Genomic DNA, 144179 nt, shown 5'->3' with positions numbered 1-144179 from the left:
TATGCTTGAATGGTCCGTTGAGTTAGCTGTAAGCACATTGAACAAAAATAAAACAATGATCTAATGCTAATTTGAACTAAAAAGTCAACATATCTCCATTAACCAGCCCACACAGACATTTTTTTTGTTTTCCCCTTTTTATTGGTTGAACTAGATGGACTTTGTGTCCTTTTTTAACCACTTAAACCTCAGACCATTGTGCTGGCCAAAGACCAGATCACTTTTTGCGATTCGGCACTGCGTTGCTTTAACTGACAATTGCCCGGTCGTGCGACGTGGCTCCCAAACAAAATTGAAGTTTTTTTTCCCCACAAATAGAGCTTTCTTTTTGTGGTATTTGATCACCTCTGCGGTTTTTGTTTTGCGTTATAAATAAAAAAAAAGAGCGACAATTTTGAAAGATTTGTTTTTGCTTTTTGCATCTCCCTGTTCTTTCTCTCCTTGAGACAATCGCTGGTATCCGGTATAACGTACAATGGCATGCGCCAGTCGGGAACCGGTTAACCAGACTAACTATATAACTGAGTTGGAAGTAGTCTGACAGGCATTTTGCATAGATTGGTGGATAAACTCATCTCGTTTTAGACATTTTTTTTCCTCTCACTTCCTGTTTTGGATGATGGACAGGAAGGGAAATCTCCCCCATTGGAGATATATGGGAAAACGATAATGACTTGGGGTTATAACCCTCATTACTCTACCCACCAGAAAAAGTTTTAGTTCTGCTCTAGAAGGTAGTTGATCTTTCGCAACACAATCTGATGACCATCAGGGTAAACATTTTGTAGAACACAAAATGATTCTAAAGGCATTTTTTGTAAATAAAAATAAAAAGGTGTTATACTTACCAGCTGTGTGCAAAGATATTGTACAGATCCGTTTCTTACTTCTTCTTTGGCGGTTCACTGCTAGTGAACGCCCCTTTTTCTCCTGGAGTGCCCTCATAGCAAGCCGGGTGCTATGGGGGCCCCTTGTATGAGTGCGCTTCTGAGCCGGGCTGTGTGCATCCATAGACACACACACACACAGCATGGCTTGGTCACTGCTCCCCCTGCACAGGATTTTACCAACTATGACTGTTGCTTCTCTCAGTATAACCTGGAGAGCAGGAAGAGAAGAGAGAAGGCCTGCACTCAGGACAGCGTTGGATCGACAGAGGACTTTGTTAAATAGTTTTTTTTTTGGGGGGGGGGGGTGGTAGAATAGTTAGTGGAGTTTTTTTTATCTTAAAGAGGATCTTCAGCCCCCTCCCAAATATAAAGTCAGCAGCTGCAAATACTGTAGATGCTGCCTTTATATAAAAGGACACTGACCTGTCCTATTCATGGTTTGTGAATAGTTCCATAGCCATCTGGGGCCGGTGCTGTGTCCCAGAAGACTGCAGGCAAAGGGAGGGACTTCCTGCCCTTAAAAGGAGAACAACCAAAGCTTATGTGGCTGTACTTCTCCTATGGATGACAGGAGTGCAGTTCGTTCTGCACTCCTGTGACCAGTTTTCAGTAGGCAGTGGGCTGAAGCCCACTGTCAGCTGACATCACAGAGCGGGTCCAGGCTTTGGAAAGCTTGCGACCATATTCTCAGGATCCGTCCCCATGTCTGGACCGGCACCTGGCTCAGCCTCTCAGCAAGCTGCTAAAACCCTGAGTCGGCGGCTCCCGCCTCCTCCACAGCCCAGATCACTCAGTTCTAGTGTGGGGTGGGGGACCCATGCCGCATCTAGCTAGGTGTAAATAAATATATATATATATATATATATATATATATATATATACAGATTAATAAATATATAAACAGATTCCAATACTTCTTAATCATACTAGATGTTCTCCAAGTTGGGAATCTCAGAAAATGCGTCTGCAATGGCTAGTTACAGTTTTGGGTGGTTGCCCCTCAAAACTAGGGAAAACAGTGATAGGCAGGTCCTAATGGGGAGAAATTGCTTGGATTATAAATTGGGTGAAGAAGGAATTGCAAAAGGGTCTGATTGACAGTTTCTAGACACGTACGTGTGTGTGTGTGTGGTCAGATTTACATTTAGTTGAATAACCTTTACCACTTCTCCTCATTTTAATAGGACAGTCCCTCATCACAGGAAGCATGTATAAACCAAAGGGCAAAAAATGTAATATATTGCAGCTTACTAGTCCTTAAAGTGATTGTGAAGACTTTTTTGTTTACATTAAAAATAACAAACATGTTATACTTACTATCTCTGTGCAGTGGATTTGCACAGAGCAGCCTGGATCCTCCTTCTCGGGTCCCCGGCTGGAGCTCCTGGCCCCTCCCTCCTGTTGGATGTCCCCATAGCTTGCTGTGGGGGCACCCGACCCGAGTCACAGCTCTCTGTGTCCATTCGGACACGGAGCTGCAGCCTGCCCTGCCACCCTTTCTCATTGGCTGACTGACTTTGACAGCAGTGGGAGTCAATGGCGTTGTGCTGCTGTCTCAGCCAATGAGAATGGGAGTTCCAGGCAGCTGAGACATTCCTACAACATCACTGGAGCTAGAAGGAACTCGGGTAATTATTCAAGGGGGGGGGACTGAGAGGGGCTGTTGCACACAGAGGGCTTTTTATCTTAATGCATAAAATGCACAGGACGCTTTTCAGGCACCTGTAAGGCACCTGAAAAGCACCTCTCATGCTTCCCCAGTGTGAAGGCCTGAGTGCTTACACACCTGGGTGGCGCGCTTGCAGGACGGGAAAAGTACTGCAAGCAGCATCTTTGGGATGGTGCAAAACCACTCCCAAAACACATTGCCCATTGAAATGAATAGGCAGCGCTACCGAAGTGCTTGCAAAATGCTTCAGGATTGATACAACATGGGCGCTTTTAACTATTTCCTCTGCGGCTAGCGGGGGGGGTAAAAATGCCCCGCTAGTGGCCGAAAAGTGCTGCTATAACAGCAGTAAAGTGCCACTAAAACTAGCACCGCTTTACCGCTAACGCCGGCAACAATCATTGCTCCCTCCATGCAGCCATCACATCTTAGCTGGTAATCTATAATATATTACATTTTTATTTTAGGGTTCTGGATAGCCAATGATTTCTAAGCATTGTCCCTTCACAAAGCCATAAAAATATTTGGCAGTTCTCTTTGAATTGTAAATTACAATTGTGTGTCTGTGACACCTGTATACAGACTTGGGTGTGCTTGCCAGTTTTTACGAATGGAGAGACTGGAAAATTCCATCCTGACTGCATTATGGCGCAGTTCCTCCCTCCCCCACCCTCCCCCTCCTTTTCAGACAGCAGCGAAAACAAGTAGATCACGTCATGGCATGTCTGTCTTAACCCTTTCATAACAAAGGCTAAAAGAAAGCCTGAATACAGTTTTGCAAATTTGACCTGTGCTAGTAAAACTGTACATAATATCGCAGCTACTTAGTGTATCCAGGTGAATTATACCATGTTTATCTCAGAACAAATTGGGCTTTCATTTAAAGGTCAATGGTAATTGATACCTGCTGATGTGTTTTTTATTTTTTATTGAAGGGTCCAGAAGCAATAATTGTGCAGTTTGCTTTTTTTTTTAATCCTACCTAAAAACACACCAAATTAAAAATACTTTTTTCAATCCTACCTAAAATACACGGATTCCATCTTTTGACTCTGACCATGACCTTTAACCCCCTACCTTCAACCTGGACTTACATCAAAACACTGATTTAGTTATTTTGTTCTTTATTTTAAAATTATTATTATTATTTTTTTATACACTTAACTTTTTTTTTTTTCTTGCTAGAGGAAAAGGGTAAACAAAGAGATGCAATGTATCCTTTTCTTCATCCATGAGGGGAAAACATAGTGGTAATCTGTACAGTGACCGACCACTGTGATAAACAATCAGATGACCATGAATCGGGCCTCCTGCTTCTCATTGGTATGATACCTGGAGACCTTGGTCTCTATGCTGGGAGCGTGTTGTGCAGTATAATCTTAGCACAAACTTATTGGCACATATGTGCAATCCCACAGATAAAGACCAACTACCATGAGGTTGCATATAAATGCGTATGCTGATTGGGAAGATAATACGATTCTCCATACCGTTCAAAAGATTTAAAGTGTATTTGGTCTTGTGTATGTGAATAACTGTTCCACATTACTTGCTTCAGAACCATTTCTTTTTCTATTTATATTATTGTTGTTTGAGGATCAGCATTAGCAACTGTGGCAGCACGCAGGTAAAATCACCTGGTTGTATTCAGGATGGGAAATATGTGTGTCCTAGATTCAGGCTTTATGCAGACTTTTACAATTAGAGGGGAAGAGTTAATGAGCCCAGCTGAAGTAAGTGGGCTCATTAAGACCTCTACAAAAAACCCCAGCATGCATAGGGAGATGCTCCATCCTGGAACCAGTTTTGTGTGTATAGACTGGGGAGTCTGAGATCTGTTCTGTGCGGTGAGTTAACGCCTGTGTGGCAAACCCCTACAATATAGACAGGGACTGGGGCAGCACAAGGCTGCACCCAGTTGTTAGACAGGGAGTCTACGTGTGTAGTTAGAGGTCAAGCTGACCAGGATTTATTTTCTTGTTTTATTTTGTTTGGCTGTTATATGTATCACTGCATGTAGCCTAAATAAACTGGACCTTTTGTTTTTTGCACCTACACCGCTGTCTGCTGTGCCTGACTTTGTGTTGTGAACCCATCCAGGGGGTCACACACACCCGCTACCGAGCGAACCCCCTCACAGTTGGTGGAGAATTTTGGCAGTTTTTTTTTTTTGTTGTTAAGGCCAGCATGGAGGAGATACTGAGACAGCTGGCTCTAGCAAATGCAAACCAGCAGCAAACAAATGCAGCTTTACAAAAGAGCCTTGCAGCTCAACAACAGAGCCTTGCCGCCCAACAGCAGGCAAATGCAAATCAGCAGCAGACAAATGCAACTTTGCAGCAGAGTTTGGAAGCTCAGCAACAAGCCCAGCAGCGATCTGAAGCCCGCTTCATAGACCTGTTGCAGAAGCAAGAGCAGAATTTTCAACAGCAAATAGAGACATTGATACAGCAACGTCCGCAGACCAATGAAGCAAGTGGGTACAATAATACCGCAACCTTTGGTGTGAGCCGTTTACTGACAAAAATGACTGGAGAGGATGATCCGGAGGTGTTTTTGACCACATTTGGAAGGACTGCTGAAAGGGAAAAGTGGCCTAAGGAGCAATGGGCTGGACTGGTGGCCCCTCTGTTAACTGGGGAATCGCAGAAAGCTTATTATGACCTAGAGCCTGACCAAGCAAAAGACTATGTGGTGCTAAAAGCAGAAATATTGGCACGGCTGGGTGTCACCCTGGCAGTCCGGGCTCAGCGTGTGCATAACTGGACTTTTCAGGTTGGAAAACCTCCCAGGTCTCAAATGTATGATCTCATTCACCTGAGCAGGAAGTGGCTGCAGCCAGAGATTTTGACCGCACCAAACATTGTGGAACGTGTGGTTATGGATCGTTTCCTGAGAGCTCTTCCTACTGCCATCCAAAAATGGGTAAGCCATGGAGACCCAGAAAATGCAGATAAACTTGTGGATCTGGTTGAGAGGTACTTGGCTACAGAGAACTTGACCACCTCTTCCAGGGACTCACGGACTTTCCCCCCTAAGACCAGATCATCCCCAGTGGCGGGTAAGATGACTCCAAGGGGTGAGGGTGGAGAGAGTGAGAGGGTGGGAGTTCTACCTAAGGTCTGGCGGGAGCAGCCCAGGAAGCCCATGCTGCAAGAGGCAGCGAAAAAAATTATTTGCTACCGCTGCCGGCAAGAGGGACATATTGCAGCCAATTGCCCAGTTGTGGATGAGCCTATGCAATGTGACTTTATAAGGGAGAGACGTCAGTCGCTGTTTGCGACAGTTGCATGCACTGCCATTCGGGGACCTGAGAAACATTTATGTAAAATGTGTATTAATGGTAGACCTGTTGATGTGTTGCTAGATTCAGGTAGCCTGGTAACATTGATAAAAGCTGAATTAGTTACTACAGAGGTCTCTGGGAAGAACAGGGTGGCTGTTATTTGTGTGCATGGGGACACCCGAGAGTATCCTGTAATTTCAGTGTTTTTTGAGACCCCCAAAGGTAACCTCTCTCATCAGGTGGGGTTAGTGTCTCAGTTACCACATGATGCTATTGTGGGAAGGGATTTTCCAAAATTCTGGGAACTCTGGGATTGTCCTGAGGCCCCCATTGGTGCCCCTATAAACCAGGAAGATGACCAGAATTCCTCTGGGAGTGGTGAGGACTCTCCTGAATTTCCCTTGTCGGTATTGGCGGGGGAAACTCGAGAAACTGGGGAGGAGCCAACATCCTCAGATGAAAACATGCCGTCTGTGGAGTTTTCGGATCTTGAGGTTCACAGGGAAAATTTTGCCACAGAACAGTTAAAAGACCCCACCCTAATAAAGGCACGGGAAAATGTGGTGAAAATAGATGGCGAGTTAGTGAACCCAGATAAGACTTGCCCTTATCCTTACTTCACTATGGAAAGGGACCTGCTATATCGAGTGGCTCAAAGGGCAGAAGAAACCATTGAGCAACTTGTAGTGCCCAAACCTTACAGGAAGTTGGTGTTAGAATTGGCTCATGGACACATTCTGGGAGGTCATCTGGGGACAGAGAAAACCATAGAGAGGGTATTGCAGAGATTCTATTGGCCTGGGGTCATGAAGGAAATAAAAAATTATTGTTCTTCCTGCCCTGTGTGTCAGAAGTCGGCACCTATGCCACATTTCCGTAACCCACTGGTACCTCTTCCTATCATTGAGGTCCCCTTTGAGAGGATCGCAATGGATTTGGTAGGTCCGATAATGAAGTCTGCTAGGGGGCATCAGTACATTTTGGTTATATTGGACTATGCCACCCGTTATCCGGAAGCAATTCCTCTCCGAAATACCTCGGCCAAAACCATAGCCAAAGAGCTATCCCTTGTTTTTAGCCGCGTGGGTATTTGTAAGGAACTGCTTACGGACCAAGGTACACCCTTTATGTCCCGGGTTATGAAAGAATTATGCAAGTTGTACAAAGTGAAGCAATTGCGTACATCTGTGTATCACCCCCAAACAGATGGGTTGATTGAAAGATTCAACAAAACCCTAAAACAAATGTTAAAGAAGGTGGTGGATAGAGATGGAAAGAATTGGGATTGTCTAATACCCTATCTGATGTTTGCCATTAGGGAGGTACCCCAATCCTCTACGGGTTTCTCACCCTTCGAGTTGCTCTATGGGAGACACCCAAGAGGGCTGCTGGATATCGCCAAGGAAACTTGGGAAAATGAGAGTTCTCCTCACAGGAGTGTGATTGAGCATGTCGCCCTGATGCAAGATAGAATTGCACAAGTAATGCCAATTGTAAAGGAACATTTAACCCAAGCGCAGTTAGCACAGCAGAGAGTGTACAACCGTGGGGCCAAGACACGTACTTTTTCCCCGGGGGATAGGGTCTTGGTGCTAGTCCCTACGGTTGAAAGCAAATTTCTGGCCAAATGGCAAGGTCCATATGAAGTAATTGAAAAAATTAGTGAGGTGAACTACAGGGTTAGACAGCCAGGAAGGCGAAAGCCGGAGCAGATCTATCACGTCAATCTGCTGAAAGCCTGGAGGGATAGGGAATCCCTAGTCGCAGAGACTTTGTCACAAGTACAGCCTGATTGCTTAGTTCCTGAGGTTGGAATAGCAGACACCTTATCGAAACCCCAACAACAGGAGGTTAAAGAGTTTGTACTTCGTAACAAAGAGATTTTCTCTGAGCTTCCGGGACAAATATCTGGCGTAGAGCATGACATTATCACCCCGCCAGGAGAAAGGGTAAAACTAAAACCTTATAGAATACCAGAGGCCCGACGGGAGGCAATACGTGGGGAGGTTCAAAGGATGCTGGAATTGGGTGTGATAGAGGAGTCCCAGAGTGACTGGTCCAGTTCTATTGTACTAGTGCCCAAACCTGATGGGAGCTGGCAGTTTTGTAACGATTTTAGACAATTAAATAAAGTTACAAAATTTGACACCTACCCCATGCCACGTATAGATGAGTTGGTTGACCGGCTGGGAACAGCCCGATATATGACAACTCTTGATCTCACCAAAGGGTATTGGCAAATTCCCCTGGCCGAGTCGGCCAAGGAGAAAACTGCGTTTGTAACCCCAGATGGGACGTTCCAATATAAGAGAATGCCGTTTGGGTTACAGAATGCACCGGCAACATTCCAGCGGAAAATGGATAAGATTCTGAGGCCCCATCATAAATATGCTGCAGCTTACCTGGATGATGTGATTATCCATAGCACAGACTGGGTCTCACATTTGCCAAAAGTACAAGCAGTCCTAGACTCTATCCGGGAAGCTGGGTTTACGGCCAATCCAAAGAAGTGTACCATTGGACAGGAGGAGGCCAAATATTGCTTCTCAGGCTGTGCCCCTCACCAACCTGACAAAAGGGAAAGAGTCGGTTATGGTTAAATGGTCCCCAGAGGCTGAGGAAGCATTTCAGTCCTTAAAAACAGCCTTATGTAGCCAGCCAGTGTTGTACTCACCAGACTTCTCTAAGGACTTTGTTGTACAAACTGATGCATCAGACGTTGGGTTAGGAGCAGTGTTATCCCAGGTCTGGAACGGGGAAGAGCACCCAGTCATTTACCTCAGCAGGAAGGTAAAGTCCCATGAGGTAAATTACTCCACGATTGAGAAGGAATGTTTAGCAGTGAAGTGGGCTCTAGATTCCCTTCGGTACTATCTGCTAGGTAGGCACTTTGACCTGGTGACTGATCACGCTCCTTTAAAGTGGATGGCTCAGAACAAGGAGACCAATAGAAGGGTAAATAGGTGGTTCCTGGCCCTACAGGAATTTAACTTTACAGTTAAGCATCGCCCTGGTGTTAAAATGGGGAATGTGGATGCTTTGTCTCGGATACATGCGTGTCTGGCTGCTTGTGTTACAACCCCAAGGTTGAAACAAGAGGGGGGGGGGGGTATGTGGCAGCACGCAGGTAAAATCACCTGGTTGTATTCAGGATGGGAAATATGTGTGTCCTAGATTCAGGCTTTATGCAGACTTTTACAATTAGAGGGGAAGAGTTAATGAGCCCAGCTGAAGTAAGTGGGCTCATTAAGACCTCTACAAAAAACCCCAGCATGCATAGGGAGATGCTCCATCCTGGAACCAGTTTTGTGTGTATAGACTGGGGAGTCTGAGATCTGTTCTGTGCGGTGAGTTAACGCCTGTGTGGCAAACCCCTACAATATAGACAGGGACTGGGGCAGCACAAGGCTGCACCCAGTTGTTAGACAGGGAGTCTACGTGTGTAGTTAGAGGTCAAGCTGACCAGGATTTATTTTCTTGTTTTATTTTGTTTGGCTGTTATATGTATCACTGCATGTAGCCTAAATAAACTGGACCTTTTGTTTTTTGCACCTACACCGCTGTCTGCTGTGCCTGACTTTGTGTTGTGAACCCATCCAGGGGGTCACACACACCCGCTACCGAGCGAACCCCCTCACACAACATAGTAACAGAGTCTGCCCATTTTTATTTATTTTTTGCTAACTTTTTTGGCTGGAGATCTATGTTTGTCCAAAGCATATTTGAAGCCATTTACTGTTGATTGTCTCACTATCTCTGCTGAAAGTTTAGGTAGTGAGTAAATGGCTTCAAACATGCTTCGAACAAACAGATCTATATTCGGACAAAAAAAAGTTAAGGAAAGAAAAAAAAAATAAAAGTTGTAAAACATTTTGAAAGGGGTGCTTTTCTTGGGTTATGCTTGTGTCAGAATGTGAAGATTATGACATTAGTGCCTTGCCTCTCCACCTCATCCAAACATAGAATGCTTTACAATCATTGAAAAAATGTTCTGTGTTCTCTGACTGGCTCCTGTGCTGATGAAGCAGCAAGGCATCTGGAAGCTAGTGGAGATCACTGAAGTAGTTGTGCCTACTACAGTAAATTCCATCTTCCACAAAGATTTCCCAAGTGTGGCACATGTGTAGGTACAATGGTCCAAGCTGGACCAATGTAACTATCCAAAAAAGCCATACCTAAACTTCAGCTTTAAAAGAGAAGTGCAAAAATACAGAAAAAAAAATCATACTTCCCTAGATGGCTGCAGCACCGATCCCAGCTGCAGTGGTCCCCCACTGGCTCCACCCCAAGAACTGAGTGATTAAACACTGCTGATCACTCAGTTCCCCTCTCCACTCTGAGGAGAGTGTGTCGACTGTCAGTGACTGACTGGCTCTCTGCTCTGCCTTTCCAGCTCCCCCTGGAACGCTGGGCTGTGGAGTAGGCAGGCAGGGCTGGCTCAGATTCTCAGTCGGTCCAGGCATCTGGGTGGATCAAACTGTAAAGTTGGGATCTTTCCCACACTTGGACTGGCTGAGTGACATCCGCTGACATCAGGCTTTAGCCCATTGTCGTCTGAAATGGGCCACAGGAGTGCAGAACAAACTGCACTCCTGTGACTCAATGGAGAAGTACAGCCAAAATAGCTTTGGCTGTATTTCTCCTTTAAAATATGTGTACATTGAATGTTCTAACACACACAAAAAACACACAAAAAACTGTTGCTCTAACCTATTAAGCCATAATCTGCTGTGCAACTGTGCAGTGCTCCATGTCAACCCCCGTCAGCCATGACTTCAATATAAAAACTAGAAAAACAGCTCTTGCACTTAAGAAACGTAAAGATGCTTTATTCAATCCAGGATAAAACTGAAACTCATGCTTTTCACACTCACGTGTTTCAGCCCTATGCACTTTTCCAGACTGTCAAAACCAAGTGGTGGTTTAGAATGTGTTTTTAACCTTGCATATAGATATTTATTGTGTCAATGTATCCTACAAGGTGATTTTTAACATGTAATAAGTCAATAAAAGCTTTGTAATCTTTTTATATAATTTTTTGTGACTGTATTTGGGTGCTCTAATGCTGGCCACACGCAAAGATTTTTCGAGAATGTTCATTTGATTTTCTAATCGTTAGTGGGGTCAAATTGATGTTTTCACCACAGTGATGTGAAAATTTGAAAGAACAGAATAGAAAACTTTTCTCAAACAAATTAATTTTTGAATTGAATGTTAAAAGCAAGCGAATCTTTCAAAGGACATTCTTTCATGCTCAGATATGAAATAATACATTACATCATCGCGTAAAGTTGTATTCTGTCTTACAAGAATTTTCTAGTAACCTTTTCATTTTCGATATGAGACTAGCATGCAAAAACAAAAAAATTGGTTAATTTGTCTGATATTCTCATCATGTGTATGAGGTATAAGTGTGGGAGCAGCCCTTCGACTGTTCTTCCTGGACTAGATATGTTTCTAAAGGCACAGAATATAACAGGCTTATTGGAAAAGGGTTTGTCTGTTGGTCTAGGCCTAGGGAATCATCCAATTGCTTTCAAATATAAGGATTATTTCCCTGCTGGAGCAAATTGGATCAAACTGTATATATATATGAACTAGAAGTTTTCAACAAAAAAGTGGGAAAATATTCCTAAAGCAAAAACCTTTTTGATGCTTTGACCTCTACCAGTAGAGGAGTTATTAGGTGCCAGTGTACCGTGGCACGCCTGTGTCCAGGAACCAGATAGAAGCTAAGGTCTATCAGCTTCTGTCCTGTAGCCACTCTTCCAATCCTAACATCATAAACACCTATACCAACGTCTGCGATTCATTAACCCACCAAATTTCCCTCTGTACCTGAAATTCTAACGTTCATAAATATTGCTTAAAAATAGAAAATGCGTTTTCAGTATTTACACAAGACATAGTTCTAAATTATGGTAAACAGTAATAAAAATAAAAAAAACACCTTTCAAGCTGCAAGTATATTTGGAGTAAACACCACATTATGATCAGTTGTTTCCTCAGTCGTGTGTGTTTGTGTACAAATTTATTTCAGTTACTTATATAGTACCATCAATTTACACAGAGCTTTACATATACATTGTACATTCACATCAGTCCCTACTCTCAAGGAGCTTACAATCTAAGGTCCCTAACGCACATCCGTACATACTAGGGACAATGTTAGACAGGATCCAATTAAGCAACCAGCGTGTCTTTGGATTGTGGGAGGAAACCGGAAGAAAACCCACGCAGGCACAAGGAGAACATGCAAACTCCACGCAGGTAGTGTCGTGGTTGGGATTCGAAACAGCGACCCTTCTTATTGCTAGGCGAAAGTGCTACCCACTACACCACTGTGCCGCCCGATGTATGCTTATTGAGAGGCTAGGGGTGATTAGATGTTCTCAGGATCGGTTGTTTTTGGACTCATTTAATGTTTGCGCGTTGGGATTCACTGGGCAGTGTTGCCCAGTGCAGTCCCAATGCAAAGATAAAGCAATAAGCAATTTGCCTCGTTTCCTATGGTGTCAAATCACACCACTGCATTGTGCTGTGTGCATTGAAAAGAGATATAGCATGCAGTATGTTTTTCCAGCACAGCAGACTGTTGCAGGAACCACTGCATCCCAACACCGCTTTGTGAATAGAATCTAATGAAATATCACCTGACATTACAATAAAGTTCTAACAAAAAAGAAAACCGTGATGCGTTGGGATTGGCGCTTCAGAACTGCGTTCTGTCTGAACCGACCAATGGCCATGCATTCAGCATGGCTGTTGGTGTGATTCACCCCTAACCTGTATATTTTATAACATGTTCATTTCACGTTTACTGCCTGCCTATATTGTGACAACTTTCTATACTGTAGGAAGCAAAAAGCATTTCTGTTCTCTTAGCTTGGTATATTCATTGGAATTCTGTGCCCTTGGTGCTTCTGGAAAATTCCATCTTGGCTGCATTCCGAATGAGTTCCTCCCTCCCTCCCTCCCTCCCCCTCCTGTTCTGAATGCAGCAAAAACAAGTAGATCATGTTACTGCTTATCCGTGTTAAACAGGATGCGATGACATTAAGGCCTGGAACAATGGGACTATTCAGAAAGGTTTTAAGCTTGTGCTTAAAAAATCATTATAGAATGAGCCGGATTCAATCAATCAATTTCTGATTCACTATATCACTGTGCCCGACTTTGTATGTGCTGCCCATACTGTGTGATATATTCCTAATAAAACTGCCAATACATATCAGATTGGGCTTTCTGAGACTTCCCCTTAATCAGCAGCATGTAGCCCAATCTGACAGTTTTGGTGATCCAGGGTATAGAAATAGATAAGCTGGGCAAGCGTTAACCATATTTTTATTTCAGGGCCACATAGAAGCAATGTTCGATAGGGTGCATACATTAGAGTGCAAAGATCAAACAAAGAATCGCATCTTCTGTTTTGATCGTTGGATGTTGCAAATCACTTGTGTTTCAGACCAAACCAGTCCATACTGTGAAGCAAACCTTTTTGTTTAGGAAAAAAATAAAATTACCTTTATGCAAATAATATGTATATGCATCAGGAGGTTCTCAATTGTGTATGACAAAAACTGGTGATATTTTCAGCAATGAACCTGTCATAAGAGACAAAAATCAGCTCTCACTTTTGACCTTCTGAAATTTCTAGTTGCCCGGATGTCATACTTTGTCTTCAGGTGAGGATAGAAGGAATTCTTTGAAACATAGTTGAAATTTGGGTCACTGAATATAGCTCACGACGGGTGAGTTTTTTTTAGGCCTTGCCAAAATAATGGATCCTTGAAGAACTTGGGGCAAATTTGATGAATAATGTGTGGTATGATAACCGTATGGTGCACAACCACTTTGATAGCCTCAGGAGAAATGCAAGGGAGACACTTTCTACTGTATGTCCTTATATGCAGCAATAGAGTAACTGTCCGGCTAACAAAATATACATGATTTGTATATTAAAGTTGGTTTGTTTTGAGTGCCAACACCAAAAAAACTTCATAGCACTGGATTTGCAAACAAATTATTTTGTGAAACATGTCCCCATTTTTTTTTTTTTTCAATCAAAACCACACAATGTATACATTTTTATACAATGCTAAATGTAAACAGTGTGTTCCAACTGTCCCTCATTTGGACAGACTGCTCCTCTTTTTGTACCAAATTCCTCTTTCCTGAAAGGCTCCATGGCAGCATACGTGTGGGTAGCCCCGCCTCCACGATTACCCAATAGGACCCAACTCCCATAAATCTTTGCTCCTGGCCACTATCAGTGTTCCTTTTTTGTCCTCCCCAGTAGGACCAGATGGTTTCTTTCCTGGAAATAAAACTTCACGACGATCGATTGGCTGATTGACTGAGAAATTTTCCTCCGATAGGCCCTGACTGTTAAGCAGGGTATGGAGAGTATTTGCAGAGTAGCGCTGAAGAAAGGATTTCCTACCTGAGTGCGCACGGTCTGTGTCCCGTTGTTATGGGTGACCATTATCTGCTGGAGGTATGGCGTGTGTGTTCCAGTCCGTTCGGCCAGGTGATCGTTGGTGGAGTGGTGAGCCTTTTATCTATCCATGGCAGCATTGTATTTGTGTGTATTTCTTTTGTTTGTCTTGCGGTCTCCTCCATGCCGTTTGCGTTCGCTTCCGCGTTCCAGCAAACCTCTCTCCTACTTCCGGGTTATGCAGGCGTTCTGCGCATGTGCGAACCCGGTATGAGACCGAGGCTTGGTTCCCGCGCATGCGCGCGAGCGCCTCGCGTCTGACGTCGGCGATGACGTCACGGGCGCCAAATTTAAAAGGCTTTGGAAGCTGTCAGAACCCTGGGAATGTTTGCAGTGGTCGCAGCGACTTCCCGGGGCTGTCAGCGCGGCGGTTTAAGGTAAGAGCGTGTCCCTTAGGCTGGGGAAATGCTTTTAAAAAAAAAAAAAAAAAATGTGTGTTTTATTTTTCTCTTTAGTTGCAGTGTTTCTTAAACTGTGGGTTTATTGTGAATATGGACGCCTTACTGCCTCCTAGTGGCCAGCCCGCTCATGTTAGGTAGGTCTTTAGTATTTATGCTTTTTATATATTGGAGAGAGTGTTTGGCATAGGTAGGATTGACTGTATATCCTTTTCTCTCTCTGTCTGTTTTACCCTTACAGCCCTTCTGGGTCTGATCCACAACCTAACACTTCTAGACGCAGTGGATCATCAAGATCACACCGCCATAAATCCTCCTCAAGATCTAGCCAGCATAGGTCAAGATCTGAACAGCATAATAAGAATTATTCTCACCCCCCTGCTGCTCACTCCAGCAAGCGTACGGAAAAATCATGCTGGGGGTGCAGGATGCCTGTTCCTTCGGACGTATCCTTATGCGATCATTGCTTCTCCAAAGCTGCAGATGAAAGGGATGATGCAGACCAGCGTTTGGAGTCAATAGTAAGACGGGTTGTGAAGGAGTCTCTGCAGGAGAGGGACGCTCTACAGCTGTGTGAATCCCCGTCAGAATTATTGGCTCCTCCACCTGGAGAGAACCCATTGCAGGAGACATGGGAATCCTCTCAGCCAAGCCGCCTATCTGCTCCCATCTCAGATAGTGAATCTGACTGTGAGGATCCTGGTTTAGGTTTTGACTATGGACTGGTGCCTTCATTGGTCAAAGCAGTGAGAGAGGCTCTGAAGTGGGAAGACCCTGTTACTTCCCCACCAAAGCAGAGAAAGTTCTTTAAACAGCTCAATAAGGAGCGACAATTTTTTCCCTTCCTTTCAGAGTTGGGTGACATTATTACCGAGGAATGGAGCAAGGTGGATAAAAAGGGTTCCATGCAGTCAAAAATCCTGAAATTATATCCCTTTAAAGAAGAGGATGTGAAGCACCTGGAGTCAGCACCACTGGTGGATGCAGCGCTCATGCGTTTGGTGAGATATGTAACCCTACCCTTAGAGGATACGGTATCCTTTAAAGATCCTTTGGAAAGGCGGATCGATTCAGACCTTAAGAGGATATATCTGACTTCTGGAATGGCTTGCAAACCAGTGCTTGCAATGGCAGCGGTATCCAAGGCCATAGAATCCTGGGCTGATTCTGTAGAGGAATTCCTGAGGGGTATTTCTATTGAATCAGCAAAAGACTCCCCTATTCAAGAAATCAGGATGGCGTCTGCCTTTTTGGGGGAGGCATCTATTGATGTTATCCGCCTGATATCTCGGGATATGTTAGCAGCAGTCTCAGCTCGCCGTGCGTTATGGCTCCGTCCATGGCTGGCGGATCCAGCATCCAAACAGGCCTGGTGCCGTATTCCCTTTGAGGGGTCATCTTTGTTTGGTAACAAGCTGGATACTGCCATATCCCGGGCTACAGGTGGGAAATCTGGGTTTCTTCCCCAGGACAGACGTCTTCAAAATCAAAGGCGTCCATTTCCTAGAAGACAAGGCCCTGATCGTGCCAGGGAGGCGCGGAGCTATAGACCTGGTCGAGAATTCTCAAGGTCATGGAGATCCAGGCAATCTTCTTTCAAAAATACCTCAAAAGGGGGTTCGTCCGGCAAGCAGGATTCCGCGAAATCCTTTTGAAATTGGGCCCGCTCAAACTTGTCAGGTGGGGGCTCGTCTTCTCCACTTCAGGCATGTTTGGGCGGCCTCAATTCGGGATTTTTGGACTGTAAAAACAATTTCCTCAGGTCACAAGTGGGGTTTTATCAGCACCCCAAAGCTAAGATTTATTCCCACAAATCTTCCAGAATCAAAAGAGAAGAAACAAGTCCTATTGACCTACGTGAACTCTTTACTGGATCAAGGCGCAGCCGTTCCCGTTCCAGAAGAAGAACGTGGAGAGGGCATGTATTCCCCTTTGTTTCTGGTTCAAAAGAAAAATGGCACATGGAGGCCGGTAATAGATTTGACCCATCTCAATTCCTTCATTCGCAAAGAGAAGTTCAAGATGGAATCTCTGCTTACCATCCAGCAGTCCGTGTATCTGGGGGACTGGATGATATCAGTCGATTTGAAGGACGCTTACTTCCATGTTCCCGTGGCAAAGGAGTTTCAACAATACCTCCGCTTTGCAGTAGGCATTCAACATCTTCAATTTACATGTCTTCCCTTTGGGTTAACAACGTCCCCACGGGTCTTCTCCAAAGTTCTTTTGGCAGTTGTGGCCTTTCTCAGAGTCAAAGGTGTTCGTCTCCATCACTATCTCGACGACCTTCTTCTGCTATCCCAGAACAAAGATCAGCTCTTGGAGCACAAAGACCTAGTCATCTCCACTCTACAGGAGTTCGGGTGGCTTCTGAACTTAGAAAAGAGTCACCTAGATCCAACTCAGTCTCTTGTTTTCCTAGGGGCGCAGTTCAACACAGCAGAAGGTACTATCGCCCTTCCAGAAGAGAAGGTTGGAGTCATACGAGACAGGATTCATGCAGCCCTTGCAGCATCCCATCTCTCGGCTCTCCAATGTCTGAGGGTGATTGGCACAATGTCAGCCACCATTCCCATGGTAAAGTGGGCCCAGTGGCACACTCGTCCCTTTCAGAAGGGGTTTCTACAACAGTGGGACTTATCCAGCCAGACACAGCGCATATTCCTCACTCCAGCCATGAGGACGTCTCTTCTTTGGTGGCTACAGGGGAAGAACCTGCGCAACCACCATTCAATCATTCCCATCTCATGGGTCACGGTAACTTCAGATGCCAGCAACCGAGGATGGGGCGCTCACTGCCTTTCGGAGGTCGCTCAGGGCAGGTGGACGTTTCCATCACAGAGAGTCGTCTCCAATGTTCTGGAGCTAAGAGCGGCCTTCCAGGCGCTTCGGTCATTCCATCATCTGACAGCGAATGCCTCGGTCATGCTAAGGTTGGACAACACAACCGCGGTGGCTTACGTAAAGAAGCAAGGGGGAACTCGCAGCTGGTCCCTGTTACAGGAGACGGAGCCAATAATGAATTGGGCTCAGAAGAATTTGTCCAACCTTTCTGCAGTCTACATCCCAGGGGTGCAGAATGTTCAGGCGGACTTCCTATCGCGTGTCGAGTTGGACAACAACGAGTGGTCTCTACACCGGGAAGTATTCGATTGGCTCCTGACCTTAGGATTGTCCCTGGAAGTCGACTTGTTCGCTTCCCCGTGCAATCGGAAGCTTCCGAAATATTACTCAAGGTTCAGGGATCCCCAGGCATATGGGATAGATGCCCTCACAGAACATTGGAAGTTTCAGACAGCTTACGCCTTCCCTCCAGTTCCGGTGATCCTGCAATTCCTTCGGAGACTCAGGTCAGAGAAGGCGGAGATTCTCGCAGTAATTCCTTTCTGGCCCAACAGACCTTGGTTCCCTCTACTGCTGCTCCTCAGTTATCAAGAGCCAGTTCCCCTGCCTCTCAGGTCGGATTTGCTATCTCAAGGCACAAGGTTACATCCATGCCCATCATGTCTGAACCTCAAGGTATGGTTTTTGAGAGGGAAAGGCTAGAAGCTCTTGGTTGTCCGGAAGAGGTCATCCCAACCCTTCTCAATTCCAGACGCGGGAGTACTAATAGGGTATATGAGCGTATATGGTCCAAGTTTTCGGCCCATATGTCCTCCAGAGAAAATTCTTGCAGTTCTCCAACAATACAAGACATACTAAGCTTTCTTCAAACAGGCCTTGATTTACCTCTAGCTATCAGTTCATTGAGAGTCCAAGTATCGGCTATTTCAGCCTTTACGGGTATTTCCTGGGCAAACCATGCACTGGTACAACAATTCTTCAAGGGAGCTACTAGGCTCAGACCCCAAAGAAAACCAAGGTTTCCTAAATGGGACCTCCCTTTAGTGCTGGATTTTCTCTCAAACCTTGGAAAGGATTCTACGGAGCCTCTGTCCATAAGGGATCTCACTCTCAAGACCATCTTCTTGGTAGCTATAACCTCAGCCAAGAGAGTTTCTGAGATTAGGAATCTAGGTTCGGAAGAACCCTTTCTGACTTTCTTTCCAGATAGGGCAGTATTGATTCCCATGTTGGGATCGCATCCCAAAGTAACCTCGGTCTTCCATGAGAATCAGGAAATTGTGCTTCCCACTTTCAAAAACTCAGAGAGTCAGGATGTTCATCCTCTGGACGTAGGACACGCGCTGAAACAATATTTGGAAGTCACAGCTCCCTTTAGACAAACGAAATTTCTTTTTGTTCTCCCTCATGGCAAGAATAAAGGATTGCAAGCTTCGGCTAGATCTATCTCTACCTGGATCATTCAGATCATTCAGAGGGCGTACAGAGCAAAGGGCTTGGCTCCTCCTGAGGCATTAACAGCTCATTCAACACGGAGTATTTCAACATCGTGGGCAGCTTCTCGCCATGTGGCGCCTGAAGTTATTTGCAGAGCGGCCTCTTGGTCTTCTATTAATACCTTTGTTTCTCATTACTGTGTAGAGCCAGCGGCTCTGTCTTCTGTTAATTTTGGTTTGCAAGTTTTGTCGGTTGACAATGCTAAATAAACTTTTGTTCTTTGCTCGACATTTTGCCCACCCGGGTGTGTTTGGCGAGTTATTTCCCACACGTATGCTGCCATGGAGCCTTTCAGGAAAACGGAAAATTTGTATCAAATACTTACCGTAATTTTCCTTTCCTGATAGGCTCCATGGCAGCAGGAGTTCCCTCCCAAATGTCTGGAGTCGGCTAGTTACGGAACACTGATAGTGGCCAGGAGCAAAGATTTATGGGAGTTGGGTCCTATTGGGTAATCGTGGAGGCGGGGCTACCCACACGTATGCTGCCATGGAGCCTATCAGGAAAGGAAAATTACGGTAAGTATTTGATACAAATTTTCCGTTTTCTTCCCCATTTGTCTCTGTTTTTTGGTCAATGAATGTCCATAAAAAAAAAAACAATCAAATGTGGTATGTTTAAAAAAAATTTAAAATAATCTTTCTTCCAATCTCTACATTATTACTTTTAAAACCACCATAAAGGAAAAGCAGTGGTAAAAAAAAAAAAAGAAGGAAAATGCACTTGTGGGTTTAGCCAGTCATTTTTAGTTTATTAATTCTTCGTGGTCCACATAACAGGGACACATCCTAGCCTTACATACAGTACTTTGATAAAAAGGTGTCCCTCTTTCCCATCTCAGGAAGTTGGGAGGCATAGTGCCATGGTCATTGTGTGACTTATTTTGTTCTTCATGTGTTTGCACACACATTATATTACATCTAATTAAGCCTGCTCTAATTACATCCAAATTTCTTAGTAATTACTAGAGCTAAAAATATTAGCAACTCTCTTACATTAATCTAACTTTAATCCATACATGCTGGAGACACAGCTCTACTCAAGGTCAGTCTTAGACATCAAGATTTTTCACATGTGTGGCCTATACAAGTAAAAGTACCGTATGTGGAATTAACTTTTTCTGCAGTAATTTGACATAAAATGTGATCTAATCATCATTTAAGCCTGGTACACATAGGTAGTCTGAATTAAAAAAAAAACCAAAAAAAAAAAACCAAGAGAGTAGATCACAAGGAGCTTGCTGTACTGTGTAATGTTAGTACAGCGTTCTCCCCACTGAGCTTTTGTGTTCTGACAGGGGGACTGCAAGAACTACTGTAGTAGTTTTAAGCCTTTCAGAATTTGGCAGGCTGCTGGCCTTCAACCCATGCCTAAACGCCCAAGCCTCATTTACTGAGGCTAAATGTGCATAAGTACAATATAAAGTTACCTTACAAGTAGGGTCAAGAATTAACCATACCAAAAGCAAAAGACAGCTACTATGGCTGTAGCGGACACATATAGGAGGATATCAGTTAATTCAAACTTTTACTAGTTAACAAAAAAGCCACATCAATATAAAATCACAATGCCCTATATGTGCATAAGGCCTAGGAAGTGTGAGCTGAAGTTTTGTTTTTTGTTTTTTGATTTGTGAACCAAGTCCATCTATATCTGCTAGTGCATCTCACACTACCATCTTCCCAAATTGACAATGCTGCCCTCCAAAAGGTGTCTCCATTGATCCTCCATCCAGAGTTTAGACAGCCTAAGGCTGCATTCATACCTGGGCATTTTGAATCATGGGCAGATTTGCTGAAATTTCAAAACACCCATATGGCACCTAAAAGCACGGTGCGGTCCTGGTGCCATAATTCGAGCTGCAATCACTGCAAACAAACCACATGCCGTGAAACATGTCACCCAAAAGAAACTCCTAAACGTTTTTTGGGTGACAAGCTTCATGCGATATGGTTTTAGGTGACTGCAGCAGGATTTATCAAGGGACAACATGTTTTTAGGTGGCATTCAAATAAATGGCATCTGAAATGTGTGTTGTGCCATTTGTCATTTACACCTCGGCATTTGAAATCGCGGAAAATCTGCCTGCAATTTAAAATGCCCAGGTATGAATGCAGTTTAAGACATTAAGGGTGTTACTGTCTGAATCACCAAGTGAAAATAAAGGGGGGGGGGGGGGGGGAAAGAGTGCCACCACCTCATTTAATAATTTTGGGTTTAAAAGGAGAAGTATAGCCAAAGCTCGTTTTGCACTCCTGTGACCCATTTTCAGCAGAGAGTGGGCTGAAGTCCGCTCCTGATCAAAACGTTTCTGGTAGTTTGAGGCCCAACGTTTTGAAGCTTGCCAGTCCTCAGTTACAATGGCTGCATTTGTTTATTTTTTTCAGGGCAACTACATTTTCTACAAGTACCAATACTAGGTAGCCTAATACTAGGCTGACAACGCTGTTCTCCCATAAAATATGACAGTATAGAATACCGTACAGCAGGGGAGTTCAACCTTTTGAAGAGCGCGGGCCACTTAAATGATTTGGTAACCAGTTATGGGCCACAATAAAATAAAATGGGTTGAATTCAATTTTATATTTTGCATAGCATAATGAAGATTTTAACCCCTTCCCGCCGAGCGTACGCAGATCTGCGTACTCGGCTTCCGGGGGGTATACCAGGATGATGCCCGCACCTGCAGGCATCATCCCGGTACCGTTTTTTACACCGGACGATTGGCTATCCAGCCATAACAACCGAAGCGGCTAAAAGCCGCTCGGCTGTTATGCCGGAGGAGCGGGAGGGGACGTCCCCCCCTCCCACCGCCTCCCGCCACGGTTACCGGTGCTCCCGCTCGATCGGGAGCACCGATTCACGATGTGATGCCTCCGGCTGCTGGGGAGGAACTGGAATGACGCCGTAATCGGCATTATTCCAGTCTCCTAATAGTAAACACGGAAGCAACGTCACTTCCTGTTTACTCGGCTGCCAATGGCGCCGGTGTTCTGGCAGATAGTGTCCTGCCATCCTATAGTGTCCGCCCCATACTGCGCATGTGCAGTACGGGGCAGAAGAAGTTTCGGAAAATCTCTGAAGCTGAACGGCACCTGCGCCGTGAGTGGAGGTGGTAGCCCACCATCCAAGCGGACATAGGGTTTGGAAAATTAGAGGGCCCTTCGCGGGCGAGCTTCGCTCGCCACGCTTCGGGGCTCAGCCTCGCTGCGCTTGGCTCTTTTTTATTCCTACTCTATGTCCACTTGGATGGTGGGGCTAGAACCTGGACTCACGGCGCAGGCGCCGTTCATCATCGGCTATTTTCGGAATCTGTGTTGCTGTGTACTGCGCATGCGCACTACACAGCGGACACTATCTGATGGGGGACCTTATATGATGGGACACCGGTTTTAAAAAAATATACAGTATTCAGAATCGCCGTTTTCACCGAACTGAATACTTTGAAGTGTAAAGGAGGGGTGGGGGGTCTTTTAGACCCCCGATCCCTCCATAAAGAGTACCTGTCACCACATATTATTGTCACAAGGGATGTTTACATTCCTTGTGACAGCAATAAAAGTGATCAAATTTTTTAATTTTTTTTAAAAAACAATTTATTCATTTTAAAATAAATAGAACATTTTTTTTTAAAGCGCTGCCGTCCCCGTGAGCTTGCAAAGCAAAGAAAACGCATACGGAAGTCGCGTCCTCATATGTAAACGGTGTTCAAATTACACATGTGAGGTATCGCCGCAATCGTCAGAGCGAGAGCAATAATGCTAGCACTAGACCTCCTCTGTAGCACTAACCTGGTAACTGTAAAAAATGTTTTAAATCGTCGCCTATTGAGATTTTTAGGTACCGTACTTTGTCGTCATTCCACGAGTGCGTGCGATTATAAAGTGTGACATGTTTGGTATCCATTTACTAGGCGTAACATTATCTTTCACATTATGCAAAAAAATTGGGCTAATTTTACTGTTTTTTTTTTTTTTTTAATTCATGAAAGTGTCCATTTTCCCAAAAAGTCGTGTTTAAAATACCGCTGCACAAATACTGAGTGACATAAAATATTGCAACAATCGCCGTTTTATTCTCTGGAGTCTCTGCTAAAAAAATATATATATAATGTTTGGGGGTTCCAAGTAATTTTCTAGCAAAAAATATGGATTTTAACTTGTAAACACCAAATTCCAAAAATAGGCTTAGTCATGAAAGGGTTAAAAAGGATCATCACTTTCCGTGGGACCAATCCCTGTTAGAGATCTGCCTGTGGTTTAATCACAAAAATCAAGTTTTTATTAACCAGATCACAATTAATCCCACACTCACGCTCCGGTGTGTCCAGCCAAAAAAAAAAAAAACGGAACCATTGTTGCAGCCTTCACTATATCAGGGTTTTTCGCAGCCATCCCTTGAAATTGCCAAAACAAGGACTGTGGACAACCTAAACAAAAAACAGACCAGGGAAGCAAATGCCCTAGTAGCACAATAAGCTTCTTTCTTAACCACTTTACGACCAGCGCACAATGATGTAAGTCCATTATTTGAAGAGGGATATCTCAGTAAATCCATCTCTACAGGTGCCGGTCGTGTGTACGATAATGGTGGTCTCTGCAGCAGGTTTGCGCGGGATCACCGTTATCGGCGGTGGGAGAGCTGCCACCCCCCCCTCCCGCGCCCTCTGATGCTTACTGGAGCCGTCGGTAGCGGCGGAGGTGATCGGGATCTGTCTTGTCTGTGGTATGGAGACAAGTGAGGCTAAGATGGCCCCCACCCGTCTCTATACCATAGCAGGGAGGAAGCGACATCAAAACGTCACTTCCACCCATACCTCTTAAAGTGGTTGTAAACCCTTACAAACCACTTTGACCTACAGGTAAGCCTAGATTAAGGCTTACCTGTAGGTCCAAGAAATATCTCCTAAACCTATACAGTTTAGGAGATATTTACCAAAAGACAGGCACCGCGGTGTACGGCGCATGCGCCGTAGACAGTGGCGCGCAGGCGCACTGAGCAGGCCGCAGATCACTGCGATATGCCGCTCATGTCGGCTCCCATGCGCATGCGCAGAAGTGACATCGTCGTGGCTCCGGCGAATCACAGCGCCGGAGCAGCGAGACCCGGAAGTCACTCTGGGATACATGGCAGCAGCGAAGATGATGAAGACAGAGGACCGCTTCGGGGGCTTCGTTCTCAGGTAAGGTATTCATAATAAGCTAGTATGCTATGCATACTAGCTCATTATGCCTTTGCCTTGCAGGTTGCATCTTTTTTATTTTATTTTTTAATAGCCTTTACGTCCTCTTTAAAGGCACATTTTTTTCAAATGACAATTTTTTTTTTTATTATTGCATTTAAGTCCAAATATGAGATCTGAGAAATTTTCGACCCCAGATCTCATATTTAAGAGGTCCTGTCATGCTTTTTTCTATTACAAGGGATGTTTACATTCCTTGTAATAGGAATAAAAGTTATCCAATTTTTTTTTTTAAAACTGTGTAAAAATAAATAAAATCAAGTAAAATAAATAAGAAAAAAATAAATTTTTTTTTTAAAACACCCCGTCCCGACAAGTTCATGCACAGAAGCGAACACATATGTGAGTAGCGCCCGCATACGAAGACCTCCTCTGTAATGCAAAACATACAACCTGTAGAATTTTTTAAATGTCACTTATAGAGATTTTTGAGGGTAAAAGTTTGACGCCATTCCATGAGGGGGCACAATTTTAAAGCGTGACATGTTGGGTATCAGTTTACTTGGCGTAACATTATCTTTCACAATATAAAAAAAAAATTGGGCCAATTTTACCATTGTCTTTTTTTTATTCAAAAATGTGATTTTTTTTCCAAAAAAAAAATTTTTTACTCTCTTTATTCTCTAGGGTGTTAGAAAAAAACAATATATAATGTTTGGGGGTTTTAAGTAATTTTCTAGCAAAAAAAAACTTTGTTTTAAACATGTAAACACAGAGTTTGAAAAAGAGGTTGTCAGGTCACCTTGAGGCGAGGTGACAGATGCACACCGTAGGGATCAGAAGTGCACCGCAAGGTTGTGGACCCTACGGCAGACTGCTGCAGACAGGGGACAGATCCCACTGGGGTTAGAGCGTAAGATTCCCTGGGGTACGGAGTCTAAGAGCCAGCAGGTGTTCACCAGAGCCTCTAGTGGTGAGGATGGACTTGGCTGCAACTGGCTCCAGGTTGCGACCCCCAGGGTATCTCAGCTCACACCCACAGTAGACAACAGGAGGATAGGGATAGTGAGGGACAAAGCCAAGGTCAGGGCCACAAGCAGACAGGAATAGTCAGGGATACGCCAAAAGGTCAGGATCACAGGCAAACAGGGATAGTCAATGACACACCAAAGTCGGTAACGGAACAACAGAAGAGCACACGGCAGGTAACAGGAAGCTAACACACAAAGGTTGATCAGCAGCGTTGGCCTGTAGTGCACAGGTTAATATAGAGCTCCCTGATAGGAGCTAGGGTGGAGCCATGCCAGAGGATCGATTACAAAAGCAGACAGGTGAGGGTCGGCTGGTCTCTAGATGAACACATGGGAACAGGTAAGCAGACAAACTATTGCATAACCATGACAGAGGTTCGGTCCTTAAGTGGAGCGGAGTTCCACCAAAAGGTGGAACTTCCACTTGTTTCTCCCCACCCACCTCTGGTGCCACATTTGGCACCTTTTGGGGGGGGGGGGGGGGTGGATGCCTGTCTTTGACATTGGGACTTGCCAGTGGCACATAACCAGCACCCCACCTCCATTTGTGCTTTTTTGAAGCCTATTAGAGCCTGTGGCTATAATTACATGCTTCAAAAACACCCCCCTCCCCATTGGAATCTATGCACTCAACGTCCCTGTATGTAGATGGGCTGGACGCATGGATGGGGGGTGGCGCCTGTGCGGCCCTAATGCACGGGCCACCATTGGTGTTAGGAAATAAAGAGAATAGCAGGAAGCTGGCTGCAGTAGTGGCTTGTGTATGATAGCCACCTGAGATTATGGAGGACTGGCAATCATTCAGTCTGTTAAAATCATTCAGTCCTATGAAAACCCACACAAGAGGCTGTGTCGGTTTTCATAGGATTGAAGTCGTGGGCCACATCAGACGGTTCCCACAGGTTAAGCATGCCTACCATAAAATGTTTATACAGTATATAGCTTGTCCCACATGCCCGTGACAAAGTAATTTGACAGGAATGTGTAGGGCAGAGCTGGTGGTGACATCCCGCTGAATGTACTGGGCTTGAGGAGCTGGATTAACGCAGCGTTACTCTGTAGACAGACTGTCTGGGTTGATGATTTATATGCTGAAAAGGTGGTGTGTGCTAAAGGGCACATTTTATTGTGAGTTTTTTATCTTATAAATAAACACATAGGGGTAGATTTACTAAAACCAGTGCAGTCAGAATCTGGTGCACCTGTGCATGATAGCCAATCAGCTTCTAACCTCAACTTGTTCATTTAAGGTTTGGCAATACGACCTGGAAGCTGATTGGTTTCTATGCAGAAGTGACCTTGATTTTGTACTCTCCAGCTTTAGTAAATAAACCCCAGTGTTTCATGCAGTGTGCATTATGGTTCCTTTTGTTTTATATTGAGTGAATGCAGAGAAACAAAGAGGAGGGAATGGACAGGAGATTTAACCCAGCACCTGTGAAAAAGCTTGCATGACCTTAATGTAATACATAAGGTCAGGGGCAGTACAGTGGCTAAGTCTCGCGGGTCTCCTCTGGGTGCCCTGGTTTCCTCCCACACTCCAAAGACATGTTGGTAGGTTAATTGGCTCCTGTCTAAATTTGTTTTGAAATGTATGGTTTAAGACGTATTCTACCCGACAACTCGCTGTACTAAACACAAACGAAGTTAGTACAGTGATCTCTCTCGTTGTACTATTGTGTTCTGACAGGGGATGGAACAACCCCTGCCAGAAAACACTGGTCAGTGCTCGCAGCCACTCGCTGCAAGCACTGATCAGATGCCGATTGGCTGCTAGTTTTCAAGCATGCTTGTTCAACAGAATCCAGTAGAGAGATCACCTTCTGTCGGTCAGGCAGCTGTACACAAGGGCCAAAAGTCATCTGGTTTCTAATTTAACAGCCGATTTCAGCAAACATTTGGCCCATGTGTACAGGGCTTTATAAAGGTTCACCCATCATCACCATCCTCCTCCTCTTCATTATTAGTGTTCCTTGGAACTTCCAGTCAGGGAACACACAAACTTTAATTAATGTACTGGCAGCAGGACTAAAATTCACATTCAGTGCTTTCATTATTCTTACAAATTTGCATGAACAGTGAAAAGGATGCACTCTCTATCAATTGTCTGGTGAGCAGATCTTCATCTTGATCTTGGTCTCCAGCCTCTGTAGCCACCTGTGCGTGTCAGAGCATAGAGCAGGGATAGGTACAGGTGTAGTCCCTTGGTCAGGAGCATGCAAGCTGCATTATGTACACAAAGACACAACAGGAAAGAAAGTGAGGAATTACCAACTGGAAGGGAGTAAGGGCTTGTTTACATTAGTGTTGCCCTCTGCATCTGCTGTGGATTGCTAGGGTAACAGGAGACTGGGAGACTTTATGGCTTTGCTGTTTAATAGCCTAAAGCCCAAACTACCAAGCTGCAACCAAGCGCATTGGACATTGTTGTAGGGCAGTTGTGATGTGCCCCCATTTACTAGAATAGGTTGCCTTTGGCAGAGTTACTGCCTGCAAAACACAATCAGGAGTATATTTCTTGTCATGTGATTTAGTAGAGCATCATGGTTGTGGTAAGTATACAACTCCATCTTTTGCAACTTTGGTGGGGACTGTAAAAACAGTGCTGAACTGCCTGTTTCAGTTTAGCATTAATATGAAAAAAACCTTCTGCCTTTACAACCTTTAACTATTTTCCTTTTATCTAAATGCTCTGGACAATCTATAACCACGTTATTTCCTTATATGACTTATGCTCTTTGTTTTTTCTTCCATTGTTTATTTGTGTATATTTCTTATCGAACTGTCTCTATTTTGTAACTGTATGTATACCATTTATACATACTCCTCATGTAACTATGAATACATGTATGTTCTTACTCTTTAAATCCAAATAAAAAATTATTGACCTTAAAAAGTCAAACAAATGCTCTTAAAATTTAAAAATTTGAACCAAATTCTACTAGTGTATGGCCAGTCTAGGTAAGGCTGGTAGTTTAAAATCAGGTTTAGTGGTTCCAGCAACCCCATCCACTTCTAATGGTACAGAACACACCTATACTAAAAACTATGTAGCCTGGAATTGTTGAAATGCACTTTCCCTGGCCATCTTTAGCTTCAATACTTTTAGTCACTGACCTACAACAAGTGTGCAGAAACAGAAGTCAGAAGTCATAATCTGCTTATGTATCAGGGTCAATCACTCACAGACATCCAAGCAACTAGCAAATTAAAGGGTAACATTAGGAAACAACACGTTATATAATTTTGTTCAGGTTTCCTTTAAGACAACTGGCATTTTAAAAAGAGTTCAGCAATTGCAGCCCACATAATTCTCCTAGTAATGGCATTCACAAGCTTGAAGTGTCCTCCCACACATTAGTAATACAACAATTTCAGTAGCTGATGTAATGGAAAACTACAGCATAAGATAAGAGGATAGATGAAAAAAAACAAACACAGCCATCTAGTGGAGAAAACTTGTATCAAGTAATTTTGTTCCTCATTTATCTATGCTGATGCAGATGTACTATGGGGCCTCATGCACACTAAAATCCACCTTTGTACAAACTGGCAGAATAATCCATCTAAAAAAATGCTATTTTTAGCTCATAATTATGTGCATTTACAGGGTTATGGTGTTTAGAAGCATATGTACATAAATAAATTCTACTAGAGATAATTTATTCAATCCACGAGAATGTATATATGCATGTCTATGCACTTTTATGCATGCAAATATGCTTCTCTTGGGAATGTGAGTTTGGGGCAATTTTTTTTTATGCCAATGAACACAGTGTGCAAATACAGATTTAAACACCTGCACACGTATGGCCACCAGTTAACACGAAGATGAGTTTCAAAGGCGCAAGACAAAAAGAAAAAAGGAAAAGAAAGCCACACACACACTTCTAAAAGTGTCATTTACATACCTGTTTGCACAAGGCCTTATGGTGAGTCGGCCAAAAGGAACGACAAAACCATCTGCTAAAATACTGAAAAGTACAGCACTGCCTTCTGCATAAAGTACATGTGAATGCTCCTTTTACAGAGCTAAAAAGAACAGGTATATTTGTTTATTTAACCACTTCGCGCCCAGGCCAATTCTGACATTTCTCTCCTACATGTAAAATTCATAATTTTTTGCTAGAAAATTACTTAGAACCCCCAAACATTATATATGTTATTTTAGCAAAGACCCTAGAGAATGCAATGGCGGTTGTTTTTGAAACACGTTTTTTTCAGAAAAAAAAAAAAAAAGTTTCATGCTTTTAAAAAAAACAAACAAAAAAAAAACCCAGTAAAGTTAGCCCAATTTTTTTGCATAATGTGAAAGATGAAGATACGCCGAGTAAATAGATATCCAACATGTCACCCTTCAAAATTACACACGCTCGTGGAATGGTACCAAACTTATTTAAAAATTGCCATAGGCGACGCTTTCAATTTTTTTACTGGTTACATGTTATGAGTTACAGAGGAGGTCTAGGGCTAGAATTATTGCTCTCGCTCTAACGTTCGCGCGATACCTCACATGTGTTGTTTGCACATCGTTTTCATATGTGGGCGGGACTTAAGTATGCATACAAGCTCACGGGGACAGGGGTGCTTTAAATTTTTTTTTTATTGTTAATTTTACTTTTATTTTTTTAGTTTCACACTTTAAAAAAAAATCTGATTACCTTTATTCAAATTGTGACATGTCAAACATGAAACTCAAATTTTTTTTATACATCAATCATTCAAAAATATCACATATATCATGGCTTTTTTTTTTTTTCGTTTAAAACCACTTCCCATCTGCCGTATGTCTATATACGGGCTCGGACGGGAGCAGTGATATCAGGACCATAATTCTGGCATCATTCTTTAGAGCAGATGATGGGCTTTCGTGTAAAAGTGATCCAAGCTGCTCTAGAGCAACCTGATCACTTCCGGCTCTTCGCTGTGGTGTTTGTTGCTAGGACCACTGGCCTCCTAAGCAACCAAAGAATTACGCCATTGCAGACTTGCTGCACCTCCTGGCTTCTACCCCCCCCCCCCCCCATTTTCATCAGTGTAATCTTTCATACAGCGTGACTGTGAGCCGGGCAGCACAGCTAGTCTAACCACCACTACATGCACCCTGCACAGGTAAAGGATACTGATGTAAATGGGAAATGTGAGTTAGACACAAGAAAATAGAATTATTAAAACGGCTTACGTGAAAATCCTTTTCTTGGACACAGAGCCATAGTAGTTACTATGTGGGGTTATAGGCCACCTCCAGGTGATGGACACTGGCACACCCTAAGACAAAATGTCCACCCCCTATATAACCCCTCCCACTACTGGGAGTACCTCCGTTTTGTAGCAAAGCAATACACGTGTATACCAAAAGAAGGGAGGGACCTATGTGTCCCGTGATGTACTTAAATGAAAAGGATTTTACAGGTAAGCTGTTTTAAAAAGACTATTTTCTTATCGTACATCATAGTAGTTACTATGTGGGATGTCTCATAGCAATGCCAACTGAAGGGTGGTCATTGAAAAAACATTGATAAGGCTGACTCCTGGCCTTTGATAGTACTCAAGGCCAGGTTCATTTCTAATCCCATCTGTAGAAATTCAAGGATCCTACCTATGACCCATTTCCTGGGGTGCCAACCCCTGGATTCACACCAGGAGACATATGCCTTCCAGACACTATAATATAATATATGACTCTGGCTTCCTAGCATTAATCAATCAAAGTAGAAACAACTGAACCCGACAGCCCATGGTCTTTCAGAATGTGGGTCTCAATAGCCAAAACGTTAAATTTAGTGTTTGTAAGGTAGGATGGATTACCGGACCTTGCGAGAGAAAGTCTGGCCGCGGTGGTAGGGTCCACGGGTCCCCTAACGCCATCTTTATGATCTCTGCATACCAAGATCTCATGGGCCACAAGAATCACCTCCTTTCCTTCTTGCTTGATCCTGCGAAGAAGGTGCGGAAGCAGCAGAACAGGAGGGAACGCATAGATCAGTGAAAACTGATCCCACGGACCTACCTGTAAAATGCTTCTTCCAGGACTGCTCCCCAGCCCAGAAGGCTGGCATCTGTTGTCACCACCTTCCAGGTAACTGGTAGGAAGGACTTTCCTTTCTGAAGATTGGAGATCAACCACCAACTGAGGCTTTGATGCACTTTGAGGGATAAACGCATTGGGAAGTTTAGAGTTTGGATCTTTTTGTTCCAAGTTAACAAGATACTGTTTTGCAGCAGTCTCGAATGAAACTGCGCATATGGATGGCCTCGAATGAAGCTACCATCTTTCCCAACAATCTCATGCAAAGTCAAATAGAAGGATTCGTCTTTGCTTTGACCACCTGAATCAGTCCCCCTATGGAACTGATCTTTGACTAGGGTAAGAACACCCTCTTCTGAGCTGTATCTATGATCAGGCCCAAGTACTGCAATCTCCTTGATGGTTTTAAAGGAGGATTTCTCTAGGTTGAGAATCCAATCTAGGTATTCCAGGTAGCTGACTGTGGTAACCAAACTCTGGTTTAGGCGGGCTACCGACTGATCTATCAAGAGTAGATCCTCTAAATAAGCGAGAATAGTTATCCCCTGGACCGTTAATCTGGCTAAAGGGGGAGCCAGAACCTTTGTAAACACTAGAGGTGCAGTAGTTAGGCCAAAAGGCAGAGATAAAAACTGAAAATTCTAATTTTCTATCTCGAAGCATAGATATTACCAGCGAGCAGGAAAAATAGGTACATGCAGATAAGCATCCTTCATGTTGATTGACGCTAGCAGTTCTCCACCTTGTAGAATGGAGACCACTCATCAGATTGACTCCATGCAAAAAGAGTGGATATTCAAAAATCTATTTAGATCTTTGAGATCGAATATGGGTCTGACATCCCCATTTGGTTTTGGCACCATGAAAAGGTTTGAATAAAACTCTAACCCTCGCTCTTCCATGGGGACCACTGATATCACTTTTTGAGAAAAGAGATGATCCAAAGCCAGAAAGAGAGACTTATTTTTTCCTGGTGTGAGGGGGTTCGCTCGGTAGCGGGTGTGTGTGACCCCCTGGATGGGTTCACAACACAAAGTCAGGCACAGCAGACAGCGGTGTAGGTGCAAAAAATAAAAGATCCGGTTTATTTAGGCTACATGCAGTGATACATATAACAGCCAAACAAAATAAAACAAGAAAATAAATCCTGGTCAGCTTGACCTCTAACTACACACGTAGACTCCCTGTCTAACAACTGGGTGCAGCCTTGTGCTGCCCCAGTCCCTTTCTCTATTGTAGGGGTTTGCCACACAGGCGTTAACTCACCGCACAGAACAGATCTCAGACTCCCCAGTCTACACACACAAAACTGGTTCCAGGATGGAGCATCTCCCTATCCATGCTGGGGTTTTTTGTAGAGGTCTTAATGAGCCCACTTACTACAGCTGGGCTCATTAACTCTTCCCCTCTAATTGTAAAAGTCTGCATAAAGCCTGAATCTAGGACACACATATTTCCCATCCTGAATACAACCAGGTGATTTTACCTGCGTGCTGCCACATACCCCCCCCTCTTGTTTCAACCTTGGGGTTGTAACACAAGCAGCCAGACACACATGTATCCGAGACAAAGCATCCACATTCCCCATTTTAACACCAGGGCGATGCTTAACTGTAAAGTTAAATTCCTGTAGGGCCAGGAACCACCTATTTACCCTTCTATTGGTCTCCTTGTTTTGAGCCATCCACTTTAAAGGAGCGTGATCAGTCACCAGGTCAAAGTGCCTACCTAGCAGATAGTACCGAAGGGAATCTAGAGCCCACTTCACTGCTAAACATTCCTTCTCAATCATGGAGTAATTTACCTCATGGGACTTTAACTTCCTGCTGAGGTAAATGACTGGGTGCTCTTCCCCGTTCCAGACCTGGGATAACACTGCTCCTAACCCAACGTCTGATGCATCAGTTTGTACAACAAAGTCCTTAGAGAAGTCTGGTGAGTACAACACTGGCTGGCTACATAAGGCTGTTTTTAAGGACTGAAATGCTTCCTCAGCCTCTGGGGACCATTTAACCATAACCGACTCTTTCCCTTTTGTCAGGTTGGTGAGGGGCACAGCCTGAGAAGCAAAATGGGGAATGAATCGTCGATAATAGCCAGCGATTCCCAGAAAGGCTCGTACCTGTTTCTTGCTGTTGGGACGTGGCCAACTCTGTATGGCCTCGACTTTATTGACTTGGGGTTTTATCACCCCCCTCCCAATAGTGTACCCAAGATATTTGGCCTCCTCCTGTCCAATGGTACACTTCTTTGGATTGGCCGTAAACCCAGCTTCCCGGATAGAGTCTAGGACTGCTTGTACTTTTGGCAAATGTGAGACCCAGTCTGTGCTATGGATAATCACATCATCCAGGTAAGCTGCAGCATATTTATGATGGGGCCTCAGAATCTTATCCATTTTCCGCTGGAATGTTGCCGGTGCATTCTGTAACCCAAACGGCATTCTCTTATATTGGAACGTCCCATCTGGGGTTACAAACGCAGTTTTCTCCTTGGCCGACTCGGCCAGGGGAATTTGCCAATACCCTTTGGTGAGATCAAGAGTTGTCATATATCGGGCTGTTCCCAGCCGGTCAACCAACTCATCTATACGTGGCATGGGGTAGGTGTCAAATTTTGTAACTTTATTTAATTGTCTAAAATCGTTACAAAACTGCCAGCTCCCATCAGGTTTGGGCACTAGTACAATAGAACTGGACCAGTCACTCTGGGACTCCTCTATCACACCCAATTCCAGCATCATTTGAACCTCCCCACGTATTGCCTCCCGTCGGGCCTCTGGTATTCTATAAGGTTTTAGTTTTACCCTTTCTCCTGGCGGGGTGATAATGTCATGCTCTACGCCAGATGTTTGTCCCGGAAGCTCAGAGAAAATCTCTTTGTTACGAAGTACAAACTCTTTAACCTCCTGTTGTTGGGGTTTCGATAAGGTGTCTGCTATTCCAACCTCAGGAACTAAGCAATCAGGCTGTACTTGTGACAAAGTCTCTGCGACTAGGGATTCCCTATCCCTCCAGGCTTTCAGCAGATTGACGTGATAGATCTGCTCCGGCTTTCGCCTTCCTGGCTGTCTAACCCTGTAGTTCACCTCACTAATTTTTTCAATTACTTCATATGGACCTTGCCATTTGGCCAGAAATTTGCTTTCAACCGTAGGGACTAGCACCAAGACCCTATCCCCCGGGGAAAAAAAATGCGTGTCTTGGCCCCACGGTTGTACACTCTCTGCTGTGCTAACTGCGCTTGGGTTAAATGTTCCTTTACAATTGGCATTACCTGTGCAATTCTATCTTGCATCAGGGCGACATGCTCAATCACACTCCTGTGAGGAGAACTCTCATTTTCCCAAGTTTCCTTGGCGATATCCAGCAGCCCTCTTGGGTGTCTCCCATAGAGCAACTCGAAGGGTGAGAAACCCGTAGAGGATTGGGGTACCTCCCTAATGGCAAACATCAGATAGGGTATTAGACAATCCCAATTCTTTCCATCTCTATCCACCACCTTCTTTAACATTTGTTTTAGGGTTTTGTTGAATCTTTCAACCAACCCATCTGTTTGGGGGTGATACACAGATGTACGCAATTGCTTCACTTTGTACAACTTGCATAATTCTTTCATAACCCGGGACATAAAGGGTGTACCTTGGTCCGTAAGCAGTTCCTTACAAATACCCACGCGGCTAAAAACAAGGGATAGCTCTTTGGCTATGGTTTTGGCCGAGGTATTTCGGAGAGGAATTGCTTCCGGATAACGGGTGGCATAGTCCAATATAACCAAAATGTACTGATGCCCCCTAGCAGACTTCATTATCGGACCTACCAAATCCATTGCGATCCTCTCAAAGGGGACCTCAATGATAGGAAGAGGTACCAGTGGGTTACGGAAATGTGGCATAGGTGCCGACTTCTGACACACAGGGCAGGAGGAACAATAATTTTTTATTTCCTTCATGACCCCAGGCCAATAGAATCTCTGCAATACCCTCTCTCTGGTTTTCTCTGTCCCCAGATGACCTCCCAGAATGTGTCCATGAGCCAATTCTAACACCAACTTCCTGTAAGGTTTGGGCACTACAAGTTGCTCAATGGTTTCTTCTGCCCTTTGAGCCACTCGATATAGCAGGTCCCTTTCCATAGTGAAGTAAGGATAAGGGCAAGTCTTATCTGGGTTCACTAACTCGCCATCTATTTTCACCACATTTTCCCGTGCCTTTATTAGGGTGGGGTCTTTTAACTGTTCTGTGGCAAAATTTTCCCTGTGAACCTCAAGATCCGAAAACTCCACAGACGGCATGTTTTCATCTGAGGATGTTGGCTCCTCCCCAGTTTCTCGAGTTTCCCCCGCCAATACCGACAAGGGAAATTCAGGAGAGTCCTCACCACTCCCAGAGGAATTCTGGTCATCTTCCTGGTTTATAGGGGCACCAATGGGGGCCTCAGGACAATCCCAGAGTTCCCAGAATTTTGGAAAATCCCTTCCCACAATAGCATCATGTGGTAACTGAGACACTAACCCCACCTGATGAGAGAGGTTACCTTTGGGGGTCTCAAAAAACACTGAAATTACAGGATACTCTCGGGTGTCCCCATGCACACAAATAACAGCCACCCTGTTCTTCCCAGAGACCTCTGTAGTAACTAATTCAGCTTTTATCAATGTTACCAGGCTACCTGAATCTAGCAACACATCAACAGGTCTACCATTAATACACATTTTACATAAATGTTTCTCAGGTCCCCGAATGGCAGTGCATGCAACTGTCGCAAACAGCGACTGACGTCTCTCCCTTATAAAGTCACATTGCATAGGCTCATCCACAACTGGGCAATTGGCTGCAATATGTCCCTCTTGCCGGCAGCGGTAGCAAATAATTTTTTTCGCTGCCTCTTGCAGCATGGGCTTCCTGGGCTGCTCCCGCCAGACCTTAGGTAGAACTCCCACCCTCTCACTCTCTCCACCCTCACCCCTTGGAGTCATCTTACCCGCCACTGGGGATGATCTGGTCTTAGGGGGGAAAGTCCGTGAGTCCCTGGAAGAGGTGGTCAAGTTCTCTGTAGCCAAGTACCTCTCAACCAGATCCACAAGTTTATCTGCATTTTCTGGGTCTCCATGGCTTACCCATTTTTGGATGGCAGTAGGAAGAGCTCTCAGGAAACGATCCATAACCACACGTTCCACAATGTTTGGTGCGGTCAAAATCTCTGGCTGCAGCCACTTCCTGCTCAGGTGAATGAGATCATACATTTGAGACCTGGGAGGTTTTCCAACCTGAAAAGTCCAGTTATGCACACGCTGAGCCCGGACTGCCAGGGTGACACCCAGCCGTGCCAATATTTCTGCTTTTAGCACCACATAGTCTTTTGCTTGGTCAGGCTCTAGGTCATAATAAGCTTTCTGCGATTCCCCAGTTAACAGAGGGGCCACCAGTCCAGCCCATTGCTCCTTAGGCCACTTTTCCCTTTCAGCAGTCCTTTCAAATGTGGTCAAAAACACCTCCGGATCATCCTCTCCAGTCATTTTTGTCAGTAAACGGCTCACACCAAAGGTTGCGGTATTATTGTACCCACTTGCTTCATTGGTCTGCGGACGTTGCTGTATCAATGTCTCTATTTGCTGATGAAATTTCTGCTCTTGCTTCTGCAACAGGTCTATGAAGCGGGCTTCAGATCGCTGCTGGGCTTGTTGCTGAGCTTCCAAACTCTGCTGCAAAGTTGCATTTGTCTGCTGCTGATTTGCATTTGCCTGCTGCTGGGCTTCCAAACTCTGCTGCAAAGTTGCATTTGTCTGCTGCTGATTTGCATTTGCCTGCTGCTGGGCTTGTTGTTGAGCTGCAAGGCTCTTTTGTAAAGCTGCATTTGTTTGCTGCTGGTTTGCATTTGCTAGAGCCAGCTGTCTCAGTATCTCCTCCATGCTGGCCTTAACAACAAAAAAAAAAAAAACTGCCAAAATTCTCCACCAACTGTGAGGGGGTTCGCTCGGTAGCGGGTGTGTGTGACCCCCTGGATGGGTTCACAACACAAAGTCAGGCACAGCAGACAGCGGTGTAGGTGCAAAAAATAAAAGATCCGGTTTATTTAGGCTACATGCAGTGATACATATAACAGCCAAACAAAATAAAACAAGAAAAAAAAACCTGGTCAGCTTGACCTCTAACTACACACGTAGACTCCCTGTCTAACAACTGGGTGCAGCCTTGTGCTGCCCCAGTCCCTTTCTCTATTGTAGGGGTTTGCCACACAGGTGTTAACTCACCGCACAGAACAGATCTGACTCCCCAGTCTACACACACAAAACTGGTTCCAGGATGGAGCATCTCCCTATGCATGCTGGGGTTTTTTGTAGAGGTCTTAATGAGCCCACTTACTACAGCTGGGCTCATTAACTCTTCCCCTCTAATTGTAAAAGTCTGCATAAAGCCTGAATCTAGGACACACATATTTCCCATCCTGAATACAACCAGGTGATTTTACCTGCGTGCTGCCACACTGGGTATCTGGCAATGTTTGATCTGAGAAAATGAGGAGACGGGAACTCTCGGAATTCTAGTCTGTAACCTAGAGATATTGAGGAAGCAACCCATCTGTCTCGACACTGTTCCTGCCAGACCCTTGAGAACTGCAGAAGTCTTCCCCCCACTCAAACGAGCAGGGCGCCCCTTCATAAGGAGGTTTTACTATTTTGTATAGCAGGCTTTCTCCCCCAGGGCCTCTTGACCCTGGGTTTGACCCCGAGGTTTACCTTTTGAACTTAACGGTGGAAGCCATTGAGACTGACTGGAGGCAGATGCTACTGGTACTGGAGAAGAAGCTTGTTTAAAAGAAAAACACTTAAACTTCTTAACTAGTAAAAGTGAACTTTTTCCATTAGAAATTCTTTGGATATATTTATCCAGAACAACCATTCACCATGAAATGGAAAACTAGCCAAGAGCTTTTTGCATGTCGCTTCGCTTGACCAATTTTTCAACCATAATTCTACGCACATGTACCAGCCTGAGCATAAGCCGTGAGGCTTGGAGAATAGAATCTTTCATAGCGTCTACTGTAAAACATAATGCCTCTGATATCCCGGCCAAATCTTGGGCCTGTTTATCAGGAACAATCTTGAGCACCTCTTTAAACTGGTCCTTTAAGGATTGACATACTCCGATCGCTGCTAGAGCAGGCTGAACCACTGAACCTGCCGGAGAAATATTGTTTTTAAATAAGAATTCCAACTTCTTATCTGTTGAATCCTTCAGCATTTGAGCATTGTTTACAGGACAAGTCAAGCTCTTGTTCAAAGAGGATATAGCAGCCTCAATTGCTGGAATCCCCTATTTTTTAATAAACTCTTCCTCCATAGGATAGTGTTGAAAACTTTTTTTGGAGGAAAAAACTGTTCATCTGGATACTTCCACTTAGAATACATAAGCTTTTTCAGTAATGAATGGATAGGAAAAGCAGGAACAGCTTGGGGAGGCTTTAGCGAACCCAAAGAAGAAGTGGGCTCATCGACTGACTCCGCTACTGGCAGCAAAAATGTGGAGTGCACCAATTCAGTGAGCGATTGTACCAACAACCTTTCCTGTGAACCTGATCCATTCATATTAGACTCTTCAGAAGAGGAGTCAGCCTCTTCCTGGTCCCCTGAGAGAAACACGTGATCTCTCGCCCCCTGTTCCTCAGTTTGAGGATCCTGGGTAATGGACGGGGACCTATTACGCTTAGTCCCACTCTGGGATGCGATTAAGGCATCAATGTTTTATTCCAAGCCTAAAATGGTTGAGGAAAAAAACTCTTCAGTAATATATATAGGGGCTGCAGTGCTAAAAGCAGCTGCAACACCCGACATCTCTGATGGCTCACTCTGACCGGCCAAAACACTCTCGGTTAGGATGCCATTTTTTTAGAGGTGTTTTTTAGGCTTCCTGGTGGCTGTAGAAGTCTTTCTAGAGCCCTTTTTGAGGTACCTTTACCCCCCCTTCCAACCATAGCCCGATGCACGAAGCAGAGGTACTACCAGAAGGAATGCATCCACTGCCTGAGCAATAGTCCAGCCCTGCTGCTGCTATTAATGCTCAGCCTGATGCAAAAGTAAATGTGTCAAACGGAATGCCTGTGTCACTATACCTCTTTCATGTCCCTCTTAATTTCCTCCGCAGCTTGCAGCAGTATTAATGGTGCTTTTAAAAGATACACTTTACCGCGCTGGATGTTGGAGGACGCCAACGCCATGCTAAGCCCTGCCCTTTCATCGCCAAGGCCCCCCTCTTCTTTTTCAAAAAGAGCTTTCCCGCGTCAGCGCGGGCCTCTGATACTATGGGATCACTTTTGTGAGGGGAAAAATGGCGAGGAGGGAGCCTGGAAGCTGCCGAGTACGGTGGCGTGCCGTATGGTGTTTTTTTTTTCTCCTGTCGCTTCTTCCTTGTGAAGGGGAGAAAATAGCACAGGTGGGGGGCATCTGGTGGGAAGGGAAGCCCCCCAGACTTACTGGCATTCTGCTGCTGGCTGGAGGAAAGGAAGTTGCTGTTCTAAACAACAACGTGAGCACTCTGAGGAAGCACAAGACGGTAAGTGCTCAATACAGCCCCCAGTGGTGACAGATATGCATGACAACCTTCTGTAATTAAAGGAGATATTCATAAGAAAATGTAAATTTTTTTTAGAAAAACACGACTTACCTTTCACACCGCAGGGTTTTCTGCGGTAAAATCAACAGACCCAATCTTCACCCTTACCGGTGGGTTCGTTACCAAATCTTTAAGCGCTGGGGAACCTCGGGAAACCCACAATCCTGGACCTATAATAGCACCACTGCCAGTAAAAACTTTATGACCTTAATACCAAAAGTACTGGATCCTGGGGTCCAGCTCTCTAAAAAAACAAACAAAAAAAAAAACAAGCATTTACAGGCAAAACCTAATTTCTTCAGATACGAGGCTTGGGTACCATTCAGCTCGGCCAAAAAGACACTTTGAATGGATCCGACTGCATGGCTAGCTCCAGCAAGGATTGCTCCAGAGGAGCTTAGCACAGCACATCTTTACTCGTGACCAACACCTTAGACACTGCCGAAAAAACTGAGGTACTCCCAGTAGTGGGAGGGGTTGTATAGGGAGTGGACTTCTGGTCTTAATGCGTGCCAGTTACCATCACCTGAAGGTGGCCTATAACCCCACATAGTAACTACTATGGCCCTGTGCCCCATGATGTACAATAAGAAAGGCAGGGAGACCGTTAGGCATAGAAAGGGCAGGGAGGGGGTGGAGCTCTTATGGGGACACATGTTTGGAGGACCCAATGGGGACACGTGTGTTGGTGCTGTGATGGAGACACATTTGTGTAGGGGGGAGCTCTGATGACAAATGTGGGAGGATCTTTGATAGGGACAAATTGGTGTTGGGGCTGTGATGGGGACCCATGTGTGAACTCCCTTGATAATAAAAAAAAAGGTGTCGGGGGGCCTTGATGGGCACGTGTGTGTGTGTGTGTGTGTGCTCGATGGGCACACACATGTGGGGCCCTGATAGGGGCAAAAATTTATGGGGAGACTCTGAAGTGGATCAATACCGCCTGTCAAATTCTATTCTATGGCTGTGGATTAATTTATAAATAACTGTTTTGGTTTTTTTTTTGGCCCATGAATGTGTATAAAATTATATGATTTGGCCCTCGAAGTGAAACGTTTGGAAAACCCTGGCCTAAAGGATAATTTAATTTACTGTAATTTGTGGACATTCCAAAGGCGTGCATAATTTTAAGCTTGACATGTTAGGTATCTACCATATTTATCAGCGTATAACATGCACCTTAAATTTTAAATCAAGACTTTTGAAGCAAAATAAGGATCAGTGCACATCTGCACCCTCGCTGTTGCCCATTAATGGAGCCTGATCAGTGCCCATCTGCAGCCCTGCCATTGCCCATCATTGCAGCCTGATCAGTGCCCATCTACAGCCTTGCCATTGTCCATCACTCCAGCCTAATCAGTGCCCATCTACGACCTTGTCCATCATTGCAGCCTATTTAGTGCCCATCTGCAGCCTTGCCCATCCTTCAAACCTGATCAGTGCCCATCTGCAGCCTTGCCCATCATTGCAACCTGATCAGTGCCCATCTGCAGCCTTGCTCATCATTGCAGCCTAATCATTGCCCATCTGCAGCCTTGCCCATCCTTGCAACCTGATCAGTGCTCATCTGCAGCCTTGCCCATCATTGCAGCCTTGATCAGTGCCCATCTGTAGCCTCGCTACTGCTTATCACTGTAGTCTGATCAGTGCCCATCTGCAGCCTTGCCTATCATTGCAGCCTAATCCCTGCCCATCTGCAGCCTTGTCCATAATTGCAGCCTAATCAGTGCCCATCTGCAGAGAGCCGGATCTTCTGTGTACTTGGTGCAGCTTGCAGTAACGCCCAGTCCCGCCACTTGGCTTGGCTCCTATGATGGACATAACACCGGTCTAATTCCTGGAAAATCAATACTAGAAGCTGTCCAGGGGGTTAGATTGGGCGTTAGATTGAGCCGAGCAGAGCACACAGAAGATCCTGCTCTGTCTATTTCGGCGGCGCTCGTCCCCTCCTTCCCCTGTGAGTTAGCTCTATATTGGCATATAACATGCACACACGATTTTCCCCCTATTTTAAAAGGGGGAAAAAGTGTGTTATATGCCCATAAATACGGTATTTAGTCAACATAATATGAATCTTTATATTTGACCAAAAAAAATGGGTAATGTATTGTGTTTGTGTGCACTAAAATGCAATAAAGTATTTTTCCTTAAAATTTGCCTTTGATAAACCGCTGAGCAAAAATTTGCCATTCTATTCTCCAGGGGCTTTGCTTTCAAAAGAATGTATTTTGTTCAAAGTACAACATTATTATTATTATTATTATTCAGGATTTATATAGCGCCAACAGTTTGCGCAGCACTTTCACTGTAATTTTCTACCAAACAAATGCAGATTTTTAAATGTATGAGGCTGGGTTCACAGTGGTGTGAACACAGACATCGCATGTAATGCGCACGCCATTGCTGTGCATTCGGACCAAAATGGTACAGGACCCTTTTTTTGGTCCACACTGGCATTAGATCGCATGGATGTTCACACCTATGGGATCCGATTACTGTACCATTTCAAAGTTCACACTGCAATCCAATCTGAGGGTGTCATTAACTTTACATTGACACCCGCCGGGGTTCACAGATGTCAGTGTGAAACGTCTACGATTCAGGAGCGAAACAGGAACCCGCACAGGGACGCAGGGTTTCCTGCATCGCACTAGTGTGAACCCAGCCTGAGAGAGATGTTGGAATTGTCCCAAACAGCAAGTGGCTAAAACAGGGGTGCCTTACCAGTGGCTCGCGACCTCCTTCTGTGGGATGGCAGATTGGCAAGTCCAGATCATAGGTTGCAGACCCGCCATCCCAGAGCATCTGTGTTAATGAAGCCGGAAAAACAAGCAGCTATGGAGCAGCTCTATAAGCTGATGCTTCCTGTATAGCACCGTTTCTTGCCACAGATGGAGTGATACCAAATGCACTCTGCCGGGGACAGCAATAGCAGGCGATACCTGAATGGAAGACTTATTAAAGGTCAGTTTATTACTAAAATTACAGTGTATATATGGGCATATCTGCGCAGTGGTTACAGAGCTGCTTTCAAACTGATCCGCAGGTTCAGTGCACCTTCAGGTTACCTGCACTGAGGCACAGACTTCTGTTATTACCTGTGGGTTTGGTGAGCTTTCAGAAAGTGCACCACACCTGCAGGATATAATAGAAGTCTATGGCAAAGTGTAACTAACCCACAGGAAAGACACAGGTGCACTGCATTATCGTGACAGGCCCCTTTCACACAATCGGTACAAATCAATCGAACCCTCCATTCACCTCTATGAAACGGCAGATGTAAACAGATTTGTGTCCTTTTACACCCGCCTACCTCCAATCTGATTTGCTAAAAAATTAAAAAAAAAAAAAAAAAAAAAAAAAACCCCGAAGGGGATCAATCCCCTTCCGTCAGGGCAGATTGGAGGACCCAAAAAGTAGAGTGGGCTATGTCCATGTCCACTCTGCACGGACCCGTCATCTGCCTGCTCTGGTCATTGTGGCCCGCAACCGGTTACCAGGTCACTTAATTGGCCCTCGCTCTTCAAAAGGTTTGGCACCCCTTGGTTAAAATGTCTCTTACTATGTTTTTAGGATTCTTTTTTGGCCCGTGCATACCCCCTATCCTCCACTAATCCACCTCATTCATACTAATGTAGCGCACGCAGTGCCATTATTTTTGGTCACATGCTCTGCTACAGTTCCCATACAGCTGAATTTACATGAAGATATGTAGCCCATCTTGGAGGAGAGCAGGAAAAGGCTAGCTATGTTCACATAGAGGGCCTAGGGTAGCCACCCTAGAACAGGAAGTCTGAGAACAGAAAAAAATCTTGTATTTGAGAGATAAAACAAAGATAAAAAAATACATTCTACTTATATTTAAACCCCAAAAAATGGTGTTAAAGTAAATGGTTGAGAATGAATGCACAGCTACAGTTGCTCAACCGAGGCCATAAAAGGTGATCTACCAGTAAAACCAGGTTTTATTGAATTGTTCCTCTTATTGTTTTAATGCAGCCATTAATTGTTCCGTCAGGTTAATTTAATTCATCACAGCTATGCACTGACCAATTGATGGGGTTCCGAGCATTTCCATTTTTGTGGTATACATATTTTAGTGACATTAAGAAGATGGATCAAGAAGGACTTCCTATATCTACGCCTGTCAGTCTAAAAAACAATTTTCGAACAGTGTCCCAGAAGGGGAGTATAAGGGGGCATGGACAAAATAAGCGTAATAGTGAACCATCCGGCTGTTGAGGGAACTAAAGGGTAAATCTTAGAACGTGAACACTATACCATTCAGGATCTTAAACCTCACCTCCTGGAACCTAATTTCAATTGAGGTGCAGTGCGCAAAATACGCTCTGTTTTTTTTTTTTTGAGAAGGCCCAGGCCAGGTCGGGTTGCCAATTCCGCAGATAGGGAGGTATAAAGCCTTCCTCTGGCTCAATCAGCATCATGTACATTAATGACAGAAGATGGCGAAGAGGTGCGAAAACTAGGCAGAGCCTCTCAAAGGCAGACAAGGAATGACTAGAGGAGAGCAAATATTTTGAGGAGAGAAAGTGTCTAATCTGTGTTGCTCGCCACCTATCCAGAGGGGGTGACAGCATTGCTTGAATTTCCTCAATAGTGCACCATAAACCGTCAAGAAGAAAGTCTTTGAGTCTAAACTGGTTGGTCAAGAGAAATTCCTTAAACCTTCTCCCCGACAAACTGGAAGGAAACTCTTGAGCACCAATAACAGGTGACAAAGGTGTGGGGATGGGAGGGAACTTGGCTATTACAAACAACACAGTCACTATCAATGGTTGGAATTTCGGAGATGCCAGTAGGTGAAAAGTCTGCCACAACAAAAGGGTGACATGGCCTGTTCATCCCCCTCCTCCGAAAAATGCTTGGTCCAGTCCAAGGCTCTGGTTAAATGGACCGTATAGTAATATTTAAACAGGTCAGGGAACCCTATACCCCCCCCCCCCCCCCCCGATCCTTTGATAAGGCCAAGATACAAGATGTGATGGGACAGTAGTTTTGATTTGTAACCCCAGAGGAATTTGGAGGAGGATACAGAGGAATCCAGGGCCACATTGATACGATTCAAGGCCCTATTCATGACCTCTTCTGTGGCTTCTCTGGTTAGGACGAACCCTACTTGGTCATAATGGACTAACTTGGGAACAAAAGAGATCAGATGGTTGGCTAGGATCTTGGTAAAGATCTTCAAGTCTGAGTTCAATAAAGATAATGGACGGTAATTTGCACAGTCTGTCACATCTCTACCTGCTTTAGGAATCAGAGCTGTGTGAGCCAATAAGGAATCCATAGAAAGTGGAGTCCCGTCCAAGCTTGCCTTGCATAAATTGAGGCACCAGATGAGCAGTGTATATATGTTAATAAAAGAGGGGAAACCCATCTGGGCCTGGCGTTTTTCACGTTTACATTCCTTGGATGGCCTTGAGAACTTCTCAGTAGGGCCTTCCATTTCTTCTCTTTCCTGAGGTGTCAACGTGGGGACACCTGAGGAGAGCAGGTAATTGTCTATTATAGAGGTATGGGCCAGAGAGGCTCTGTCCCCATAGGCACCAAGTTGTAAGTGAGGGGATATAGCATGGGTCTTCAAACTATGGCCCTCCAGTTGTTTAGGAACTACAATTCCCATCATGCCTAGTCATGTCTGTGAATGTCAGAGTTTTAAAATGCTTAATGGGATGTGTAGTTTCGCAACAGCTGGAGGGCCGTAGTTTGAGGATCCATGGGATATAGGAACATGCTTTGGTCTTCTGTAATGGACATGTCTGCCTGTTTTACCACCATGCTCATAGAATAGTCTCCGTGAATACATGAGTTTGGTTTCTGCTTTACAATTTTCAACGTTTAGCGTTGTCACACTTTGAATGAGAATTGTGCGGTCATGCAACACTGTAACCATATGGAATGTTTATTTTTTTCACACAAATTTTTTTTTTGGGGGGGGGTTAAAAAAAAAAAAAGTGTTTTTATTGGCTATAAAATTTTGCAAATATATAATCTGTGTTCATTAATTTGGACCAAACTGCATTCTACATTTCTTTACTAAAAATAACCTAAATCAATCTATATTATTTAGACTGTAGAAAAGTTAGAGTTCACAAACTATGATAATATATAATATATTTGTAATTTTTTTGTCACTTTTTTTTCTCTTACATAACGTCACCAGTGCAGTACATGGTCATCATATACAGTGGTGTGAAAAAGGGTTTGCCCCCTTCCTCATTTCCTGTTCCTTTGCATGTTTGTCACACTTAAGTGTTTTGGAACATCAAACCAATTTAAACAATAGTCAAGGACAACACAAGTAAACACAAAATGCAATTTGTAAATGAAGGTGTTTATTATTAAAGGTGAAAAAAAATCCAAACCATCATGGCCCTGTGTGAAAAAGTGATTGCCCCCTAAACCTAATAACTGGTTGGGCCACCCTTAGCAGCAACAACTGCAACCAAGCGTTTGCGATAACGTGCAATGAGGCTTTTACAGCGTCCTGGAGGAATTTTGGCCCACTCATCTTTGCAGAATTGTCCTAATTCAGTTACATTAGAGGGTTTTCGAGCATGAACAGCCTTTTTAAGGTCATACCACAACATCTCAATAGGATTCAGGTCAGGACTTTGGCTAGGCCACTCCAAAGTCTTCATTTTGTTTTTCTTCAGCCATTCGGTGGTGGACTTGCTGGTGTGTTTAGGATCATTGTCCTGCTGCAGAACCCAAGTTCGTTTCAGCTTGAGTACACGAACAGATGGTCGGACATTCTCCTTCAGGATCTCTTGGTAGACAGCAGAATTCATAGTTCCTTTTATCACGGCAAGTCTTCCAGGTCCTGAAGCAGCAAAACAGCCCCAGACCATCACACTACCACCACCATATTTTACTGTTGGTATAATGTTCTTTTTATGAAATGCAGTGTTCCTTCTACGCCAGATAAACTTGGACACACACCTTCCAAAGAGTTCCACTTTTGTCTCATCGGTCCACAGAATGTTGTCCCAAAAGTCTTGGGGATCATCAAGATGTGTTGTGGAGAAATTGAGACGAGCTTTGATGTTCTTTTTGGTCAGCAGTGGTTTTCTCCTTGGAACTCTGCCATGCAGGCCATTTTTGCCCAGTCTTTTCAAGTGAGGCATGCAGTTCCTTGGACGTTGTTGTGGGGTCTTTTGTGACCTCTTGGATGAGTCGTCGCTGCGCTCTTGGGGTAATTTTGGGCGGCCGGCCACTCCTGGGAAGGTTCACCACTGTTCCATGTCTTCGCCATTTGTGGATAATGGCTCTCACTGTGGTTCGCTGGATTCCCAAAGCTTTGGAAATGGCTTTATAACCCTTTCCAGACTGATAGATCTCAATTACTTTCTTTCTCAATTGTTCCTGAATTTCTTTGGGTCTTGGCATGATGTGTAGCTTTTAAGGATCTTCTGGTGGACCTTACTGTGTCAAGCAGCTCCTATTTAAGTGATGCCTTGATTGTGAACAGGTGTGGCAATAATCAGGCCTGGGTGTGGCTAGAGAAATTGAACTCAGGTGTGGACAACCACAGTTATAGTATGTTTTAACAAGGGGGGCAATCACTTTTTCACACAGGGCCATGATGGTTTGGATTTTTTTTCACCTTTAATAATAAACACCTTCATTTACAAATTGCATTTTGTGTTTACTTGTGTTGTCCTTGACTATTGTTTAAATTGGTTTGATGTTCCGAAACACTTAAGTGTGACAAACATGCAAAGGAACAGAAAATGAGGAAGGGAGCAAACACTTTTTCACACCACTGTAAATATGGTGTGGCGGTGATCAGGGACACCAACTGGTGACCGTATGAAAAAAGAAATAAAAATAAATAAATAATAGTTTTTTTTTAAATTCATTTTTAAGCACCTATGATGGACGTCACGCGTTCCGCGGTCCTGGAATTGGACCAGTGGGACGTCCATCATAGACGTGCAGGCTCCAGAAAGCTGGACCTGCTCTGGCACTCGGCCGCGCTCGGGATCAGATTGGTCCCGGCGCTCTAGGCTACCTTGTAGAGCTGACACTCGGGGCTTTAAGGGGGGGGGGTCACATTCAGGGCTTCAGCCCCCCCAGCCAGGGGCGTTGGAAGGGGGTGGCTGAACCCCCGAACGTGACCCCCTAAAGCCCCGACTGTCAGCTCTGCAGGGTAGCCCCGAGCGTCGGGACCATTCTGTTGGCTCCAGAAGGCGGGAATTACAAAGCGGCTGCCGCGCCACATACCCGCTTGGTGCTCGGGCGAGCCGCTCTCCTCTCCTCCTCCTCTGAGGACTGGCTGCTGTGACACCGCACACCACGGCTGAGACAGGTCAGTGTGTGTTAATATCAGTGTATGTTAAGTCAGTGTGTGTGTGTTAAGTCAGTGTGTGTGTGTGTTAAGTCAGTGTGTGTGTGTGTGTGTTAGGTCAGTGTGTGTGTGTTAGGTCAGTGTGTGTGTGTTAGGTCAGTGTGTGTGTGTTAGGTCAGTGTGTGTGTGTGTGTGTGTGTGTTAGGTCAGTGTGTGTGTATATGTCCAGTGTATGTAGGTCAGGCAGTGTAGGTAGGTCACTATTGTCAGTGTAGGTAGGTTAGTGTATGTAAGTCACTACCGTCAGTGTCAAGGCCCAGCCAAAAAAAACCTGCATCGTGTACAACACCGACCCAACACCCCCCCCCAGTTTCCGGCCTTGGACTCCGGGCTGAAGCCCCTGCCACCTAGCAACGTCCCTGCCTGGCAGCCTGTAAAACTCTATAAAAAAACTGAAAGCTGCTGCGGCTGGATGGTGCACCAAGTGGCACTAAAATTCAGGGCAGCATGTAGCCAAGGACGAATACCCGGAATGCAAGCAGTCCCAGTTCCGGCATTTATCCCTGGTCACATAATCCCATAAGCTTTAGTACAACTTGATGCTTGGTCCAGCTGCAAGAGCTTTCAGCTTTTTATAGAGTTTTCATGGACAAGTACCCCTGTGCATTCCACTGGCACCAAAACAATGGGAATAAATGCCTAATGTGTATGACTCCTAAGTGCCCATTTACATCTTGGTTGTGCATTAACATGTGTTGTGCTAAGGCAGCCAGTTATTTGAATAAGCTTTCTAATGCGCTCACAAAGGTGCATGCAATATTTGAGGCAATACAGCACGCCACAACACACTGCAATGTGCTATTTTGCATTCTGGTGCACTGCAACATGTTACCACAATGCAATTGTCTTTGTGCAATTAGCAGAAACACTTCATTGAGCATTGCTGTATTGAGCTATCAGCTCTATAGACATTTGACAGATGGCCACAGAAGCAAGCTCAGTGCACATAACTGACTCACTCAACTCCTTTAGGCTGCATTCACACTTGAGTTGAACATCTTTGACAAGTTTCCAGGCTTTTTTTTTTGTAGTTTGTAAAGCCACTTTTGAGTGAGTTTGCAGGCCCTGCAAGTGTTTGTTTCTTTTTTTTTTTTTTTAGGATTTTAATTCAAGTCAATGGAAAGCTAGTTGAATGATCGCTGCACATCTCACTGCTTGAAGCTCTGTATACCCTCCTCAATCCTACGGACCAGCTGAGTGCCAAAATCCAGGAGCCTCCTCACTCTCCACACCACTTGTTGAAAGTCTAACAAAAATGGGCCACACACCATTCGGATTTCATAGAAATTCAGATAGGTTTACTAACCAGACAGAACACTGCTGTACCATTCCACCTGAAGCCACTCCAACCCTTTTCACCCATTATAGGGCTTGATCAAAAAGAAGGCTGCAGTGTCTGTTTAAAGGGATAGTACCACAAAACTGCCTATGCAGATGAGGGACGTCTGTAGATAAAAACAAACTGTGCATAGGGTTGCCACCTGTCCAGGATTCACCCAGACAGTTCGGGTTTGGAATCATGTGTCCGGGTTTCAGGCAGTCTGAACATTATTTAGACTGGGCTATGGCTAAGCAGCAGGGTTGCTGCATGCAGTTGTCTAAGCTGAGAATGTCAGGGTTCTCAGGTCACCCCTTACATCCGAGTTCCCCTTTACACCAGAGGTCACATTGTTTCCCCTTACATCAGAGTCCTCTCCGTACATCAGAGTTCTCAGTGTTACCCCTTAAATCATGGTTCTCAGAGCATCCATTACTCCCCAGAGTTCTCCCTTACATCAGAGTCTGCAGAGTCTCTTTTACAGTGAAAGGGAACTCTGTGGTTTCAGATGTAAAAGGAGAACTCTGTGGACTCTGATGTAAAGGGGGACCCTTGTTATTAACTTCATATGATTAGAAATGTTATTTAATAGCAAAAATATATGTATAAAAACAAATTGCTGTGCGCTGCTAAAGTGTTCAGGTTTGACTTGAAGAAAAGGTGGCAACCCTAACTGTGCAGCTTTGACTAAGGTTGAATAATGCCCTTGCTATAGGTGTAGGCCATTTACATACCTTATGAAGTATGACTGGAATACTCCCAGGACGTTGCTAAGTGAGGCCTAGTCATCACTGCCCATCTCTACCCATCAAAGGAGTAGGCTCTCAAATTCTGAGCTCAGAGATACTGCATCAAGGGGGAGAAAAAGTATGTGAGGGGGTTTGAATCAGAGAAAGAGCTCACTTCTGTGATGGTGGAGGTGAGCAGTGACAACTAGGCCTCACTTAGCAATATCCTGGGAGTACTTAGCAATGTCCAAGGAGTGTTCAAGTCAGGCATTATAAAGCCATGTTAATGGCCGAAACCCATAGCAAGGGTATTATTAATTTTTAGTCAGAGCTGCACAGTTCGTTTTAATCTACAAGAATCGCTTACCTTCATAGGCAGGTTTTTTGTAAAGGTGAACTATCCTTTTAACCACTTTAGCCCCGGACCAATTTTCAGCCTAAGGACCAGAGGTCTTTTTACAATTTCGCATTGCACTGCTTTAACTGGTAATTGCGCTCCTCACTACCTATCACAGTTTCGAAGGCCATAAAATGCCAAAATAGCACACAACCCCTCCAAATGACCCCATTTTGGAAAGTAGACACCCTGGGGCGACGCAGACCCTGACCCTAAAACCTAATTGATATCACCCGCCGGGTGATCAGGGGGTTAAACCTTTATTGGGTAATAAATGGCGGGTGCCCTGATACTATAAAAAGCAAACTAACCAGAGTCACCCGTAACACTTATACGGTGATCACTGGTGAAAGGGTTAACTAGGGGCAATCAGGGGTTCAAATTTTTATTAGGTAGTATATGGGGGTCCCTGGCGCTATATAAAAACCTGACGGGGAACCTAAATAACTAACTGGCTAACCAGCGTCACCAGTGACACTTATACGGTGATCGCTGGTGAAGGGGTTAACTAGGGGCAATCAGGGGGTTAAATATTAATATATAATAATATAATATAATATATACTATTATTGGGTAGTATATGGGGGTACCTAGCGCTATAAAAACCTGGCGGTGAACCTAAAAAAATAACTAGCTACTTAGCGGCACCAGTGACACTAATGCAGCGATCAGAAAAAACGATCGCTTAGTGACACTGGCAAAAGGGGGTGAAAGGGTTAACTAGGGGCAATCAGGGGGTTAAAACCATTATTGGGTAATATATCGGGGTACCTAGCGCTATAAAAACCTGGTGGTGAACCTAAAAAAATAACTAGCTACCTAGCGACACTAATGCAGCGATCAGAAAAACGATCGCTTAGGGACACTGGCAAAAGGGGGTGAAAGGGTTAACTCTAAGGGCAATCAGGGGGCTAAACCTTTATTGGGGGGTGGTAGGGGGCTACCCTGGACCTAACACTAACTGCCCTGACACTTTTTACTTTTACAACTACTGATAACTGCATTCAGTGTCAAATGAATGATCACTGCAATCAGTGACACTGGGACTGGGGAGGGGGGGGTTTGTGTGCCTATGTGTGCCTACATGTCAGTGTAGTGTTGGTGCACACTTATTTTCAGTCTTCTTCTCGTAGTCCGGTCAAAAAGACCGCCCCGAGGAGAATGACATCGCTTCCTCCCTGCCTGTGTTTACTATACACAGCGGGAGGAAGCTTCTCATTCGCCAGGAACGATCGAGAGGGGATGGCCAGAAACCAACGGCCATCCCCTCATCCCGGATCGCTCCTGAAGTGAAACGGACCGCCGCATCCAGCGGGAGGGGGTCCGATCGGACCCCCCACCCGCTGGAAGGCAAGCACGTACATGTGCCTGTACATGCCATTGTGATGACGTACATTGGCATGCGGCGGTCCTTAAGTGGTTAAAGTGGAAGTTCAGTTAAACCGCATTATACTTAACTCTCATCCCACTCCTATTCTAAGCTTATTCTATTTACCCCGTGAAAGGAAAGACCTGTATACTTACCTATTCTGAGGGTGCACTGGTTTGTTCACATAATTGGGTCCCAGCGCTGGATTCCGTGAAGAGAAAAGGCAGCTAACAACAGATGCCCCATAGTAAGCCTGTGGGTGACGTGAATTGTCCAGGCTCTGCAGCCGTTGTCGGCTGTCCCTCCACTTCAGTGAAGCTGGCACTGGGACCTGATCACGTGACCGGACAGGAGCACCCTCAGCATAGGTAAGTAAACAGATTTTTCCATTACAGGGTAGATAGAATAGGCTTAGAATTGGAGTGGGAGTCTAAATATAGTCAGTGTTTGGATCTCTATCCTATCTGGATTTCTACAACGTCATTGGTATATGTGACTAGGAAAAAAATATGGTGGTCTGCGCACTTTCATGCGTTTTTCAGGTGCTCCTGAAGTGGTCTATTCGGATCAATAATGCTTGTAGGTCAACAGCAGATCATGTACTTTTTTTGAGGTACAAACTTGAAACGACACAAAAATTCAGGTGTGAATAGGCACAATTGAAAAACATGGGATTTTGGCTGTTGCTTTGGAGCTATAAAACACTCAAGTGTGAACGGGTCATTTTACAAAGTGCAAACTTTATTACTTTTGAGAAGGGGAAATAACCTTTGGTTTATTCATGTGTTCTCACAGCAGCTCTTACATAATGACACTTACTTGGATAAAAAGGATCTATATATACACACACACACACACACACACACACACACACACACACACACACACACACACACACACACACACACACACACACACACCAACTACTCCCCCTAATGGCTTCATTTTAAAATACAACCTAGAGCTGACTAATTTTGACATAGAAACCTAATATTTTAGGAATCATTTGTAATACAAGCAGTGGACACCTAGTCCTTTTACCAACAAAAGCCATCAGGATTTTTACCCTGGTTGCAGAGCTTAGGAAAGGATCCTAAGAAAGTAATGGGGGGCCACAGCTGGACAATCTGACCACTGATGTTATTTTTCTCTTTAGCATAGACAAAGGTCCTCTCCCAGTTTCACACTAGGTACCCAACCTGTAATCTACTAACACCACGTAACAAATGCACTTTCATTTCAGTGGTCCTACTTAAAGCAAATCTTTCCTGTGATCTTAAAAACTTGCAAGCAGGAAGAATTTTTATTGCAGAACAAACATACCATACTGTATCTCTTCTGCAGTAACGATTTCCTATGTTCCTCCTTGCAAAAATGTTTTAGAATTTACTCTGAGTTGCTCAGCCACAGCTAGCTAACATGCGTAAGAGTTACAGCATCCCTGCCCAGCCAATTAAGATGGCTGAAGACCCTGAGCCAAGAACAAGGAGCTGGGGAGAAGTCATTCTAAAGGTCAGCAACCAGCAGTGGAGGCTGGTGCGCAATTTTTTTGGGGGGGGGGGTGCAAACAAACTATATCCCATCAATTGCAGCCTCAATATACCCATCAAAAGTTGCCATTGTGATGCCCCCCCGCCCGCCATCTGCCCGGCACTTACCCCATCTCGGTGGCAGGTCAGGCAGCGGGTGACGGCGGCGAGCTGTGGGACCTTGCAGCAGCAAGCTGTGTCCTCCATGCATCTTCTTCCCTCCTCCTGAAAGGCATCCAATCGCAGCCCTTGTTCTTTCAGCCAAATCAGGGGGGATCAGACCCGTGCTACCTGATGGGTGGAGGCGTGGCACAGTGTTAGAAAAGCGAATGAATATTCACTTTTCTAAAACATCTGGGTCGACTGCGAGCACAATGCATGAATCTATTCATTATTCATAGATGGGGTGGCTGGAGAGAGGGGGCATTGCCCATGCGCAATTAATGGACGCCCCGCCACTGGCAGCCAGGTGACTGGAAGATCGCGGTCTATGCTGGCTGACCCGCCATCCCAGAGCATCAAACAGAGTGCAATTCAGAGGGGCTACTTCTAAAGTTGGAGCTGTGGTAGCGAGCAAGAGCCGCATAAGCCAACGTCTCCTCTGTAGTGCTGGCTCCTGTCCAATAAGAAGTGATACCAACTGCAGTTCATCTCTTATCCTGGCTAGCGGTCTGCAGAGTGGTGCTAGCAATAGCAAAGATGAGATCTTCAGGTCAGTGTGACACAATACACTGGGCATAATAGTATAGGGCTGCTTTCACACGGATGTAAATTTTATGGGTCAGATGGTAGATGCACCAACTAGAAATAAAGCGTTAATGGATATACTGATTACCCACAATACAGACATGATCACGGATGTGGAAATACGGGGCAATTTAGGTAACAGCATAAATCACACAAACGGGAAACATAAGGGGAATACAAAGACACTGAATTTCAAAAGAGCCAAATTCCCTAATCTACGAACTTTGCTATAAGGCATAAATTAGGATAAAATCATAGGAACAAAGAACATGGAGGAGAGATGGGTTTGCTTTAAGAGCATATTAAATTAGCCAATGCATCTTATTGGGTAATACATTTAAAAGAGCCCTGGATGGCTTAACTCCAATGTAAAAATGTATATAAATGCAAAGGATAAATTACATACAAGGTTGAGGGATCATCATCAGCATTCAGACTTTATAAAGAATGCAACAAGAAATGTAAGAGTGCAATAAGGACAGCTAAGATAGAACATGAAAGACAGATAGCGAAGGAGAGCAAAAAAAAATTATTCTTTAAGTATGTAAACAGTAAAAAAGGGAGGGCAGACCATATTGGCCACATAAAGAATGAGGAAGGACATCTGGTTACAAAGAATGGGGAGATGGCGAAGGTATTGAATTTATTCTTCTCCTCGGTCTTCATGAGGGAATCGGGATACTTCAGTAATCAAAACTGCAGTGTTTATGCCCATGACACATCACAGGAAGCACCTCCATGGTTAACAGAGGACAGAATTAAAATTAGACTTGGGAAACTTAACATTAATAAATCAATGAGACCAGATGGCTTGCACCCGAGAGTACTTAGGGAACTCAGTCAAGTAATTGCCAGACCATTGTTCCTAATTTTTACTGACAGTCTACTGACTGAAATGGTACCAGCTGATTGGAGAAAAGCCAATGTAGCAGCAATATTTAAAAAGGGCCCAAAATACATCCCTGGGAATTACAGACCCGTTAGCCCAACATCAATAGTATGTAAACCCTTGGAGGGTATGATAAGGGACTATATACAAGATTTTAGTAATGAGAACGGTATCAGCAGTAATCAGCATGGATTCATCGTTCTTGCCAAATCATTCTACTAACCTTCTATGAGGAGGGGAGTTGCCAGCTAGATAAAGGAAGGCCGTAGACGTGGTGTATCTGGATTTTGCAAAAGCATTTGACACAGTTCCCCATAAATGTTTAATAGTATAAAAAGAGAAAACTGCGCTATCCCAAAAAAAAATGAATAAGCTGCGGCTCAATATGTTATACAACACCTGCACAAATAAATATCAAAATGAGCTGCGCTAGAACATGACAGCACTTAACCAATTCAATGTAGTGCAAAAATTACCATAATAACATTGAAAATTAATATTACATGCAAATTATGTGAAAAGTTCTCTAAAAATATAAAGTGCAAAAAATTAATCGAATTACTAAAGTGCAAAAATTATAAATGAATACATTTACACAATAAATTGTATATTATATATATATATTGTATTTATCGGCGTATAACACGCGCCCCAAGTTTAGGAGGGAATTTTAAGGAAAAAAAACCTTACATTTAAATGCCCATCAATGCAGCCTTATCAGTGTCATTTGCAGCCTTGTCATTGCAGCCTGTCCATCATTGCAGCCTGTCCATCATTGCAGCCTTGTCATTGCAGCCTGTCCGTCATTGCAGCCTTGTCATTGCAGCCTGTCCTTCATTGCAGCCTTGTCCCCTCAGCTTTTGTTTTTAAAAATGGCGCAGCCGAGATGTCCTTCGTATCTCGGTGGCTTTCAGCCGCCTCGACCGTACTCGGAGGCTTTCGGCCACTCTCGAAAACCGAGAAGGGCCGAAGGTGGCTTAAAGCCGCCCAAAGCCCAAAAATCACAAGGGGATCGCGGCGGATCAGCGTATAACACGCACCCGCGATTTTCCACTGATTTTAAGGGGAAAAAAGTGCGTGTTATACGTGGTGTATCTGGATTTTGCAAAAGCATTTGACACAGTTCCCCATAAATGTTTAATAGTATAAAAAGAGAAAACTGCGCTATCCCAAAAAAAAATGAATAAGCTGCGGCTCAATATGTTATACAACACCTGCACAAATAAATATCAAAATGAGCTGCGCTAGAACATGACAGCACTTAACCAATTCAATGTAGTGCAAAAATTACCATAATAACATTGAAAATTAATATTACATGCAAATTATGTGAAAAGTTCTCTAAAAATATAAAGTGCAAAAAATTAATCGAATTACTAAAGTGCAAAAATTATAAATGAATAAATTTACACAATAAATTGTATATTATATATATATATTGTATTTATCGGCGTATAACACGCGCCCCAAGTTTAGGAGGGAATTTTAAGGAAAAAAAACCTTACATTTAAATGCCCATCAATGCAGCCTTATCAGTGTCATTTGCAGCCTTGTCATTGCAGCCTGTCCATCATTGCAGCCTGTCCATCATTGCAGCCTTGTCATTGCAGCCTGTCCGTCATTGCAGCCTTGTCATTGCAGCCTGTCCTTCATTGCAGCCTGTCCTTCATTGCAGCCTTGTCCCCTCAGCTTTTGTTTTTAAAAATGGCGCAGCCGAGATGTCCTTCGTATCTCGGTGGCTTTCAGCCGCCTCGACCGTACTCGGAGGCTTTCGGCCACTCTCGAAAACCGAGAAGGGCCGAAGGTGGCTTAAAGCCGCCCAAAGCCCAAAAATCACAAGGGGATCGCGGCGGATCAGCGTATAACACGCACCCGCGATTTTCCACTGATTTTAAGGGGAAAAAAGTGCGTGTTATACGCCGATAAATACGGTATATATAAATCAAATTCATAAATTAATAACACATAAATAACTAATATACAAGTGCAGTAAACGTGACCATGTCTAACTGTCACATAAATATTAATCCAAATTCAATCTGCTATATAACAGTCCTCGAATGTGTATTGAATATAAACAGCAACATGCAGATCCAACTTCCACCAAAAAATGTCTGAGCCACCTCCACCACAAATAAACTTAACTGCAATAAGGGACTTAATTGTCCCTTATTACGGGGGACCACACAGCCTGTTTGTAACCACAGCCGAAGGTAAGGATATGAACACAGCAGAACTCTTAAAGTTGGTTCAAAATATCCGCCACAAGGGGCCATACTTGCGTTCCAATGGTATATCAAAACTCCCATGTATTAATCCACAGTGAACGAAATATGCGGCCAAATTCCCAAACATGAAAAATAGACTCACATAGCATAAAACCTTTTATACTTTAATTCTCTAGTTTAAAAATGCGCACTTACATAAAAAGACAAATGTATCCAGAATAAACAATGGTTGGCTTGGACCATAGGTTGAGTGCATCGATTGAAAACTGGCTACAAGGGAGAGTTCAGAGGGTGTTGATAAATGGAGAGTACTCAGAATGGTCAGGGGTGGGTAGTGGGGTTCCCCAGGGTTCTGTGCTGGGACCAATCCTGTTTAATTTGTTCATAAACGACCTGGAGGATGGGGTAAACAGTTCAATCTCTGTATTTGCAGACGACACTAAGCTAAACAGGACAATAACTTCTCTGCAGTGGAAACCTTTCAAAAAGATATGAACAAATTAATGGGGTGAGCAACTACATGGCCAATGAGGTTCAATGTAGAAAAATGTAAAATAATGCATTTGGGTGGCAAAATATGAATGCAATATATACACTTGGGGGGGGGGAGAGAACTTCTGGGGGAATCTAGGATGGAAAAGGACCTAGGGGTCCTAGTAGATGATAGGCTCAGCAATAGCATGCAATGCCAAGCTGCTGCTAACAAAGCAAGCAGAATATTGGCATGCATTAAAAACTGGATTAGTTCCAGAGATAAAACGATAATTCTCCTGCTCTACAAGACCCTGGTCCAACCGCACCTAGAGTATGCTGTCCAGTTCTGGGCAACAGTCCTCAGGAAGAATGTACTGGAAATGGAGTGAGTACAAAGAAGGGCAACAAAGCTAATAAAGGGTCTGGAGAATATTAGTTACGAGGAAAGGTTGCAAGCCCTGAACTTATTGTGACCCCCACAATAGGAATAAAGCTTTTTTGCGGAAGGGAGTTTAACAAGACTCGTGGCCACTCATTAAAATTAGAAGAAAAGAGGTTTAACCTTAAACTATGTAGAGGGTTCGTTACTGTAAGAGCAGCAAGGATGTGGAATTCCCTTCCACAGGCGGTGGTCTCAGCAGGGAGCATCAATAATTTCAAGAAACTATTAGCTAAGCACCTGAATGACCACAACATACAGGGATATATAAGGTAATACTGACATATAATCACACACATAGGTTGGACTTTATGGACTTGTGTCTTTTTTCAACCTCACCTACTATAACTATGTAACTGTGTGCTGCAGTGTAACGACACCATGGGTTTTCTGCGGGATTGTTGCGCTTAGCCATATACTTCTATATCATCCTGCGGGTTTGGTGCACTTTTTGAATGCAGGAGTTTTGGTGAACTTTCATAAAGTGCACCACACCCTCAGGATATAATAGATGTATATGGCAAAGCGCAGTTTACCCAGGAAGGTACCCGTGGTTTAGGTAAACTACAGCACATCAGTGTGAAACCAGCCTTTTAGCGGGCTCAGAACAGTAAAGGTTAATTCACATTTTCAGTTATGGGGGGAGGGGGGTTGTAAAACCCCATGGTTAGGATGTGTTTTTGCCACCCCTGCTCCAACCACAACCCCTTTAGCTGCAGTGGCCAGTGTGTACACGTTGCAGCAAGAGTTATACACCCTGTCATTATTGGTGGGTGTAACACTTGCCAAGCATCACCCATTCAAGTGAATAAGGCCGCTCTGCAAATGCCCTGCAACCTTGTGCAACACAGCAAAGGGTTAAAGCAGGCAGGCTGTGTTGCTTTCTCACCACCAGCTTTAATCCATTAGACCCCTATTCATCAACCCTGTCCTCAGGGCCCACTAACAGGCCTGGTTTTATGTATTACCTTGGGGAGATGCAGACTAGAATACTGCAATCACTGAGCAGTAAATTATATCACCTGTGATGTATTTCAGTTATCTTGCCAACCTGGCCTGTTAGTGGGCCCTGAGGACAGGGTTGATGACCACTGCATTAGACCATTGTGGGGCACTTGCAGTGTGGTCCCATTTATTTGAACGGGTCGCGTTTGGCAGGAAGTAGTGCCCACTAAAACCAACAGGGAGTTTAATTCCTGCTGTGGCATGTGTACACCTTTGGCTGCTGCCTCAGAAACTAAAGGGGGCAGGGTGTGGTAAATCCATACCTCAACCACAGGGTTTTTACCCCCCAGTGCACACCTTTGGCGGCTGCAGCAAAAGCTAAAAGGAGGAAGGGTGTGGTAAATCCACAATTCAAGCACAGGGTTTTACCCCCCAGCCCCAAGTGCTCATTCACAAGTGCAGCAGGCCCTACTGCTACTCTGAAAAGTGATCAGAGTGTGTTTGACAGGTGGTGAATAGGCGATATATTGCCTCCTCACTACCTGATATAAGATCTTGGTATGCAAGGGTCTTTGGTAGCAGGTATCTCCACAAAGATGCACACTACTACACTTACATGTTAAGAGATGCAGTTCCTGTGATTACTTCTTATGATCTGCTCCATCAGTGATGCATAGAGAGGCTATCAATGAGAAGGGCCAAAAGCTGGGCATAGGAGGTGAACCTGCCTGAACCAGGCGCCATAGAAGCTGGTCATACAGATCAGAGAAACCCGATTTCATGTGAAATTGGGTGATTTAATAGGTAATCTTCCCCTGCCAGAAAATGCTTGCTAATCTAAACATATGCATTTATGAAAAAGATCTTTTTTCAAAAGCATCCAACCACCAATAATGTACATCGGTTGCTTAATGCAAAGCAGTCTCCTGCAGATTTGATCTGTGATTTGCTCACAGCAAGCCTCATCATAAAAATGTTGCGTTTACAGAGAAATGTGATTATTAAATATTTTCCAAACAGGAAGACTGAAGGAAATTGCACTGCACTGGATGCTTCTCCTTTCGCTTACTAAAAAGTTTAAAGCCTAAGTTTAGCGTACAAAAAAAATACATATACACACACACACACACACACACACACACACACACACACACATATATATATATATATATATATATATATATATATATATATATACACACACACACACACACACACACACACACACTCAGTTGTGCTCATAAGTTAACATACCCTGGCAGAATTTATGATTTCTTGACCATTTTTCAGAGAATATGAATGATAACAAACTTTTTTTTCACTTGTGGTTAGTGTTTGGCTAAAGCCATTTATTAATAATCACTCTTTGACCACTTTCCGACCGGCCTATAGCAGAATGATGCCCTGCAGGATAAAAGCCACTGTGCGCCCGTGAGGGTGCGCATCGCGGCGATCAGTGGTGCGGTGTGTCACTCTGACACACCACTACACCAATCTCGGTAAAGAGCCTCCATCGAAGGCTCTTTACGATGTGATCAGCTGTGTCCAATCACGGCTGATCATGATGTAAACAGGAAGAGCCGGTGATCGGCTTTTCCTCACTCATGTCTGACAGAGTAGAGGAGAGCTGATCAGGGGCTCTCCTGACGGGGGGGGGGGGGGGGGGGGGGTCTGCGCTGATTGTTGGGAAACCACCAGGGAAGGGGAAATACATGTGGATGGCCAGGTACATCCCCCATGGCCATCCACATGTGAAAATCAATGCCCAACATATGCCAATCAGTGCCCACAAATGGGCACTGACTGGAACCTCTATGGCACAATGAAAATTAGTGATGCCCAGCAATGCCACCGATCAGTGTCAGTGCCACCCAGTGTCCATCAGTGCCATCTATCAGTACCCATCAGTGCCACCTACGAGTGCCCATTGGTGCCACATACCAGTGCCACCTATCAGTGCTCAACAGTGCAGCCATATCAGTGCCCATCATTGAAGAAGAAAACTTACTTAATTTACAAAATATTTTAACAGAAACAAAGAAAAACTTTTTTTTCAAAATTTTTTATTTTTTTTATTTATTGCGCAAAAAAAAAAAAATTCACAGGAGGTGATCAAATACCACCAAAAGAAAGCTATTTGTAGGAACAAAATGATAAAAAAAATTGTTTCGGTACAGTGTAGCATGACCACGCAATTGTCAACGTGTGACAGCGCTGAAAGCCGAAAAGTAGCTTGGGCAGGAAGGTGTATAAGTGTCTGGTATTGAAGTGGTTAAAGCATAATGACAACAGAAACTACCCAAATGATCCTGATCAAAAGTTTACATACCCAGTTCTTAATACCGTGTATTGCCCCCTTTAACATGGCAGCTTGAAGTCTTTTGTGGTAATTGTAGATGAGGCTCTTCATCTTCTCAGATGATAAAGCTGCCCATTCCTCTTGGCAAAAAGCCTCCAGTTCCTGTAAATTTTTGGTCTGTTTTGCATGAACTGCACGTTTGAGATCTCCCCAGAGTGGTTCAATGATATTGAGGTCAGGAGACAGATGGCCACTTCAGAACCTTCACTTTGTTCTGCTGTAGCCAATGACAGGTTGACTTGGCCTTGTGTTTTGGATCATTGTCATGCTGGAATGTCCAAGTATGTCCCATTCGCAGCTTCCTGGCTGATGAATGCAAATGTTTCTCCAGTATTTTTTGATAACACACTGCATTCATCTTGCCATCAATTTTGACCAAATTTCCTGTGCCTTTGTAGCTCACACATCCCCAAAACATCAGCGATCCACCACGGTTTTACAGTAGGAATGATGTACCTTTCATCATAGGCCTTGTTGACTCCGCTCCAAATGTCGCGTTTATGGTTGTGGCCAAATGTTTTCAGAGAGTCCTGTATTTCACCTGAAGTTATTTGTGGGGTTTTCTTTGCATTCGAAACTATTTTCCTGGCAGCTGTGCCTGAAAATTTAGTTGGTCTACCCGACCGTGGTTTGGTTTCAGCAGAACCCCTCATGTTCTACTTCTTGATTAGAATTTGGCATTCTCAATTCCTTGGATATCTTTTTATATCCCATTTCTTTTTAATACAGTTCAACTACCTTTTCCTGCAGATCCTTTGACAATTCTTTTGCTTTCCCCATGACTCAGAATCCAGAAATGTCAGTGCAGCACTGGATAAAACATGCAAGGGTCTGTCAGGAGTCCAGAAACTCACTGACCTTTTATACACACCAGTGCTGGGACAAGGTCATCCAGCGCCCATGGCAAAGATGCCAAACTGTGCCCCCCTTTCCCTTAGGGTTAGGGTGCCCCCTACCCCCGCAATAAACCATTGCACCAGGGGCAGCCGTCCCTCCTGCCCACCCCTTGTCCCGGCCCTGATACACACACACTTATTACAAGCAAACAGATCACAAGTGAGAATGGTTACCTTTAATAGCCATTCAAACAACTTTGTGTCAACTTGTGTGCATGTTATCAGGCTAAAATCACCAGGATATGTAAACTTTTGATCAGGGTCATTTGGGTAGTTTCTGTTGCAATTATGATTTAAAAAGAGTAAACACAGCTGATTGATAATCAAATACTAGCCATGAGTGAAAGAAATGTTTTTGTGTCATTCATAGTCTCTGAAAAATGGCCAAGAAATCTAATTCTTCCAGGGTATGTAAACTTATGAGCACAACTATGCATGTATATATATATATATATATATATATATATATATATATATATATATATATATATATATATATATATATATATATATATATATATATATATATATATATATATATTTTTTTTTTTTTTTATTATTAGCACAAGGGACATTACTTACCATCAGTGTGATGTGTCCCTTGTGCTATCTGCCTGGTTTAGTAGAAGTCTTCCTCCTCCGATACCCCGCCGTTGCAGTCCTCTAGCCTTGCAGAGAGTGGCTGTGATAAATGATCTATGGAGGAGGCAGATCTTTAAACATCTACCTCACCTCCATTCATAGACCACTGTCCATTCATAGAGTGAAACGATCATGAAAGTCAATTAACACATCAACTCCTCATGAACAGGAACAGCCGCAGAGGAATTGAAATTCCTGCTGAACCGGATAAATTTTGATCCATGTTTGGCCAACCTAACACTTCCCACTCCCCAGACTTGCTGCTGTCCAAATATGTCTGCTTTACTACTTCTTCCAGAATGCAGATATCCCAATACAGGAAGGGTGTTAATGGCTAGATCAACAGCTAAAATAAAGATAAAAAAAAAAAAGCCTTAACAAAAAAACAAAAAAAAACAAAAACAAAAAAAAAACACTGATAGAGTTACCACATCTAAGGATTAGTAATTGGATTGTAATATATTACATATTTGGTTTTGGATGACCATTACCTCCAAATCATTTGACAGGCATACTTTAATTTAAATCTTGTAATCAGGAAACAAGTATCCCTTTAACCTTAACACATTCTAAAATTACACTTAAAGTGGAACGAAACCCTCTTATGCTTCATTTACAGCCAAGGAAGTGGCCATCTTGCTCCTGTTTGATGTGTAGTAGCAGGGTTGCCACCTCACCCCTTTAAACCCTACCACATTAATTACACAGGTTCTGTGAGTGATTAAGGTGGCAATTAAACTTGCTCTGTGCCTTATCTGCATTCCTTTAGCCGCAGAACCTGTGTAATTCAAATGTTTTTGGGTTTAAAGAGATGAGATGGCAACCCTATGCAGTAGGCATGATGCTGCACATGTGATCAGCCATGACACCAGCCATTTGCTGGCTTGACAGTGAGAGCAACTAGGACAGTTATTCATGGCATGCCTTGAATGTAAATGTTTTGGGAAACCAATAAATTCATGAGGACCTGAACTGTGGAAGCTGTGCACCAAAAAGACAAGCAGGTCACAAAACAGTTAAATCAGCTGTGGAGCTAATCACCCCCCGCAATTACCGACTTACCATGCCCTGTTCTGTGTGGAGATGGCTGTCTTGTTGGGGAGAAGGGTCTTGCTTTCTCATGTCAGAGCTGCCCCCCCTGATGAATAGTGCTCTGATGGAAAAATATTCAAAGAGGACGGAGAGATGAAGTCACAGATCCACAGAATAAATGAATGACTCGAAATCGGGAAGATCCTTACACCACAGGCCCTCAGGTACAGATTCCTCTCCAGCATAAAGAATATAAAGATAAATAGTGCAATAGTGACACCAAATCTCATGAGACCAACAGTACCTTAGATCAGGGTTTCTCAAGCGGAGTTCTGCGAGAGGTCCCCAGGGGTTCCACCCAAAGTTGTTTTCAGTGTTCCCAATGCACGCTGACAGCGAGTACTGTCAGCACTTATTGATACCCTATGCCTTCTCAGAGAACTCAGAGGGCAGAGTTGGGAACAATGCAGAGAGTGGGACTTCTGAATTCCAAGCATGGAGGGATGGAGCTGAGGAAGCCAAGAATGGAGGCAGGGAAGCGAGATTGGAGGCAGGGAGCAGAGAATGGAGGCATGGGGGGGCGGGGAGCCAAACGATGCAAGGAAGCCGAGAATGGAGGCAGGAAGCCGTGAAGGTAGCCGAGAAAGAAGATTGGAGGCAGGGAGCACCAGATCAAAAGGCAAGATCCTCTCCAATGCTGGATACACACTATACACATTTGTGTAGAATTTTTTCCTTTAGGATTTACCAAAACAATGTAATACGAGGTCAAACCTTAAGCATTTCAATTTGTATGCAATCCAGCAGGCCCTTGCACTACATGGTTTTGGTAAATCTAAAGAAAATCCGACAACAAAAGTTGTCTAGTGTGCATGGGGTCTAAATGGTAGCAGTGTCCTCCACCTCACAGTCGTGTATCTCATTCCCCAAACTGAGGGCTTTGAAATGTGCATTCTACGATCTGCATCTTGTGAAAGTTTGGAGGGTGCTGTTCCCCAAGTCTCATAACTAAAACCACTTCTCTCATGTACATCATACTTATAGTCACATAAACTACCTGTTGAGTAACCACAGCTGCCTGGATTGGTCTCCTGAATGCGACAGGCTTAATGGTCGGGTCTGACCACTCTCCTATACACCTGACATGCTCGCTCCCCTCCACTCAGATTAGAGAGTGGACACGGCGCTTCAACGATTCATTGCTTACAAATTCAGAATGTGTGACAAGGGATTCAGACACAATATCTAATTATTTTGTTGACCACGCTTCAGATACATCGTTGCCCATTCAATGTGAGGCCCAAAAAGCAGTTTTACGTGGAACCTTTATTCAATTGAGTACACACCTGGAAAAGGAATGTTCAGCCACCATAATGGCTGCAATTCAACGCTGGTGGACAATTCCAAGGGCCGATCACAACTCAAAACTATGCAAGATCTCAGCCCACACGTATGCAGATAAGGCCACTTTCCGGCAGTATAACTCTCCCGCTCAATTGTAAGGTTGCCCTTCTACCTTGGCGGAAGACCAATTAGCCTATGTTTCGGAAACTGCGCTCCCTACTGTGGATGGTGACACCATTAATGATCTGGAAACTCCTATCACAGAGGATGAAGTTGCCAAAGCCATTGCGGATACACCAAGTGGAAAGAGTCCAGGCCCTGATGGCTTTACTCCTACGTGTTATAAACTTTTTGCTCCCCTTCTCACGCTCTTCCTCCCTAAGATGTTCAACTCTTTGTCAGAGGGCTCAATGTTCCCTCCACAAACACTCAAGGCTCATATATCCCTCATCCCAAAGCCAGACAAAGACCCAACTTTATGGGCAAACTAGAGGCTGATATCTTTGATTGGTGTAGACTTAAAAGTCTTTGCTAAAATCCTGCCCAATAGGTTACAACCATTGTTACCTGGGTTAATCCACTTAGATCAGGTCAAATTTGTGAGTGGCCGTGAAGCTAGGGACAATACCCTGAAGACCCTTCTTCTAAATATGCCCGGACCTATGATATTCCATTATGCCTCTCAACATTGGATGCAGAGAAGGCATTCGACCCAGTGGACTGCCAGTTTCTTCGGTTATTACTGCAACAATTAGGTTTGGGAACTAATATGATAGCGAGGATAATGTCCCTTTACTTCTCTCCATCTGCTAGGATTAGACTAAATAGTTCTTTGTCTCCAGCCTTTTCTATCTCTAATGAGATGTGACAGGGGTGTCTCTTGTCCCCCCTCTATGTTCTTACTATGGAACATTTGGCTATCGCTTTACGTAACAATTCCACTTTCCAAGGTATAACAGTCGGACCCACTCATAAACTCACCCTCTTCTCAGTCGATCGTCTCCTGTTCGTGAGGCACCCACACATCCTTGCTCTCAGTATTACAGGAGTTCCAGAAATTTGAAGCAGTTAGTAATTTCAAAGGGAATTACAATAAATCGGAAATCCTCACCATATCCTGGCCTAAGTCGGACCTACAAAGACTCGACTACTTTCTCCTTCAAAACTTGTTCCACTTCCATCAGGTACCTCAGAATTCAATTACCGGCAGACGCATCCCTGTTAGTTTACCAGAACTTTACTAATACGATATAAAACATTATCCCTTCCAAAAGTTAGAGGGGAGGCTGGAACCCCGGACACCTCCTTATACCAAAAGGCAGCAGTGCTCACTCGCATAATAGATTGGTTTCACCAGTTTTCAACCAAGCTTTGGGTTCACCTGGAAAGCCATATGAACCCAATTGAATTCGGACCATGGCGAAAAGAAGATCATAGGAGACTTGCCCAAGTCCTTCGAGGACACCCCCCTTTTAAAGACAGATACCCCTTCCAGTTTGCCTTCTCGACACCCCATGCAGTGGCTTCAGAGACAACAGACTACTTCTTACATCCGGACTTTCCCATCCATTCCAGACATCCTAGCTGAACAGACAGGATTTGAGGAACTGCTCATGTAGACAGAACCAGAAACGCATGTGGTATCTCAACTTTACTCACTCTTCTCCTGACCTTCCACCATTTACAGAGGCCTAGGAGGCAGGACTATATCACCCTACTTTCCTATTGACCGTCAAAAATGCTTTATCCTGACACACAAGCTATACCTAGCCACCAGGATCCAGGAAAAATATTGAAACTGGTAACAAGATGGTACAGATGCCCTTTGACTATATACCATTTCAACTCGGCAGTACCAGATACCTGTTGGCTGTGACTTGACTCCCACATCCAGTGGGAATGCCCTCCTGTACAGGGATTTTTGCAGATCTTCAAACTATACTGTAAACTGATAGTGACTTCCATTCAACCGTCACCTGAGGTGGCTCTCTTATCTATACCCCCTGGCAAATTCAAATTCATTAAAAAAGATGTATTGCTACACTTTCTTGCAGCGGCCAGAGTAGTGATTCCCAGTAACTGGAGATCAACATCCATGCCTTCCCCGGGGGATTGGGCTACTGAAGTGGACCCCATTAGGGACCTTGAACGTCTGTTGGTGGAGCAATATGATAAAGACGAACAGTTTTCTCTCACTTGGACTTCATGGTTCATGTTCCGATAATCCACGGAGTTTATCTCATGGGCTGAGAGTGGGCTAGACGACGTCGCCTTGGAACTATGATGGAGTGCTTCTTGTCCCTAATCTTTCTGCCTGTATTCGTTTTCCTCTATGTCTAAATATAACCCTTACAAATCCATTGAGCAAATGTACCATGACTTTGACATATACATTGTTACCAATTCAGTACGTGACCCCTAAGACATATTATTTTTCATAAAGACAGGTTTTTCATAGAACCTTTCCTGATGCATTACATATGGGACAGCTATGATCACCTTTTCTGAAATGATGGTGAATGTTACTTTAACATATAATGTTTTCAGGGGTTGCTATCCCAGATGGTCTCTTGATGTGCCTTATAAACATGTTTTCATTCCATTTTTATGTAACCTTCATATGCATTTGTTCCAACGTAAATGATACTTATTGTTGTACCTCACCAAGGTTTGTAACGTTTACTTTTTTTTCTCTCTTGTTCTCCATATGAATAAAATAAGATCAAATTAAATGGTAACAGTGATGCACACTGTGGAGGGGGGAGCAGAGAAAAGGAGAACATGGCTGGATCGGGAGGTGAATGCAGGGTGTGGGGGGGGATGCAGAGAACAGGAGGTAACATCACCAGTGTATAACAGCCCTGAATGCCGACTGCAGAGGGGGGGGGGGGGAGGCAGAGAGTGGGGGGCAAACAGCTGGTTCAGGCTGAATGTAGCAGGATTGGGTGCTGCATCGTTTTGTTTTTCTTTGTTCCACCTATATCGTCCAGCTGTGGCTTCTGTCCAGCTGCACTGGGCTTAGACTTAGACTCCACACCACTGACTGGGACCCTTTTCTATCCACACATTGCCACATTTTAATGCTGTTGATATCTGTTGTTCATTGAATGAAGCAGGGGGTGAGATTGTAAAATCTTTAGGTTATGCCATAATTGTACATAATACACTTATGAGCTTAACTCCTGCTACCTTCAGTCTCATTCAACCACAGGCCCCTGTGCTCTGCTCCCCCTCTGCAGTCAGTCGCTACCATACACATTGCTGTCAGTGCACATTGAAAACAACATAGGTATTGTGTGTATTTTTTTTCTGCACAGAAATATGCAACATGTATGCTTTTTTTTCTGCTGAGGAGAATACTCAAATGACACCAATATTGTGGTGTGAACAGGGCACATAGAAATCAGTTATTTTCTTTATGTCCTTGCAGAGACCTACGTTAGGAAAATGCATGTCTCTGCATGATAGGAACAAGACCAACGTATTCTATGCAGGTCAAATCTGCAATTTTCCATCAATTCTTATGCATGTATGTTGTGATTTGTAAACAAGGGCTAACAGTTCCCATAGTCTGCTGTCCTATTTATGAATCACAACATTTGGGAGTTTTCCTCAAGTTCAGTAAGGCCTCATTCACAGCATATGTGCAAAAAAACCTGATGGAAAATAAGTGCAAATTTGACATGCTTAGAATGTTTTGGGCTTGTTCTAATATAGGTCTCAGCAATGACATAAACAAAACGATTGATTTCTAAGTGCCCTGTTTAAACCATAATGTTGGTGGCAGGCGAGTTCTAATATTTATTCTATTATGTAAACCAGGGAGAGGCAAACTTTTGAGCAGTGTGCCGAAAAATGTTTTCAAAGAAATTGAGAATGCCGATTTTATGACAAAAAAAATGTCAACTTCACACTTTCAATCACAAAAAGTTTTTTTTGTTTTTTTATATAAACGTAAATGCTGTAAACTACTTTAGTAGGGAGAAATTAACATCCTGCACTCCCACACCTCACGAGCCCCAATTCATGCACCTTCACACCTGCACCCCTCCTGCAAATCTGTTTCACCACTGTACCCACCTGCTCACCTTCCCCAGTCAGGGCCATCAAGGGGGTACAGGCAGTACTGAAGGGGCCTGAGCATGCCCCCCCCCCCCGGAATGTAAAGAAGAAGTGGAGAAAGGTATTACTTAGATCAAGCTACCCCACTCAGCAGGTGATAGCAGCCAGCTCTAGCTCCTTTTTCTTCTCTGCTGAGTCATTCCCATCCACACCCAGCACCATCCATCCCTGTCCACAATGCATCGCTACCCAGCACCATCCATCCCTCTCCACAATGCATCCCTATCCACACCCAGCACCATCCATCCATCTCCACAATGCATACCCATCCCCGCCCAGCACCATCCATCCATCTCCAGAATGCATACCCATCCCCCGCCCAGCACCATCTATCCCTCTTCACAATGCATTCCCATTCACACCCAGCACCATCCATCTCTCTCCACAATGCATTCCTATCCACACCCAGCACCATCCATCTCTCCACAATGCATCCACACCATGCCAATGTAATACACATATATTAAGTTGTAAGGGTTTTAAAATAAAAGTGGGAGCACCAAAGGACTCAGTGGGCAGGTTCAGTGGGACAGCCAGTGGACGGGCCCTGGGAAATGTTGGTGGTCAGGCTGTGTAAGGGACCCTAAAATGTCTGATGGCTGTCTGGCCCCACCACTGTACTCCCCTGCACATATGCCCAACCTCTGTACTCTCCTGCGCATCTGGCCAACCTCTCTACTCCCCTGCTCATCTGTCCCACCACTGTAAGCCCCTTTACATCTGCCCCACCAATGTTTCCCATTTGTCATCTGCCCCACCACTGAAACATCTTATCTGTCCTAACACTGAACCCATCTGCTGCACCACTGTAACCCACCCCACCAATGTACCTCCTGCATATCTGTCTCACCTCTGTACCCCCCTGCTACTCTGCCCCACCGCTGAACCCCCTTCTCATCTCTTCCACCACTGTACCCTCCTTTTCCACCTCTGAACCCCTCCTGCTCATTTCCCCCACTGCTGTACCCTCTTCTATGATGTGTGTGATATGCAGAGTGGTAAAAGGAAGCAGAAATATCTACCTGTCATGGCACACTCATCCTGCTGATACACCTCACGCATCCAGCCCACGTTTGTATGTGATGTCACATACAAGCATATGGATTGGATGTGCAATGATGAGCTCAGGTCAGGGGGTATTTTCTGAAAGCAGTGGGCCTGTATGCAGTATCATAATTTGGGCCCCCAAAGCTGAGAAAAAGTGGTTGGGTGCAATTTTCATAGCTCTGAATGCTGGCTGTGGTTTAAAGTGCAGGGGTTCAGTAGTAAGTAACGCAAAGGTTCGGGAATAATTTCAACAAAAGCTCCCACAAGCTCAACAGTAATTCCACAAACGGTCACCTGATTGAGAAAACCACAGTCACAGAGAAATCCCTTCTTTCTGAGATTTGTAGTGGCAACCAAGTGAGTCATCTTCCTCCAGATGGTGGTTGGGGGGGTTCCGGGGTGCTAGGACTGCGGTTGACTTTAGCAGGGGCCAGTCCTCCTTCAGGAAACAGGGCCCACTCCCCTCCCCAACAGAAATGCACCCAATAGCAGCTACAGCAAAGTTAGAGAACCAAACAAGGTTTCCCCATCTTTTACAACGTGTGGGAGCAGAGTGCCTCCGCCTCAGTGAGGCGTGGGGAATTCTGAAATTGGAACACATTAGTGTCTCACTGACACTTCCCTGCACTGCTCTGCTGATAGAGAGGAAGTTGAGTGTCGGCAAAAGAGGCTTTGTGTGCTGGTGGTTGCCTACCCCTTATGTAAACTTTACATAATAGAATGAATTGTAAAGATATTTCTACAACAACTTTGGTTATATCTACAGCTTACTGATCAGATCCAATGTTTCGTGAGCTGTAGATCTATTTAAAAAAAAAAAAAAAAAAAAAAAGGGTTCCCCCAAGATCAGAAATTTTGCCAAGGTTTCCCCCACGGTAAAAACGGCCTTTGATGATCTCACACTACAACCTCGAGCGTTGAGGCAAAAGTGCAATTGTATTTTTCAAGAAAGATAGATAGATAGTGTTGACAGAGGAAATCCTCCCTCAGAGCCATTAGGTTCTCTTGGCCGGCTATAACCGCCGCTAACAATCGCACGGAAAATCTGCCAGGCTGGTTGTACCCAAGTTGATCAATCAACTTGGGTACACTCAGCCTGCTCATACATGGTTTAAATCTTGCCTGGTTCCTGCTGAACCAGCCAAGATTTGAATCCATCTATGGCTGGCTTAAGGGAGGGTTTTAAACCCTGTCAGGTTTTTTTTTTCGCCTTCTGTGTCCCATTGGGGAGATTTACCTTGACTTTCTGTCCCATAGGCAAAACAGGAAGCGAGAGGGAATCCATCCAAAGTCAGGGAATCCTGATGGGTAACCAGGGTCACTAGAACTAGCCGTCCAATTAGAAGACCCCCCCCCCCCACCTCTATCCTTGTTCTGATGTCCATCCAAAATCTGGATTTTTTTTTTTTTTTTTTACTTACAACAGTAAACAGGACAAATTCCCCTAATGGGGGCACAGACAGATGTTGTAATCCCTCTCAACCCTATCCAAAAACATAGAAAAGAAATTCTACCTTTAGCCTAGGTTCACAATGACAGTGGGAATGAAAATGTGTGCGTTCAGCTGAACTTGCACAATTTAATTCCCGCATGTCAGTCCCGACTTTGGGGGCGATTTTTAGAGACATCTGTGCCGGTTTCCGCACAGATGTCTATTGAAATCGCACCCCGAAAGCACCAAAAGTAGTACAGAAACTACTTGTGGGAATCTGTGCCGCAAATGTGCACCGATTCGGATGGTACCATTGCTGGCAATAGCCACCGTTTTGACATGTCAAATTGCATGCCAAAGCTCCGCAATGTGAATCAGGGCCATGACAATTTATTATTATTATTTTTTTTTATCAAGAGCTTTTAGTGACACTAACATATCTAGATGTTCCTATAACACAGCAATTCTTAACTCAGTTCAGTTCCACTTTAATATAGGAGATGTTCATTGTTGAAATGTCATATTTCTTTACAGTAACATAACATTTTTAACAATTATAACAGGTACTCAAATGTATTTTATATAAATTACATGGATTTGGTTACATCCAGTTAATCCATTGGACAGAGGTTATTCCCATTTCTGACATTCCAGTTGAAGTTTGACCTTTCATTACAACACATTCATAAAGGTTGTCCTTGCTCTATTCACATCTCTTTCAAAGAAACTCCTTGTTACTAATGCCTAATTTTTTATAAAAAAATTTTTTTTTAACAGCAAACCAACAATGTTTTAAAGTATCATTTTGATAGTAAGGGAGGGTTATAACCTGTCAGATTTTTTTGCCATCTGTGTCTCATTGTGGAGATATCCCTTCACTTCCTGTTCCACCACCAAGATAAGAAGTGAGAGGCAATCCACTGCAAAATGAAAGAATCTCTAGCCCCCTCCCCAAAGCACTAGAACTAGGGTCCCCATTGGAAGATGTCACCTCTATTATGGTCCTAGACAACCCTAATGGGCGAGTAGGGAATGGTGAAAACCACTATTTTTTTTCCCATCTGTGTAACATTGGGGGGACTCCCCTTCACTCCCTGTGTGGTAGACTCAACAGGAATTGGGAAGTTATCTTTTCAATGTGAAGGGAAATCCCTTTTTAGAAAGTGGTCAGAAGAACAAGTGTCCCTGTTAGAATATTTCTCCTCTATTACTGTTTGTGATTCCTCAAAATTTTGGATTTACCCTTACTGTTATCCCCAGTGAGATTGGTGATCAGGACAATTAAAAGAAAATTAATCTTCCTAATAATGAAACATACAGAATAAAACCCTGACATTGTTCTAACCCCTTACCAGTCGATCCAAATCTAAAGGTTTTGTTATTTGTCATTATTTTTTAAACTAGAAGGATGAAAATAATAACTAAGAGATAGTTTCCCTATACTGTATTGGTTTATACATTAGGGCACATCAAACACAGATCAGCAGATTCTTATTTACTTCCATAGTGCAGTGTGAATGGCAGTTCCGAGGCCAAGTTAGACCTGCTTTGCACTTCTCTGAATGCAGATGTGTTTGCATTGCAAGCAAAGTCGGTCAAATTCAGCCTTTTGCATTCAAAAATCCCAACACAATATTAGTGTACAGGCAATTAGACTTTACAAACCAGTTATACCACTTTCTAGGCCAGATATTGAGTGGGGTTAAAAAACAGCAACAAGCCACACAATGCTCAAACTTGGTCATAGAACTTCCTTTATCTTCTCTATATGATGAAACCGAGTTCTGCAATTTAGAAATTAACTGTAAACCTGGCTGTAGAAATGCTTTGTCCTGGCATTCTTGAAGAGTCATCCCTTTAGGTGCAGGAGCAATATAAGGCACGTTAATTATGGCCCTTATTGCTTTGGCTTGGTCCATACAGTGCATAAGAATGTTCAGCGATTCAGAAGTTTCTTTGGTCTTCGTGTTTATTATCTGCAGTTGGTCAGCTTTCCCCAGGGCTGTCAGCAGGCAACACAGATGCATAGCCATGGGTTGACTGTCGTGTGAAAAACGATGCAGCTCTTTTGGGCTTCACTCGTTTAATTTCAGTGCCTGGGGAAAAAAAAAAAAAAATTGTTATACATAAAGAAATTACACAAAGCAACGTTTATGCCCACTTGATCAATAGCATACAAGACTTGGAAGTGTTTAGGTTGCTGGTTCCAGTAACTCCCAAGGCTTCACATCCTCAAACACATTTATAGCTCAATTGAATGTTTGTGTTAACATGGCATATGACAGTTAAAGGCTGACTCCACTTTTAGAAACAGATTTGAGGTTACACCTATATTTAAGGAGTAACATGCAACATGTTGAGAAGCATCCCCCATTTCCACCCCCTTTGACAGCACGCAGGGGGGTTCTTCTCCCCCACAGGCATGGTCACTTTTAAATTGTCGAACTGCCTTTTATTCACAGAGAACTGTGAACGAATAAATAAACTACAAGTCCCTTCTTCCACTGTGGAACAATTAGTACACTGAGTCCATTGACACCTTCTAACTGAAAGCCCATACAGTGGTACAGGCAGAGAGCTGTAAAAAGGGTCTGCATGAACCCAACATTGCACCTGCAATCTTCTGATTGTGTGTACAATGCTTGCAGGCTCCTTTGTAAAAAAAAAAAAAAAAAAAAAAAAAAAAAAAAGCTAATTTCCCCCCCCCTGCAAACATATATTGATTTAGAGTGGTCTGACCATTTAATAAAACGTTAGAAGCTATGTACATGTTCCTGCATGTATGCTTTTTTCTTTAATACAGGACATTAGATTTAACAAGTAGACAGCCTTTAAAAAACACATCACAAACCCCATATACGATCAAAGCATTTAACCAGACCACTATACTAAATATCTTACCATCATCAACGTAATCGATAGTGGTGAGATGCTTGATGCGGTTACACAGAACACTTTCCTGTCTTCGTAGTTTGCTCCGTTTCTCAGTGACTGGTGTGCTCCCAGAAACAGAGTCTGGAGAATGCAAATCTCCACCTTGATTAAGTTCTATGCAATACTCAATTAAACCGCTCATCAGCTCAGCCTGAAAAGAAAAGAAAAAAAAAAAAAAAAAAAAGGAAGGCCTTAATGGTAAAGTCTAAAACTTTAGCAGCATTTCCCCTTTTTCCTTAAAGTGGATGTAAAACCTTACATCTACCCCAGTGAAGTGAACAGCCTCAGATGATACAAATCTCTCTGCATTTAGCATGTATTCTTCATCTTTATATACTGTTTAGAAAGTGCACATTATGTTAGGAGATTTTCCTCTTCCTGGTTAAGACTGCAGTGAAGCCTGGGCATACAACCAGGACAGCTGATTGGAGGAAAGGCACACACCCCCTCTCCTCATTAGGTAGAGACTTTCAGCTCTCCCTTGAATCATCCAAAGCTCTCCCAATCCATTTATATCTATTAAAAAAAGGAAAAAATGTGAGACTTTGTATCTCATATAAAGTCCACATTTCCCCTTTTCCTTTTCTCCTCAATAATCTATTTATAACATCCTCCCCAACACAAAACTCAGATGGCTTTTATCATGTGTGTCAGAAGAACTTTTCAGGAGTTATCAGGCTGGATAACAGAAGAACGGAGCAGGGGATAGCTATGGGACATAGTGCTTTGAAGAGAGATAACACTGCAGATATATGTGTCTAGTTCAAATTTCATGAATCTTGAACTGCAATTGATCTCCAGAAAACATTGCCACCAACACAGTTAGAATATCCTCTCATTTAACTGAAACTGCAATTGTGATGTGTGAAATACAAAGAATGCCATACCTGGCAATTGACAATTTTAGGTGCCTGGCTCTAAGTTACAGACTCAGAACCAGCATGAAGCAAATAAAAGTCAAGACAAAATATTATATCTCTATATTTGCTTCAGGTCACTGACTAAGAAAGCAGTAAGGGCCAAACCACACTTTTGTGATGCGTTACAGCATTACACATAAAAACAAGTTACGTGCGTCAGCATTAATTTGAAGTGGTACCCCAAAGCACTGAAGCAATGCAGTTTGTGGTATGCCATGTACAAAAAACATGCAATATGTTTGTATTTTTCCCTGTGGTGGTGAGTTGGCAGCCCTTTCATTTGAATAGGCGTAAGTAAGGTCAGTAAGGTGTGTTAACGCAACAAACGTGCATATAGTTGCTGAAATGACACTGCTATGACAGAAGTACAGTATGGAGGCTGCCATTTGAGTCTCCTAAAGAAAATATGATTTGCCTGGCTACCCTCTGGCTTAAAAGTAACAAGGTAAAAAAATAAAATATATGATGCAGACTATTGCTAACATTATCCACCATTTGGCCATTAACTATAACAGACCAAACTCTCCAGCAAAAGATATTCCATCTCCACTGCTAAATGCCAGATTAGCTGTTAAATCAACCAGTAGGGGGGCCCATTTACAGCAGCCAACAGGGTGAAAGGTGAAGGAGATCACAGTCATGGAGAACTGGAAGCCGGCAATCATGCAGTGAAAGAAGGTCTCAAAAAGAACAAAAGCTGGTAGGATCAACTGGTACTTCTGAAACCTTTACGCATACAAATATAAACAAAACTTGCACAATGACAACCAGAAAGGGAGACATTTATACAACTTCTGCAATTGGGATTACATAACTCCTTAAGTACTTTTGAGTCACAGACCCAGAACAATCTGCTGAACATTATGGTTGAAAAGTGTTATGCCCTGTACACACGGTCAGACTTTCTGACAGAAAATGTGCGATCGGACTCTGTCGTCGGAAATTCTGATGTGTGGGCTCCCTCTGACTTTTTCCCATCACAATTTCCGACACACAAATTTTGAGATCTTGTTCTAAAATTTTCCAACAACAAAATTCGATCATTTAAATTCTGACGCACAAAGTGCCATGCATACTCATTATAAAATATGAGACAAAAGCTATTGGCTACTGTCCTCTTTATAGTCCCGTCATACGTCACCTCGTTCTGAACAATCAGATTTTTCGACAACTTTGTGTGACCGTGTGTATGACCCTAAACATACAGCCAATCTGACATCCAATCTGACAGAGCTTGAGCTATTTTGCAAAGAAGAATGAGCAAAACTGTCACTTTCTAGATGTGCAAAGCTGGTAGAGACATCCCCAAAAAGACTTGCAGCTATAATTGCAGCAAAAGGTGGTTCTACAAAAGTATTGACTCAGGGGGGCTGAATACAAATGTACGCCACACTTGTCATATATTTGTAAAAGATTTTGAAAACCATTTACCATTTTCCTTCCACTTCATATTTACGTACCACTTTGTGTTGGTCTATCACATAAAATATATTTACATTTTTGGTTGTAAAATGACAAAATGTGGAAAATTGTAAAAGGGCTATAAATACTTGTTCAAGGCACTCTAGCAAAGAAAGTACTTTAAACAAGTTGGCTTCTTTTTTCACATGTTAAACCAACACAACTTGGCAAATAAATTGTCCCTGTATGTATTTGCAGGTTACATTTTCCTGAAAGACACCTTTAAAAAGTTTTTTTTTACTTTGGCTACAACATATATTTTCAGGAGAAGCAACAGATTCAGAAGTCTTCTGTGACAATTGCATAGTATATGTGAAATGGCATAAGCATTTCAAGCCTGGTTGGAGATTTCCAACAATGATAAGAATCTATTGCAAATAAAAACGATCACTCGCTCTACTTTTGAAACAGGAAACAAACATGAACTACATACACTGAACCCTTAGCCCACGTACACACGGTCGGAGATTTTGCCAACCAAATCCGTCGGATTTTGCCCGTCGGATTCAGTCCGACGGATTGTGTCCGAAACTGTTGCATACACACGGTCGGGCCAAGTTGGCGAAAAATCCGATCTTTCAGAACGTGATGACGTAATTTCGTTACGATCAAAATTCTCTACACATGATCGGATTAGGTCCGTCCGGCCCAGTTGGTCGGGAAATATTTCCAACATGTTGGAAAATTGGGTTGGACGGAGATTCGGACGGAATCAGTCCGATGCATACCACACACAGTCGGATTATCTGACGACACGGTCTGATAAGACTCATTCCGACAGATTCTCCGACCGTGTGTACAAGGGCTTAAAAAGGTTCTGTCTGATGCCTGTAGGGGGCATAGGCAACCTTCTGTTGTGGGTAATGTGAGTATGCTGTATACAGTATATAAACGGGCAGGTGGCTCTCCTCTGTTTATTATCTGGCAATGTTTTTTGATGTACAGTATTTGCATTAAAAACGTACTTCAGTTTCTTCCTCTGAAAATGTATTACATGCTTTTATATTGATCACTTCTGGATAGCTTAACAAGGAATACACAATATAAATGACTAAATTGTTGCTGGAATGTCACCTGCTTGGAGTATATTTTTAGCAACTTGTTAACCGGTGTTCCTTCGTTATCGCCATCAAACTCCAGCCATAAAATATGCTCTTCCCTATCTGGATATGTGTGATCCCAGGACAGCTCTGAAAACTTCAAACTTATTAAGACATGCTGTGAAAAGAAAACAAATAGGAAGAGGTTTTGTGAAATGGATCAAATCAAAAATAAAGCAATAACAGACGTTTGAAATTGAATGCACATAATGTATGAATAGAAATAAAAGTTATTTAAATCGAATAACCACAATGGTTATTATGCTTGATAAAAAAGGGTCTGTGTATTACTGTTACACATATGAATCACTGGTTATTTCATCAAAATTCGCAGCGCTCATAGCGCCATAATAAAAGTGCACCCAATATGGATTTCAGTTAGATGCACACATGCTGAATCATCTAACAGCTTCATATACCTTTCAGGAGGGACATTAGGGGAGCAATCGCTATCCATAAAGTTCCACCCATCAGCTGTGGTATATATATATATATATATATATATATATATATATTAAAGACACCAGTCCATCCAGTTCAACCTGAGTGTGTGTCTACAATTGTCCCTATCCCTGTACATTGCACACTCACATTGGTCCCTACCCTCAAGGCGCCCACAATCCAAGGTCCCCATTTATATACTAGGGCCAATTTTGGACAGAAGCCAATTAACCTACCTGCATGTCTTTGGAGTGTGGGAGGAAACCGGAGTACCCGGAGGAAATCCACGCAGGCACAGGGAGAACATGCAAACTCCAGGCAGGTAGTGTCATGGTTGGGATTCAAACCAGCGACCCCTTTTTATAATATAATAATTATATATATATATATATATTAGTGTAGTGGTTAGCATGCGCTCGTGGAATGGAGCCAAACGTTGGTATTTAAAAATCCCCATAGGCGATGCTTTAAATTTTTTTACTGGTTACATGTTTTGGGTTACAGAGGAGGTCTAGGGCTAGAATTATTGCTCTCGCTCTAACGTTCGCGGCGATACCTCATGTGTGGTTTGAACACCGTTTTCATATGTGGGCGGGACTTACGTATGCGTTCGCTTCTGCGTACAAGCTCACGGGGACAGGGGCGCTTTAAGTTTATTTATTTTTTTATTGTTAATTTTATTTCTAATTTCTTTAGTTTGACACTTTAATTTTTTTTTTAAATAAATTGATTACTTTTATTCCTATTACAAGGAATGTAAACATCCCTTGTAATAGGAATATGGCACGATCGGACCTATTTACAGTGAGATATGGGGGTCAGTAAGACCCCCATATCTCACCTCTAGGCTGGGAAACCTAAAATAATAAAAAAAAAACAAAAAAAAAACAAAAAAAAAAAAACGCGATTCTGGCTTCCCAACCAAAACGGCGCCGTTAATTTGAATGCAGAGGCTGGGCATGACGTCATAACATCACGCCGGCCTCCAAACGATCATAGAGACTCCGGGGACGATCTGGTCCACCGGAAATCTCTATGGTATCATCCGGGGTCGGCGGATCCTGTGACCAACTCACCGATGGAAGCGGTGAGTCGGTACAAGCACCAGAGGGCGTCTCCTCCCACCGCCCGTAAGAACGATCAAGCGGCGGAACAGCCGCTATGATCATTGTTATGGTGCAGGGAATCGCCGGCTGAAAATTACGATATCTGAATGATGTCTGTGGCCTCAGGCATCATTCAGATATACCGCCACAAAGCCCATGACGTCATGACGTAGTGTGGGTGCCAAGTGGTTAAAGATAACCATCCTCACCTGTGATCTGTTTGTTTGTAATTAGTGTTTGTGTATAAAAGGTCAATGAGTTTCTGGACTCCTGACAGACCCTTACATCTTTCATCCAGTGCTGCACTGACATTTCTGGATTCTAAATCATGGGGAAAGCAAAAGAATTGTCAAAGGATCTGCCGGAAGGGGGAGTTGAACTGTATAAAAACAGGAACGGGATATAAAACTATATCCAAGGAATTGAAAATGCCAATCGGCAGTGTTGAAACTTTAATCTAGAAGTGGAAAATGAGGGGGTTCTGTTAAAAACAAAACCACGGTCAGGTAGACCAACTAACATTTCAGCTACAACTTCCAGGAAAAATGTTTGGAATGAAAAAAAATAAAATAAAAAAAACTTCAGGCGAAATACAAGACTCTCTGTAAACATGTGGTGTGGCTGTAATATAAATGTGGTGCTGATACCACCATGTTTATATTATCCCCTAGCACGGGTGTATACATTTTTACTTTTTATTATATATTGTTTTTGCTCGAATAGTCTTTTGTAGTACGGCCATGGTGGCTTATACCCCTGGTCTCGCCTTATTTTAATAAATAAGCCAATTTTTCAAACGGTAGGTTCACGATTGGAGCCCGTTCCCCCCCCCCCTCCCCCTTCACTTGTGGCCTGGGGGCCCGAGTGTTTGTGTTTTATCACAGGTTAGCAAGCAAGGACTCAGAATTTTTGGACACTATTACCGACACGTGGTGTTTTATTTGCTTATAATTGATTTCACAAGTCAAATTTGTTTCTTTTGAGGACTATTATACAAGGATATATTTAGTAATTAAGGAGGACTTTTGATTAATTTCTTATGCATTTTTTTCATCTTTTGGATTACCAATATGCAAGTTTAAAATGTAATTCATATTACTATTTTTTGGTGAATGATAATCCTGTTCACTATGATTATCTAATAACACTTGTGCACTTTATTTCTATATATTTTTACCTTTATTCAACACGGTCCATTTGTTGGAACATTGGGATCACGTGGGAAGTTTGTGTAGTTAAAGAGCGCGGTTCTCTTTTTGGTTTTAAATTTTTTATATATAATTTTTTGGGTTATATAATAGAACTGCAGCATTTCACAGGATTTAAAATTTTCTTGCATTTATAGTTTGTAGCGCGATTTTTTCTATTATCACAGGTTCGCCCATTGAGGAGCCTCTGTGCATAGCCCCATATCGGAAAGCGATTCAATCGGTGACAGGAAGCTGTCGGAAAGTTGGAAACCGGGAGAGATTGGTCGGCTAACCTGCCCATCCTCTCAGTACGATCAGAGATGAAGTGAGGAGGATCAGCTTTTTCCGGAAGGTATCGGCCACGTTCGGGAATTTCCGAGCTGTTCGCACACGAGGACGGTCGGCTTGAGGGACCGTGGCGGAGTGCACACCTGGGAGAGACACGCTGATCCCTGCAGAGGGTTATTTCTGCCGGCGTTACCGACTCCGTATATTAGGAGTCCATCAGCTGCGGTAAGAGTCCAACCTATTTGTGTTACCGGGAAGCCATAACGGTTCAGGATTTGGAAACACTATTTAACCCAGAGAGAAAGATTGAACATTTTTTTTGGACTTTTTGCACATTTGTATTTTTTGTATCACTTAATTTGTCCTTTCTGAATAATTTATATGAGCCTACTTTTCAATTTATAGTGTGATTTCAGCACGGGATAGTTCACATTTTTTTCATAGGATTTACGCACACTCATCTTTTTAGAATAATTTTTAATTTTGATTGCATCACAGCATTCACATATATTTAGCGCAACATTATATATTTTTTAATCTTGATTCCATATTGATATTTGATGGTGTTTTAGTTGCAGCTTTTTTCTTTTTTTTTTCTAGCGCGATATTGTTTTATTTTATTTTATATGTGTTAAATTTGGTGTTATCGCTCTCACTCTCTCATACTGGTCACTAGAAGTTTAACATGGCACCTCATGGCAAAGAACTCTGAGGATCTGAAAAAAAAAAAAAAAAAAAAAGAATTGTTGCTCTACATAAAGATGGCATAGGCTATAAGATGATTGCAAACACCCTGAAATTGAGCTGCAGCACAGTGGCCAAGACCATACAGTGGTTTAACAGGACAGGTTCCACTTTCCACTCAGAACAGACCTCGCCATGGTCAACCGAAGAAGTTGAGAGCAAGTGCTCAGCGTCATATCCAGAGGTTGTCTTTGGGGAAATAGACGTATGAGTGCTGCCAGCATTGCTGCAGGGGTTGAAGGGGTCAGCCTGTCAGTGCTCAGACCATACGGCGCACACTGCATCAAATTGGTCTGCATGGCTGTCATCCCAGAAGGAAGCCACTTCTAAAGATGATGCACAAGAAAGCCCGCAAACAGTTTGCTGAAGACAGGCAGACTAAGGGCATGGATTACTGGAACCATGTCTTGTGGTCTGAGGAGTCCAAGATAAACTTATTTTGTTCAAATGGTGTCAAGCGTGTGTGAGGGCAACCAGGTGAGGCGTACAAAGACAAGCGTGTCTTGCCTACAGTCAAGCATGGTGGTGGGAGTGTCATGGTCTGGGGCTACACGAGTGCTGCCGGCACTGTTCATTGAGGGAACCACAAACGCTAACATGGACTGTGACATACTGAAGCAGAGCATGATCCCCTCCCTATTAAGACTGGGGCACAGGGCAGTATTCCAACATAACCCCAAACACGCCTCCAAGACGACCACTGACTTGCTAAAGAAGCTGAGGGTAAAGTGATGGACTGGCCAAGCATGTCTCCAGACCTAAAAACTATTGAGCATCTGTGGAGCAAGGTGGAGGAGATGTCATCATGGAGGATTGGAAGAGGACCCCAGTGGCAACCTGTGAAGCTCTGGTGAACTCATGCTCAAGTGAGTTAAGGCAGTGCTGGAAAATAATGGTGGCCACACAAAATATTGGCACTTTGGGCCCAATTTGAACATGTTCACTTAGGGGTGTACAGACTTTTGCTGCCAGCGGTTTAGACACTAAAGGCTGTGTGTTGTGTTATTTTGAGGGGACAGAAAATTTACACTGTTATACAATATGTACACTCACTACTTTACATTGTAGCAAAGTGCCATTTCTTCAGTGTTGCCACATAAAAAGATAGTAAAATATATTTACAAAAATGTGTGGGGTGTACTCACTTTGAGAGATACTAAAAATATATACAAAGTCCATCTAGTTCAACCAATAAAAAAGGGGAAAACAAAAAAGGTCTAGTGTGTGGGCTGGTTAATGGAGATTAGTTGACCTTTTAGTTCAAATTAGCATTAGATGATTGTTTTATTTTTGCTCAATGTGCTTACAGTTAACTCAACGGACCATTCAAGCATAAGGTGTATGTACAGGAGGAGCACACTGCTACAGGATACAGTGAGAGGAACTATCACATCGCAGCAGTTTCTGTACTGGCCTATATTCAACACAAGGGTGTGGGGAGAGAATGTCAGTAACAAAAGAAGGGGGATCGGGAGGAGTAGGGCCTGCTCCAATGCGCGTTTGTACAAAACGAAAAGAAGGATTTCATATACTGTATGTCAATTTTAAAATTACTTAACAGTGCATTAAATGAAATAAGGGAAAAATAAAAGCATGGTGTGTGTGTGTGTGTGTGTGTGTGTGTGTGTGTGTGTGTGTGTGTGTGTGTATTAAATATATTTTACACACACACACTGCTTGGGATTTCCAAACCTTGTATCAAAATGTTGTGAAATGCCAGGGGGCAATTCAGCAGAAAAAATTTGTATTTTTGGTTTACCTGTAAAATTATTTTCTCAATCATATCACAGGACACGGAGGACTACATGGGATGTCCCATAGCATGGAATATGAGGGGGTGTGTAAAACAGTAACAAGACCAACATGCCCACAACCAGAACAGAGGGAAACCCTACTACAAAGCCAGCAGCAAAACCTTCTGCACAAAAAGGTCATTTGCAGAGGGCAGCAGCCTTACAAATGTGAAAAGAAGCTTGATTCTGACACATTTAAAACGCCTTGACTGAGAAAGGAGGAACTTGCCCTTGACACCATATAACTGAGAACAGATGAATCCACATAGAAATAATGGATCCTTCTTTGTTTAAAAAATAAAAAATAAACAAAAATAAGGAAATTGTGGATCCAGAAGTAGCCTGACCCTTACAAAGACCCTCAGGCAGAACATCAGCCAAGTAATCAGACTCTAAAACAAAGCTTTAAACTGCAGGTAAACTAGAACAGCTAGAACAACAGCCAAAAGAGTGAAGCACCTTCTACTTGGGTTGTTTAGGATTAGGACAATAGGCATCAAGTCAACACCCCCTTATCCAAGTGAAGGACCAGGAAAGGATCCTTGCAGGAAAGTGCAGCCAACTCAAAGACCCTGTGAGCTGAGAAGACTGCAAAAACAGAAAAGACAAAGTTAAAATGTCCCACAGAGACATGGAGGGCTACACAGGCAGAGAACTCCATTTGCCACCCTGCGCAAAAGCTTTTACCAAGGAATGAGACACAATAGGTCTCCGAAACAGAACACGCCAGGCTGAGATATATCCCTTAAATCAGTGGTCATCAACCCTGTCCTCAGGGCCCACTAACAGGCCAGGTTTTATGCATTACCTTGAGGAGATGCAACTTATAATTTGCTGCTCAGTGATTGCAGTATTCTATCACCTGTGATGTATTTCAGTTATCTTGCAAACCTGGCCTGTTAGTGGGCCCTGAGAACAGGGTTGATGACCACTGCCTTAAATGATACCTAAAGTTAGAGGTATCTCCACACTGGGCCGGAGAAAAGACAGAACGTGTTATATGATACATCAGCGATGCACCAGGCGACAAGGGTTTCCATGTGCAGCGCTACACCATCCTGGAAGTTGACTTTGTGTGGAGGTGGGTAGGGATTACAGAGTCAGAAACATCCCTGTCCCTCAAGAATTGGGTTTCAATAGCCACTCCATAAGTTAGCGACAGTAAAGCAAAATGGAAGATCAGACCCTGCAACATTAAATCTAGCCAATCTGGAAGAGTCCATGGTTCATCTGCCACAAGATTTACAATATTTGCATTTTACAATCTTCTTGGCCAAGCAGGTGCTGTTGGAATCATCAAAATGTCCACCTTTATCCTGCACAACAGGCAAGGGATGGCATACATCAGGGAAAACTGGTCCCAAGGGATCACCAGAGCATCTACTGCAAACGTCTGAGGATCTCATGTTCAGGATACAAACCTGTCTAGTTTGTTGTTGCATCTGGATACCAGGGGATCCACATCTTGGGTCACCCACTGCAAAAAAAAAAATCTGACCACTACTGGGTGAAGGGATTCATATGTGCGGTGTCTACAGCCCAAAGGACGTTTCTATTGGAAGATTGGTCTTGGCTGGACAGGAAATCTATCCTGTAGTGATTTGTAAGGGTACTGAAGCTCAATCAGGTTGCCACCTGGCAGATTTGGTCTGGCGTAGCTTCTGCTTTCTCCACATAAAAGATGACCAAGCCCTGGTAGAATGGGCTGCGATTCCCTTGGGTGGTACCCGTTTGAGATTGGTAGATGCAAGTCCAATATAACCGCCAGCTTTGTGGAGCTATTGAGGTGAACCCCTTCCCTCTGCCCATTTGTGAAATGACCTCTGACTCCACTGAGAGATTCTACATATAAATATGAAGAGAAGCAGGGAACCCCTAAATTAAATCAGTTTTAGGAATCGTACTGAAATCAATTCATCTGTGGGCTATGGGAATAATGCTCCAAACACAAAGACAGTAGGAATCAAAACCCCCTACAGCAGTGATCAGACTGCCTCCCTGGACAGTGGCCACAAAAAAAACACAAAAAAAAACAAACAAACAAACCATTGTTGCAGTGCTGCTTGGCAAGTGATATACAATGTAATAAACGTAATATAAGCAATATATGTGAGGACAAATCATACAGTACATTCTTGTATACGCAATATAACTGTCCCCTCATCTAAATGCAAACGTCAGGTGTTCTTCCTGTGTATTAAGCCTGAGTCCCCCCCAAGGACTCTGGTGCTAGTGATACTGCTGTGAGTAGAGTTAGGTAGATTGCTGCTTAAAGATACTGAATCTGTAGCCATAACAGGATAAACCATTCATGTTGACTGTTGCACCACGTTCTGTTAAAGTGAAACTTTAGTCAGAAACCAAGTCCTGCCAGATCACTGCAGGCATAGCTGTGCAAAATCAAGTCCATTTTGTGCATTTTATGGCACAAACGAGTTTGTAGTCCAATCTGCTGACAGCCCTAAAGCAGAATTGAACCCTATTATCCTTTACAGCCAAGGAAGCTTCTTTTGTCTGATCTGCAACTGCCATGGTGCTGTACATGTGATCAGTCATGTCACCAGCCATTTGATGTTTGGTTGATGCAGCAAGCAAATGTGGCAGTAATTCAGGCATTCCAGGAATGTAACTTTTTTAGAAAAAAAACTTAAAAATCGATAGGATTAGTTCCCCTTTATGATTCACTTCTGCTCAGGGGCAATACACAAAGATAGATATTGATTATGTTTGAATATAGTGCTATAACAACCCAAGCCAGTTATAAGGTCCGAGTGATGGCAATGACGGAAGCCTGAAACACTGCCTATAAACTCTGCACATAAAATGTGCTGCAGAGTATTATGCTTTTGAGGTGATAGGAGATATACCATATTTCCTTGATTCTAGAGGACTGGAATTATATCCTATAAAGCTACCAGTGTCAGGCCCAAGGAGTATGTCTGGTAATGTCTGAATGTGTGGATTTGATTGCGTTAGATCAGTGGTTCTCAACCCTGTCCTCAAGTACCCTCCTCAACAGGCTATGTTTTGGGAATTTCTCTTCGATAAAATAGCTGTGCAAAATACCAAGACATTAACTCTGATTTAAAGCACCTGTGCAAGATAAAAAGGAAAACCTGCAAACATGGCCTGTTGGAGGTACTAGAGGACAGGGTTGAGACCCACTGTGCTAGATGAAGCATCAGGTGGTAGGTCTCCTGGGCAATCCATATACAACTGGATTATAATCAAAGAGATACATGTATAAAGACCCGACTAGTGCTCCATGATGTAGCACCTTATGCAACAAAGCCTATTTCCTACAGAAGGCATTTAGAAATTTTACCAATATATAGAGTACCTGGTTGTGGGAAAAAAAATAAAAATATATAAGTAAAAAGTACATTGGACAGGCTCCTGCCCAGATGTCTGATACCCAAACCATGCGTGCGTGTGCACACACGCACACACACACACACACACACACGTATATGTATAAAGACAGCCGTATTGCATATAGTCTGAGTTAAAACAGTAGGCATATATAATATTAAACATGCCATAAAATTATCCCCTATTTTTTAAATGCTATGACTTTTGCGCAACCCAATCAATAACCGCTTATTGCAATCTTTTTTACCAAAAATATGTAGAAGAATATGCATCAGTCTAAACTGAGGAAAAAAAATTGTTTTTTTATATATTTTTGGGAGATATTATAGCAAAAAATGCATTTTTTTGAAAATTGTCGCTCTTTTTTTGTTTATATCGCAAACAATAAAAACCGCAGGGGTGATCAAATACCACCAAAAGAAAGCTCTATTTGTGGGGGGGAGGACAATTTTGTTTGGGAGCCATGTCGCACGACCGCGCAATCGTCCGTTAAAGCGACACAGTGCCGAATTGCAAAAAGTGCTCTGGTCAGGAATGGGGTAAATTCTTCCAGGGCTGAAGTGGTTAAAGAAGTCAGCAGCTTTGTTATTTTGTGACTTTTTTCCATGCACTTTTTTTTTTAAAGCTGCATTGGCGACCGCACTATTTGAGATCAGAAGTTTCTACACTTTAGAAGTAACAGAATCTTCTCCAAAAATCATAAACCATACAAAGTACAGAGTTCAAATACCTTTTCCTTACGGTCAATAACAGACACTCCTTCCATATTAATAGCAACTGACACGGTCTTGCGTCCAGCTCTGTTCAGAAAGCCTTGTGCTGGTTTGTCAATCTCTCCCATGAAAAAAGCACACCTGGAGAGTCACATAATAGGTTACACTGAATTCAAAAAAAGAATTAAATAAAATACACATACATACACCTTTCAGTTTTTGGGGAGCTCTTGCAACATGCAAGCATTCTTTGAGTGTGAGGAGGGCAAAGATAGCGCTCAGTGAAAAGATGATATTTAGGAAAATTTAAATCAAAAGTGCTGTTGGTGGGAAGTGCTATGTGCAATGTACATTTAACTCTGGGACACGTTTTTCTTAAAAAGAGGAGTGTCGTCTATGCGGGATACATAAAAATAAAACACAGTATATTCTCATCTCTGTGTTGCAGCACCTGTGTGATACTGCAGATGTCCCATGTTGGCGCTAAAGCCCCATACACACACTATCAGATTTACTAAAACCATGTAGTTCAAGGGCCTGTCTGATTGCATACAAATGGTTTGACCTCATATTATATGGTTTTGGTAAATCTGAAGGGAAAGAAAAAAATAAAAAATCAGGCGAAAATCTGATAGTGTGTATGGAGCTTCAGAACTGAAAGATCACATGAGTGCTGTTCATTCAGTTATTGATCTGGTCAGCTCAGAGAGCAGTGACTGTCAGTCAGCACTCATTGGAGCACTACGCAGGAGATGAGAAGGGTGCAGCTGGCGTTGGTTCTCACCTGGAGCCAGTTGTCAATCAGGTAGGTGGGTGGACTATATTGTCGGGATCCTTACAGAGCCTGGAGCCGCTCTGCCACGTCAGCTGACAATAGCCCGCTATTAGCTGACCCTGGGGGCGACAAGTGCAAGAGTGAGTGCACTCATGTGACTCACAGCAGGAGTCTGGTGCATCCTCGTTCACCATTTAAGTCTGAATTTTTGGCTTAATATGGATAAGAAAATGGACCAAAAGACGCACAGGGTTCCTGTGCAAATAACACCATAGCCTCTGTGGAGATAAGTGAACCAGCTCCATAGAGAAAATTGCTTTGCTTGGGTGTGAATGCAGCCTTAGAGGTAGAATCCATTGGGATGGATTTTTAGCCTAAAAACTTAAATAACGAAATGTTCCTGGCTCTGTTCCCTCTCCCCGTTGGTTGTTTAAGGCTGGGTTCACACTAGTGCGAATTGGAGGTGGATTTCCCCATCTCCTTCTGTGCAGTGCTTTAGAGAGCTCTCAGCAGGCATCAGGAAATGTGTGAAACATTTACCCTTTTCACATCTTTTTTGAGTAGAGCCTTAAAGCAGAACTTCAAGTAGGGGGTCCCTGGTGGGATTTATCACCAAAGAGAAGGCGAGTATTGCAGCAAAGATTGTATTTTAGTAACTGCGGGCGAAAAAATTGATTGAGGCTGTCATTGAAATATTATTGCAAAGTGTCATTCTTGCTTTTTCCTCAGTTTTAGGCGTGGCAAAATGCATGAGCACGGAGCTACAGGATGTCAGCAAGTACAGCAGGAAGGAAACATACTTGTATGTGAAAACCATGCTGGCGTTGTTCCTTAAGGGGGAGTAAGCGTAAGGAGTAAGGCGGAAGAGTGGCTCTCCTGTGCCGGATCATGCATCTAATACATGATCCAGCACTTCTGGATAAGGGACACATGCCCGTCACGCTGTCTGTGCTGTGATTAGTCACAGCACAAGCTGATCAGTGAGTGGACAGTGCCGTGCAGGAGGTTCATTCCAGGACGCCGTCAAATGATGTGCACCTGGAACAACGAAAGTCCCGCTTGGCCGTCAAACTGCTATAGGCCAGGCGGGAACTGGATAGAGGGCAAGGTGCTCTTATATATAATACTAAGGTGAGCGTTTAGTGCAATTGGTGATACACTGGCTGTACACGACAACAATCTTGAATTTTGATCCCGAAGGACACTTTTTGGACACTGAGCACATTTTAAGCATATGAATTTAAATGCCTGTTTGACATCAGAACACATTAAATGCACTTTTATACATGCATTATATTGTAGTTTTCTGTTGATGTGTCACGATTTTTGATGCACAGCTACGCACGTCATTTGCACATTGAAATTCAAGGTTTTTTTTTTCGTTAAAAAGCCTGTTTAAATATTGTGATTTTTAATTGCTGGGATTGCATATTAACACATGATAGAGGAGCAGGCTTGATTTACTTTTGATTGCACTGCACTCTTTTAGGAATATTACCACTTCTACTCATGCTGCTAGTCTTAGCCTTTGGAGTGGTGGGTTTTTGATCTTGCAATACTTTCTAGGTGAAAAGTCCCCCCCCCCTTTTGTGGCTTTGAAATTGCTACTTCAGCGTGATTTCAAACCCACAAATCAGAGCAATTTGCACTACCGATTTCATTGCAGCATGCGACTTCACTTAACAGAAATCTATGCAACTCGCAATGAAATCCCTTAAAAGTAGTGGAGGAAACTTTCATAATCGCTGCCACAAGTCGTGGCGATATGAACAGTTCCATTACCGGCAATGGGGTTCGACTTGTCATGCGATTTAATAATGTCAACTCGCACGAAGAGTCACACTGGTGTGAACAGGGGCTCAAAGTAGAAAGTCTATTTAAGAGGATACATATACTTTCTTTTCCGGTCTTTCCCCTTTTTACCAAACAGTTTGAATATAAAAAAATACAAACCCATAATAGGGAAGTTCATGGCACTTCTTCAGATACTCTTTGTAGTTTGTGGCTTCTCCCTCTTCACAAGTATTATTTTCCGTAACTTCTTTGTAGGAGTTAAGCAAAGTCTGTTCAAAACCTGCTTGGCGACTCCCTTTATTAATAAAAGCATTCAATAATCCATTCCTTTTTTTACACATATAAGGAGGAAGGAAGCACTCCAGCTTGGGTCTAAAAAAGAATAAATATGTCACAATTGAAATTTCAGCATCTTGGATATCAAATTTTTAGCACTGATACAAATAGATATCTATGCAGCTGTGATAGTAACTAAAATAGGTCTCTTGAAAGAGCACATTGCAAATAGATCTGTATTAAGGCAGATGAAGATTGTAAAACCAAACTGTCAACAAAAAGGACGAGATGAATGCCTGAGATTGTCAGCATACCATTAGGACCCCCTGGGGTATTTACTCCCAAACCTGTTCAGTATTGCAGTATGCTTGCTGGGGGCAGGATTATTATGAACGTCCTGTGTAATATGCTCAAAAACTCCAGTCTCAACCTGGGTCAGGAATGAAGTTTTGTGACCTCTGGTACAAGATTGTCAATGCTGGATTAAGAATACAAATTCGATGGGACCAGACTGAGGGAGAGTCCCAAAACGGGACAAGAAGCCCTGCTGTGAATGATTCAGACAGAACAAGTGAGCCTAGAGAGAACCCCTTTTCTTCCCTCTACATTTTCCTGTTACTTACCCACTTTCCCCAATTTGAAACTATAATGTCTGATGTAGTGTATATCTTTGTAATTAGAAATTATGTATATCCATTTGTAACTAAACTCTACCCTTGTTTTAAAGTCTAGTGGTTCTTCATCAGATTCAAGGCACCCCAAAACAAAGCACAATCTACCAAAACATACAATCACTCTGAAGAAAATACCAATATGGTGTCTATATGTGGCAAGAGTCAAGTTTGCCATTAGTACATTACATTTTTGTTTGCACAAAATTATTTTAAAATGCCCCCCCATTTTAAAAACTATATTCTACCTATCAGATTTTTTTTTTTTTTTTAAAACCAATGTGTAGCACTAACCCCCAAAAGGAGCTGCCGTTTATTTTTGGGCCTACTGTTACCTTTCGTTCTCCTTGCAACCACGTCCGTGGTAGATGGCCCAGTAACTTGAGACTGACAATAGATCCAATTGAATGGATTTTATTTGCAAACGTCAACCATTGAACAGTCTTTTAACTTGGGATCAGAGGGTTGTAAAGGAAAACTCAGGTACTCAAATGTCAAAGTCTGTAAACGTTAAAGAACTTGCCTACTTTGATATAATATTGTGCCGGGGGGGTGTCTATAGTATGCCTGTAAAGTGGCGCATTTTTCCTGTGTTTAGAACAGTACCACAGTAAAATTACATTGCTAAAAGGAAAAATTGTCATTTAAAACTGATCGCAGCTGTAATGAATTGTCGGGTCTCCGCAATATAGATAAAACTCTTTGGAAGAAGAAAAGAAACAAAAAAAAATAAAAAAATAAAAAAGAAGGGGGGAGGAGAAGAGCATGCCCCCCCCCCCCCCGGTCCATTACCAGGCCCTTTCGGCCTGGTATGAATATTAAGGAGAACCCTGAACCAAAATTACAAAAAAATTGAGTGGGGGTCCTCCTAAAATCCATACCAGGCCCTTCAGGTCTGGTATGAATTTTAAGGGGGACCTTGTGGCAAAATTGAAAGGCGTAGGGGTCCCCCTCAAAATCAATACCAGACCCTTATCAGAGCATGCAACCTGGCAGGCTGCAGGAAAAGAGGGGGGGGGGGGGGGGGAGAAGAGAGATGAGAGTGCCCCCCTCGCCTAAATTGTACCAGGCCACATGCCCTCAACATGGGGAGAGTGCTTTGGGCTAGCCCCCAAAATAGGGAAGTCCCCGTGGTGTGGGGCCACCCAGGTATGCCTCCAGGTGGCCCCGCCCTCAGTTATACAAGAACTCATCAGCAAAGAACCATCACACGGCGGGAGTCTCCCATTGAGGCAGATTGATCTCTGCTTTTTTTTTTTGTTTGGTCTGTCGTGGGGAGATAGATGAATGGACATTGTGGGACATTTTTTTTAAAAAGGACTTGTCCCCAAGCTGCGTTTTGTTGTTTTTAACACTTTTGTGAAATGCTAGGGGGTACATTTGTACCGGTACCATTTCACACGGGGGGGGGGGATTGGGGGCTAGGAACTGGGGGTCCCCTTGTTAAACGGGGCTTCCAGGTTTCGATAATACCCCCACAACCATCAGCATGGGGACAAGGTGCTTTGGTGGGCTACCCAAAAGAACCCTAGCCATGTTGAGGACATGTGGTCTGGTACGGTTCAGGAGGGAGCACTCTCTCGCCCCCCCCCCTTTCTTGCGGCCTGCATGCTCGGTTAAGGGTCTGGTATGGATTTTGAGGGGGACCCCTACACCAATTTTTTTTTTAATTTTGGCGCAGTGTTCCCCTTAATTTCCGTATCATACCCGAAGGGCCTGGTATGGATTTTAAGGGGAGCCCCCTCACACAATTTATTTATTTTTTGGGTCAGGGTTCTCCTCAATATTAATATCAGACCCAAAGGGCCTGGTAATGGACTGGGGTGGGGGATCCCATGCTCTTTTTCAATGAGTTTTTATTTATATTGCTAAGACCCGACAATTCATTACAGCCGCGAGCAGTTTTAAAATGACAATTTTTCCTTTAGAAATGTCATTTTGCTGTGGTACGGTTCTAAACATGGGAAAATGTGCCAATGTACAGGCATACTATAGACACCCCCCCCCCCCCCAGGCACAATATTTAAAAAGGAATATTTTTATGGTTTCACTTCAAAAAAACACTGCTCCCGAAAAAACACGTTTTTAAAAAATTGTCCCCTGGGGCAGGACCCCAAACACTTTATGACAATAACTTGCATATAAGCCTTTAAAATTAGCACTTTTGATTATTCATGTTCGTGTCCCATAGAGATTTTTTCCTGCTCGGTTCATCCCTAGTCACCATACTGCTGTGCAGAGACAAGAATGAAGTTCATTCACACCTCACTGTGGCTCATTGCAGTCTTAATTTCTTAGAACCTGAATTATGTAAGATGCAAATTTTAGGAAAGGGGACACTGAGAAATACTCCTGTTGCATCCCGCGATGCAATGTGCAAACTTAGTATCATACAGAGAACTTCCCTGTATTGCATTGTAGTATACATTAGAATCACACAATATACAAGTTCCATGACCAGATATTTTTGCGCCATTTTAATACTTTTTTTTTTTTTTTTTTTTTTTTTTTTTTACAAAAGAACTTTTATTATTAACGTAATCGCATGTCGGTAACAGAAAATAGTTGCATGGTATACATTAAACTGTGCAAGGGGAGACCATTCATATACATCTAACAGAGTAGACTACTTATTTGAAGCATCTGATAAAGGTCAGGATCACATCATCACCTGAACCAGTGGGTCCTGTACAGACAGAGGGTCTCGTATTGGGGGGGGGGCCCAAGGGAATGGACGGTAGAGACAGGGTGGTGATAAAAGGGGGGGGGGGGGGGGAGAGAGAATTAAAAGGAACCGAGGATAAAGGAGGAGAACACTAAAAGGGAAGTGGGGGGGACCGTAATCATGCCGGGGGAGACCCAGTCAGGTAGCATGTTCAATTCTATGGGTCCGACTCTGGGCTAGGTGGAGAAATCTCCATTTGCAGGGAGCCCCGAGAGTCTATCCAGGAGGAACAGATCTTGTCAAATTCACTCGGACAGTTCCTATTAATGTACATAAATTCTATACAGTACAAAACGTAGAACATTATTCAGGGTATTACTCCAGGAGACAACGGAGGGTGGCAGTGCAGCCTTCCATTTCAGCAAAATCTCTCTATGGGCATAGTATCTAGCTTATATTATGAATAGTTTTGTATATTTACACACAGTTGGGTCTGTGATTACATTCAGCAATGTGACCTCGGGTTAGTGCAAGGGTAATTCCTGCAGCCTTATTAATATCCGCAAGGGCCTTCTCCCAAAACTCCAGCAAAAAGGGGGCATGACCAAATCATATGTAGAAAAAGGAGGCTCCATGTTCCCACAGCGGGGACACGATGAGGACCTATCATTGTAAATAGCAGCTAGTCTCTAAGGCATATTGAATAAAGCAATCTCGTGCAGAGATCAAATTTGTGACAAAGGAAGAGACAGACCTCCCAGCCCTCCTCCGTTAGGAAGGGATATCTTGCTGCCACTTCAAAAGGACCTTGATCAGTTTAGAGGACGGAGCTATCGTGAGGTGGAAGTACAGTGAGGACAAGGGGGCATGCAGAACTTTTGACGACAGAAGGTGTTCTACTGGCTCCTCTGACTCGAGCGTGACTCCACCAGGAAACTGGTGTTAAAATGCGTGCCTCACCTGCAGGTACCCAAAGAACATCCAACTGGGAAGGTTATTAGCTATCTTGAGCTCTGGAAAAGTATACCTCCGTCACCAAGTGTTTCAGCCCCACCACCCCTCTGGAGGCCCACACTTGAGAGTCAGGCATGCTCCGCAGGTGAGGGAGGTTGGGGTTGCCCCACAGGGGCACATGAGGGAAGCATGTCCACTAATGGACCGTCTCCAGGACTGCGGCCCAATAATACCGTTGGAAGTTCAGGAGAGCAAGTCTACCCTGGCTTACGGGTAGCTGGCTTACAGATAGAGGAAATAACAAAAGATTTTAGTTTAATAAAGGACAAAGCCAGAAGCAAAACTAGGCAATTTCTCAAGAAATAAAAGAAACTTGGGGAGGAAGATCATTTTAAATTCACCCCAACCAACTGGGTTAAGAGGGAGTGACTTCCAGCCTGCACACCGCTGCAAAAACTAGGTCAGCAGGTTCAGGTCGAAGTACGAGGTAACTGGTCCGCCCAGGCGTAACCCTAAATATTTAAAGCCGTCAACCCATACCAGCGGGGTCTGCATGGCTAGCCTAGGATATGAGAGTAAGAGATAGATCAGGGATTTGTCCCAGTTGACCTTGACTCCAGATATGATCCAAAGTCGTTGATTATCTGTAGGGCTGCTGGGAGGGAGGGAAGACACATCCGTTAAAAACAGGTTATTTTCCACCACCCCCACTTAGATCCTCCGGACAGCGGACACAGCTCGTACCGAGGCCAGGTGCTCCACAGCTAGCACAAACAACCCCGGCGAGAGTGGCCCACCCTGCCAGGGAGAAAGCCGGCAAGAGAGAGTTGTTGGTGCGCACCCAAGCGCTGGAGAAGCATACAGACGCAGCCATTTGATAAATACAGGTCCAAACCCAAAATTTTTGAAGGACAGCCCAGAGGTACTCCCACTTCACCGAGTCAAATACTTTCTCTGCGTCCAGGGATACCACCGCCCACGGGGCTGTCCTCCGTAGCCCTATCTACATGCATCAGCAATTTGCAAATGTTTATGTCGATTCGTCTGCCCGGCATAAACCCAGATTAGTGAGGGTGTATAAGGGTAGTAATTACAGAGTTTAAGCAGCCAGCCAGAACTTTAGCAAGAAATTTTAGATCTACATTCAGGAGTGATATCGGTATGAGGATCATAGTTCAGGGTCCTTGCCAGGCTTGGGAAGGACCACCAATATTGCCTCAGACAGACAGGGGCAAGGAGCCCTCCTCCAAGGCCTTCAGAAGTATCTCACGATATTTGGGGAGCAGGTCGTCTGCATTATGTTTAAAGAATTCCGCCAGGGACCCAGCTTCCAAGCTTGCAGAGATGTGACTGCTAGTTAAATTTCCTTAGGGTAAGTGGACTATCTAGCCTCTCCCTAGTCGAGTCTGTAAGACATGGCAGGTCAGCTAAAGTCAGGTATGTATGCAGTTCTCCAGTGTACGTCACTCAGGAGCTATAGAGCTCCTGATAATAGGAGGCAAACCAAGCATTAATCTGTGAGGGATCTACCATAGCTACCCCAGTAGGGTATTGAATATGGGACATGGACACTGGGTGGAGTTTCCCACGACAACCAGGCCAACAGTCTTCAACTACTCTCCTTGTTAAAAGATCCTTTGACTCTGATGGAGCAGGCAAATTTTGGTGGCAGATAAACGAATAAGGGAGACATCCCACAGAGCTGCCTGGAGAGAGGAATACACCAGAGGGTCCCTATCCCTAGAATAAATAGTCTTCAGGAGCATAGCTTTATTTTTCACATCCAGTACCTCCTTTTGGGCACCCCTACATGCCCTCCCAATAGGGTCCCGGAATCTACCCCTTGTGCAGGCCTTAAATGCATCCCAAGTAATAGGGATAGAAACTGTGATTCTGTGAGTTCCAAAAATTGATCACATCAGTCTTGCAAGTGATTTCAACCCTCGAGTCAGATAGCCAGAACCTAGACAAACGCAACAAGCCTTCTGCCAAAGGACACGTCAAACTGAACTGCAGGGAAATAGGAGAATGATCAGAGATACTTCTGGGGGGGGGTAAATGATGACATCACGAACCCTGGAAAGGACAGACCCGAGGCATACACCAGGTCAATGCTAGAGAAGGTTCTGCAAGATGTAGAATGACAGGTATACATGAAAGTTAGGGTGTCTCCACCTCCAGACATCTGTAAAATTGGAGGTTTCCGCCCAAAACACCAGGTCCGTGGTAGAGCCAGATGTCTGCGTTTGTCTGCCCATCCCAGGATCTGGCACAATATTAAAGTCCCCAAATATCATAATGTTATCAATAGCATAAACCAACAGTTTGGATGCCAATTGGTAAAGTAAATGCACAGAGGCTGGAGGGGGCAGATACAAAACCACTATGACCATCTCCAATGCAGTAGTTATTGCATGTAATATACCTATCCCCTGGGTCAACATCTAGTGCAGGAAGGCTGAGATTTGCGTACCAGTACACTAACACCACGTGAGAGATTGGAATAAGTGGAATGGTATAAATGACCAACCCTGGGCCTCCTAAAGCTTAAGAGCTTACCACCAATCTTCACCTTGGAGTTCAGACCCCTGGTATTCCAGGACACCAGTTTACATATAGACATAAGGTCCTAACATCCAGTCTACAACAGGAATGGTCACGTTTAGCTCTTGTAGCAAAGGTCCAGGGCTGGTCACTCACCCCAGTACCATACAAACAGAATATTTAGCAACCCCAAGACAGAACAGTAGACATGCAATACAGAAAACAAACTGACACATATAGGCACGTAGCTAACAAAACATAAGTAAACCTCCAATTCCATCCGCCTCCCCGCACCACAACCAGAGGAGGCCCAACACCCAAAACTGAGAAGGGCATCAAGCCCATGTGGGGGCACAATGTGCAAAAAAGGCAACGATGACCGTCTGCTGGAGTACAGTACATAAGCCAGAAGTGCCTGCTATTGCATAGTGCCCAGGATGAACTGTGCATGTGCCGTATGTGATACCACAACAGCCGATTTTACGATCAGCTGTTGTGTTGGCGAGACGGTGCCTGCACACAATAGCCGACTGAATAAATGTTTCGGTCAGATTTTGCCGAGGTACGTTCAAGTAGGTGAGGGGCGGAATTTAACATGAAGGGGACTGATGTTTTCAAGGATGGCCACTGCTGCAGAGACAGGGGCAGAATTTTAAATGTTTACCTAGCTAAATAGGCCCTCCCCTGCAGGAAGAATAGAGATTCTATATAGATTCGATAAAGATTTGTTTAGCAGATTTGTTTTGGCTTCGTTAAAAAAATTTGCAGCATCATCTTTGCAGCACTGGTCATCATTGAAAATGTCCGCACCCTTCACGTTAAATTCTGCCCCTCACCTACATGAACACTCCGACAGAACGAGGCACAATCTGACTGAAAACTGTCCTCAGTCAGCGTCTGTGCTATTACGTACAGCGCATGCGCAGTTCGTCCCGGGCACTATTCAATAGCGGGCACTTCGACAGAACACCGGCCCCGAATCTAGGGTCCTGCTGCCACCTCAGGGCAGAAGATTGTGGCATTCTTGGGGTGCCCTGTCACTAGGCCTGTGATGAAGCCAGGACCTGACAGGAAGAGAGGACTCGGGAGGCAGAAGATCAGGCCACCATCTGACTGCCAGGAGAGGTAAGTGAGTCATCACACAGAGGCTGAGAAGAGTCCTTAGTTGCGTGACTGGGGTTGAAATTTGTGAAGAGGTGGTATTTGTGGAGTGTAGGGGGTAATGCTGGGGGTTAACAGTACGTCCGCCGACACCGATGCTGGGGGTTAATAGTGCGTCCACCGACACCAATTCTGAGGGAAAGGAAAGTTTGCATGTAACCCCCATTGGATGTGAAAACTTGACCTGTGGCCCCTCAGGTAATTTGAATTTGCGACCCCTGATCTAGAGTCTACTTTTTCTAAATCATCTATTATTGGGGATGTGGCACCCTCTTATATCTGCATCCACAGTACCATCCTGTTGGGATGCCCCTTCTTTTTCCAAGGAAACTTCCCTGTCTCCCTGTTTAGAAACAAATTGCTTTGTAACAATAATTTGATACAATTGATCTAAAAAATAAATAAAATAATAATGAAATCTCCCTCCAGAGCCCTGAACCCTGTTCTGTAAGGTTCCTAAATTGTGAATCTCCCTTATAATGCATATTTGCTGCCCCAGGATGCTGCCGCCCTACCCCCTCAACCCTCCCAATCTTATTCTCCTTCCTGTCTCATTTCAACAAGATTGTTCCTATGAAGTCATTGCTATACGCTGTTGCGTCCATAAATTAAAATATATAAAAACTCTTTGGTATATGTTGCTATACATACTACTCTATACACTCATCCTTTCTTATGTTTAAATCGAGCATGAGGATTTCCTCAGTGTTACAAGAAGCCCTCTCCAGTACTCGTGTGCCCCTTGTGGCTGTGCTTCACTCTATGCTGGTCTCGCTGGTTGCTCACTGCTGTTTCCATCTGGAGGCCTCTGGATGCGCCAATTGGATGGTTGTTGGGACATGTACTTGCATTTGTTTTGCTAACATGCAAGTGTTCCTCTATATTCTCATATACCTGTACTACGATAGGTTTTTGAACAACTAATGACTGTATATTCGGCATACATGTATATACTGTACGTCATTTATTACCATTTTTTGTCAGTTTTTAAAGATTGAATCAAAATTGGCCTACACATCCCTGAAGGAGTTTCTTCAAACGTGTCAGGCATGGTCCGTGCGACTTGCTGTGGTGACCCATACACGGTAGTCCCTGGACCTCTCTAGAGTTTTGTTCTTCCGTATTTTTTTCCATATCTATGCAATTCAGATGTCTATAGCCACCTATTGATTCAAATTTTAATTGTTTATCAATAAATCATCTATTTGGGCCATTCAAGTCCCGTAAGGGGGAGTTCCTTCTCCGCTCTTATGTTCAGTAGCCTAGTTAAAAAAATTGTTTAGCATTCCAATGCAAAATAATATTTTAAAAACCTTAAATGAATAAAAATACACAAATCTAGAGAATAGGCCTTAAAACTGCATATGAAGTAATGGAACAATACTTTTTAAGCCAGGTACATTTTACAAACATCAGTCAGCAGGGGAGCACTGTCGAGTGGCAGGTCTTGTCAATTGTGATTGACAAGGACAAGGATCCACTGGATTTATATCGACGACACAGTTACGCGGTAACAGAAGTAACAGAGGATGGGCATTGTAAGTGTGCTTAACAATACCCCATAAGATGCAAGCAAGGCAAGACAGGTTAATTACTGTACATGTGATAGGCCGGCCACAGCTCACACCTTAGGTCTTTTATGAGATTACTCCTGACCCTGATTGTATAGTCTTCCTTAGGCTGCTTTCACACTGGGGCGTTGATGGTAAAGCACTACTATTTTTAGTGGCGATTTACCATAGTTTTTGGCGGAGGTTTTCGCCCGCTAGCAGGGTGCTTTTAACCCTGCAGTAGCGCTTTGCCGGCACTGCCCATTCATTTCAATGGGCAGGGGTGGTTTAGGAGCAGTGTATACACCGCTGCAAAGATGCTGCTTGCAGGAGTTTTTTTTGTAACGTTCTGCCAGTGCATTGCCTCAGTGTGAAAGCACTCTGGCTTTCACACTGAGACTGATGGGAGACGTTTTTCAGGCGCTATTTTTAGCCCAAAAGCACCTGAAAAACGCCCCAGAGTGAAAAGGGGTCTTAGGATGGCCATAGACAGAGCAAATTTCTTTCATGCAATGTGTTGACGGGGGGAATCCCTCCCATGGAGCCATTGTGTTCTCCCTGCGGGGGGGGGGGGGGGGGATCCCTGCCAGGAGAACACAGTGATTATTGCTAGCAGCTGTACCACTTACTAGCGATAACCACACGTTAAAACCAGGTGGTTGGTTTTACCCAAGAGGATACATTGGGTACATTCAGCCTGCCCATACATGATTCGAATCTCGGGTAGATCTAATTCGGCCAGCTGAGATTCAAACCATTTATGGCCGGCCTTAGATTTAAACACAATCATGTAAAGAGAAGGCCTACCTAAACTACCCAATTAAGATCTTTGCGCTATGTAGTTTTGGGTAGATCAAAAAAATAGGATTTTTATAACAGCTTACTTGTAAAAATCCTTTTCTTGGAGTACATCGTAGGACACAGAGCCTTTACTATTTACTTAGTGGGTTATAGCTACCTTCAGGTGTTGACACTGGCACACCCAATACAGGAAGTTGACTCCCTTATATAACCCCCTCCTCCTTCCAGGAGTACATAAAAGAAGAGGGGCGGGACCTCTGTGTCCTATGATGTACTCCAAAAAAAGGATTTTACAGGTAAGCTGCTTTAAATTTCCTATTTTCTTTCTCATACATCATAGGACACAGAGCCTTAAGTATTTACTTAGTGGGACGTCCCATAGCAATGCTACTTGAGGGGAGGGAGACAACCCGTAGGGAGGGAGGGAGGGAGGGAGACAACCCCAGACCTTGAGGGCTTATACTGCTGCCTGCAGCACACTGCACCTGAAGGCAATATCCTCATTCCTTCTTATATCCACTTGGTAAAATTTTGTGAATGTATGGACCGAAGACAAAGTTGCGGCCTTGCAGATCTGAGCAAAGGGAGGCCTGGTGACGCACTGCCCAAGAAGCACTAACCGCTCTGGTAGAGTGCACCTTAACTTGAATAGGGGGAATCTTACCCCTTAAATCATATGTTTGAATTATAACTTGTGGAATCCACTTAACAGTGGATTTCAACACCACCTGTCTTTTTAGGACCCTCTGGCAGAATAAATAAGACATCAGTCTTACGAATCTGAGCAGTTTTCTTTAAATAGATTTTCACTGCTCTCACTACATCAAGACAATGTAGTGTCTTTTCTTCCCTGGAACATGGCTTTGGGAAAAACAATGGCAGGACAATATCTTCATTCAGAAGAAAGCCTGAAACCACTTTTGGCAAAAAGCCTGGATGAGGGCGCAACACCACTCTGTCCTCATGAACAATCAAATATGGCTCTTTACAAGAAAGAGCAGCCAATTCTAAAACCATCCTTGCTGAGGATATAGCAACCAAAAATATCAGCTTCCTAGTCAGAAGGACTAAGGGAACATGCTGTAATGGTTCAAATGGGGTTTTTTGTAACACTGACAAAACGAAATTCAAGTCCCAAGGGGTTAAAAGGTGACTTAACTGGCGGATTAATCCGCATCACCCCTTGCATAAAACCCCGGACTATATAATTCTCCATTGATATATTTAAGAGAGAATGATTTTTTTCCACCTGGCAAAAAGGAATGTGGAGGGAATTGGATAAAAGCGGAAAATGTTCAGCTTAGACACATAATACACGGAGGGAAAATAGCACAGGAAAAGTTAGAGAGTGAAAAAGAAATGTTTGAATTTAAATGAGTGGTGGTATCTCCAACTCAGACATTAGGCCCCGGCCCTACCGGGCCCTCTGACAGGCGGAGAAGAACTGACAGCCTTGGAGCGTATGTGTGATGGAAGAACGGTGCGAATAGGAACCTCTTAGATATATAAGATTTTGACGCGGGAGGATGAGCTGGAGGTACCGCCATATAATAATAAAAAAAAAATTATATTATATATAATATAGGGAAATAGGTCCACGAAATGAGAAACAAGAGATAGGGAAAATACTGAAACTGGCTCTTAGCTCCTCAGTCAACATAGGAATGATGGAAACAAACTATAAGTGTTTAGTGAGATGGTACAGAACACCAGACATTGTAGCAAAATATCAAAGTGGGCAGTCTGGTGAGTGTTGGAGGGGGTGTGGACAGATAGGATCTATGGCCCACTTGTGGTGGAACTGTCCAAAGATTAAAAAATATTGGGAGGAAATATTAAAATATATGGAAAAGATAACGAATGTCCAAGTTCGAAAAAACCCATGGGTATGCCTGTTCCATGAGACAGAATTATCCTTAAAAGAACATAAAAAGTCCCTGCTACCCCAACTATTAAATATAGCTAAGAGTATGATCCCAAAGAAATGGAGAGAAGTGGAAGAGCCTATGATAAAAGAATGGTTTGAGAAAATAGATATCTTTAGGATGGAATATTTTGATAGGGAGGAAGAAGGGGGATAGAGAACCCCAGAGAATATGGAAAACATTGAAATCAATGAGGATATATAAACGAGGTATATGGGTTATAGGGATACTTTTAAAAGGGAGGGGGACGGGGACATGCCAGAAGTTCTCCGCCTTGTAGGATGGAGACCACGGACCTGATCGACACCATTCAAAAAGAGTGAATTTTTAGGAACCAATTTCGATTTTTTAGATCCAGAATGGGCCTGACATCTCCATTCGGTTTTGGTACCATAAACAGGTTTGAACAGAAACCTAAACCTTGTTCTTCTGTAGGGATCTGTACGATTACCCCTTGAGTCAATAATCGCTCTAATGCTTGAAACGGGGATGGTCTTTTCCCTGGATCCTTGGGAAGGTTTGATCTCAGAATGTGAAACGGTGGAAACTCCCAAAATTCTAGTTTGTATCCTAGAGTCACTGTGGAGCGAGCCCATCTGTCCTGAGTGTCCCTCTGCCAGACTTCTGCAAAACGCAGACGTCTTCCCTCCCCCTTGGTGAAGGGAGACACCTCTTCATGAAGAGGTCTTGGTATTCTGCTTTGTAGTCTTGTGGCTCCAGGTCTTCCTTTAAGCCTGGGCCTGACCCTGCAATTTTCCTCTGGAATCTGACGGTGGAAGCCATCGCCACTGCCTAGAGGCGGATGCGCTTGGCGCAGGAGAAAAAGTCAGTTTAATTGAAGGACGTTTATACTTTCTTTTGACTGGCAAGAGTACTTTTTCCACTGGAAATTGTCTGGATGTATTTATCCAAATGATCTGCAAATAGTCACTCCCCATGAAATGGGGAACTAGTCAGCAGGTTTTTGCAGGGTGCTTCGGCACACCAACCCTTTAGTCAAAGGGTTCTACGCATGTGTACTAGCACAAGTGCAAGGAAAGACGCCTGGTGAATACAAACCTTTATAGCATCTATGGCAAAACATAATGCTTTTGGTAAATCGGCCAACTCACCGGCCTGTTGTGCAGGGAGCTTGTTAAGGGCCTCTGTGAACTGGTCTTTTAAGGACTGACAGGTGCCTTTAGCTGCAATTGCAGGCTGAGCAACAGTACCTGCTAAAGAAAAAGGATTTTAACAGGAATTACAACTTTTTATCTGCTGGATCCTTTAGCATTTGTGCATTATCCACTGGATAAGTTAAACTTTTATTCACATGGGAAATCGCAGCATCTATGGCTGGAACGTTCCATTTTTTTTGTGAATTTTTCCCTTCATAGGATAGAGAACTGAGAATCTCTTTGGAAGGAGAAAATGCTTATCCAGATGATCCCATTCAGTATAAATAAGCCTCTCTAGTAATGTGTGGACTCGAAGCGCATGCACTGGTTGTGAAGGTTTCAAGGAACCCAACTGTTAGGGGTAGCATGAAAGTGGAGCAAACCATGTCCGTAAGGATTTGTACCCTCAGATTGTGAAGCTGAAACTTCAACTGTTGTTTCCTCCTCAGAAGAGTATTTGGTCTGTTTTTCCCAATCGTTTTAGGGCAATACCTCATCCTGTCCCCACTGTTCCCCGGGTAAGGGGTTTGGAGTGGGAGAGAGGGATCTAGCACGCTTCTTATCCCCTTTAATGGAGCATGCGATTAAAGCTGCTAATCTTTCTTCTAAGCCCTGCTGCAGGGCAGAGGAAAATGCATCTTCAGGCACGTATACAGGGGCTGAAGTGTGAGAAGAAGTTGCAGCACCAATTGCTTCCAATGACTCACCCTGGCTAGCCAGATCAGGTATCTCTGGAGAGGATGACAATGTCTGGAGTTCCCAGTGCCTGGGGGTGGTTTTGGTGCCTTAGTAGTAAGCCTTGAAGCCATAGTGCAAAGCACAAAAAGCAAAAGGTACTCTAAGTACTGTTCTATTTGAACAATAGTAGGAAAAAGAGTGGTAGCATAGAATGAGTTAATGCTAAATAATAAGTTTTTTCCTGTACTGCAAATGCCTGTGTAGACCCCCTCACATGCATCAGCGATTCTGTGTCCTGTGGCAGCCTTGCTTCAGCTGCTCCGATAGACACTGTCTGTTTCCCAGAGTATCAGCTTTAAGCTTTTTCAGGTGTGAGCCTGATTGTCTATGCGCCACGCCTTTTAGCAAGAGGGGAGGTGGGGAGGGGGGATTTACAAAGCCTTTCAAATTTATGCTCGTTTAAACATGTATTCCTATCCACTCAGTTTCCCCATTTAGGGGGAGGAGACCCCCCCCCCCCCCCCCCCCAGCTGCTGAGACACACGCTGTATTAGTACAGATTTAAACGGGGTCTATATACTATTACTCCCTCTAGAGGAGTTTTTAAGGCAATATAATTGAAAGAAAAAAGTCATAGGTGGATTTTGCAGTTCCTATGCTTTCCTCTTACCTTTTCCTCGCTGCAGGATACTGCTGTAAAACAGACAGATCCAAACTTCACCCATCATGGCGGGCAGCGTGGTTAAACCTTCAAAGACTGGGGCCCTTTTAATAGGGGTTCCACTCCTTTGGACCATGTATAGCACCCCTCAGGACAGCTTTAGGTAATGTAGCAAGACCAAAAAGAGTCCTGGTTCCTAGGGTCCAGCCCCCAAAGTGGAGCGTTACAGGCAAAACCTCGTTCTTCTATTCGAGGCCCGGGTACCATCCTGGTGCCGCAGTGACTGGATGGATCTGGTTGTGGAGGCTTTTTAAATCCAGCATGGATCCCTCCTGGAGTTACGTAGAGCACCTTCACTCGTGCCAACACCTTTAGATACTGGGGAAAAAAACGGAGGTACTCTTGGAAGGAGGGGATATATAGGGGAGTCAACTTCCTGTATTGGGTGTGCCAGTGTCAACATCTGAAGGTAGATATAACCCACTAAGTAAATACTTAAGGCTCTGTGTCCTATGATGTACGATAAAGAAAAGAGGATTGTACAAACAGTGCGATCACTTTAAGAAAACTGAAAACTTCTTGCGATACCACAGTTAGCATCTTATGTTAGTCTAATAAGATAGGCAACATTTTTCAAGTGATGTGGTGAATGGTGCTATTGAGTGCAAAAAACGCCAACTATTAAAATGTCATCAATACTGAAGACGTACAGTATGAATAAATTATATATGTGCGTATCAGGGGGGAGAAGTAACCCAATATTTGCAAGGATATAAATGCCAACTCATACATGAGAAATCTAACTGCAGTGAGGAAACAAAAAGGTACCGTATATACTCGAGTATAGGCCGACCCGAATATAAGCCGAGGCCCCCAATTTACCCCCAAAAAAACTGGCAAACTTATTGACTCGTGTATAAGCCGAGGGTGAGACATGCCTGTCCATCCCTGTGTGTGTGTCCGTCCATCCCTGTGTGTCCGTCCATCCCTGTGTGTCCGTCCATCCATCCCTGTGTGTGTGTGTGTCCATCCATCCATCCATCCCTGTGTGTGTGTGTCTCCATCCATCCATCCCTGTGTGTGTGTGTCTCCATCCATCCACCCATCCCTGTGTGTGTCTCCATCCATCCACCCATCCCTGTGTGTGTGTGTGTGTGTGTGTGTGTGTGTGTGTGTGTGTGTGTGTGTGTGTGTGTCCAGCCTACCTTTGTCCCGAGCCTCCGTCCCGTGCCTTGCCTCCTTGCCTCCGTTCCGTCCCGTGCCGTGCCTTGCCGTCGTGTCGTGCCTTGCCTTGCCTCCGTCCCGTCCCGTCCCGTCCCGTGCCGTGCCTTGCCTTGCCTCCGTCCCGTGCCCTCTTCGGCGGCCATTGTAAAATTCAAAAGCCGCGCCTCCTCCTTCGCCTGTGATAGGCGGAACACTGAATTTCCCAGCAGCCTGTGTTCCGCCTATCACTGCCTTCGTATCATCCTCGTCCGTAGTACGAGGATGATACGATGTCCGTGATAGGCGGAACACAGGCTGCTGGGAAATTCAGTGTTCCGCCTATCACAGGCGAAGGCGGAGCCGGAGGCGCGGCTTTTGAATAGAATGGCCGCTGTCTGTCTGCTCGACACGCTGATCGAGCGGGCAGACAGCGATGACTCGAGTATAAGCCGAGGGGGGCACTTTCAGCCTCAAAAAAGAGGCTGAAAATCTCGGCTTATACTCGAGTATATACGGTAATCCAAGAAACATATCCACTGGTATGTACTGGAGTGGGAAAAGAATGTGAGTTTTGTAATGTAGTGCTGTGGGAAAAGAATGTGGGTTTTGTAAAAGTCTTGACAAGCCATAAACTCTTTAACCCTTCACTTCTGAGGCAGGATTCACACCTATGCACTTTAAGTACTTTTTTCATTTTGCAGATTTTTACTACAGAATGTGTTCCATAGGAAACCATTTTAAATGGACTGTAGTGTAAATCTGCAAAATCCAAAAGTGCCAAAAATGCATGTGTGTGAATCCAGCCTTATTCCTATTCTTTAGGTCATTAAGAACTCGGATCTAAACATTTTTTACTATGTTGCCAGCTTCAGTAAGATAAAAGGGGTCTTCACCTGGCAAGCTCTAGTTCCAGAGGCCCCGATTTAGCAAAACAAAAGAAAAATACAAATTTAAACAATATGTAGGGGAGCACAAAAAAAGAAAGAAAAAAGTGTAATTTGGTACAAAGTCTAATATTTGGGAATAAGGAAAACCTTTTAAAAAATGGCCATGCACCTTACAATTAAATCAAGATTTACTTACAACCATGTAGTGCAAGGGGCTATCAATTACATTTAAAACTAGGATCAGCAAAGCCAAAAGCAATGCCGCTCTAGGCGAGTGACTAACTCTCACATGTTGCGAGCTGGAACCCAGGGTGCTGCACAGTTGGTCTCCAAGGCTTAGACCCCTTTCACACTGGGGGCATTTTGCAGGTGCTATAGCGTTAAAAATAGCACCTGCAAACCACCCTAAAACAGCTGCTCCATTCACTCCAGCGTGACAGCCCAAGGGCTAAAAATAGAGCGCCGCTTTACCGCTGACGCCCTAGGTGGCACAGTGTGAGAGGGCTCTTAGTAATATGCACAAATGCAGAATATTGCTGCACTCTCTGGTATCTTTATTGAAGCATTAAAATTACATCACAGGAACAATAAAAAGGCAAAATGTGTTGAGCTAAATTCAGCGCTTACTCAAATCTCATATACATACATATACCAAGGAGTGCAGCAAGGACAAGCCTCGTTAGATAACATACAGCGAGAATCTCCAGTTTACTCAACGGCCTCTTTAATACGAAGCTCTGCCTCCAGGAGACAGGACTACGTATTACAGCCGTCTCCCAACAAACGAGAGATTCCCGCTGTATGTAATCTGATGGAGTTTATCCCGCCCCCTTCCCAGCAGCCCAAATGGAAGTATCGGCATATAACACTCAAACATTATTTGCACCCAATTTTCAGGGTGAAAAAGTGCGTGGTATACGCCAGTTCATTAAAAATAAAAAGTTTGGTCAAAGCTTTTTTTGGACATACTTCTCTGGGTCACAGGATTGCACTTATTCTTGCTCTCCTATTACTCCTGAGCAGCTGGTGGTGAGCTAAAGCCCACTATCAACGAGCCACTCCAAGCACTGGAGGAGCAGAGCCTAGAAAGGTGGTTATTGTAAAAGCATTTACAATAACTTTTACTCATGTGCTTCCTTTTGGCCTAACTATACCATTTAAAAGCTTTAAGAGGTTGGGTTCACATCCCTCTGCTTCTGCTGTCATGCATTTTTCCTTGTGCGTTATGTTTTCTAACACAGAGTACGGCAGATCACACAGCTTTTTTTTTTTCTTAAATAAACTGAGATGTCACAAAAGACATCTAATAAACTTTAATTGCTGGCTGCACTGTACTTTTTTTTCAGTCTACTGTACCCGCACATCATCGCGCTGCAGTGGTGTGAATCAAACAAATAGGACAAGGCATTTTTCCTTGTCCATGCGGTGGGACTGCATTGGAATAGCCGCAGATGTGAACAGCCTTTTTGGAATCAATGTATATTCATGACATATGCGTTTTTAATGCACTGTAAAACACACATATAGGAGCAAAGGTGTGACCCAGGCCCAATAGCGAGTTGTGGAATACATGCAACACATCCAGTGTTGTGTTTTCAATTATTTTTAAAATCCCTAAACTTCTTAGTTCTGAGCTTTCCTAATGGGAGGATATTGCTAACCAGTGCTCAACACAGTTAAAGTATAACAAAATATCTGGAAATCTATCTTTGCATATCGCAGCTTACCAATCATTAGATGTGGTGGCTGGATCAGTTCTCTTTTCTTAGGCCCCCCCCCCCCTTGTTTTCACCTGGTAATCTTGCCAAACACACACCTCCTGTATTCTGGATGAGTGAGCACAGGTAGCATATTTGGACAGCAACATTGTCTGGGGGAGTGGGGTTTTATATGCATTAGATTTAAATACACTAACAAAAACGGAAGCCAAAAACTTCAACTAATACTTTAAGCAGTTACAGAAAACGTTTTTTGTTTTTTTGGGATAAAGCCATTACATAATTTTTTTTTTTTTTTTTAACTGATCATTGCAAGCACCCCTGCTAGTGTTAAATGGTTTATCCCATCTTTTTTATGAATTCTGCTGGAGAGCCTGTTCTTTTGAAAAACAGGCTTACTGGCCAGATCACCAGATGAAAATAAAAGGGAAATACTAAAAAGGGAAATGAATGCACTCATCACATCTAAGAATTGGTAAGATGCAATTATAATAAAATGTTTGCTTTGGATTTAATACTGCTTTGAGGGTATGTTTTTACAGAAAAGCAGTAATCAAGTAGTCTTTACTACAAAAAAAAATAAAATAAATAAATAATAATGTGAGTGAGGAAAAGTATTGATGTACAGATATTTGTATATTAATGACCACTCCCAATGAGAAAGAATAAAAAAATATATATATATATGAATATATAAGCATGGAAAGGTATACTCATACCTTAATGTAGAAGGTGTATGCTGTTGTTGGTTATAAGGACCCAGTTCTAAGCGACAAGCTAGGCCACCCAGCAGTTCACAGTCTTCTATGTCACAAGGGTACCTGCCCTCTAGGACATTAGATTTGGCCTCTTCATATAGCAGACGCAAAACTTCCTCATTAGCGATCTAAACGCAAAATCAACATATCCAGCTCATAAAATGGGCAATTTCGTTTTCTCTATGCCTAAACCACCTGAAATCTAACAATAATGAAGTGTTGCAAAGCAAAAATAGCCGCCATTGACACTCTTGTATTCAAATTATAATGCAACTGTGCTGCGGTTTGTACCGTGTAATTTGTAAAGTGCTATAAAAACCATTGGTGCTATATAAATCCTGTATAATAATAGTACAGGATAATAGCAGGATTAACTTCTACTTTGGCACTAGAAGGCGTTTTCAATAGGACTGCAGCAAGTACATTCGACTGTAAGCACCTTTGGGAGCTTTCTATGTAGGTAGAACTACATAGAACTGTGATAGAAGCCTTGATACTGCCCTGTTGTGTTTAATTTTTTATGAGAACTAAAGAACTCTATGCAATAAAGTGAAAACATAGCATAGTTCTACTACTTTAGAAGGACCACAATCCGCTCTATCATAAAAACGAAATTTTCCGGTCTTTCTATACATCTACTGTAGCGGTCAGGAAATGTGGAGCGGTTTTACTTTTCTTCCTGTGTATGTGGTCGTTTCTCTTATCTAGATTATTTCTAAAGAAAAAAAAAAGCAGCAAAGGAAGGAGCGAAATAGAATACGGAGTGTCACTTGAGTGACAGCTTTTAGTTTGCTGACATAACTTCCAAGATGGCAGACCCTAGCGGCAGCCTCTAAGCATGGGAGTCTTTTGCGGGTAAATAACATGCAAAAAAAATACACATATAATCCTGTGGGAAGAGTTTTGATGAAAAAAAATTAAAAATAAAATAAAAAAAGGTCTGGAAACAGGGTCTCCAACTATTAAGAACTAGCCCTAAATTTTATTAGGATGGATTTATCTTAAAAAAAGAAGAATCCGCACAAGGGACACATCATACCAACCGTAAGTTATATCTCTTGTGCTGATTTTTATGTACCGGTATTTGGTTTCAGCTGAACTTAAAGCTTTAAAGACACTTAAACAGCATTTAGATTAGGTCAGACTGAGTGGACCTTCTGAAACTGGCACATTCGCAATATTCATTAGCATCTCAGATTTTTTTTTTTTTTTTGTGTGCTATCCAGTTACTTATCAAAAGGATAAAATGTACTTTAAAAAGCACATTAGCTCTTTAACTACTTCTCACCAGAAGGGTGTACACGGACGCCCTCCTGTTTCAGTGCTTATACCGGGTTGATGCCTGAACCCATTAGGCATCAACCTGGTATTGTTCTTTTCAGCCGGCGATTACCTGCACCGTAAGAACAATCAATCATAGAGGCAGTTCAGCCGCTTGCTTGTTCTTACAGGCGGCGGGCATGCCTCACCCTCCTCTGGTGCTTCTAACGGCTCGCTCGTGCACTCTGCGTGCCATTGTCCTGTCAGAATACCACCATCAAAAAATGTAACAGAAGTGACTTTTGAGCAACAAATGCTTACTGTGTATGCGCCCCAACATGGCCGTTATGCGTTCCAATAGGTTTCCTAATCTGACAGAACACAAAGCCAGCAGCGGACAGCTATTCTTACACCCAGGCAAGCAGGCAGAAGAAGGTGGTGAAGGCCATCTTGGTACACCCCTCAGTGGAAAACAGATTATATTCTGAAATAACTCGCTTTATATCCTGAAATAGGCTATAAAGCGAGTTAACTACTAAGATAGTGTGAAATTGAAGACTTGCCTGGGTGTAAGATGTCCTCTGTCACACCAGGAAACTTATTGAAACCCATAGCAGTCATGCTGGAATACATAGTGCATGCACAATAAGCAATTTTGCTTGCAACGTCAATTCCATTGCATGTTCTGATGGGTAGCGGTAATCTGATCTGATGAACATCGGAGAAGGAATCCACTGGCACCGGAAGTTGACCATAGAGATTTCCGAAGAACAGATGGTCCCCGGTCATCTCTATGACCCTTGGAGACCTAGGCGCGATGTTAACGTCACACCTGGCCCGGCAGTTGTAAATACTCGCATGTACTCAGCTGGAAAGCCAAGATCATCCCATTTTTTTTCCCTTTTTCCTCAGGCTTTTTTAAGTACCAAAGTTTGGTGTCAATCCACGAGTGTGCGCAATTTTCAAGCATGACTTGTTAGGTATCCATTTACTGGGCGTAAAATCATCTTTCACATTATACAAAAAAATTGGGCTAACTTACTTTATTTATGAAACTGCCCTCCCACAAAAAAAAAAAAAAAAAAAAAAGAAAAAAAAAAAGCTGCGCAAATACCATGTGACAAATAGTTGCAACGACCGGCATTTTGTTCCCTAGGGTCTCTGCTATAAAGAAAAAAAATAAACATATATAATATTTGGGGATTCTGAGTAATTTGCTAGCAAAATAAAAATGATTTTTACATGTAGGTATGAAGTGCCAGAATTGGCCCGGATGGGAAGCTGTTAATATATGGGACCACATAAAAAAAAAAAAAAAAAAAAAAAACACACACCCACGTACAGATCACTTTACTAACACATCCAATTTTTGTATGGCAATCTACTCGCTAAGCTACTGTGGTCTGACATGGGGACCACCACCCCAGCCAGAGCACAGTGATCAGCGCTTGCAGCCATTGGCCATACTTTAGGGGGCATCTATGGCCCTCAGACTACTCCAACTGTAATCATACACATTTGACCTGGCTCTTTGTGATCCAAAATACATTGGGGTTGATTTTCTAAAGCTGGAGAGTGCAAAATCTGGCACAGCTGTGCTTGGTAGCCAGTGTCTAACTTCAGCTTGTTCTAATAAGCTTAGACAATAAAACCCAGAAGCCAATTGGTTTCTATGCAGAGCTGCGCCAGATTTTGCACGCTCCAGTTTTAGTAAATCAACCCACTGTGTGCCACTAAAATACTTTAGTAAACATTGAAACCAATACACTGTTCCCATTATAGAGCCAAACACAAAACACAAACAGTTCTACTTGATCTTGTTTTATGATTTCAAGACCCTTTAATAAGGCTGTGAAGAGGATTTCAGTTGTCAAGTTATACAGATCATAAACTATCTCACCTGAAGTTCTCGACATTTAGGAAAGAAAATATTTCTGCGGAACTGCAGACAAGGTTCATCTATGTAAAAAGCACACAGGAAGCAAACAATTAAGTTATGCCATGCCTTATAGTAATAATTAAATATTGTCCAACCACACCCCAAATAAAACACAACATGATCACAGCATATAAAAAAGGTAGGAGGGGACAAGCAAAAATGATAGAGATATATTCGAATAAAAAAAATATATAATTGCACACACACACACACACACACCACAGAGTATCTTCGCACATTTTTGTAAATATTTTATCATATATTTTCATGTGACAACACTGACGAAATAACACTTTGCTACAATGTGAAGTTTAGAGTGTACAGCTTATATAACAATGTAAAATTCCTGTCCCCTCAAAGTAACTCAACACACAGCCATTCATGTTTAAACCACTGGCAACAAAAGTGAGTACACCCCTAAGTGTTAATGTCCAAATTGGGCCCAATTAGCCATTTTTCCTCCCGCTGTCATGTGACTCCTTAGTGTTGCAAGGTCTCAGGAGTGAATGGGGAGCATGTGTGTTAAATTTTGTGCCAACTCTCTCATACTGGTCACTGGAAGTTCAACATGACACCTCATGGCAAATAACTCTCCGAGGATAATAACCTGGAAAAAAAAAAAAAAAGAATTGTTGCTCTAAATAAAGATGGCCTAGGCCAGTGGTCCTCAGGATCCAATAACAGGCCAGATTTTAAGTATTACCTTGGGGAGATGCAGACTAGAATACTGCAATCACTGAGCAGCAAATGATATCACCTGGCCTGTTAGTGGGTGCTGAGGACAGTAGTTGGGAACCATTAGCTTAGGCAATAAGGATTGCCAAGACCCTGAAACTGAGCTGCAGTATGGTGGCCAAGACCATACAGCGGTTTAACAGGACAGGTTCTCCTCAGAACAGGGCCCACAATGGTCAACCAAAGAAGTTGGTGCTCGAAGTACAGAGTTCGAAGGGTGGGGGTCAGCCTGTCAGTGCTCAGACAATACGCTGCACACTGCATCAAATTGGTCTGCATGGCCATCATCCCAGAAGGATGCCTCTTCTAAAGATGATGCACATCCCGCCTCCCCTCCCCCGGCTGCTGGCGCTGTGGAACAATACCGGGTGATTTCACTCATATATTTTCTGGCCCTTCCCAGCCATTGCCAAATACTGAAAAGAGATATTACAGATCATCACGCAGATCACCATTTCACTCCAACCCTCCATGGCAATATGTATGCTGGGCCTGATAGAACAGATAATTCCCACTGTGGCAAGCTGCACTCTGGCCGGTCTACTTCTCTTTTATGCCCGCAAAGCCATAGCCCTTAGTTGGTGTAAGCCCACTCCTCCTCCTCTCTCTCTGGAAACACCTGGTCAATCATAGTCTGCCTCTATACAAGGATGGTTATGCCAAAAGGGGTTGCCCTCAAAAATATGATAAAGTTTGGTCCAAATGGTTGGCAGATTCCTCCACAGCCTCAGACTCGACTCCTTCTTAACCCAGTATTTCCTGTTAATAAATAGGAGTCTGCAACTGTGAAAGCACTATATGCTTCTGGAACACATGCTTTAGCCCAGGGGTGTCCAAACTTTTTTCAAAGAGGGCCAGATTCGATGAAGTGAACATGTGTGAGGGCCGACCATTTTGCCTGACATTCTTTGAACCATTAAAATTCGGTCATTCGAGCACTCATACCTGGCCCAACAAAAATTCTCGTGCCTTTGTTGCGCTCGTTTGCCCGACACACAGACGAATGCTCTGTTCTTTAGGGGTACCGTTAAGTCTTAATGGTACCCCACACATTGGAAACATGGGGTGCTTTTGGTGCAGCGCAATAAAAAAAAAAAAAAAGCTCTGGGACTTCTTTCCCTGCATTTTTGTGGGTATGGAAGCCCATTGAAATGCATGGGCTGCCCTACACACAGCATGCAGCCATGCAGATGTGAACCAAGGGCTTATTGGAGGGGCAGTAAAACTACATGGTTAAGCTGTTTTTACCACCCCCAACTTCTCCCCCTTTAGCTGCAGAGGGAGCAGCTGGGGGTGTACACATGTTGTGGCTGCAGCTGGAGGTATGCTCAGGGTGAATGGGCCTGCACTGCAACTACCCTGCAACTGTGTAGACTGCACAGTTGCGGTATAGTGATGCTACATTTACGGGCTTAAAACAGGTGGTGAGGAGGCAACATAATGCCTCTTTACCACCTTTCAAATGCCTCTGAAAAGCGATCTGTATATGGATTGCTTTTCAGAGGAGCAGCAATCCTGGCTGCTATCACACACACAAGCACCACAAAAGCAGTTCTGATGGTACAAGAATGGGGGGGAGGGGGGTCTGGATTAAAAGTAACACACATGCATACACATACACACAGACATACACACATACAGACACATGCATACACACACACATACAGACACATGCACACACGTACATACATACAGGCACATACATACATACAGACATACACGCACATACATACACACACACACACACACACACACACACATACATACAGACACACATGCACATACGCATACATACAGACATACATGGACACACACACACACACATGCAATCATACATGCACAGACACACATGCACATACACACACACACACACACATACATACAGACAGACATGCACACACACACACATATAGACACACATGCACACACATACATACAGACATGCACACACATGCACACACGTACATACATACATACATACATACATACAGGCACATACATACAGACATACACGCACATACATACACACACACACACACACATGCACACAGATACATACAGACACACATACATGCACACACATACAGACACACATGGACACACACACACACACACACATGCAATCATACATGCACAGACACACATGCACATACAGACACACATACACACACACATACATACAGACATGCACACACATGCACAGACACACATACATACAGACACACATGCACACACACACACACACACACAGACATGCACACACACACACATACAGACAGACATGCATGCACACACACACACACACACACACACACACACACAGACACACATGCACACACACACACACACACAGACACACATGCACACACACACACACACACACACACACATACAGACACACATGCACACATATACATACAGACACACATGCACACATATACATACAGACACACATGCACACATACAGACACACAAATAAAGCCTTTTTAAAACGAATCTAGCTTGTAGTACAGTACCTTTCCATTCCATTTCCTCATTCAGCCGGGTACTGCACTGTAGGGGGAAGCAGAGAGCACAGCACACTCCTCTGCACTTTACTTTCACTTTTGAAGCCGACGGAGCTTCTCACAGTGACGGGGATCGGCTCATTTGACAGCCCTGATCCCGCAGCACACCAGGCGGGCCGTTCAAAACCGGACTGCGGGCCGCGATTGGCCCGCGGGCCGGACTTTGGACATGCCTGCTTTAGCCCCACGGTGTCCTCCTACCCATGAAGGTAAACCTGCTGAGACCATTGTGAAGTTTTGAGCTCCCTGCTGTATTTTGTAAAATTGTTTGCCTTATAGTACTCCTCTGTGGGTACCCGAGTAAGTCTACTCTTGTCATGACCAGTGTATGTTTTTTTCTGTTGAATGTTATTAAATTTAATAAACAGATTTAAAAAAATAAAAATAATAGAGGATGCACATGAGAGAGAGAGAAGTAACAGCACACAGATCTTCCCATTGAAAGGCTGTGCATGGAAAACATGTCAGAACAAGGCTGATCATTGGAGAGCAGGCCCAGTTTTCTAGCATAGCTGGGAAACTGGCCACAGTGTACTGTCCTGCTTAGTGTGGTCAGTTTTTAATAGGAAAGTAGAGACTTGCAGGATCATCAGGGATTTCACACAAAAGGAAGCAATACAAAGAGAACAGGATACGTTTTTCATGCAAGTACATGGTATAGCAGGCACTTATCAGGAATATAAAAAAAAACTTGGGGTTATAAATGCTAACTTTTTCAATGGCACGACAAACTGCGGTCACAGACAGTGATTTGTGGAAGTAAACTGAGCCCATACAGTGACTTATCACAGAATCATGCCTGTTTTTAATGAAGTGCTATCTGAGGGCCCAAATATCAAGGGCATCCTATATTTCGTTTTGGTCTTGTCCCTTCTGCACAGAGCTTTTCTCTAGATTCTTGGAATCTTTTGCCATTATTTACTGTAGAGGATAATGCAGTATATTTAAAGTCCTTGCAATTTAAACATTGAGGAACATTATAAATATAAATGATAAAAATATGGTTTTATGAGATTTACAAACTATTGCATCCTGATTTTATGTCAATTTTACACAATATCCTAACTTGATTGGAATTGGGGCTGTATAATAGTTGATTTAGTTAATTTGCCTGTGAGCTGGCTTTGTTTGCTATTCACCAATGTCAGTAAAGTACTGCTTAGATAAAAAGGATGGGAAGATATCCTTTCCACTCCCCATTTTCTAGCACAGTGGTCATCAACCCAGTCCTCAGGGCCCACTAACAGGCCAGGTTTTATGTATTACCTTGGGGAAATGCAGACTAGAATACTGCAATCACTGAGCAGCAAATTATATCACCTGTGATGTATTTCAGTTATCTTGCAAACCTGGCCTGTTAGTGGACCCTGAGGACAGGGCTGATGACCACTGCTCTAGCAGACACTTGCTCAGTTGCTTCCCGAATATTAAAGCAGAACTAAAGTTTTAAACCTGTCCAATGGTCCTGCACTGGCATCTACTTCTGGGTGCCAGTCTTCGGCCTCTTCATTGGCCAGGAGGGGATGACATCAGATCTGTGCGCATGTGCAGGTGGCCCTCCTCCCAGCTGCAGAGCTCAGTTTACAGCACCCAAGTAGACCATAAGTAGGCAGTGGCTTTCCTGATGACGCACTTCCTGTGAAATGCATTGAGGTTGCTCAGTCGCCACAGGCAACATCACATCTGGTGGTGTACCCGCATAATTTCCAACCAGTGGAGCGCACACCGGCTTGGCAGAGCTGCAGTTCTCGATTACAGAAAGGCTATATGTGTTGGTGATTACCTAAAGCACCTTTAAATGTAAGTGCAAAACTTAGATTTTTTTTTTTTTTCATAGTACACTGTATCTCTTTGCCATTTACTCATTGAATATGGGGTGGAAGAATCTCTTAGCCCACTAGCTGTAAAAGAGTGATGAAAGGAGACATCTCTGGAGTATACAAAGAGCGAAGGAAGCCTTTCATATCCATTTGGAGTTGGGGAGTGCAAATTTTTGCCCCCACTGTGGTGGTGCACAATATAAAAGTGAAACTATTAAAGCACATTACCCATTTGAGGCATGGTGATGGAAGAAACCTGAAGGGCTACCCTACTTGAGGACCAATTTTTTATGACCTTCCATAGTAGCAGCATTCCTTTATATGTATATGATGTTTTTGAGGTGATTTGTTCACTTTAATGGGGCAGCTGCTGTTTCTACACGCAATTATTTTGTTTCACATTTTTATAGGAGGTGATACATGGAATTTATAACATTTTTACTTAATAGGGGCATTTTATTTCAGAAGAGACACTGCATGTCTCTTCTGCAATAAAAGCCTGCCTGCTTTCTGTTTCTAAAGGCCCGTACACACGGTCGGACTTTTTGACAACAAACATGCAAATTAGCTGTTTTGGAGCAACATCCGACTGTGTGTACGCTCCATCGGACAAACTTTTTCTGTTTTCATCGGACTTTTGTTGGCTGTGCGAACAGACAAACTTTCTGGCAACAAAAGTCCGATGGAGCAAAGTCCGACCGTGTGTACGCAAAAGCATCGGACTTTTGTACAAGGTACAAACACGCATGCTCAGAACCAATGCAAAAGATCAGACTACAATACAGAAGTTGACCAAAGGTGGCGCTGGAGTCATTGAACATCCTCTTTTGAAGTGGCGTCAGTACGTTGTGACGTCACTACGTTCATGTTTGTTGTCAAAAAGTCCCGACCGTGTGTATGCAATACAAACTTGTGGACCACGCCCTTTGTACAAAAGTCCACGGAAAAGTTTGTACAAAGTCCGACCGTGTGTATGAGGCTTTACAGTGGAACGCCTTGTCATCTGCATCTCTGACTTTACATTCAGAAAGATAAAATAAAGACCATTTGTTTACCTTGATGAATGTCTTCAGTCGAACAATTCGTGAACCGCGCCAACAGATCACGCCATTGTCTGCAGACTTTGTAAGGTTGATGTTTTGGTTTCAGTTGCACCTCTATATAAAAAAAAAAAAAAAAAATTATATGAGGGAGCTATTTCACTATGTTTGTATAGATGTGCAATGTGAAATGCCCATGTTTATTACCCAAAAATGGAGAGACAAGCCATAGAGCAAAGACTTCTTGAGCAATGTCAGGGAGCAAAAGGACTTCGCGGATTATTCGGTGCAACTCATGTGCCATCATGCCGGAAAGGCCATCCACTGTCAGCGGAACTGCCTCATCGTTCACAAAATACACAATCACATCCATTGCTAAGGAGAGAAAAAGTAAGAAAAAAAATGGTAACAGATGAAAAGATGGAATTTTAAATAGACGAATATAGCATTCTACTAATCTGTTTATTCTGTGATGGCTCACTATTGGGTTTGTCCTGTTAAAAAAAAAAAAAAAAAAAAAAAAACCACCACACAAACCGTAAAAGGAGCCAACCAACCTGATTAAAAAATGTAGGTAGTGTTAAAATGTATTAGAAGATTTAGATACACGAACTAAACTAAAGTCAAACTCCAGCGCACATTTTATAAATCAGTTAGTTGTTGTTGTTTTTTTCCCCCTGCTAGCAGTAAGTGGTTTGTCTAACTTCTGGAGAGCTTGTGAAAAAAACAGACTTGCTGGCAGGTTCACTAGATGAAAAATAGAAGAAATCCTAAAAAGGAAACCAAATACAGCCAACATATCTAAGAATTGGTAAGCTGCAATATAATAAAATGTTTGCGGTTCTTCCTTCTGCCTCTCCTTATCCTAAAAAGCTTTAGTAGGTATAATGATGCAGGCTTTTGGTGCCCTCAGCTAATGATTTTTTTTTATTTTTTTTTAGGTTTACTCTAAGGCTTGCCATACATTATACAATTTTCTTTTAGATTTACCAAAACCATATCAATATGGAGGTCAAACCTAAACACTTTCAGTTTGTTTGCAATCAGGCAGGCCCTTGCACTACTTGGTTGAAGGTACATCTAAAAAGGAAATTGAATAAGAACATTGTACAATGTATGGCTAAAGTTTTCTTATGTTTGTTGGAATGACTGAAAGTGGGATTCCACCCTAAAGTGGAACCTCCGCTGATCGGATCCCTCCCCCCCTCCGGTGTCACAATTGACACCTTTCAGGGGGGGGTGGAGATACCTGTCAAAGACAGGTATTTTCACCCACTTCCGGGCATAGACTCCCGTGGGAGTCTACGCCATTTCCTGCCCCGCCGCGCTGTCTGCTGGGACACACACTTGTCCCAGTGACAGAGCGGAGATTTCCTATTGCGCGGCGCAGCTCGCGCATGCGCAGTAGGGAACCGGGAAGTGAAGCCGATTCACTTCACTTCCTGATTCCCTCACCTAGAATGGTGACTGCAGCAGCCGAGGGCCGAGCGATCGATCGGCCTCGGCATCGCTGGAACCCGGGACAGGTGAGTGTCCATTTATTAAAAGTCAGCAGCTGTAGTATTTATAGCTGCTGGCTTTTAATATATTTTTTTTTTGGTGGAATCCCTCTTGAAGAACCTTTCCAACTACTGGGCACCACATGATTAGGAGGCTATCAACAGCTGTTCCAAGCCTGATCATTGTACTGACTGTGGTTCATTTTTATATGTTCTTGTACTTTTCCCTATGAGACCCTTAAGGGTTAGGTTATATAATGTTGTTTTCTTATTTTGTATTGGTGTAAAATACAATAAACACATTGAAATATAATTGTTTGCTTTTGGGTTTATTACTGCTTTAATTAGATAATAAACAGACCCACGCCCCTTTTAATACATACATCGTGTTCCTGAAGAGGAGACACTGCCTCGCAGCATATATTCATTCATTAATGATGGCGGTGATGTTCCACTTCCATCCATCTACACACAAAAAAACAAAACATAACAAAACAAAAAAAACTTTTAAACTAAATATTAAAAAGGGAAACAAACATTGGTAAAAAAAAGTAGGGAATGGTTGTAGTAAATAGGTAACAAACACTTCAAGCAAAAGGTCAAACACCAGGCTACCCAACATTATACAAAGGTGATTCTTTAAAAGCCTTTACAGCTCATTAGATAGCTGCCCCTTAGAAGTCATGACTTGTACATCAAAGAGCAGAGGTTGACAAAGATTACCAACAGAAGCTCACAGCAATCGTTGCACGTTTTAACCCTTTGACCGACAGGAAAAAACACACCTTTCACTAGTTGTTCTCCCAACCACCCTTCTCTAAATACTTACTGCCGTTCTGTATTGATCCACTACTTTGCTGTCCGCACCAGGGCAGGTTCTCTCTCTCTCTCCCTCCTCTCACAGCCATTGGCTCCTGCCTTTCAAATGTAGGGAGGGGGGTGTGTGTGTGTGTGTGTGTGTGTCTAAAGATACACAGCTCGGCTTAAGAGCAAGCGCACAGGTGTACCACCATAGATAGAGATCTCCTATGGCAGCAAACGGAGAAGAGGAGGAGCCAAGAGTGCTGGTGGGGGACCCCAGAGGACACACACACACACACACACACACACACACATATATACATACATACATACATACATACACACACACACTTTAAAAATTGTGGTTAGAATTCATCAATGATTATCTGATCACTTGTCACATTCAAAAGACATATACACATATATATATACACATACATTATATATATATATATATATATATATATATATATATATATATATATAAATAAAATGGACCCTATAGAGTCCAGGGAGGTTTAATAATGATAATAATAATAAAAAAGTGGTGAGAGAGATAAAACTAAAGATCTTTATACCTGTGTGTAATCTTTTGGAGTGGAGCCTTCTGGCTTTAAAGACGTGGCCTCTGGAGTTATTATCCTAATCTTGGCTTCACTACGTGGTGAGTCACTGAACACACAGAGCACAGCCATGACTTTTTTAGCATGTGTGGTTATGTGGAGGAGGGAGGGCACTGGCTCCTTCCTGTGATGATGGGGTGAGGGGAGATATACCATCCATACTGACTTATATGCAGCACTGTGCTTTGGTGGAAGCCCAGAGGCAGGTCATTTATACAAATCTGTGCACACTACCACACAATGTGTAAACTCCTGGGGCCCCCTGGCTGCACTGCACTGTACAAAGGTGAACAAACCCTTTAAATCTGATAAATACAATTCTTCCAAAAGCCCAATCATGACAGGTTCTCTGGCAGTGAAGTTGTGTGGATTGTGTACAGACACATCCATGGCCGCCTTTAGACTGCCCCAGACTCCCAACTCACACACAAAGTGTACAAATATCATTCAAACCCCAAAGCTGTACAACTCACCCCAAAAGAGACGATTACACCAGCTGTCTACTCTGCTCGCTCTCGGCTCTGCCACAACCAGGAAACTGACTCTCCTCCCCATGAAAACTATTGTCCAATAACATCATCAGATCTGCGTTCCACGCCTCGCTCTGGCTGTACGACCAGCTAGAGTCTAACCAATTACGTCGCTGTCACTTCCTATTTTCCGACTGGCGTCCAATTGCGTTCTGGAATGCGCGGTCTGTTTGGATACCAAAGTTTGCGGAGGAGCCGTCGATGACGTCAGGCTGAGCTCAACTTCTGTGGACTGAGCGAGTGTTTTTCCAGGCGCTTTCCCGCCTTGGCTGACGGGAATGTGGAAGTCTTCCAGGAGGATGAGACCGAGAGGAAAATATGACGAGAGCCACGGACAGGTCGTGCTTAGTTTATAGCGGAACGGCTTCATTTAAAGGGGCATGCACTACAAATAAAAACCAACAAAAAAAAAGACCAAAAATGTTTTTATTTTTTTTATGCTGAAAATAAACAAATCTGCATTTGCAGTGCTGCCCTAAGGGTTAATTGCCCCTTAGCCACTATAGCTCTGGAAGGTTTCAACCCCTTCATGGCTGGAGCATTTTTTGCTACTAAGTGGTAATTGGACAATAGACGGTCATGCAACGCTGTACTCAAATGACATTTCTATCATTGCTGTCACACAACTAGAGCTTTCTTTTATTGGTACTTGATCAACACTGCATTTTTATTTATTTTGTCCAATATATAGGAAAACCTTGGTTTGAGAGTGTTTTGCAAGACAAGCACAATTTTCTAATATGTTTTTATTTGATATACAAGCGATGCCTTGATATAAGAGTAGCATCATGTCACAACTGAGTATAAAAGAGAAGAGAGGCGACTCTAAGTGTAGCAATATGGTTACATTTAATGACGGTATGACATTTAGCAACTCACATGGCTGATGATTAAAACTGGCACATCAAATTATGCAGGCTGGCGTCCGTGTAAAGTTGTCCACATAAACCATCCTCTGCACCACCATCAATGTCATCCCTTCCACCACGAGTGCTTCAAGCCTCGCTTTCAGATTGCTCTACTGCAGGGTAGTCTTCCCAATCATGGTTGCAGACTGACAGCAGTGTGGAGGAATGTCTATGTGGACAACTTTACCCCAGATGCTTGCATATGTAGATGTGCCTCCTTTAATCATCATCATCATCATCATCCATGTGAGTATCTAAATGTTGGACCTTGATAAAATGTTACCATATTGCTACACTTGGAGCCGCCTCTCTTCTCTTTTATACTCTGTAGTTTCTACTGTATTTTGCTTCTAATCCCCTTCTAGAGGCTGCCATTTGTGAATGGACATTTTATGGGTACACAATTTATCACTATAATCTTTTTATATAGATTATAAATAGAAGGACTTATGATTACATGGCTGCTGAACAAATCATCAGAGATTCCATTATTTCCTATGGGGAAATTCGCTTTGATATAAGAGTGCTTTTGGATTACAAGCATGTTTCCGGAACGAATTATGCTCGCAATCCAAGTTTTTACTGTGGGGGGGAAAAAAAATGAAAGTGTGTGTGTGTGTGTGTGTGTGTGTGTGTGTGTGTGTGTATATATATATATATATATATATATATATATATATATGTGTATGTATGTGTGTGTGTGTGTGTGTTTTTTTTCTTTGTGCTATAAAACACATCCAATAGAAATGGCCAAAATGTAATCTGCTACATGATTTTGATAAAAAAATAAAATAAAAAAATCTCTAAGTATATATTGATTGGTTTGCATGGAAGTTAAAGCGCCTACAAACTATGGAATATATACTGGAATCATTTTTTCACATTTTTTATACTAATGATGGTGATAGTGTGGCGGTCAATCTGACACTAAGTGACGCTGAGGTAAACTAACTGCCACCGACATCACCACTGATATTAAAGTCTTGTGTTTTTTTTTTTTTTTTTTTTTTTGGTTAAAAATAGGAAATCTATTATACTTGCTCTGTGCAGTGGTTTTACAAAGTTGCCCCAGATCTCTTCTCGGGTCCCACAGTGGCGATCCTGGCCGTTATTCCCCCTCCCCCGTGTCCATTCCATTCCATTCACACACAAAGTTGCAGCTCGGGCCCCACCCCTCTCCTCATTAGCTCACTGACCTTGATTGCAGTAGGAGCCAATGGTGCCTGCTGCTGTGTCTCAGCCAATCAGGCGGAGTCTGAGACGAGTCCTGGGCAGCCGAGTCTCTCATGCAACATCGCTGGGTAGAGAGGGGGTTCAGTTAAGTATTAGTGGGGCTGCTGCACAAATGAGTTTAATGCATTAAGATAAAAAACCTTCTGCTTTTAGAACCACTTTACATTTAGTGATAATACTATACACTGTCGCTGTACTAATGACACTGGCAGGGAAGGGGTTAACATCTAGGGTGATTAAAGGGTTAAATGTCTGCCTATCTATGGGTCATATGTGTAAAGTGTGCCGCTTTTACCAGGAGATTTCTCCGTTTCTCATCCTTGCTTTGCAGGGGTGAGAAACGGACTGTTCCCTGTGTACAGAGCTCTGCGTTGTTTAGCAGAGATCTGGACTGTGATTGTACACAGCCGATCAGCAGGTCTTGGCCATGAATGGGCTGTCAGTCCTCACATACATGGTAGGATTATTGGTTTGGCATTGCATGTGATGATCCCAGCATGTGTGTCTACTGGCCAGAGTGTTTTGAAGCTATGTTCACATTTGGACAACTTCTGAAAAGGGTGGATCCTTCCACTTCATGGATGACATTTTTTTTTTTTTTTTGTTTGTTTTTCTTTTGCTGAATGACAATGGGACTAACGCACTGCAAGCTGTGGCACAGCCTCTTTGATTTAAAGTGGTAGTAAAGTCTGAATTTTTAAAATCTTCTGACAGACAGGGTTTTCACAACAGAACAAACTACAGTGGTCTCTTCTGTCATAAATGTCCTCCCTGCCTGTCAGTGATAATTTGGTGTGAGCCATACATGTGTAGCTCAGATCACATTTACGGCCAGCTCTGTGTGCCGCTGTGTTGTGACTCCCATGTGCATGGGAGTGACGTCACCGTAGCCCGGCCAGTCAAGTGGCCAAATATAGGAAGACCGGTCAAAGATGGATGCACCAAGGACAAGAGGGAGCTGTGACAGCCCAGCACTGAAGGGCTCAGTTTTCAGGTAAGACTGTTATAATGTACTAGTATGCGGTGAATACTAGTACATTATAACTAAAGAAAAACTCCATCTTTCCACACACTTTATACACGCACCAAGCTGGCCCAAATAAACTATGTCCCTCACTAACCTGTGAGGCCACTGGATGTGTTGTCAATGCTGTATGTAGCTGCAACCTCATACAGCACTGTGTTCCTTGTGCGAGCCGAGACTTCCTGTCTCATACCTGGAACAGAGTTTAACACAGGGTCGCTCAGCTATTCAGTAAAAGCAATGTATTCTATCAATGAATCCGAAGCTTTCTCTGATTGACTGAGTCAGAGGTTGTGACATCATCAGCCTGACTCTCTGCCAATCAGAGGAAGTTTTGTAATCATTGATAGAATACATAGCTTGCTGTGAGCAGCTGATCGCCGCTGTGGTAGACTCTTCTGTGGGTATGAGACAGGAAGGTCTCGCCTCGCACCCAGAACACAGTGCTGTATGTAGCCGCGGCTACATATAGTTTATACCATATATCTAGCGTACTCACAGGTTAGGGAGGGACATGGTTCATTTGGGCCAGCTTTGCCCAAACAAACTATGTAAAGTGTGTGTGGAAAGCTGCAGATTTTCTTTAAAGACTTTACTACCGCTTTGACAGGTGGTGTCTATTAACTGGACAAGCTGCATTAATTATTATTATTAATAATGCAGCTTGTCCAGTTAACAGACGACACCACCTGTCAAAGCGGTAGTAAAGTCTGAGCAAGCCACAAGTGGTTTACCGGGGTTATGGCTGAAACTACCAGCCATAACCTAAGTATTTTTTTGCAGCTAGTGATTCTCTTTCTCACAAAAGCGATCTGAGTGGCAGATTAGCCATTGGAACACTTTTAGAAGCAGCGGGAGAGGTCATACTCCTCTCACTGATCACTGGCCTTTCTCAGGCTTACTGTCCTTACCAGCAAGCCCAGGAAATGGTCCAACCATTCACATGGCTGGCCATAGAGGTGAAGAGAGACCAGATTGTCTCTGATCACATCTATGATCTAGAAGGACTGGAGCGACATCATGACACTTCAGGTCTAGGGCAGATATAAACAATGTTTTCCCTTTTTTTATATTCATTATTTTTTTTAAGGCATCAGATCAATGTTTTTTTGAAATGGTGTTCGCACCACACATACAGTGCATGTAAAAAGTCTACACACCCCTGTTAAAAAGTCAGGTTTCTGTGATGTAAAAAAAAAATGAAACAAAGATACCGTATTTATCGGCTTATAGCACGCACTTTTTCCCCCTTAAAATCGGGGGAAAGTCATGGGTGCGTGTTATACACCGATTCCCCACTGTCTGCGAGTCAAAAATAAAGAGCGCGGCCGAAAAATATCGAGCCAATTGCTCGGCTCCGCTCGTAGTCCCGCCTCCCTGCTGTTTCTCTAGCGAGCGCTGCCGAAAAAGACCGAGCCGACTGTACTGTGTACTCGGCTCGGCTTGCAGTCCTACCCATACTGGGCGGGACTGCGAGCGGAGCCCAGCCGAATACACAGTACAGACGGCTCGGTCTTTTTTGGCAGCGCTCGCTAGAGAAACAGCAGGGAGGCGGGACTACGAGCGGAGCCGAGCAAGTCGGCTCGGTCTTTTTTGGCGGCGGGAAATTTAAACATGGCCAAGCTGCAAATGACACTGCAAAGCTGCAAACAGCGTGGGGCAAGCTGCAAATGACACTGATCATTCTGCAATGATGGACAAGGCTGCAGATGCACACTGATAAGGCTGTATTGACTGGCATTTAAATGTAAGTTTTTTTTTTTTTTTTTTTTTTTCTAAAAATGCCCTCCTAAACTTGGGGTGCGTGTTATACCCCGGTAAATGATTTCAGAACTTTTTCCAACTCGCCTTTTAACCACTTCCCGACCGCCGCACGACGATGTACGTCGACAGAATGGCACGGGCAGGCATATGGGCGTACATGTACGTCCCTGCCTTCCCGCGGCGGTCGGTATTCGTTCGGGAGCGATCCCGGACGAGGGGACGGCCATTCATTCATGGCCACCCCCTCGCGATCGCTCCCGACGAATAGAAAGTCTTCGTGACATCACTTCCTCTCCTGTAATGTAAACACAGGAGAGGAAGTGATGTAATCTCTCCTCCGTGTCGGTATTTTTCGTTCCGACACCGAGGAGAGAGGATCGGTGAGTTGCACCAACACGACACTACACAGTAGAACATGCCAGGTACACTCTCACACCCCCCCGATCACCCCCCCAATTACCCCTGCCCCCCAGTCACAGTGACACCAATGTCATTTTTTTTTTTTTTGCATTGGTGTCATTTGTGACTGTAATAACTGTTAAGGCAGTTAGGGTTAGCCCCCTTTAGTTCTAATGTACCCCCCTAACCCCCCCAATAAAGGTTTAACCCCGTGATCACCCCCCGTCGCCAGTGTCACTAAGGCTGGGTTCACATTGCAGCGGTTTATGAGAACGAATGTGATTCGCACCGCACTGCAGTGCAAATCACATCCGATCTCTGTGCGATTCGAGTTCAGCCATTCGCCGCACCCGCCGCAAATTCGCACGGGACCCTTTTTTTGGTCCGCAGCAGAATCGGATCACATGGGTGTTCACACCATGCGATCCGAGTTTGCAGATCGCACTGCGATATGCGAACTGATCTGGGGGTGTCATTAACATTTCACTGACCCTCCCAGCAGTTCGCATAGGGCAGTGGGAACTGCCGCCGGGAGGCATGTGATGCGGGAACCCGCCGCGCATTCGTGGCGTTCCCACATCGCTCCAGTGTGAACCCAGCCTAATAAGCGATCATTTTTCTGATCGCTCTATTAGTGTCACAGGTGACGCTAGTTAGGCAGGTAGGTATTTAGGTTCGCCGCAGCTTTTTATAGCGCCAGGGACCCCCATATACTACCGCATAAAGCCCCCTGATTGCCCCCTAGTTAACCCTTTCACCAGTGATCACCATATAACTGTTACAGGTGACGCTGGTTGGTTAGTTATTTTTTTATAGTTTCAGGGCACCCGCCATTTATTACCTAGTCTCACTAGTGTACCCCTAAATTTAGGGGTGTCTACTTTCCAAAATGGGGTCATTTGGGGGAGGGGTTTGTGCCATCTTGGCATTTTATGGCCTTCAAAACTGTAACGCCCTTAGAAAGCCTGAAGGCGGTGCTTGGTTTTCGGGGCCCCGTACGCGGCTAGGCTCCCAAAAAGTCCTACATATGTGGTATCCCCGTACTCAGGAGAAGCAGCAGAATTTATTTTGGGGTGTCATTTCACATATGCCCATGGCATGCGTGAGCAATATATCATTTAGTGACAACTTTGTGAAAAAAAAAAAAAAAAAGTTTGTAATTTTTCCGCAACTTGTGGCAAAATATAAAATATTCCATGGACTCAACATGCCTCTCGGCAAATAGCTTGGGGTGTCTACTTTCTAAAATGGGGTCATTTGTGGGGGTTTTGTGCCATCTTGGCATTTTATGGCCTTCAAAACTGTAATAGGTAGTGAGAAGTGAAATCAAAAATTTACGCCCTTAGAAAGCCTGAAGGCGGTGCTTGGTTTTCGGGGCCCCGTACGCGGCTAGGCTCCCAAAAAGTCCCACATATGTGGTATCCCCGTACTCAGGAGAAGCAGCAGAATTTATTTTGGGGTGTCATTTCACATATGCCCATAGCATGCGTGAGCAATATATCATTTAGTGACAACTTTGTGTAAAAAAAAAAAAAAAAAAGATTTTTTTTTTTGTCATTATTCAATCGCTTGAGGCAAAAAAATAAAATATTCAATGGGCTCAACATGCCACTTATCAATTTCCTTAGGGGGTCTACTTTCCAAAATGGGGTAATTTGGGGGGGTTTTGTACTGCCCTGCCATTTTAGCACCTCAAGAAATGAGATAGGCAGTCGTAAACTAAAAGCTGCGTAAATTCCAGAAAACGTACCTTAGTTTGTAGATGTGACAACTTTTGCGCAAACCAATAAATATACAATTATTGACTTTTTTTTACCAAAGACATGTGGCTGAATACATTTTGGCCTAAATGTATGACTAAAATTGAGTTTATTGGATTTTTCTAATAACAAAATTAGAAAATATCATTTTTTTTTTCAAAATTTGCGGTCTTTTTACGTTTATATCGCAAAAAATAAAAATCGCAGAGGCAATCAAATACCATCAAAAGAAAGCTCTATTTGTGGGAAGAAAAGGACGCAAATTTTGTTTGGGTACAACATTGCATGACCGCGCAATTACCAGTTAAAGCAGCGCAGTGCCAAATTGTAAAAAGACCTCTGGTCATTTACCAGCAAAATGGTCCGGTTTGAAAGTGGTTAATGTGACCTATAAACTGTACAACTCAATTGAAAAACAAACTGGAATCTTTTAGATGGGGGGGGGGGAGTAAAAAATAAAATAACATGGTTGTATAAGTGTGCAAACTCTTATAACTGGGGATGTAGCTGTGTTCAGAATTAAGCAATCACATTCAAACTAATGTTAAATAGGAGTCCGTACACAACTGTCATCATTTAAAGTGCCTCTGATTAACCCCAAATAGTAGGTCTTTCATGACATTTTCTTCATCCTACTGCAAAAGCCATGGTCCGCAGAGAGCTTCTAAAGCAGGGGTATGCAATTAGCGGACCTCCAGCTGTTGCAAAACTACAAGTCCCATCATGCCTCTTCCTCTGGGTGTCATGCTTGTGGCTGTCAGAGTCTCGCTATGCCTCATGGGAATTGTAGTTCTGCAACAGCTGGAGGTCCGCTAATTGCATATCCCTGTTCTAAAGCATCAGAGGGATCTCATTGTTAAAATATATCAGTCAGGAGAAGAGTACAAAATAATTTCAGAGGCATTAGATATACCAGTGATGGCGAACCTTGACACCCAAGATGTTTTGAAACTACATTTCCCATGATGCTCTGTGTAGTTCCAAAACATCTGGGGTGCCAAGGTTTGCTATCACTGAGATAAACAATGGAACACAGTGATGACAGTCATCATCAAGTGAAGAAAACATGGCACAACAGTGACATTGCCAAGAAGTGGATGTCCCTCTAAAATTGATGAACATATGAGAAGAAAACTGGTCAGGGAGGCTGCCAAGAGGCCTACAGCAACATTAAAGGAGCTGCAGGAATATCTGGCAAGTAGTGGCTGTGTGGTACATGTGAGAACAATCTCCCGTATTCTTCATATGTCTGCGCTCTGGGGCAGAATGGCAAGATGGAAGCCTTTTCTGTTTCAATGGTTTTTATTAAATGTTTACGTAGAATGTTAAAGAATAATCAGTAGAACAGCGAACAGTACTCGCTTGCTCCATGTGTATCAGATAAACTATTGAACATGAAGGCAAACAGCCAAGCATGAAAACAGACAAACAAACAATTGAATGCTAGGCTTAAGACAGACAAATGTAGACCCAACTCGCAGGTTAGGTCCTTTTTTTGCAGCCCCCTCAACTAAAATGGGAGGCAGGACTGTGTCTATTGCTGGAATACTGGCAGAATTCGGATTGCATTGCAGTCGTTCTATCAGACACCCCGTGTTTTATGTGTATGTGGGACAACTTGGTCTCTGTTAAACATCATTACTAGGGTAAAATCACCGCAAAATAATCTGGGTGGCTTAATAACGTAATGGGTAAGATTCATTCAGCACTTATTTAACATAACTGTCCCCCATAGGGGACCCTATACACAACAATATACCTAGGAGAGTCTGGGTTAACCAAGGCGAAGGAAAGTGAGAATCGTGGAAGCACAATGCCAGAGGTAAGCATGAAATAAAGCTATAGAAGAAGAGAAGAGGGATAGGTGAGTTCACACTGGGAATCTGTGGTCGATCGTCCGAGTGATAGCCTTATGTCTTGTGGGCCTGTAGGTAAGTGAGCCGGGGGGACCATGTTTTCCCCGAAAAGAGAATTTGTTTTTCATGTAGAATGCTCACTATTTTCTTGTACAACATGATCTAATTTAGTTTTGCGTTTCATCAATGCTATGTCTACAATGGGGCTTTTCCAAGCTGACGCAATTGCTATTTTTCCCCGCTAAGAATATATAATATATTAACGTCTGAATATGTCTGGGGATATTGTCCACTGGTTTGTTTAGGAGGGTGACTTAGGCTTCTTTAACAATTTTAACCATCGTGACAGATTGTATGAATGAGTGGACCCTCATCCAGAAGCGATGAACCTTAGGGCACGTCCACCATATATGGAGTGGTGATCCCACCTGTTCACAACCCCTGAAGCAGAAGGCCGAGGCTCCTAGATACATTTTGGAGAGGCGCTCTGATACCACCTGGAGTGTAGTTCTGAATTCGTATGCTCCATTTACGCCAGTCCTCTGTCTTAGGGCTTCTCTCCAGAGCCTTCTCCCATGCCCCCTGATATGAGAGCCTGGTTAGAGGGACAGTGAACTGTTTGTAGAGCCTGGAGATGCCCTCCAGAGTCCTGCATGCACCTATTCTCAAACATGGTGAGCACTGTCAGGTCAGACCCGTTTTCCCAAGTGTTCTTCCAGGACAGCCCTTGAGAGATGGAGCTCCTCCCATCGACCCAGGAAACACATTGCCACAGTTCAAAAGGCGGTCCCTCAGGTCCCTGGTCAGTCATTTGTGTTTCCTCCGTCGGAGGAACATGTTGCCAGGAACCTGAAGGCCCCTCTCAGGGGCTGCCTGAGAACCTGTAGCCATGAGGGACCGGGTCCTATTCCTTGGCTGCAGTTTTGGGTCCATACCTTTTTTAAACGGCTCGGGTACCGTCCAGCTGATTCGGAGCAGACCCGTTACCCTCCTCCTTCCAGTGCCGAGGTGGCCAGGGGCAGAATGGCGCTGGTTTCCCCCAGGAGCGGTGAGTGGAACCTCCATCTCAGCTCCTTGTTGCGGTGGGGTCGGAGACGCCGAGCGTCACTTCCGGCGGAACCGCGTCATCACTGCGTGCCGAGACTTCCGGTTCCGGGTCTCTAAAGGTACAAGGAGGAGAGGGAGAGCCAGCGCTGTGCCTGTGAAGCCCGACCAGCGTCCAGCAATACCGGACTAGCGGCGGGATCGGGAGCATCAGAGGGGGACCATGGAGGCTATTCCCCAGGATACTCCGGCGGAGACAGGCACCAGCCAATCCCAGGTAGGCTGCTGGGCATGCTATTACTCTGGTGGAGTGGTGGTGTTTGTAGGCTGGGTCCTGTAGTGCCCCACGGTGGCGGTTTACTCACAGTGAGATTGTTTGCACTTGGTGATTGAAGGAGGGACATGGGGCTGACGCTAAGAAATCCTTTGTCTTCTTATTTCAGGCTAAAGATATCCCAAGGGAAGACAAGACAGGCCGCAAAAAGTGTCCTAATTGTGGGAATAGGTTGTCCTCTGGCTCTAACAAAGCCCTATGCAAGCAATGCATTGCAAGCTTGCTTAAATCTGAGGCAGATTCCCCTTTAGCAAAGTTTTTGGGCTCCTTTAAAGAGGAAATGGCGTCGACCTTTAAGTCCCTCCGGGAGTTAATCACTGACGTGGGATCAGCTGCAGCTGCCTCCACGAGTAAAGCAACTATAATCTCTTCCTCACCATGCCTTACAACACCCAGCTCAGGGGAGCCCCGTATGATCAGGGAGCCTAGCCCCACGTTGATTAGCCCCGATTCCTCTGACACTGACTCGGGTCAGGAAGAGGATCAAGTAACATCCAAAGCCTCAAAGTATAGATTGTCTCTTGAGGAGGTAGATGAGCTAATGGGGGCTATCTATGATACGCTGGAAATTGAGGAGGAAGAAACTCAGTTATCTAGACATGATCAAATGTATGAGGCTCTGGGGAAAAAGAAAGCAAGGGTTTTCCCTATACATAAGGTGCTTTCTGACCTTGTCCTTAAGGAGTGGTCTGAACCAGATAAAAAGGTTTTCTTTCCTAAATCCCTTAAGAGAAGGTTCCCTTTTGATGAGAGCCCAGAGGCGGTCTGGAATAAAAATCCTAAACTAGACGCCCCTTTGTCCAAAATCTCAAAACAAGCTGATCTGGCTTTTGAAGATATGGGTCACCTGAAAGATCCAATGGACAGGAGAACTGACATTGTCTTAAAGAGGGCCTGGGATGCCTCTATGGCAGGCTTAAAACCAGCTCTAGCCACTTCTTGTGTAGCTAGAAACCTGGAGTTCTGGTTGTCGCAACTTCAAGAACATTTAAAAGCAGGCACTCCTAGGGGGGAGCTTCTGAAATCCTTCCCTATGCTTTTTAAGGCCACCAGTTTCATCTCTGACGCCTCCACGGACTCCGTAAAATTTGCGGCTAAGTCAGCAGCACTTTCAGTGGCAGCAAGGAGGTCAGTATGGATGAAAACCTGGGGGGGAGACACGGCGTCTAAGACCCGCCTGTGCAGCGTCCCTTTTACAGGAGACTTAGTCTTCGGGCCTGAATTAGACTCCGCCTTAGAAAGGACGGCGGATAAAAAGAAAACCTTTCCCGCAAAAAAGAAAAATTTTCAAAGAAAATTTTTTCGTCCCTTTAAAGAACCCTCTAAACCAGAGAAGGGTTCAATCCCCAAAAAACATTGGTCGGGGCATAAAGGGAAAGGAAAAGGGGGCATACTGTTTAGCCGCCCCAATCAGGATCCCAAACCCCAGTGATGCCAGGGTCCCTGTGGGAGGAAGATTAAGCCAATTCCTTCCACAATGGGAAGAGACAACTTCAAACGAATTTGTCTTAAACATAATAAAAAGGGGTCATGCGCTGGAGTTTCACAGCCGCCCTCCTTCAAAGTTTGTAGTGACAAAACTTCCAAGTCACTCAGAAAAGGCCAGGGCCTTACCCTTACTGATAGGGGAGATGGTGGATCAAGAAGTATTGACACCAGTCCCTATACAGGAACAAGGAGACGGTTTTTACTCTCACATTTTTGTAGTAAAAAAGCCGTCAGGAAGATTCAGATTAATTATGAATCTCCGACCATTGAATCGCTCCATCCGTTACAAGAGATTTCGGATGGAGTCCATTTACTCCATAAAGAATCTCCTGCAGAAAGAGATGTTTATGGCTACCCTGGATTTAAGGGATGCTTATCTGCATATTCCAATAAAGGAGGAATGCCAGAAATTCCTTCGAATGGCAGTACAGATAGACACAAGGGTTTACCACTTTCAGTGCCGAGCGCTTCCCTTCGGTCTGTCATCCTCCCCAAGAATCTTTACCAAAGTTCTCGGAGAGGCTTTAGTTCCACTGAGGCTTCAGTCAGTCTCAATTATTCCCTACCTAGACGATCTACTCCTAACAGCACGCTCGGAGAGTCGTCTTTCTCAGGATCTGGAGTTGACTCAACTCAGCCTGAGTCGGTTAGGGTGGATTGTCAGCCAGGAGAAATCCAAGACAACCCCAACACAGGAGATCCTGTATCTGGGTTACTGGATCAAGTCAGTAGATCAAAAAATTATACTGCCGGAAGAAAAGATTTTGAATCTGTGGCAGAGAATATCTTTTCTTCAATGCAGCCCCAAATGTACAGTGAGGGAAGTAATGTCGGTCTTAGGTCTTATGACAGCAGCCATTCCAGCCGTACAATGGGCCAGGTTCCACCAAAGAGACCTTCAGGGGTTTCTGCTAGAACAATTAAGGGGCAGAGATCTGGAGGAGGAAGTTTTGATCCCCTCAAGGATAAAACGCTCCCTCTGGTGGTGGAAGGACAGGGAGAACCTGAACAAAGGGGTTCATTGGGTCCTTCCTATCACTTCAACACTGACAACAGATGCGAGCAGTTGGGGCTGGGGAGCCCACCTCGGCTCAAGCTGGGTCCAGGACAAGTGGACCCCGGAAGAGAAATGTTTCTCTTCCAACTGGAAAGAGCTAACAGCAATCCTGAGAGCGGTCTTAGCCTTTCACCCCACAATACAGGGTCACCATCTACAAGTCCGTTCAGACAATATGACGGCTGTAGCATACATAAACAAACAGGGAGGTACCAAAAGTCCTCGTTTGATGGTAGTAGCCAGACGCATTTTCCAGTGGGCAGAAGCCAATCTGGAATCCATTTCTGCAGTCCACCTGAAAGGGGAGCTGAACAACACGGCGGACTTCTTGAGTCGACAAAAGATTTCGAACCAAGAATGGTCCTTACACCCAGAGGCATTCAATCTCATAACAAATCACTGGGGAAAACCAGAGGTAGACCTTTTTGCGAACAAAAACAATGCAAAGGTTCCAAATTTTTTCTCGCTAAACCCAGGAGATCGGCCCCTGGCTGTAGATGCCTTGCAAGCTCCATGGTCTTTCAGTCTGGCGTATGCTTTTCCCCCTCTACATCTCATTCCGAGGGTCCTAGCAAGATTCCTCAAGGAAAAAACCTGTTTGATTCTAGTAGCACCGTTTTGGCCCAGGAGACCATGGTTCACAACGTTGCTACAATTGACAGATTGTCCACCTCTAAGGCTTCCCTACAGACAGGACCTCCTGTCGCAGGGACCTCTTTACCATCCACAGGTCGCCACACTGAAGTTTTCGGCGTGGTTACTGAGGAGGAAATCTTAAAGAGTAAGGGCCTGACAGATGAGGTAATTGCGACCTTACTACAGAGTCGCAAACCAGTCACGAGGGCTATTTACAAAAAAGTCTGGAAAAAAATTTAATAGCTGGTTGAATAACCGTGACATAAACACGGCTAATATTCTACAGTTTTTACAGGAAGGTGTAAACAAGGGTTTAACCCTAAGTACCATTAAGGTACAGATAGCTGCCTTAAGTGTGTACCTAGATGAACGTTTACAGGAAAATCCTTTTGTCGCTAGATTCTGTAAGGCAGTCGCTAGACGCAAGCCAGTCAGAGTCACCAAAGTCCCATCCTGGGATTTAGCAGTTGTACTAAAAGCTTTCTTGGGGTCACCCTTTGAGCCTATCTCGGAGGCCTCCTTAAGGCTTGTTACATTTAAGACAGTACTCCTGGTGGCAATCACTTCAGCCCGTAGGGTCAGTGAAATCCAAGCCCTTTCCATCAGGGAACCTTTTCTACAGATCCTAGAAGACAGAGTCATTCTAAAGACAGACCCTGGGTTCTTACCAAAGGTAGCATCTAGCTTCCATAGGTCCCAAGATATTGTCCTTCCCTCATTTTGTCAAAATGCAGCAAATGAGAAAGAGGAACGTTTTCATTTATTGGATGTGAGGAGGTGTATTCTAGAATACCTTAAAGTAACAAATCCATTCAGAATTTCAGACTCCCTTTTTGTCCTTTTCTCCGGACAGCGTAGGGGACAGAAAGCTTCAAAAGTAACCATAGCTAGATGGATTAGGCTAGCTATAGCAGAGGGGTATAAGGCCTTGAATAGAGATCCTCCTGAGGGTGTTAAAGCTCACTCCACAAGAGCGTTGTCTGCATCCTGGGCAGAAAGAGCTGGTGCCACCCCGGAGCAGGTATGTAAAGCAGCCACATGGTCAAGCTTTTCCACCTTTACAAGGCATTACCGACTGGACTTAATGTCTAGTCAGGATCAGGCCTTTGGGAGGAAAGTCCTCCAGGCCGTGGTCCCCCCCTAATCTGGTAAGTACTTGGGGATCCTCTCAAGGGCTGTCCTGGAAGAACACTTGGGAAAACTGGAGTTAGTACTTACCGGTAACTCCTTTTCCGGTGGTCTTCCAGGACAGCACGATCCCACCCTTTATTTGATTATAATGATGTACTAATGTTATTACCTGTTATGGTTTATATGTTTTTCAGTTCCATCCTTCGGTTCTTGGTGAATGACTGACCAGGGACCTGAGGGACCGCCTTTTGAACTGTGGCAATGTGTTTCCTGGGTCGATGGGAGGAGCTCCATCTCTCAAGGGCTGTCCTGGAAGACCACCGGAAAAGGAGTTACCGGTAAGTACTAACTCCAGTTTTTCCATAAAGATTGGAGAAAATGCTGGATTTGTTGTAGGTGGTAGTTGTCCACGGGAGGCATCTCTAGGCTGCCTGTGTAATTTGAGGAAGGACGTATTTCTCTATGATCTAGGTCAGGGGTCTTCAAACTATGGCCCTCCAGTTGTTCAGAAACTACAATTCCCATCATGCCTAGTCATGTCTGTGAATGTCAAAGTTTTACAATGCCTCATGGGATCCATAGTTCCGCAACAGCTGGAGGGCCATAGTTTGAGGATCCCTGATCTAGGTAGTCACCTATACGGAATAGTCCTTTGTTCACGTACCAAGCTAAATCTGAAGGGTTGTCTGCCCATGGAGAATAGGGAATTGCAGAAGAGCGGGGCCACTAAAGTGTGTGCGGAACTTAGGGACCATCTTTTACAACTCATTTTCCATGTGTTTCAGGAATGAGAGAGTGTTGGGTTCAATAGCTTTGTGGTGCTTTGGGGAAGTCCAAAGGATAAGGTCCATTGCTAATGGAGTACATGCCTGAGCCTCCAGTGGGACCCACTCTGGGCAATAACAACGGCTGTGTAGTTGGAGTAATTGGGCTAACTGCGGCTATATAATACTTTTGAAACTTGGGCACCCCCATACCCCCCATGTCTTTGGGGGCATGCATTGTAGCCCAGGCTATTCTAGGATCTTTAGTACCCCGGATGTATTGGAGGATTTTGTATTGGAAGCGGCATATGGTGGCGACGGGGACTTGCATAGGTAGAGTTTGAAAGTAGTATAGTAGCTGTGGGAGGACTGTCTTTTTGACTGATGCGATTCTACCCATCCAGGACAGGCTAGCATTGGACCATGTCTTCACGTTTTCCAATAAACAAGTAAACAAGGGTGGGTAGTTAGTTTTGTAGAGCGAGGCTATATCAGAGGTCAGTTTAAAGCAGGAGTCCACCGGGACTCCGCGTTTTTTTTTTTTTTTTAAAAAGCCAGCAGCTACAAATACTGCAGCTGCTGACTTTTACAAAAGCGACACTTACCTGTCCAGCGCGCCCGCGATGTCAGCACCCGAAGCCGATCTCTAGATCGTCTGTAAGGTGCTGCCGCCGCCATCTTGGGTATGGGAATCAGGAAATGGAGCCTTTCGGCTTCATTTCCCGGTTCCCTACTGCGCATGCGCGAATCGCGCTGCGCAATAAGGACGGTCCCCGCTGCCTCTGGGATCTGTGCGTTTCCCAGCAGGCAGCGGGGCACTTGCGGAAAGGGGCGGGCACTTGCGGAAAGGGGCGTAATCGACGCCCCTTTCCGCAGAGAGCTATCCCGGAAGTGGGTGCAGAATACATGTACTGTACAGGTATCTGCACCCCCCTCCCCCCTGAAAGGTGCCAATTGTGGCGCCGGAGGGGGGGGGGTTCCGATGAGCGGAGGTCCACTTTAGGGTGGACCTCCGCTTTAATACTCAAGTAAGTAACGACTGTTGCCACGAGAAGGGCAATTGGGATTTGATACTCTGATGTGTCGAGGTTGGTAAGTTGACATTCAGCGCCTCTGACTTATCCTGATTGACTAACAGGCCAGAAAGATTTCCGAATCGGTATAATAGGGACAGAAGATTTGGCAAAGAGGTATGGGGGAACGTGATAAACAGCAGGAGATCGTCTGCAAATAAAGCACATTTATGACTCTTCCCCCACTTTCTATTCTCAGGATGTCAGGGTGGCGGTGAATTGCTATCGCCAGGGTTTCAATGGCTATCGCAAATAGAATGGGAGATAATGGAAATCTCTGTCGAGTACCCAAAGAGATGGGTATTGAGTCTGACTTATGACCCCTTGGAAGTATCTGAGCTGAGGGTGAGCTTTGCGGATATCAATAGATAGCAGCATCCCCTTTTCAATGTTGTCCACCATCCCATGATAAATGTAGTAGGGATATGAGGTCAATTGCCCTCCTGATCTAATCAGCAGCTGTCTGTGGCATAAAGCCCACCTGATCGGAGTGAATGTAGTCAGCCAAAAACTTCAAGATCTTGTTTGCCAAGATTTTTGTGAAAAGCTTCAGATCCGTATTGATTAAGGATATAGGTCGGTAGTTGGCTACATCACTGTGATCATTATGGGGTTTGGGAATAAGAGTTATGAAGACTCTGTTGGAATCAGTGTCTATTGGATCACCTTTCTGTATGTCCCTAAAAAGGAAGCCTTTTTTATGAAGAAAAACATCCAAGCCCGTCTAGGTTTTGCAAAAACACATCTGAAGTCTCCCAAAAAGCATGTGGGAAAATGTGTTGTGTTATGGTCTGATGAAACCAAGGTTGAACTTTTTGGCCATAATTCCAAAAGATATGTTTGGTGCAAAAACAACACTGCACGTCACCAAAAGAACACTGTATCCACTGTGAAGCATGGTGGTGGCAGCATCATGCTTTTGGGGCTGTTTTTCTTCAGCTGGAATGGGGGCCTTAGTCAAGATAGAGGGAATTATGAACAGTTCCAATTACCAGTCAATATTGACACAAAACCTTCAGGCTTCTGCTAGAAAGCGGAACATGAAGAGGAACTTCATCTCTCAGCATGACAACAAAATCCCATACAAATCATACATCCAAATCAACAAAGAAATGGCTTCACCAGTAGAAGATTATAATTTTGGAATGGCCAAGCCAGAGCCCAGACCTGAATCCCATTTGAAAATCTGTGGGGTGATCAGAAGAGGGCTGTGCACAGGAGATGCCCTCACAATCTGACAGATTTGGAGTACGTTTGCAAAGAAGAGTTGGCAACTATTGCCAAGTCAAGATGTACCTTGCTGATAGACTTAGACTTATACTCAAAAACACTGAAGGCTGTAATAAAATCAAAAGGTGATTCAACAAGGTATTAGTTTAAGGGTATGCACACTTATGCAACCATATTATTATATTTTCTAAATTTATAACTTCCCTCCACATAAAACATTTCAGTTTGTTGTTCAACTGAGTTGTACAGTTTATAGATCACATTAAAGGTGGAAAAAGTTCTGAAATGATTTATCTGTGTCTAATTTTTTTACATCACTGAAACCTGACATTTTAACTGGGGTGTGTGGACTTTTTATATCCACTGTATGAGGTATCGTGACAAACGTTATAGCAAGGGCAATTATTCTAGAGCTAGACCTCCTCTGAAACTCTAAATTGGTATCCTGTAAACATTTTTAAAGTGTTGCCTATGGAGATTTTTAAAGGGTAACTCCACTTTCGTAGGGAAAAAAAATTGGAAATAAAGAGAAAATAATATAGCAGATACAGTTGTGACACAAGTCATATTGTAATTAAATGTTATTAAAAAATACCTTTCCTGTTCAATCTGCAGCCGCTTTAGTATTCTGAAAATGAAATCCAATATGGCTTCCTGGAGGTGTTGTCTTATATACATAGAATGTGTACAGAACCCCCCCCCCCCCAGAAACAGAATTTCCTGCTCGTGTGATTGGCTCACTGATTTTCCCAGAAGTCTGCACTAAGCTACAAGTCGGATTTTAGGCTTCCCCTGCAAAAAAAATTAATTGTTAGTGAAATACTCCCAGTAGGAACACTTGTGTAAGGCTGACCGCAGGTCAAGCCTGTATTTGTAGGAGGAGTCAGGCTGCATAAAGCCTGCCCTCCTCTGCCTCCTCCTCGTGGACGTCGGGTCTCATGTGGCTGACGTCAGAGGAGGGCGACATTCTGCGGCTCTGCTGCTCGTGGACGGGGGTGCTTTTGGCCCCCCGCCGGCTCAGTTTGTGGGCAGAGTTCATCCGTCGGCAGCTTTTGTCTGCACAGGGGAGCCTTTCTCCCCCCGTCTCCTTCTCCGGCTTCCTCTGCTGGAGGGGAGGGGGAGGGAGGTTTTCTGTCTCAGGCTCCCCCTTGTCGCCCACCCGCCTCCTTCTCCCGCTGTCACTACCGGAGGGAAGGGGTGCCAGCCGCAGGCTTCCCTCGTGTGGTGCTGCGGGGTGGGGGGGGGTTCACTGTAGGTTCCGTTTTGTTCCAGCTCCATTTGGAACTGTCCTATGTAAACAGGAAGCATAGGTATTATAACCAAGTTCATGAATCCTCTCCACAAACTCACATTCGGCATTGTAGGTTTCCTGCAGGAGAAAAAGAAAGCATTTCAGTTATTTCTTTTAGAACAAAACTGAAAAAAAAAAAAAGCCACGATCAGTGAAAAACTGGCTGACCGTCTGCTGCTCTGTTATTTCATACAAGTAAGATGGATGAACTTGCCTTTTCATTAATAGGAGAAAATTCATTTTCTGCAAGTGCATCATGCGTATGTTTAGCAAAGCAGCCATGTGAACCCACTCCTCCAGAAGTTGAAAAAGCTGCTGACCTTCTGTCAATCTTTTTGTTTACACTCAGCTCTGGCATATCTCCCCCTCCAATATGACCCTCTATAATGCAGACACTTTTCTTCTGTTTTTTCTACACAGTCCTGCCTCTTTCTCCTTGTGTTTCGTGTGGGGGGGGGGGGGGGGGGGTGGTTAGTGCACGGGAGTGCATTCAGCCTATGGTGGGACCTCCTACATGCTGGATATGTTGATCCGTTTAATCAGCAATCTCACTGGGCATTGTGAGGACTGCCCATCCCATGCTCTCCCGATAAGCGGCAATCTGAGGGGACTGGGAATGTTTGCACGTTGTAGGCCAGTTTCCCATGGATCTGTATAGATGACTCCCGTCACACTTGTGTGATGCAGGATCTCGAGCTGGATGGTGTTTGTTCCTGCACATCCTATTTTACCGCCCCCCCCCCCCCCGCTTGAGCTCTGCGTGGCGGGTCCCCTCCCCCGCTTGAGCTCCGCGTGGCGAGCGCCTCCCCCGCCTGAGCTCCACGTGGCGGGCCTCTCCCCCTACCTGAGCTACGGGTGGCTGCGGGAGAGCCGCTTCTCCCGTCCGACCCCGTCTCCTGGTGTTCCGCCAGGGGGAGGTGGAGAATGCTTCACCTGCCGAGGGGGGGTTTGTCCGCAGGTGGCTGCGGGGGAGACACTTCTCCCGCCCGCCCCCTTCTCCCAGTATTCTGCCAGGGGAAGAACGCGTTAGCCTGCCGGGTGGCTATGGGGGAACTGTTTCTCCCGCCCGCCTCCTTCTCCCTGTGTTCCACCGGGGGGAGGACGCGTCATGGAATTCAGCCACCTAATCCAGTATACTGAAAACTCAAAGTGATACTAAGGTATACATTTTACTCTCTTAAAATAATATTAAATTGTAATACTTACCTGCTTTGTGCAACGATTTTGCACGTACCTCCTCCCCCCCTCCCCTGCCTGAGCTCCATGTGGCAGGCCTCCCCCCACCTGAGCTCCATGTGGCAGGCCTCCCCCGCCTGAGCTCCACGTGGCGTGCAACCCCCCTGCCTGAGCTCCACGTGGCGTGCAACCCCCCCGCCTGAGCTCCACGTGGCGTGCAACCCCCCCGCCTGAGCTCCACGTACTATGTGCTGGTTGCGTTCTTGGGCAATTTGCGTTTTTTGTGCTATCAATATTTTCGTGCCATTCATGTTCTCATGCTATTTACGGTTTTCTCATGAAATTTTACGTTCTTGTGCATTTTATGGTGGTCTCAGGCGATTTCGGTCTCAGGCGGTTTCGTTCTCAGGCGTTTTCGGTCTCAGGCCATTCACATTCTTACACGATTACGTTCTCAAAGCGATTACGTTTTCATGCGTTTTGCGTGTTTCATGCGTTTTGCGTTCTCATGCAGTTATGTCCTCGTTTCGTTTTACGTTCTCATGCACTCATGTTCTTGTTTCGTTTTACGTTCTCATGCAATCATGTTCTCGTTTCGTTTTACGTTCTCATGCATTTTATGTTTCTCGTTTCGTTTTACATTCTCATGCAATTATGTTCTCATTCGATTTGACGTTCTCATGCTTTGTTTTCACACATGGTTCGCACTCGTTTTA

General features: G+C 43.8%; 1 protein-coding gene across 2 annotated transcripts; it reads right to left on the bottom strand.

Annotated features, from left to right (window-relative positions):
* Window positions 1-72713: 72713 nt before the first annotated feature.
* FRMD8 (FERM domain containing 8) lies at window positions 72714-123491 on the bottom strand. Of its 2 annotated transcripts, none has more exons than XM_077459202.1 (11): window positions 123239-123491; window positions 121725-121806; window positions 120050-120217; window positions 119858-119959; window positions 113642-113700; window positions 110443-110609; window positions 91032-91244; window positions 88321-88444; window positions 78631-78774; window positions 75143-75326; window positions 72714-74337 (listed from the first exon to the last, which is right to left on the bottom strand). In XM_077459202.1, the coding sequence occupies exons 2-11, from the start codon at window positions 121804-121806 to the stop codon at window positions 74228-74230; spliced, it is 1353 nt and encodes a 450-aa protein (XP_077315328.1). In that variant the 5' UTR covers window positions 123239-123491; the 3' UTR covers window positions 72714-74227. The 2 variants fall into 2 exon arrangements, with proteins under 2 accessions (XP_077315328.1, XP_077315320.1); XM_077459194.1 differs by lacking the exon at window positions 123239-123491 and adding an exon at window positions 122721-122852.
* Between the last annotated feature and the right edge of the window lie 20688 nt (window positions 123492-144179).

This window comes from Lithobates pipiens, unplaced genomic scaffold (assembly GCF_037356315.1).
Source record: "Lithobates pipiens isolate NorthernLeopardFrog02 unplaced genomic scaffold, aLitPip1_a1.2 Scaffold_10, whole genome shotgun sequence".
Classification (NCBI taxonomy): domain Eukaryota; kingdom Metazoa; phylum Chordata; class Amphibia; order Anura; family Ranidae; genus Lithobates; species Lithobates pipiens.
This window is presented reverse-complemented; position numbering and strand designations above follow the sequence as displayed.

Excerpts from the sequence above, each read along its gene's own strand:
- FRMD8 (XM_077459194.1), bottom strand. The coding sequence starts at position 122,837 with ATGGCTGTGCTCTGTGTGTTCAGTGACTCACCACGTAGTGAAGCCAAG. Across the intron at positions 110,610-113,641 it reads CTAAATGTCGAGAACTTCAG|ATCGCTAATGAGGAAGTTTT; the intron begins GTGAGATAGTTT and ends TTTTGCGTTTAG. Across the intron at positions 75,327-78,630 it reads TAAAAATATACTCCAAGCAG|GCTGAGCTGATGAGCGGTTT; the intron begins GTGACATTCCAG and ends TTTTCTTTTCAG.